This window comes from Myotis myotis, unplaced genomic scaffold, assembly GCF_014108235.1.
Source record: "Myotis myotis isolate mMyoMyo1 unplaced genomic scaffold, mMyoMyo1.p scaffold_m19_p_1, whole genome shotgun sequence".
NCBI classification, from domain to species: Eukaryota; Metazoa; Chordata; class Mammalia; order Chiroptera; family Vespertilionidae; genus Myotis; species Myotis myotis.
Window position 1 is genome coordinate 214,086,627 of NW_023416313.1, and position 144,179 is coordinate 214,230,805.

Here is a 144,179-nt window from a genome sequence, read left to right on the forward strand (position 1 = left end):
AGGAGAGAATTGTTTTGCCTCGCACAATGACATTCTATTCCTTGACCAGTCTCTGTGTGTGTTCATTTATTCAGCTAACTGAATCAACCAGGCTGTCTGTGTACTTCTAACTGACTTTGTGTTGGCCATGTGGATGTGTCCTAAAGGTGACAGATGGTGACAACAGCAGACAGCTGCAGCATGGCCCTGGTCCCCAATGAACATGTCTGGCATGGGCCTGCTCCTCATAATCCTTCAATTTGGAAAGTCACCTCTGAGACCTTCCTGATCGCACAGCTACTCCCAAAAGAAGTTTCCATCATCAACAGAATAAATATCTAAATATTAAAAGGACCCGTAAGCAAGAATTTACTTTGTGCTAAGGTGTGTGCTTTACGTATGTGTCCTGGTCCAGTTCATCAGCCTGGGACCCTCCAGGACAGTCTTGTCCCACGTTGCCAACAGCTCACACACAGCCTGGCACGCAGGACAGACGTAATGATTTAACATATTGCATTAGGACATAACAAGAATAAGGTTGCAGGCCATATTAAATCACGGTAGAAAAAGGAGCAGCCCTAGCCGGTTTGACTCTGTGGATAGAGCGTTGGCCTGTGGACTCAAGGGTTCTGGGTTTGATTCTGGTCAAGGGCATATGCCCAGGTTGCAGGCTCGATCCCTAGGAGGGAAGGTGCAGGAGGCAGCCAATCAATGATTCTCTCTCATCATTGATGTTTCTATCTCCCTCTCCCTTCCTCTCTGAAATCAATAAAAGTATATTTAAAAAGAAAAAAGGAGCAAATGACTACATCATACAACTGAGTGAAAATCACACAGGCAATTAGCAGGATCACAGCTGTGTGGCGAATGCTGTAGACGAGAGCCATTTCATAAATAAACACCCCTGCCCTGTGAAGCATGTAGTTTTATCCAGGCAAAGCGGAAATTAGCCAAGAAAGGCGGTGGTTTCCAGCCAAGGACTTGTAGCCATAACATTAAACCTGCTTAACTCACACGTGGCACAGGATCAGTAATGATGGTAAGAATTAGAGTGAGAATGCTGCTATGGTAGTTTACATAATGATAGTAAGAATTATATGTATATGTTCTATGATTTAGAATGCTTTAACAGCATATTCATATCCATAAAACCTTTTGAGTTCCAACCTCAGTTCAGTATTTTTAAAAATCCGGTTTTGTGCCAAACAAGCCAATATGATACTTTAACCGTGATCATGCTGCCATCTAGTGGATATCAGTGGGAACTGAAGTTCTGTCTCCTGGAAATTGTCAAAGGATTAGACGTCGCGACAGACATGTATTATTCTTTCTTAGGAGACTAATTTTTAGAATTCCTCTATGGCTTCTCTGTGTGTATAATGGAGTATCTTTACCCTCTCTTTCTCCTGCCTTAGTAGAAAAATACTTTCAAACGTGTCAGTCACACGCGGTGAGCCAGAATAAAATCTCTCGCTTTGTTTAAAAGTGTGAAAATTCGCACAAGAGAAAACGTGTCCCCCTGGAGAGGAGCCATCAGATTGGCAACTGCCTGCATTCATTCGGCTCCGTGGTGTGTCTTTGAGAAACTAGACCTGAGACAGAAACAATGACAGGTCCCTGTGTTGCTTTTGCTGTCCTGACAGTCATTAACCCTGCTGTGTGACACAGGGGCTATAGGGAAGGGGACATTTCACTTGAGCCCTCTGACATGCGTTGCCACAGCACTCAGGTCGCAGGAAAGAAGAGAAAGGAAGTGAGTAATGGGGTGGAGTCAGGCCACTTTCTCAGCTCGGGGCCTGAATGAGCCTGTTTCTCCCCCTCTAGTGAGCAGTGGCGTGAGATGATGTTTAAAAACCTCCTCCCTCGCAAGCACATTCAGGTACATCTATGCTGTGAGTCTAACCACCCCATGAGCCAGGCCAGGACCAGGTCGAGATTACAAACATCAAGCAATCACAGGATTCTCCCGTCTCGCCCCTCCTCGGTGCCCTCCTGCCCTCACTGTGATCTGGAAAGGCGTGGAGAGATTTGCTTCTCTCCGCTCAGTGGATAGAACTGATGCGTGGGATTCACCGTTGTATCCGAGCCCTCATTCCCTACAGTGCATGGGTCTCGGTGGGGGTGCATGTAGGAATATCTGGGGAGCCTTCGCTCAGGTTTAATTGGTACGGGGTGCTTCTGGGCCCCGGGGTGCTCTTCAAGCTCTCCGGGGACTGTCCTTTGCAAGCCACTGCTCTAGAGGAAATAAAACACAGAGCCCCTGGCCCCTCCTCCCCTCTCACCTTGAGAACCATGGCCATTCTGGCTTCTGAAGGACTCAAACCCCACTGCTGGGTTCCTTAATGCATACGCATGCCCTGCGGTAGCCCATTCTTTACCAAAGGAGGCTAAATCAAAGCTACCAGACTATTAAATCCTCCCGGCTCCAGGCTTTTTGAGTACTATGGGTGGTTTAAAGAGAAAGGGGAAGGGAGAGATCTTCTATTCCAGTTCCTTGATTTGACAGGCAAACATGTGGACCAGGACCGATCCAGAGTCGGAGGCAGGTTATCAGCCCTCCGGCCAGGACAGGCTCCTTGCTCCCACTTTTAAGTACATGATCCCATAACTCTTCATACAACCCATCATGGTCATCACCTTATACCCACGTTGAGATTTCAGGCGATTAAGCCAACATAGGTAATGCTGGATCTGGACTTGACCCTAAGCTCGGCCAGTTCCTGTACCATGGGAAGTCCCCGAGCTCAGGGGTGGCCAAGTCATGCCTGAAGCCACTCAGTCCTCCTTCCATAACACCTTGGCCGCCCTCTAGATTATTATTGGACCAACCTGGATTACTTTTTTTTATAAAGAGATTCATTTGCCAGTTCTCCTTAGAAACCTACTTTAGAGAATTCTTCATGTTTCTCAGCCCCAAATTCCTAAGCGTCTTATGTCCCAAGCCAAAATAAAATGCATAGTCTGGCAGCAGGACAGATTTGGGAAAGTTGGGATAAGTTGGGGAAATACAGAAGCTTTGGTTTTTCTCAAGTGGCTTCACAGGCATAATGGTTTATATGTGTCTTTGTCATGCTCATTGAAAAAAAAAACAACCGTAAAATTTAAAGTATAAAAAAGAAAATAAAAAACCCTATGCTGACCTCCCAAAAATAATCGCCATTTTTTATATTTTTCACTCCTTTATTTTCAGCTGCTTTTATGATTGCTTTTTTTATTTTCTTTGCAAACCTGGAGCATAATATAAATACTATTTTATATGCTGCCTTTTAAAAACTTAATATGAGCACTTTTCCCTGTCACTAAATATTCAGGCAAGCATGGTTTGGTTTTTTTAAGACTATGATTCCACAGTACAGGTATGCATAGTTTCTTTATATATTCTACTATCACTGATCATTTAAATAATTTCCGATCTTTCACTGTTATAAAGAGCCATGTAATAAACATCCTCACACACACATATTTGCACCTATAGCTATATGTTTAAACATTATATAAAGATTATATAGGTATATATAATCTTTATTATAAATATAACATACATAATATATTGTTTTATATATTACCTATTATACATAAAATAATATAATATATAAATATATACATACAATAATATTATACTGCAATATATGCATATTTGCTAATGTGATAAATCAAAAGTGCTTTTTTTGTTATTTATTTTTTTAAAGTTTATTTCAGAGAGGAAGGGGGGGAGAGAGAGATAGAGACATCAATGATGGGAGAGAATTATCGATCGACTGCCTCCTGCACACCCCCTCCTGGGGATGGAGCCCAAAACCCGGGCATGTGTCCTGACCGGGAATCAAACTGTGACCTCCTGGTTCATAGGTTGACGCTCAAACACTGCGCCACACCCGCTGGGCCTATTATTTTAATTAACCTACACATTTTCACAATATCGCATTTGAACTGGGTGATGCAAGTCCCTGATAGCAATCATGAAAACAGTGTGATGGGCCTGGCTCTGCTTGGGAATGGCAGCTGGGACAGCTTCCCTCACCAGGAAGTGCTGACAAGCCTGTCCTCCATGGATCTGCAGGGCGTCCACAGGTCCTCAAACAGAGAACAGCTCTACCTGAACCAGGCACTGCTGTGTCCGTAGGTGACACACTCAAAGGGGTGCTTCGAGGACACAGTCGCTGGCGGCCACCTCACAATCTGCCCCACGGTGTTCCAACTACTCAGCGGCAAGGCAAGCTGCTGCCTTAACTGTCACGCAGAAGCCGCCGGAAGCTGTTAGCAGGACTCCCAGAGGCCCCAGTGGGTGCTTTTCAGGGTTCCGCAGCTCTCAGGTCAGGGACCTGGGCCACTACGCCATCTCTCTATGCCTCGGTTTCTCCATCTGTTTATCTGGGGCATTACAGACTTTATACAGTAAATAGTACTTTACAGGATTGAATGAGCTCACAGTTAGAAAGCAGCAGACCCACAGGCTGGCTCGGAGATGCTGACTCTCCATCTCTCCCCGCAGAAAGGGATTTCTCTGCCATCCCCAGTCCTTCCCTTCCCTGTTGAATGGAGCGGGTCAATCAGAAGGCAGCCTCAAGGTCCCCCTGCCTTTCTCCAGAAGACAGCCTGAGGCAGCCTTTGTAGCTGGCTGGTGTGTCCCCTCTTTTGAGACACCCCAGCCTCACCCCCATGCTGCTGGTTGCACGTGAAGCCCTGCCCCTCAGTGCCCAAATGCTTCAGCTGCAAAGCCCCCTGCCAGCCCCAGGCAGAACAACCCACCTCTGCTAACTCTTGAACTCTAGAATCCCCTGACTCCTTCTACAAAAGATATTTATCTCTGCAATGCATGTAAAAAAAAAAAACTAGAAGCAATCAACATGACTAAAAACAGGGACTGTTAAATCCACAGCCTCAACTGAATGTTACATGGCCGCTAAGAATGACAATCCTGGAAACCAGGTAAAAATATCTACAGTTCATTTTGGGACAATGTAGACTACAGGGTAATGCTATAAACCCTATTGCCGTGATGTCAGATTGCGCCTGTACCTGGGCAAGGGAATCCAAAGAGATGGAAACCATCCTTTTGTAGGATATAAAGATGATGAATAAATGATTTTTAAATTTTAAAAACTCCCTTTTCATTGTGATAATGTGTACTTACAACAAATAAAATTCAGCCTAACCGGCAGGAGGAGCAGAACTTATTTTAAATTTCCATCTTAAATGGTTGAAATAAATAGAACGTCTGACTCTAAAAGTAATAGTGTTGCGTTAAACGCTACAGGCGTATCGTAATAGTGGCCATCATTCATGGAGTACTTAGCACATGCCAGGCTTGAGCTGAGTACTTCCGCACGCACTAGCTCATTTAACCTGAGTGACGGCACTCATGGGATTAACTAACGTAGGACTATGGGTAAGGAGCCAGCAGCCCAAAGAAGGGAAGGAAAGTGGTGCACCCAAGTTCAGAGAGCAAGGGCAGAGGTCTGTTTGGCCCTCAAAACCCAATGTGTGTGCTTTGCCCTTACGTTGCATAACTCATTCCTAACACAGCAAAAGCACTGGGGAGCATTAGTAACATAGAAGTTTGGTAAAGTCTTCTGCCTCGTTTAGCAGTGCAAGCATGCCCAAATACTTCATTTGGGTAATTTATACGAGTAGAAGTGCTTAAAAGCAGATTACACTTTTCACTTGGCCTATCTCTAAAATGCATTTAACGGGCTGCAGGTAAACTATGTGATATTTATTAAAATGGACTTTTATAGCATCCTAAAAAGCTGTGATGGCTTCACTGTGAATTTTAAATTTGCACTGCCTTTACTTTCACTCTGAAGACACAATTTATGGGATTCCTTGCTAATAATATATTTATCTGATTAGCATTTGATGGCCGGAGCTCAGCGGCTGACGCATCGGAACGGTGCCGTGTGCCATCTCAGAATAGGGAATGGGAGGGTGGACCACTCTGGAGAGGACAGGTGAGTTTACACACAAATTTGCAAAGCCATTCAAGACTTCAGGGAAACACTGCACTCACGTTTTGTCATTTGGATATGCAGTAGCTTGCAGGAAAATCGAATTAATCTTATACAACTGGGGCCCTAAAGTTCCAGGTAAGCCAAGTTGCTTTTATGGAATTATACTTGTAAGACCCTGAGTAAAAGTTGGCAGGATCCTACATCCCAAGCCACTGTAGAAAAATCACACCCGCGCCCCAACAGTGTTGTCTGCTACAATTAGGTTTAAAGTGCCTTTGATGAAAGAGGAAATGGAAAATTGTCGAAAGATGATAACTAGAGAGGGATAGAAAGCTAGGGGAATAATCCAGAATATTGACTTGGTTGGGACTAGACGGTAGTTATTGTCGGAGGTAGTCATTGTAAGTCAGTTAACCTCAGGAGTTATTTTACCGACAGTTAACGGAGCCCCATAGCGCACTGAGAACATGTCACTGGCATCATCACACCCCTATAATCTAGACGAGATCGACTGCAACTCCCATTTCATGTCAACCACCCACTAGATTTCTGGGTAACTGTGCCTTTCCGCCACCTCTCATTCAGAGTCCTGCTTCTGCTGAATATGCTTAATTTCTGGATTCCCCCCTCAACCAATCCCTGCTCTGCACCATGGCAGCCCTTGTGGGGGAATGTCAGTTCCTCCCACCTGCACAAACCACTCTGTCTCTCTGTCTCTCTCACACACACATTTACCTACGTTATCCACACATACACACACATCCATGCACGTGTACACACACAAGCACACCACTTAGAAGAGGCATACACTTGTGTGCACAGAACACTTGAGTAAAGATTTCGGCAAACTGGGAGCATTGGGGTGGTTACTTTACCAACTCACAGCCCCTTATACTGAGCCCTTGCCACCTCAGGGCATAAAATTCCTCTGAGCTCCTTAGCAGCAGGGGCGCTGTGATGCTTGCTTCCGTGTGTCAACCTGACAGGGTCATAGATGCCCAGACATCAAGTTAAACATTATTTTGAGGTGTATCTGTGAGTGAATTTCCCAAAGAGATTCGCATTTGAATTGGTGGACTCAGTAAAGCAGGCAGCATAACCCAGTCAGCATCACCCAGTCTGAGGGCCTGAATTGAAAGAAAAGGGGAGGAAGGTTGAATTCACTCAACCTGGCTGTTGGAGCTGAGACAGTGACCCTTTGTTTGCTGCTCCTGGCCCTCAGGCCTTCAGGTCTGGACTGGAATACCCATCTTGCAGACAGCAGATTGCAAGATTTCTCTGCCTCCATAATTATGGGAGCCAAATACTTATAAATCTCTTTCCGCATGTACAGGTGCATATATGTCCAGATCCTATTGGTTCTGCTTCCCTGGAATCCTAATAAAAGAATCAAAGCACACTTCACCCTGGGCCAGCTTCTGGCACCTTTCCCAGCCCCTTCCACTCTTCTCCTTCCCCCCAAAGTCATGATATCTAAACACGGCATTTTGAAATTCCTTGGGTTGTCTTGACTCCCTAAATGACTCAAGATACTTTCCTCATATAGCTCCCTTTCTGGGAATATTTCTGGTAGCAGGTGTTAAAATAACATGCTTTCTACCACCTACTTGTTCTGTGAATTGCTACCTGGTACCCAGGACATTACATAAACGTGACATTACGGACTTGAGAAAGCCCCGTAACAAAAAGAGTCATTACGTAAGTCTAGAACTGTTCCATCTTTCTGGGTACACCACTAATCTAAAGGATATATCTGGCCCGACCTTCTAAACACAGGGTGTAGTCCTTGGCTTGGGACCCAAACTATCCAGAGGTCCCCTCAATCCCCTGGCTCCCAGCTTTATTCAGGGGCAGCTGGTCATCCATCAATCACAAGATTTGGAGCCTAGAAGACAGTAGTTCAATAATCCAAGAAGACCATTGGGGGGAGTGCCAAGCACGTGACACCGTGTCAAAACAGTGGCCTGACCAAGACTCTGCTCAGTGGGAACTGAAGAGAGCCCTGCCAAGCAGAGGGAGTCCAAGATCATTCACTGGAGTGGGCGTGGAGGAAATAGCTGGAGTGTCACTTCTAAACCTCAGATATCCAAATTGAAGCCGGTTGGGGAAAAAAAATAGAACAAAGGCACGAACAGATGCGAGCTCAGAGTGCCAGGTGTCATCTTTGCTGTGACGGAAAAAGGGAAGAGGAAGGAGGGGACCGATTTCCTGGATCTATGGCCTTAAACATGGGGCCAATTCTGGGTCAAACACACTCAAATGATACTCACAACAAAAGCCTGCCGCCTCCACGAGCACCATTTCTGCACTGCTCTTGCTCCTTCTGCCAGACTTCTCACACCCTCTGCCCATTCTCTCTCACCTCTTGGCCACCCTCCTCCTCACCCCACATTTGCCCTATACACACACCCTCACCCACTCATGAAAGACCATTCCTTTCGCCTCCATGTGAAAGCCAGAAGGCTTCCCATTCCTCTCAGGGGAAGCTGCATTTTCACTCTGTGAGAAGAAAACTATCTTGGCCAGTAAAGTTCATCCTGCCACATGGAACAGGGAGAGGGGGGTGGGGTGGTAGATGATGTGACTGTATTTTTGTCAGAAATCTTTCCTCTTCATTCCAAGAAATGATTCTTTAACTCTGCTGGCTTCCTTTTTTTTCTTTTCAGCACAAAGGAAGCAGTTTAGCCAAGGATTATGAGCAATTTGGGAGGTACAATTTCCCCGCCAAGTCACCAAGTCACAAAGAAAATACAACTTGTCTGTGATAACAGGATCAGGAAAGAGTGATGGCCTGGCAGCTCACTGAAAGTTGCAGTGGGGACCACAGAGGGAATGGAACGCGGGGTCCAAGAGGAAAGGCAAAGCGCTCTCTTGCTGAGCTCCAGCAGCCAATCACAGGACATTCTCAGCCCGCATCCCAGCGGCGCCATCCCACGGGACATCGGCTTGTCCATCCCCCTCTCTACCCCGAGTCCACGCTCCCTTTCCTCTCTCCTAAACGCTGGCCACTCATTCTGTTTCTTCAGCTGAATTCTCTTCTCCCTGGTCTCTACTCCCTAATCTACAAACACCAGAATATCCCAGGGCTCCATCCTTGGGCCTCTCTTCTACATCAATTCTCACTCCCAAGCTGATCTCATCCCCACTGAAAGGACCACGTGCCGGTGACTCTCAAATTTGTAACACCAGATATCTCCCCTCAATCTCAGACTCATACCCAAATGTCTGTTCGATAACTACCTGGATGTCTGACAAGCAGCTCAAATGTAACATGCCCCAACAGAATATTTGGCCTTTTGCCCTAAACCTGTTCCTCTTCTCTTATTCATCTCAGTGGATAGGAAAGACATTCTTCCATCTGCTCAGACTAAAATCTTAGAATCATCCTTGAACTTTTATATAGACCCTCACCAGAGCCTACTGGTTAGACCTTTTAAATCTACCTAGAATGCAACCACTTCTTACCTCAATCACTGCTATCCTAGTACCAGTCACCATTCTTAACGATTGGACCACTGCAATACCCTCCCAACCAGTCTCCAAGTTTCCAACCAGTGCGCTCCCCTGGAGCTGGGAGTCAGAGCAGGCCATTTCCCTATACAAACCGTCCAAGGATTTCCAATCTCACTCATCTTAAGTTCCTACATGACTGGTCCCCTGCTGTGCCTCCTGTCTTATTTTCATTCTTAGCACTTAGTCATACCTGCCATTTCAAATCTCTATTTTATTGTCCAGAACAGGAGTCATCAAACTACAACACCCAAGACAGCCATCTGTTTTGTAAATAAAGTTCTACTGGAGACAGCCATGTCCATTCATTTCTGTCTTGTCTGTGGCTGCTTTAGTGTGGAAATGGCAGGGTTGAGTAGTGTCCAAGAGACCTATGCACCACAAAGCCTAAAATATTTACTATCTGACCACTTATAGAGAAAAAGTTGGCTGATCCCTGCTCTAAGAATATAAATTCCATGGAAACAGGGGCTTTGTAAATCTTCAATCACTATTTGTTAAATAATAAACAAGGTTAAGTGACTGGGTTTCTAACAAAGGTATTATGACATCCAAATGAGTGTTGTCCTGAAAAAGACAATAATTGTAATAATTACATTACTGAGAATAGATCCAATTGTGTGTGTGTGTGTGTGTGTGTGTGCGCACGCTGCAAATGGCTTCTGCCTCCTAAGAGAGGAATCTTAAAGTGACTCTCAGGAAAAACTATATTTTGGGTTAGGAAAACATTTTTTGGCAGATCCCTACCTGTCACTCCTGGGGGAGACCTATGTACAGTGGAGTTGCCCAAAAATGTTAGAGGTGTGTCTGCTCTACCTTTATACCCCCAGTACCGAAGAATTCCTGAAATACCCTATCATCCTATATAATAAAAGGCTAATATGCAAATTGACAGAACCACAGAACGACTGATCACTATGACACACACTGACCACCAGGGGTCAGATGCTCAACGCAGGAGCTGCCCCCTGTGGTCAGTGCACTCCCACAGGGTGGCGGGAGCCTCTCCCGCATCCACAGCAGCGCTCAGGATGTCCAACTGACAGCTTAGGCCCGCTACCCCCAGGGAGTGGGCCTAAGCCATCAGTCAGACATCACACAAGGGCTCCTGGGCTGCAAGAGGGCACAGGCTGGGCTGAGGGACCCCGCCCCGAGTGCGCGATTTTCGTGCACCAGGCCTCTAGTAGATGATAAAGCAATACCACTTCCTAAAACAGTCGATGACAGTGACCTTTATCTACTTGAAGGACTGTGTGTTATGGTGAGAGTTACAACTTTCTCAGAGTTGATTCTGACCTAGAATCAGAATAAACGGGTGGAAGTTCTAGAAAGGCAGATTTGGGGCTCAAAACAACTGACTTCTAATGATTGTAACTCTCCCACAATGAAGACATATCTCTGGATGAGAGGGACAGCTGTCATTCGAGGGTCAGGCAGAAGCTTAGCCATCATACATCGGAACAGCAGATGTGGGGGCTCCCCTCCCCTCCAGCCTCCCAGGCACTTTCCGAAGGACTCAGAAATTGGCTAGCTCTGTTTTGAAGAGGACACCACTCATTTAGATGCCTCATTTCCCGCATGTTTATTAAACAGCATCTCCAGAGTCTGCAGGTCATCAGAACAGGAAACATCTGCCGTTTATGAAAAGAGAGTATGCACCACATCGTTCGTTTGTTGTCTGAACCTGTGGTCAGAGGGCTGGGATTCTTGCTCTGGGAATTTGGGAATGGAGGAAAGAGGGATGCTGTCAAAAACATAAAAATGATAAGCTTCTCATTTTTATGCTCCTAATGATAAAGAGAGGCACTTTCTTCCCTTTTAAAAAACTTTTCATGTGGTTGCCATGGAGATCTGAGCTGGTGCCTGACTCCTGCTGGGAGACCCCAACTCCCTGCTGTGGTCCAGAGTCTTTCCAAGCATGGCCCATACTCTCAGCTTCTCCTCGGGGACCGTGGGGCCCTGTCTGCCAGTAGGCAAGTTGTGTCTTATTTTAGTCAAAATCATAAAAGGGAGTTTACACTCTCCTTTTGTTTTTTTAATAACTTTTTAAAAACGCTACATGGCACATTGTATGCATACACACAGTATAAGACAATGCCAATTACGTAAAATCACCTGAAATCCCAAAGAGCTTAAACATAATAAGGTTGAACAGACTTTCATTTTTAATGACCTCTTCTAATATCTTAAACACACTCTGGAAAATTCCATTGGTGCCTCTGCTATTTATGTGTGTGCGCTCACATGTACACTGCTTTTTATACACAACAGATCATAATGCACTTGATTTTTTAAACCTTCTTTTATCACTTGAAATGTCACGCCACGGTCATGGATCTTGAGCAACCAACATAATAACATCGACTATTCACTGAGAGCTAAAAAGGAGGCATCCTATTAACTCAGGCAATTCTCCTAAGACCCCAGCCAATACGTTATTATCTGTTATGATGCTTACGTTGCTGCTGTTATCTCTATTCTACAAATGGAAAAACAAATTATATTCAAAGATCCCATTGCTAGTAAGTGATAGAATCAGGGTTCAAACTCAGCCACTGTAGTTCCACGGCCTGTGCACGATGCCCTCGCTGAGCAATGCCTCTCATGCTTTTCAAAGGCGGTGGGGTATATTGTGGTGTAAATGTACCATCATTTATTCCTCAGTCCGTTTGATGGGCATTTTGATGGTTTGCGGTACTTTGCCATGAAGAGCTTGGACATGCCTCTGGTTAACTTCATGAGCTCATCTCCTTTCTCAGCAGATATCTCCAGCAGCAGGGTCTCTGAGTCAGGGACTCTGCTCTGTCCTTTACCAAGGCTTTCTGACTTTGTAGTGGCATGAGGTTGCCTCCTCCCCCCATTTCCTTGAAAATATCAAGTTTATCCCTGGTGATTTCAGTTGCAGTTTTTCATTATAAGAAGGTTAAACAAATTTTCATTTTTAATGACCTCTTAATTTTCTTCTTTTGAGTGATCTGTCTTCTCCAATGCCTGTTTTTTAAATTAGGGCACTTATTTTTTTCTGGTTAGCATCTCACAGCTCTTTATGTATGTTCCAGAGCACATCATCGTGAGCAGTAGATTGGCTCCTTCAACATCTGCCCTAATCTCCTCCTGTTGCTAAAAACCACACTTGCTAGACTCCCTTGCAGCTAAAATTTCAAATGTGATGTAATTCTACCAGTGGGACATGCTGGCAGGGATTTGAATGAGAAACTGAGTCAGCCCCCGAGGCACCTATGGCATTCACATTGGCTCCTGGGGGATCACTGGGCTCAGTGGGCCTTGTGAGCCAATGGTTCTGGCTGCAGCTTCCTGCTCTTGGCTCACAGCCGTGACCCTGGGGCCCAATGACCAGCAGAGGAGAAAGCAGCTTCCTCAGAAGCTTCCTAGGTGAACCCCAACAGCAGGTGCCTTGGTAGACCAGCTCGGGGATCTCCTCCTCCAGTCCTCACAAGGGTTTCATTCCTTGTATTAAATCCCTTCCTATTTAAGGAGTCAGAGTGGTCCTGTCATCTGCGACTGAACCCTGAGCACTAAATGCTGAACCATGCAAAAACACTTCTTACACATATTTTTCCAAGTTAGCCATTTGACTTTCAACATTGTTTCCACTGTTCCCCTGCCACTTAAAATGTTTATCTTCATATCTGAAAACTCTTCCTTTTTCCTTGTCTATAGCATCCTGGTAAAACTTCTTCCAGCGCAAATTGATAAAAGCTGCCTTTTCTTTCATTACAATTATCATTTACTACTAGAAGCCCGGTGCACGAATTCATGCACCAGTGGGGTCCCTTGGCCTGGCCTGAGGGATCAGGCCAAAACCAGCCCTCCAACATCCCTTCAAGGGGTCCCAGATTGCGAGAGGGCGCGGGCCAGGCCAAGGAACCCCACTGGTGCACAATTGGGGCCAGGGAGGGATGCGGCAGATTGGCCAGACAGAAAGGAGCCGTGGTAGGGCTCCAGGGCGTGTTGGCCTGTTTCGTTCAGTCCCAATTGGCCGGACCCCAGCAGCAAGCTAACCTACCGGTCGGAGCATCTGCCCCCTGGTGGTCAGCGCACGTCATAGCGAGCAGTTGAGCGACCTTAGCATATCATTAGCATATTATGCTTTGATTGGTTGAATGGACAACCAGATGACTGGACACTTAGAGTATTAGGCTTTTATTATATAGGATTTGCAATTTGTATGTGTGTATGGGAGTGAGGGGAGAAATAAGACAACTGCCATAACCATGTAGTCCCACTGATTTTTAAATGCCATCTACAGGCACTTGATTGTGGACTTTATTCCATGCCAGGGGTTGGCAAAGTTTTTCTGTAAAGAAACAGATAGGAAGTATTTTTGGCTTTCCTGGCCATACGGTCTCTGGCAACTGCTCAGTTCTGCTGGTGTACCACAAAAGTAACCAAAGACAATATGTAAATGGGGGGCAAGGCTTTAATTGGCCTTGGTTAGCTGACCCCATTCTTTGACCTACACTAGTTAAATACTGGGCCATTACCATGCTCCCTGCTTTGCTACAATTTCAAGTCCTTTCTCTTTATATTTCCTTTCAGATTTTTTCCTGGCCTATCCTTGAATATTTAACCCTCTGGAGGAACTTTAGAATAATTTTTTTTAAGGTAAGAATTATAATTGGAGTATAACTTAATTCACTAATACATAGAGAAGGAAAGCCATCTTTACAAAATTATCTCCCAATCCCCATCTACTCAAGGCTCCCATTAGCAAGAATTTTCTTCCTAGAAGGGCAGGAGAGGCACAGATTCTAATTCCAGCTCTGTCACTCCCCAGCAGTGCGATTTTGGGCAAGTCACTTCCCTGTGTTTCTATTTTCTCACAGGTAAAATGGGAATAACAGTGTCTCTTTTGTGGAGTTTTGGGAGGATTAAATGATTTACCTGGAATACAGGAAGCACTGTTCAGTTGGTGCTCTAAACTTCTTGTTCCATCTCTCAAATAATAGTGGTTTTGCTGTGGGGATCCTGACCATTTATAACTTGACCTGGTGCTAGTGTTTCACCATTAAGCAACATGAAAATAACTCATGGAAATTTTCCTAATATAATCTATTACTATTTTATTGTTTTGCTTATCCAGGACATATATTGACTTTTATCAAATGCCTTTGCCATGTGACCCTCTCTCCTTTACCCATCAACATAGAGAACTGCCTTAGCTGACTTCCACTACTGATCCCTCTTTGATTTGGTAAAATGGACCTCACTTGGCCATGGTGCTATCCTTTTCTGCATTGCTAGATGCTATTTGCTTATACTTCATGTAGGACTTGCATGTCAATGTTTTTAGGAAAGATTAGATTGCTTAGCTCATTGTTTTTAAATGATACCCTCACCCATAATTTTATACGAATGTTCTTGCTTCATAAAGATAATTCAGAAGCTTTACCTCTTTTTCCTCTATTCTAGAACACTTTTAAGTGGCCTAAGAACTATCTGATCCTCAGTAATTTAAAATTACTGAACTGGAAACTGTTTGTGCCTGATATTTTATGACAAATGGCTTAATTCATTCAATGATAACTGGTCATTTTCTTTCCCTTTTTTTAGTTCTTCTTGAGTCAGTTTTATTAAAGCCTTTTTTCTTAGAAAAGCATGCATGTAGCCTAATGTTTCCATTTCTGGGAAGATAATCTGCACTCAGGTTTACTGCTTATAAAAAAAACCATAAAACTTTTCTAGTTCATACTTGTTTGCTGTTTATTATTTTGCTCATTAGTTTTATTCAGAATTTTTAAATAAAAATAAAAATAGTCCATTGCTCTATACACCTCACTCTGCTTCTCATAGAGCCTTCCACTCTCTCCCCTCACCTACCCCAGTGGAATGAATGCACAGTCTATGACAGCCCTAGAAATGCCATTCAATACAAGCACAAGCCCCCCATGCTACATGAGCCAGGTTACAGGAAAGGAAGAAAAGCCAAGAAAATCAGTGGTTGCTGGGGCAGGCAGGAGCCTTGTGAGGCTACAAGAATGACTCTCAACCCTGACTACACATCAAATCACCTGAGATGCTTCTAAATTAAATGCCAATGCCTGGACCGCTCTCCAAACCAAATAAATCAGATCCTTTGGGGTAGAACCTGGGCATCAGCATTTAGGTGTCCTCAGATGATTCTAATGAGCATCCACAGCTGAGAACGAGGCTCTGAAATATGGAGGGATATAAATAAAGTTTTAAAGGAATGTGTCCACATGACCTCTAGCCCACATCCAACACTCAAAGACTTGAGCCCTAGCCCAGATCAGTCCCAAAGGTCAACTTAAGGGGTTCTGTCTCCAACACAATGGCTCAGATCTCTCTGTAAGAGTCTGAGAAACAGGATCACATCCTCACCACTAAACACAGGCTTCAGGCATTAGAAATGCCTCTGGCAAAAAATATACACAAAAATATAAAAATTATCTCCCCTGGAAGCGGAAGAGCAGCGCCTGAGGCATAGAAACCAGAGTTAGTCCCTGTAGCTCAGTGCTTTCCTCCACTCCTGCACAAATTCACTACTTCCTCTGAAAAAGACTTAGCATCATGGAAACAAATCCTGGAGTAAGATTCCAATGTCTCTCATTCATGCTCTCGATGCCATAACACCATTTATGGCTCAGAAGAACGTCGCTGGTCATCTCAAACAAGATAGGGTCGCCTGGCTGGCGTGGCTCAGTGGTTGAGCATCAACCTATGGACCAGGAGATCACGGTTTGATTCCCAGTCAGGGCACATGCTGGGGTTGTGGGCTTGATCCCTAGTGGGGAGCATGGGGGAGGCAACCAATCGATGATTCTTTCTCATCATAGATGTTTCTATCTCTTTCCCTCTTCTTTCCTCTCTGAAATCAATAAAAATATATTTTTAAAAAAGATAGGGTAGAAACTTTATGGAATAACTACTCTCCACTCAACTTCACCCCACTCTCCACAATACCCAGTTATCTTTGGCCAACCCAACAGTCAGTTTTTCCTATTTTATTCTTCCATTTTTTGTAAAGCTAAGTAACTTATCTGTTGTGCTGGATAACATGTCAGCTAGTCAGCCCTTTAAAATTCACCATATTGAACCTAAGGGTAGTCTTATACATTCCATATGCTAATCAACAGCAACCCCCAAACCTCCAGCTTCCCTAATAATTCAGGATGGAGTCAGACAGACCCATCCATGAGCCAACACTCACTGTGTCTGCGTCCTTGGGCACATTTTCAAGGTTCAGTTTCAAATATTACCTACCTCATGGGGTTGTTATGAGGATGGAATGAGATAACTCATGAATACTGCTTAACGTAGTGTCTGCCACCTCGTAAACACTACATCCATTCGCCCCACAGCTATTGATATGTTGTGTTACATATTATGCATCAAGGACCACGCGAGGCAGGACAGACACAGTGGGGCGTCATCAGCCTTGATCCTGGCTTCCATGGAGCTGACAAACTAATTCTCCATAGAGGCAGGCTGTGATTTCAAGATGCTAGGAATAGGAATGACTTTTTTGCTACTAAGAAGAAACAGTGTGAGTGGCACAGCAAGAGTTCGGGCTCGCTGATTCCCAAATGGCAGGGATCTGCACAGTTTAGGAAACAACACAGCACTGAAGGGATGGGTAACTCTCTGACTTCTATGAAACCTGAAATGGCAAAGATGGCGGGGCGGGGGGGATGGGAGGGGGAGCGGGGGAGTGTGGACACAGGCTGAGATGCTGGCTCCCTGCTCCCAAGAAGCCTTCCCAGTGCGTTTAACGTCTACTGAAGTCACCTCACTTCTGAGGGTTTCCGTCTCTTCCTCTGCCAGACAAAGTCTAAGGCCCCTCTGGCTCTGACATGTTACAGTCATGTCAGTCTTTTTCCCCTAAAAAGCCATGTGGATCGGGTCTACCAGCTTGAATAGAGCAGTACTGAAAGTAACTAAGCAAAATGCCTTTCCACAGATGGAGATGTTAGTGCAGGTCACTGGCTCCAATATGCACAGACCCCTTCGCCCTTAATAACTTAATCCCAGTTGTATTTGAAGTGTCCGGGAGCCCAGCTAAAAGACTGTAGCTCCCAGCTTCTCCGGTGACTCTGGCCAGAGTTTTACTAAATTCCAGTGAATGACACACACGTTGGTCTTTCTAGCATCTCTTCTTAAATGGGAAGGAAGGGTCAGGCCCTTTTCCCCCTCGTGAACAGCAATTAAAAAAAAATGGACTATGTGGGAAGTAAAATGCTCCTGAACCATGAAAAGAGGGATTTTCAAAAGTCAGTTGTTTAAACAAACTTTTGACTTAAGCATCACCATGACCCAGCAAGCCATGTGCACTCCCTTTAGAGGATTAAATTAATGGTCCCTATATCATTTACACTACTAGGGGGAAAGTCATCCGTTAGACTAATTGTAAGTTTTTCGCTCAACAGTCACTCACAAATGTTTATGGTCACTGAAGATTTCCCATGCACTCTTCTATGCTCTCTGAAAAACAGCTCAAAATCCCCGTGCTATAAGGTACATTTTTATTGGAAAATGTAATGCAATACTCCAAACAGAAGAGTTTATCTACTTTCACTCGGATAAAGGCATCTGTATTAGACAGGGTTCTCCAGAGAAACAGGACCACCAGGATATATACACACAGAGAGAGATTTATTTCAAGGAATTGGCTCGCACAATTGTGGATGCTTAGCAAGTTCAAATCTGTGGCAGGCCGGCAGCTAGAGACCCAGGTAAGAGTGGCCGTTTAAATCCAAAGGCAACCCACTGGCAGACTCCCGCTTCTCCCAGGAAAGTCGGTATTGGGGTTTGGGGTAGGTTTTTTTTAAAGTCATTTAACTGATTGGATGAGACCCACCCACATTATGGAGGGTAATCTGCTTTACTCAAAGTCTACTGATTTAAATGTTAACTCTTAAAGCAAACAAATAAATAACCTTCACGGAAACGTCTAGAATAATGTTTAACCAAATAGCTGGGTACCATGGCCTAGTCACGCTAACACATAAAACTATTCATCACGGTGTCTTAGTTTTATGTGCAAACCTTAATTACTTGCAAAAATAACCAGAGTTTGTGTGAATCGGTCATAGAGGATGTGTGGGAAGAGAGCTCTGGAGGTGTGTGCTTGCCTTCGGTTGAGAAACCGAACTTCAACTCACCCTGCCCTGCAAAATATTCTCCAATTGTTTGGGATTGTTACCCGTTGCGCCTAGGGTTGAGCCAAGTACACATCTAGTCTCCACAGCATTTGGAACAAGGCAAGAGGGTAGAGACACCCCCAAATCCTCCCACATGTAAACAGTCTGACCCTATATTCACACAGCATCATGAGCAACTGAGGAACCCTGTGAGCCTCCAGGGCCAGAAACTGTGCAGGCCCACCTGGGGAGGATACCATTGTGTCCCTCACACTGCAGAGCCATCCATCAACACAGGAAAGTTCTAGTACCATGTACTTACAGGAAATCGTATCCTCTGCCTGTGTCTATCAGAGCCATCCAGTTGAGTGGCTGATAGTCTGTTTGTTACCAAACACAGAAGTAAATCCATTGCAGCGAAAATCACAGATCCAAAGTCCAGGTGCTCCCCAAAGCACACGGTACCCCTTGCACATAAAATATTCCATATGGGCTTAAAAACACTCCCCACATTGTGTCAAATACATACCACACAATTGGAAAACATTAATCAGTGCAATCTGTTGAACAGATGCAGAAAGCAGTAAACTGTCTTTTCAGTGTAATCTTCAAATCACTTAATTCTATAATGTTTCCCTCTCCCCATGAATGTAACAGCTATAAATATCCTGTTGGAACAAAATCACTTCAAATGTCTTGCTCAACAGTCCCCCATCATCCCTCAAAGTATCTGCATTTTTCTTAGTTGAGTAATAATTACCAGTTCCATGGAGCATCAAATTCAATTTCATTGGAGAAGGAAGGAGAGGAGGAGGAAGGAAGAAGAAGTTGGAAAAAAAGGAGGGAAAGAGTAGGAGAGGGGGGAGCAATGAGGAGAAGGAGACGGAGAAAGATGAGATGGAGGGAGAGGAGGGGAAGAGGAGAAGGAGCTAAAAGAAGAGGAAGAGAACACATTTTAGAACAGCTTCAACTTATCCATGAGCTTTAACTAAGCAAAAAAAACTATGTTCAGAATATAATGAAATTATAATACTTCTGACATACAAGGAAAACCAGGCTTTCTTTCAAGTGAAAGTAAAATATTAACAAGACAAAAGGAAAATGTTAGGAAGAATCCACCTCTGAGCAAAAACTATAGAACACTGGTTTCGAAATCCTACCTCCTGATTCTAGTCTAGCTTATCGCAATGTTTTGATACCATGATCTTTAAAATATTACTAGCAGTGCTGTGTGATAGACAGTCCTTATTAAGCAGGCCACGTATAATGGAAGAATGGAATCTAGGTGTGTCTGTGTTACTTAAGATGAAGTAAAATACCACTTGCAAAGCGATTTCACTTGATGAAGCCATATTTCGCTCGAGTTAAAATGTACAAGGCATCGTATGATCATGTTCAGTATGGGAAACAAGGGCGGGTGGCAAACCACATTGACTTAGAAAGCAGTTACCTCTTCACCTAAGCAAGATTTGAAATAAATAAACACGGATTGACAAGTCACGGAATTTCACAAATAAATAAATAACCTTCACGGAAATAACCTTCACAGTGAGAGCTACGAGGTACCTCGGTGACCAGCCTGGCTACCTGGCTTTACAGAGGCAGCAGCTTCAGTGCAGAGGGCTCAAGGGATTCAGCCAAAGGCAGACAGATGAGCAGCAGAGCGGGCATTCAACCCAGACACGAGGACTCAAGGACTCAAGTGCAAACCCTTGCCGGGGAGCCCCTCCAGGTGTTACTTTTCAGTGTGTGCTGCAGCCTGAATGTCTGTGTCCCTCCAGATTCTCATGGGGAAATCCTAATGCTCAATGTGATGTGTTAGGATGTGGGACCCGTGGACCGGGTGGGGCCCTCATGAATGGGATTCGTGCTTTTATAAAAGAGGCTCCAGACAGCTCCTTAGCACCTTCCACCAGGTGAGGACACAGTGAGGCGTCCCTGCTGGTTATAAGCTGCCCAGGATGTGGTTACCGTGTTACAGCATCCTGAACGGACAAAGACAGTGTGTGAAGTAACCCTGGCAATTTACAGAGTGTTTTTCATCTAGAGCAGCGGTTCTCAACCTGTGGTTCATGACCCCTTTGGGGGTCAAACGATTCTTTCACAGGGGTCGCCTAAGACCATCGGAAAACACATATATAATTACATATTGTTTTGTGATTAATCACTATGTTTTAATTATGTTCAATTTGTAACAATGAAAATACATCCTGCATATCAGATATTTACATTACAATTCATAACAGTAGCAAGATTACAGTTATGAAGTAGCAACGAAAATAATTTTATGGTTGGGGGTCACCACAACATGAGCAACTGTATTAAAGGGTCACAGCATTAGGAAGGTTGAGATCCACTGATCTAGAATATATAAAGAGCTCGTATGACTCAACTAGAGGCCCGGTGCACGAAATCGTGCACAGAGAGGGTCCCTAGGCCTGGCCGGCGATCAGGGCCTTCTGGATCTGGGGCCTCCCAGCTCTGGGGCCTCCCTTCCCTGGCTGCCAGCTGTGGGCAGGGGCATTACTTCATTCTGCACCATCCCATGGTGGTCAGTGCACATCATAGCAAGTGATCGGTCTCCCAGTCGAACTCCCACAGGGACAATTTGCATATTAGGCTTTTATATATAGAGATAGATAAGACATACAACGCAATTTTTTTAAATGAGCAAAAGATTTGAATTGAGATTTCACAAAATAAAATATATGAATGTCAAATAAGCCCTTGAAAAGATGCTCAACATCTAATGTACCTACTACACACCCACAAGAGAGGATTAAAATTATAAAGAACAACAATATGAACACTGACAATAATGTAGAACCTCTCAAACACTGCTACTGGGAGTGTGAAATCATACCATCATTTTGGAAAACAACTTGCCAGTTTGTTCTCAAGTTAACACATTGTTTGCGGGTAGTTTTTATCGCGCGCTAACAGGTGGTGCAGGCCATTTTTGCAGTTGAATAGATTGATTACCATTATACCTGGAAGTACATACATAATTCACCATTGTATGTGTTAGAGACCCAAATTTTGTCCTTTGGAATTCATATATCTGCATGTTAACATCCCTTTAGAGCAATAAAAAGGTATAAAAATAAACGTATTTATACATTACCCGCATTCTACCGCTAGTCTATAAAAAACGTATTAATACGTGTCCCGCGCTCTACTACCAGTCAACGTAAAACGTATAAATATGTTTCCCGCATACAATGTGTTAAATGTACACTTCCCAAAAGATCCAGCATTTTCACTCTTTGGTATTTACCCAGAAGAAATGAAAACATAAGTTCACACGAAGACTTGTCCACAAATGTTCATAACAGCTTCATTTGTAATACCAAAAATTGGGAGGACAATCTGTGGTCTAGCCATACAATGGGATTCTCTTTCAAATAAGGAGCAAATCACTGATATACACAGCCACATAATCAAATCTCAAAAGCATTATGCTGAATGAAATAAACAACAATTCACAAAATAGTACATAGCATCTGGTGCCACTTCTAATGTGTTTAGGAAAAAAGTAAATTTATCAGTAGTGGCAGAAGTCAGATGAATGGGTTCCCGAGATGGGGAGTGAGAGGAAATACTGTACAGGTGTACAAGAGAGCTTTCTGGAGTGATGGAAATGTTTGATATTTTGTTTGGGGTCTTGGTTACATGAATGTATCCTTTAATCAAGACTCATTGAACTATATACTTAAAATTAAGAACATTTTATTGTATGTAAGTTATATTTTAGTAAAGTTAATTTTTAAAAAAATATGTAGGAACTGAACTGGAAATCACTTAGACATGGTTTAAATTTAAATTTTGTCTCTGTAATCTGATTTATTCTAATATTTCGTTTCTTGAGTTTAATAGTAATACAAAATTTCATGTCAGTTTAGCCTATATGAAATGATTATAAATTTCAAAATTGAAGAATCAGTTCATTGAAGCTTTAAACTTTCAAAAGAATTCCAGAATTTACTTTATCCACATGAATGACTAAGTTGTTTCTAGGACGTACACTAATTCTTAAATATAAACTATACTGCATGACAAATATGCTCACCCATACTTAAATATAAATGTATTGGTAGTTTAATGATATAAATGCATCTAACCACACAAAATATTAGATCCAATTCTATAAATTAGCAACTAGCTAAGTGTCCCCCTTTTCTGCATAGAAAAAAAAAAATTCATTCATTGACCTTTAATCTCTTCCCAGAGACACATGAGAAGACAGACCAGGAAAAGCACATGATATGAGATAAGGAAATTTGCTTCAATTTCATCTTTAGACCCACTTACAGCATTGGCTATAGGGTATTTTCTTCCTCCTTCCAGCCATCTGGAGAAATGTTATAACCGAGAGTTATAAGGTTATATGACTGAAAGTGGATCTGAAAGAATTTTTTAAAATGCAGATAACCCAATTAATCTACTATTATTTATTATTGCAGAAATGGCTTTAGAGGTAGTTTATTAATGAGACAATTTTCAAATCATTCCATTCATCGTATCTATAATTTAAAACCATCATCATAAAAAATGAAAATAAAAAGTACTTTTTAGAATAACACATTGAAGTGGTCTTCAAAAAGCAGCATTTCTAGAGTTCTTTAGTTTAAGACAAAGACATCAGCTCACTTAGACACACATCGGCATTAATAAATACATTTCTGAGATAATCAAGTTATTATCACCTGCATGATCACTTCCAAATAAGGTGACGAGGGCGGTCTCAACATTAACACCAAGTGTCAAGGTCTGGACCACCCAAAGCGCTCCTAGGGGTGAACCAATGTACCATCTGAAGAGTAGGATACACACCGGGTGATGTTAAAGATTCACCTGTTTTTCCCCTTGGAACTAGTTCTAAAAAAAAAAAAAAAAAAATCTTCCACATGATCAAATAAAAACATATTTCTTCTTCATTTACTCTTCATTATTTTTAGCCTCCAAAGGCTTATATATCAATCCATCAAAAAAAAAAAGAATTGGCTCTGAACCAAACCAAAAAGAAAGAAAAAAAAATCCAAAGTGTGTTCTACGGTGCTCTGTGAATATTAGGGTGTGGCATCCACGTGAAAGTTGTCAAACTGTGCAAAATCAAAGGAGTGAGTTCCAATCGCAGCCCAGCCATTCTTGGGGAAATTCACTGGGACCTCTGACCACAGGAGCTTGCCATTCAACATGCCGGCCGAGAGATGACCCTGGGGGCAAGAAAGGCGACCCTTGAAGACATATGAAAATGATCGCCCGGAGTCCATTTCTTAATAACCTGTGGCCCACCCACTTAGCGGAGCAAACACCCTCCTCACTTAAGACTTCCTGCAGGAAAACAACTCCATGGGTTGGAACAAAAGTTTGAAATACAGGAACAATATTCTCTGAGGAAATTCTTATCTACCTATGTAATAGTTTTCAAGGCACAAGGAATATCACAATACTTCCTTGGACTCCACCAAAATGTAAAACCCATAGAAATGTGAAACTTTTCTTATAAAATTTTAGACAAGAGCCCACTGAAATAAAAGAAAAAACATTTGTTTTTTACAAGTGGTTGTATGTGCATGGGTCGTGGGCATACATGAGTAATGGAACCAAAATGTCCATATATGTAAGTCCTTTCTGTCCCAGTGTACAGAATATAACTTCAAAGTCATATGAAGAGCCCAACCTTAGTTAGAAAACTAGTCAACATCAGTGATGATTGCCAGGGGCAGTAAGACGGGAAGAAGCATAGAAATGACTTAGCAGCCCTAACTGGGTTGGCTCGGTGGATAGAGCGTCGGCCTGCGGACTGAAGGGTCCCAGGTTCGATTCCGGTCAAGGGCATGTACCTTGGTTGCGGGCACATCGCCAATAGGGAGTGTGCAGGAGGCAGCTGATCGGTGTTTCTCCCTCATCGATGTTATTAACTCTCTATCCCTCTCCCTTCCTCTCTGTAAAAAGTCAATAAAATATATTTAAAAAAAAAAAAAGGAAATGACTTAGTGGTCACTGACAGAGGAAGATAAAGTAACATCCTCTTCATGTGGCTGCCATTCCTACTTAGTTAAGGGCCTGGCACACAGTGAGTAAATGCTAGCCGGCGCTTCTTTTCATTATTATAGTACATTTATGAGCATATATTCACAGCGTGCAATTATAGCTAAACATTTCAAACTAGCTAATTTCAAAGGATGAAGAGCTAAAGATCCAAAGCACGAGGCCAAGAACTAAAATTAAATCTGTTTTTAAGTCTATAATGCAATAGGCTTCAATTTAGCTCTTTCATTTTACAGATGGAGACACTCAGACTGAAGATTAAAAACCAAAGTCAAGACTTACCAGCAGAGCTAGGAATTGAATCCTAGCTGTCCACACGTATCCCTGTTACTATACACATGCACAGCCACCCCAGCTCTAGACGTGCTCATTAAACATCTCCTGCCACGTATGGAATGGTGAATATTAACACAGACCCAAGGGACTCACATACACAAATCATATTAAGCACAACACCTGTCTAACAGTACCTCATCTCCTCACCACCCCCTACCCCCCCACTCCCCAGGCATTGGCCAACCTGGCCGAGCTGCTCCTCACACAAGGCCAGTCCCAGCGGCACCCTCAGATCAAACATTGCCCACTCCAAGGGGTCTTACCTGACCTCTCTATCGAGAAAATCCAATCTGGTAAGCTACTTTATCTCGTTATTCCATATTGTTATTCATAATTTTATTTATTGATTTATCTACAAGTTCACTGCCTTAAGAACAAGAGTCAACCAACTATGGCCCACAGGCTAGCCACCTGTTTTTATAAATAAAACAAGAGGCCCGGTGCATGAGATTCGTGCACTCAGGAGTGGGGCAGGTACCTCAGCCTGGCCTGCACCCTCTCACAGTCCGGGAGCCCTTGAGGGATGTCCAACTGCCGCGGAGGTGGGAGAAGCTCCCTCTACCACCGCTGCACTTGCCAGCCGTGAGCCTGGCTTCTGGCTGAGTGACACCCCCCCTGTGAGTGCACACTGACCACCAGGGTGCAGCTCCTGCATTAAGTGCCTGCACCCTGGTGGTCAATGTGTATCACAGCAATCGGTCATTCCACTGTTCGGTTGATTTGCATATTAGCCTTTTATTATCTATATATATAAAAGGCTAATATGCAAAGTGTTTCCTTGAGAGTTCAACCAGGAGACTGGAAGTTCAATCGCTCACTATGACATGAGCTGACCCTTGTGGGGTGGGCGAGCAGCGGCAGTGACGGTAGGGTGCTGAGAGAGCGAGGGAAAGAGGCGGCGGGAGGCTGGGAGGCGGGGGGTGGATGGGAAGAGGGAGACCACATGGTGGTGGTGTGTGGGTGGTGAGGGAAGGAGGAGGGGGAGTGTGCAGGCAACCTGATCAGCCCTGATCACTAGCCAGGCCTAGGGACCCTACCCATACACAAATTTCATGCACTGGGCCTCTAATATAGGATACTAGACAAGCAGAGCAATATAAAGAACAGAGAAATGTTCAGAAACAAGCCATGCACATGTGATGATTTATTACATCAAAAAATGCAGCCTTCAAATCATGGGCAAAAGGACAGTCTATTTAATAAATGATGATAGCTATCAATTTGCTTAAAAAGATTATATCGGGCTCTTCACCTTATAATTCACAAATAAATGCCAAATGGATTAAAGACTTAAACATAAAACGCATCCCAAACTTTATTTAGTTTGGAGGCAGGGAGAAAAGCTCCTAATTTAAAGAAAAGGGATGCCTTCTTAAACAAAATATAAAACAAATGAAGAAAATGTGAAATATTTGACAATACCAAAATTTTAAATTCTATTCATGAAACATACCATAAGCAAAATTAAAATACAAATCATGAGAACAAGAAAACAGGAGAAAATATCTGTAACACATATAACAGACTATCCAGAATGCTAGTATATAAGAAACTCATTTAGGTCCATCAGAAAAAGACAACACAGTAAGAAAATCAGGAAAGAATTCAATGGGTAACTTCAGAGAAAAGTTATATAAATATAAAATGGACAATAAATATAAAATGTACAACCTCCCTAATTATCAAGAAAATATAAATTATATCTATCAGCTTGAAAAAAATCTTTAAAACCGGATAATATCAAATATTATTATAAATGCTATAGAATTGATACAGTTTGACTAGCAACAGGGTAGTATCTGTTAAAATTTAAAATGCAATTCCACCTCTAAATATCTGCCTAAACAAATAATAGAACATGTGTACCCCAAGAGGCACATAAAAGATCTCTCCCCTCTATCTGCAAAAAGGCATCCTTCACATGCCTCAGTTACCTGTACAAGGAAAGAACTGGGAACAAAGTTATGCCCATCAAGTATGTATAGTTAAGTAAACTATGATGGTCCATACATATTGATACTGCCTGGAAATTTAGTATTGTCGTTTTGGTGATTGGGTAAAGGAAGAGAACAAGTTCAAAAGGTTCTCTGAATTCCACTTTTAATCTCTATTGTAACCTGTTATGCCAGGACTATCTTGGCAGAGAGAAGCATGTTTATACAGAAGAATTTCTCCACAGAGCATCCCTTAGAAGCATGTCAATCAACAACTCATGATCAACCAGTGATTCTGAAAAATATTTTTAGAGGCCAATGGTACTGCAATGAACCTGGTATCTTCTCTGACAAATATATTCATGGAAACCAACTTTGAAAACATTGTGCTTACAGTAAAAAAACAAATTATATTCAACCATCAAAAATAAAGTTATGACACTTTGCTTAAACCTATAAGCTCCAATTACAATCTTCATTCAAGCAAAATTGAAAAAAACAGTTGAATTATTAGGTGGGAAAGTCAACAGCTGATGGCTCTCCTGTGGGTTTACCCTGACACATACTACTATTCCAGGGAGTGGTGGTTTGCTGGTATCATGCCATGCTTTCTGCCTATTTCCACTACTTATCACCACCACCACCACCCCATCTATTCACAGAAAATGCTAGAAAGGGACAAGAGAAAAACATCTTACCTCCAGGCATGCTGATAAGCAATACTTACCTTAATAGTTAAAGTGAGTGTATACCATTCTTGTGCTGTAACCTCAGCTTGCCCTACAGCATATATGAGCCATCCAGCTGCAACACAAAAAGGTTATCTAAATCACAGAATCACAAAACTCAGTGGGGGCTCTCAGGTGGCTTTTGTATGTAGTAGAGTTGACCTTAATAAACATCGACCTTTCCAGATCCACAAATGATTTAAAACAAAACATCTTTCATTCGAGCATGCATTCAACAAGCACATATTGAGATCCTACTCTGGACCATATACTACCTGCGAAATCACCAGAGAACCAGAGAAATAAACTCACAAACCAACTATCATATAACACAATAGCTTCTAAACTTCCAGGGCACACTTTTACCTGACTGGACTACATATGAAGGACAGGAGGAGGATTAAAAGACTACCATAAGATTTCTAGCTGGTGTAACTGATTATATGGTAACAGCATTCACTGAGAATCAGGGAGAGAAAATAATGAGTTAACTTGGGCTGTGATCATGTATGAGTGCCTGAGAAAAAACCCAGGATGAGACCGAGGGGGTAGTTTAAAACACGGAGCAGTGGCGACTAAAGACACAGATTTAAATTCTTAATTCCTATTCTACCGCTAATCATTTTGAGACCTGGGGCAAATCAATTAACCTCTCTGGCTCCTGGACTGGAAAACGTGAGGTACCTTCTAGGTCAGTCACGCTATGATTACGCAACTTCTACTCTCATGTCTCTATTACCCACTTCCTGTTTTATTTTCATTTTACTTATGGACCCCTTAGGAAGAGGCAGAGAGCAGCAAACTATAGAATTTTTTATTAATGCAATGCCGGGAGCCGGTCCATCCTTGCTGTTTCAAGGGACCTGGCATATATGGCATACTGTTCTTAATATGTTTGCTCACCTTCTTGGCACTATGTGTTTTAACCAAGGTCTCCTCTCTGAGAAAGGTTGTTTCCCCAGATAGGGATTTTCCCCTGAAGTTAGGGAGGGAATAAAACCCCTCAACTAAGTGCCAGGTGGGTAATTAATCACTTTAACTATGAACAATCATGCTTAAGCTACATAATCTTTACTCCCTGGAATGGAGATAAGAAACGCCCTAACCTTTGTAATAGAGATTGATAGGATTGAATCAACTGGTATAAATACAGATGTAACAAGACAGCAAGACACAGAACTTAGAAGACAGAACTTAGAAGACAGAACCTACACAGAACCTAGAGACAGAAGAACTTCGCTGGAGAGAACATGGCAAAAGATCCTGGACTGAACCTGACTACAGAAATTGGCAAGAGAACCTGACTAGAACCTGGTGACTGAACCTGGCTGGAGAACCTGGACAGAACCTGGATGGAGAACCTAGCGAGGGAACATGGCTACAGAACCTGGCTGGAGAACCTGGAGAACCTAGCGAGGGAACATGGCTACAGAACCTGGCTGGAGAACCTGGAGAACCTGGCTGGAGAACCTAGCAAGAGAACATGGACACAGAACCTGGCTGGAGGTCCTAAGCAGAACCTCTCTGGAGATCCAGACCAGAACTTGGCTGGAGATCCTGGCTGGAGATCCTGGCTAGGCTGCTGATCAACTGAACACTGTCTCCGTGTCCTTCCTTCTTCGCCGACTCCGTCTATGCCTTTGGGAACCCCTGGACCTGCTGGGGTTGGACCCCAGCAATGCAAGAGGAAAAGCAGGAGACTAAGAACCAAGCAGAGCCACCACCACAAGGTCTAGTTTCAACAGAGCAGTGTGTATCCAAAACCAAAGGGAACTGGGTGGGGTTCAACTGGAACCTGGTCTAAGCACCTCTTCTGGATAAAACACTATTCTACACAAAACAAGGGCTGCTGAGATGAATGAGAAAAGTCACACCATTTTCAATGTATTAACTAAATTAGGAAATAGGTTTACTCTATTTTAAGCATATCAGTCCTTCTCCTTGTATTTCCACAAGCACAGTGGCCACCTCTTTGCTTCTATTTACATGTTTCCTGAGCACTCTCTACCCTCACCCCCATTTACACAAATCCCACTCTTACTGCCAGCTCAACTCTGTAATATACGAGAAAGCTTTGCACAAGTTGCCTCTCTCTCATGCTATAGAATAAGACACTTACCCAGATCACCTGTAACTCTGTAGGTGCCATTTGCGAAAATCCAGAAGAAAATCCCTCTGGCACTTCTAATCAAGATGCCACCTTTATTCACTCTTCCGGCAATGAACACACCTCCCTTCCCAGGGGTCTCTATGTAAACATCACACGTGATGGTCATGTTGGACCTGCAGAATGAAACGGCTGGTTAGGCTTTCCTTTATGCCCTGCCGAGCACAGCAGGATGATGTGTCACTGCACAGCCCCGTGTTCCAAACCTCTAATGGAGGTGAGTACGGGATCTGCAACATCCGTGCTTGTAGCAAGAATGAGCTTCGAGAGTCTGCCCTGATGATGGCTTTAAGTTTTACAAGACTAAAGTCAACGCATTTCATTGCCTCTTTTAATGAATTACTGGAAAATAATATTTACTGTTTTTAAGTTTTTTAAGACTATATTTCTTCTCTCTATAACAGCGTCTCATCCATCCTAAGAATAAATAACATTAAAAGAAGCCATTTTCTAGGAATTCGTAAAAGGCAATCTCCCAACAATTCTGAACAAAGGTTTATTACATTTCCATCAGCAAAGATAAGCAGCGAGAGCAATGGCAGGAGCTTCTGGGAAAACATCAGTGACTTGAGGGATAAGTTTTACATTTAACACTAATAAGACCTAGAAACTCCAGACAAAAGATCTAAAATTATTTCTCTGCAAAGACAGAGCCAACTCTATATGGACTATACAGCTGGGGTTTTCAACCTGAGCAGCACTGAGACCAGCAGGAGGGCTTGTTAACCTGAGCAGGTGGAGGGTGAGCCCCTTGAACCTGCTGTCTAACAGATTCCCAGGTGATGCAGATGCTGCTGGTCCAGGGATTCCAGCTTGAGAACCCTTTTCTCCCACAGAGCATCTCTGCTTTTATAGAGGCAGTAAAGCTCTGGCTCTGAGATGACTAATGGACAGTAGATTCAGCCAACCAGGAGCCAGCAAGGCTAGGACTTGACTGTCTTCCAGGCTTCCTGTTATAAATGCTACTAGATACCTTAAGCAGCAACCGAGCCACCTCAAGATAACATGATCTCTGAAAACAATTCACCTCGCACTCAAAATATAACTGCAAACAAGAAAGAAAGCCTGACCATAGCCAAATAATAAAGCAAGCAATCTACCTAAAATAAAAATTAAGAATGCCCCCAAATATTTTGGAAATGGGGTAAACTGGATCTAGAATTATGTGGCTTTTACATTTCTCAGAGTTTTTTATCAGTAAATTTTGCACAGTGGAATTTTACTATGTAAATGAAAATATTAAAAAAAAAGGCACCTACATAAGGGAACTTACATTTAATCCTCTAATCAGAGCTGGGCTACTTTAGGGGAAACTCAAATGCTAAGTAAGTAAAGCCAGTCTCTCAGGTATGTCCTCCATAGTAATCAATATATCCCTACCTCTCTTCTGGTTCCTTAGAGTTCGAATGTGCTACAGATACTGTCCAAATTATTTGATTTAGAGTGAGAAAAGAGTGAACATTTTCCTTTCTTTTACGTCCCATCCCATTCCAGAATAAGAGATTCCTGCATCAGAACTTACAGGCAATTTTACAGATAATGAATGAAGTAGAGTAACAGTGTGGAGTGCTCTTCCATAGCCATAGTCTCTCAGTGGTGCTGGGAGAACAAAACCCAGCCCACATATTAAGCAAATTTGATCAAAGGGATGTAGAGTTTGGATGTGTGCAGCAAAAGGTAACTTTGGGAGGTTCTTTTGTGTGTGTTTCTAAATATTTTTCTAAATTAATTTTTAGAGAGAGGAAAGGAAAGGGAGAGAGTAAAACATGGATTGGCTGTCTCCTGCACACCCCCAATGGGGATCGAGGTCGCAACCAGGCATGTGCCCTGACCAGGAATCCAACATGCAACCTTTCGGTGCTCAGGACGATGCCCAACCAACTGAGCCACTCCAGCCAGGGCAAAGGTAACTGTGATTGTCTTCAGATCCCAAACAAAGCTTACTAACAAATGAAAAATCTTAAGTCACTCAGGGGAAGTCTACCTAAAGTACTGTGCTGGTACTTATCTACGTGTAAACATGACAGAGAGGAAGTTCTACTGCAAACACAGACCTAAAAACCGGCAGCCCTGTGCACACATGGAGAGCTGGTTCACAAAAAGAGAACTACAGAGAAAGCTCACTAATGTTCCCCTTTCTACTCTGAGGAAGAAGACGATGATTAAAATGAGACTGTGAGGTGTGGTCCAAAGAGCATGGGCTACAGAACCAGAGAGATCTGGCCTCTAACCCTGGTTCTGCAATTTGTCAGGGTGGGATCATGGGCAAATCTTGCCCAGAAGCCTCAGTTTCCCAATATATAAGCTGGGAGGATGAGACCTCTGCCATAAGGTGGTTGTGGGGAACTCACACCAGTGTTGAGTATTACCTCTGTAAGGTTCCCAGGAACTCTGGATAGCTGACAGCTTCTCAAGACATAAAAGAGCTTGGGACTAGAATTGTGATTTTAACAGAAAATAAGCAATACAGAAGGGTAAGGTTTTCTGCAGCATTCCACAGATAAACAATTCAACGTTCTTTTCAGAACTATATTCCCCACCCTGTCCAATTTCTAAACTACAGATAGGCTGTTTGGTGGCTTGGTAGGTATTAATAGCTAGTATCATTAAACCTGGAATGGTTTAGTGGAATTATACCAGCTAAAAAGAAAGATAGAAAAAACACACACCAAAAACAGGTATAATAACCAGTACACTGGAATTCCATAACTGACTTAACGGGGAAGAGGAGTTTTGATTTGGTCATTACATTTTAAGTGAAAAACAAATACAACTTGTCTCTTTACCAGATGCCTAAAAAGAAGAGTTGAATTCCCTATCCAACTAAAAGCTAATTTTCACGATTGCCATCTACAGTCACAGGCTAGCACAGTGTAATTCTAGTATAAATCCAGAAGGTGGCACCACCAGATCAAAAAACAAATCCCAAAAAGCCACTCAAATTATAGACTGTAAATAAATGCTAAATTACTATTGGTCCAAAAGTCCTCGATTTTTATATTAAAATCTTCTGTTACTGGAATAATTACTACGAAACTGGGAAAATTTGAGGGAAGGAAACTGACACAGCAAAACAACTTGCTACTTTGTGGTCACCCTAATATTCAATAACTATCACACACCTATTAGGTGCCTGGACAGGAGGACGTGGAAAAGCCTTTGTTTCAGAATGTACCCAACAGCAGGACAAGGTTACTGCAGTCGGATCTACGTCAAGAACGCCAGCATCACGTACCACTTGTAATCCCCGATAATGCTGATGGTGCTGGCCGCATCCGCAGCCCACGTAATGGGTCGCTGATTGAGAACTTGGCGCAGCGTGAAGCGGTGCTCTCCCGGGTCTTCCGTATTCATAAAGTATTCAAACACGCCCGTCTGGTCAGCAAAATTCGGGGCTTCACTAAAAAACGGGTATTCTGTTCAGAATACAATAAATGCTCTGTTTAATATCAAATCCTCACTGAACATTTTTTCTCGGAGATTTTATGGTACATTTTAAAACACTGCTGCAAAGTTCTAAACGAGGAAATGAAACTTACAACCAGTCAGAGTTTAGGGTTTAGGTTACTAATGAGATATTGATTTTACGCTGTCATTATTAATGTCAATATGATCAGTGTGACATACAGACTTTACATATTTAACCTGTGCACCTGCTGAAGGGGAAAGACCATGAATTCTGGAGGAAGGCAGACTTGGGTTCAAGTTCTAGTCTGGCCCTGGGGCAAGGTGCTCCACTTCCCTGTCTCTCAGTTTCCTCATTTCGAAGTGGGAGGAGGACAGAGAATAAATACATGAAAGAATGTATATAAAGTGCAGACATAAGCCAGCCTTGGCCAGGACTCAGCAAAAGACAGTTTTGTTATTTCTAATATCTGTCAGACAAGGTTCTAAGTCACTGCTCACAGTCATCAGCAGAGAGAACATTAGAAAAGGCTCACGATACCAAACACAGGATTTAGAACTCACAAATTTTCTTCTCTTTCTAAAATGGAACAAAAAATCAGTGTTGAGCCTAAGCTATCAATCTCTCCTTAGTTTTATTAAATTATAGTCTCACCATGATGAAGGCGCTAGATGAGCAATTTCAGTCATACTATCTTACAGCAATTTCTCACTTCATGGTTTTCCAAGTGTTTTCACATTCGCCACATCATTTGAGACATTAAAAACCCTATAAAGTAGTTCCTAAGCCTGGCCTCTGGTGTTTAATTTCCGTTTTAGTGTATTTTAGATTGGAAGGGTGAGGACTGCCTTCCATCTGCAGGTCACAGAATAAATGGTCGGGGTGCCGACAGGCCATGTCCCACGCTGACCCCTCCTGACCGAACGCAAGGAGGTTACTGCTGCAGACCGAGGACTGCGCCCAGCGCTAAGATACTGGAGGCCATTTCAGGGACTTGCAAGAAAACAGCACCATGCTCCACTGTGGAGGCAGGGTCACTGTGGCCTGGTTTATCCTAAAGATTGAGAGGACTCAGTCACAGTGCAAAGGGCCTTGTACTCCAGTCAACCAGGGATCGGTTCCTGGGGAAGGAGCTGAGACCCTGGCAGGAACCACTGGGCAGGGGTGTAGGAGTCTGGGAGTCTCACCAGCAGCCCCGCAGCAACAGGAGGCTGGGTCTCTCTCCCAAAGCCAGTCTCCCTCCCTACTTCTCCCCTCCAGCTGTGGATCCCAGGAGCAGAGAACCTGACCCTGCTTGTGAGGTCCATGATGCTATGTACCCACACCTACTATTCACCAAGTTTTGTCGATTGCTGAGGGATCTAGGAATACAACGATTAAATTACCAACGGTTTTCCTACATTTGCAAGATTTCCTAAATTTCCTATCATCAAAAGCTTTTCTAACGGCAGCAGGACAGATCTTCCCAGAAAACCAGGAGGGCACACACATAAAACCCCCAGGCACACTAGAGGTTGGACAATGAGTTGGATTACCCAAGGATAGAGCAACTGCCCACAAGCACTCAGTCCACTAACACTACATGAGGACAGGTGTGAATGTGCCTTAAATTCTACACAAAGGACAATGGCTTTCATGAGACATGGGTAAGGGGCAGTAGCCGTGTAACAAATCTTAGGTTTAACCAAAAACTACTTAGAATTCTTTCATCCTGACAATGACCTCAAGGCTTTTGCTGGCACTGAAAAATATAGGGTCCTCAAGTGGAGATTCATCCTGAAGTAACATAAAAGATAAGAGACTTAGAGCTAAATGAATGCACCTTGCGCAGCCCTCTGTCATACACTGGTTTCCCGGGCAGAATCTCTCCACGATTGATAAAAATGGGAACCAAGTTAAAGTTGTAGTGAAGGAAACTCACCGACGTTGAAGTCATCCGTGTAGATGGGTGGGAAGGGCTGGGACTTGGGAGGCGGCGGGTAGCTGCCTTTGCTGCCGGTGGTGAGAGTGGTGAGTGTGAACAGCTCATCCTCCTGCAGCTCCACTGTGAAGCTGCCGCTGCTGTCAAGGAGCTAAAAAGAAAATGTGGTGTCAAGGACAGGGCTTTGGCTCGTCTCATTTGGGCAAAGTGGCTTTTTAAAACGCAGGCTCAAAGATAAGCCAAACTCATTTCTGTTAGAACTTCCTAACCACTTGTAAAGGACACACCCCAGATCAAGGCCCTCCAAAAAAATGTTAAGTTATTATGAAGAGTTTATAAGATTATTCTTCATAGAAAGCATTTTTTAAAGAATTTCAAGGCCCTCCAAAAAAATGTTAAGTTATTATGAAGAGTTTATAAGATTATTCTTCATAGAAAGCATTTTTTAAAGAATTTCACTACACGGAGGGAAGGAGGACTAGATGATCCCCAAATCTACTTCTATTAGTCTATTATTTTCCATTACACTGTAAGTTCCTTAAAGCTTGTACAGGAGTGGGCAAAAGTAGGCTTATAGTTACTTATATGGAAAATAGTATAAAAATTAATAATAATATAAGAACAAATTTTTGCATACTAACAACTGTAAACCGACTTTTGCCCTCCCTTATACATGTGTGTGTTTTAAATATTACATCATTGTCTATAATAAAAATAGCATATATATATATATATATATACACACACACACACATTATTATAAAACACTTCATATGTGTTTATGTCTACATATATTTATATAAAGGGTGGCACAAGTCAGTTTACAGTTGTGTATATGGAAAATAATATAGTAATTAATAAATAAAATACAAGAATAAATTGTTTCACATATTGCCAACTGTAAGCCTACTTTTGTCCAACCCTGTATATATTCAATACACATAACTAGGAGACCTGTTTATTTACTTTTTAAGACTACTAATTTTTTACTAAGGTAGAAAAATCCATAAACTCTCACTGGTGACTCAGGAAACCTTTTACTATTAAGGAAAAAATAGTTCAACACATTCTATGTTCAAAATATATTTTAATTAGCAAGTTAGGTTTATAAGACATTAATGATCTTAGCAAATTAATCTCTCTAAGTCACAATATCCTCATCTACAAAAGGAGGCAAAACTATACCTACTTCCCAGGGCTTCTGTGAGGACTGAATGAGATAATATTTCTACAGTGCTCCTAGCCCAGTGTGTGGCCTATGAAAACACATCCTCTGTCTTACCTGCTGTGTGCCAAAAGCAGTCTGGTGTACAATTAACGTAGGCATTTGTTGTACGCCTAGTCTATGAAATTTGAGCAGCTTTCTTTCTACTTTGAACTAAAGGAGGTTCTATTCTATCTTTGCTTTAATAATAAATTGTTGGTCAGATCTATGAAATATCTAACACCATATTTTGGCTCAGAAATAACCCCAAATGACATTATTTTTCCTGTGGGGAAAATCAATTTTATTATGCTATTTCTAGCAATTGTTGTACAAATAAAACAGACTGTCCTTTTTTCCGGAATTTAATATTAATGCATGTTCAATCATTGAGAGTGGCTAGTGGGTTCACAGGATACGAATAATTACCAGATTAGTGTCCATTAGGGGAAGTAATGTGCTTGCTTAGGCCAATCCATTCTCTGAACTACTTCCTGAGAAACCACCATGTACTCAGCACTACAGCAGGCCCTGGGATAAAAAGCTAAAGGAGGCAGGGCCTCAGGCCTCAAGGTGGCCAGTGCAGCGGGAAAGTGTTTAACGGGACAAGCACATCTTCCCAGGCGGAGATGAGCTAAGGCTGGTGGGGAAGCCCCCGAGGAGGTGACCTTGAGCTGAGTCTGGAAGGATGACAAAGACATGTGGTGAGAAATTCTAGGAGGAAGAAAAGGCATGTGCAAAGTCACAAAAGTAGTTAGACTGGCGTGCTATGCTCTGGAAAATGCAAGAAGTTTAATTTGTGAGGCCAGTTTCATAGGACATGCATCTTGAGGTCATATGGAGTGTCATGGGCTGCACTAAGAGATATGAACTTACAGAAAAAATCACTGAGGCACTTGGAGTGAGAGAGGAGAAAAATCCGACCTGCATTTTAGACACATCACTCTGGTAGCAGTGTGATGGGGGTCTGGAGAGAATCAGCTTAGCGGCTGGGGAAACAGGAGGTGGTTTCCAAAATCCGGGAGCAAGATAATGAGGAATGGAATCAAGCAGTGGCAGTGGGAAAGGGGAATGAGGCATGGGTAAGAGAGACGTGTAGATGGTAGAATCCCTACCCTCTATCGCTGGTGGTATATAAAGCGTGAGTACATGAAGAGTGGGAAAGACAGTTTCAAATGAGACTCAAATTTCTGACTAGAGCAGGCAAAAAAAATGATGGTGGGATCATTCACTAAGACAAACCAACTGCTTTGAAGAGGATCCCTATTTTATAAAAACAAAAACTGGTTGGGGACAATTTTCTCTCTAGTATGCTTCAGCCATAAAATCAATTATAAAATTAAAAATTCTTAATTCATTAATCAAATTTCTGTTCCCTTAAACCAATGGGTCTCAACCCCTTTGGCAGTCAAACGACCCTTTCACAGGGGTCGCCTAAGACCATCCTGCATATGAGATATTTACATTACGATTCATAACAGTAGCAACATTACAGTTATGAAGTAGCAACGAAAATAATTTTATGGTTGGGTCACAACATGAGGAACTGTATTTAAAGGGCCAGAAGGTTGAGAACCACTGACTATTGCAATGCTAATACATAGGAATTTGTTTTAAAACTACCCATAGAGAATCCAGCTGTTTAAAGAGAAAGCTCTCCGATGACTTCCCAAGCTTGGTGTACCACACTTGCAGCTCCAGTATTTCACTCTGTGGAGAGAACACACAGGAAGCACAGCTGAGTGGCTCGTCATACCCTTCTGAGGATCCCAAAGTCATACCAGCAAGAACGAACCAGTGGCCATATGCACTTTTTCTCTATCCACCAGAAGGCCCACCTCTCAAATTTAAACAGTAACATTTTAAAAATAGAAAAGCATTATTCAAGCAAATATTTTATTTCCTATAAATCTACAGACTTTTGGCAAATGTTTATTTTAGTGCCTTGGCTTCAAAAATACTCATTATTGTACTGGTGTGGAAAGCTTTTTAAGAATATTCTGGTATTGCCAGGCCTGTGTAGCTCAGTGGTTGAACCTTGACCTATATAAATCAGGAGGTCATGGTTTGATTCCCAGTCAGGGCACATGCCCAGGTTGCAGGCTTGGTCTCCAGTAGGGGGCGTGCAGGAGGCAGCTGACCAATGATTCACTCTCTTGAGCTTCTGTCTCCCTTTCCCTCTTCCTCTTCCTTCCTCTCTGAAATCATTTTTTAAAATATTTTTAAAGAATGTTCTAGTATTAAAAAACCATCCTTATGCAATTAGTAGTTAGAAAGAGTGCTGCATTTTCTGCATTCAAATCTAACAATAGGTAGAAAGAGGCAGAGTCTGGTCTCTCTCTCTTTCTTTTATGTACAGAGCACTATATAGATCAATGCTTGAAAGGTCCCCAGACTAAATAACTGATGCTCCTGCTTAAGAATGGCTTTCCTTGCCCTAACCGGTTTGGCTCAGTGGATGGAGCGTCGGCCTGCGGACTCAAGGGTCCCAGGTTCGATTCCATGTCCCAGGGCATGTACCTTGGTTGCGGGCACATCCCCGGTGGGAAGTGTGCAGGAGGCAGCTGATCGGTGTTTCTCTCTCATCAATGTTTCTGACTCTCTATCCCTCTCCCTTCCTCTCTGTAAAAAAATCAATAAAATATATATTTAAAAAAAAAAAAAAAAAAGATGGCTTTCCTGCAGGTCACGTTTGTTAAGTGCTCTTCAAGGCCACAGAGCTCTCCCTCCTAGCAGCTCTGGAGTGATAGACTAAAACCAGTCAGCAGCTTCAAGACACAGCATTTATCCACTCATACGCAAACTTTTTTTTTTTTTTTAACTTTTAGTAAACTTTATGGTAAAGAACAACAACAGTATTTTATAATGATTTTTCTCACTCGTAAGAACATGGGTGGCAACCAGTGACTTTTTTATAAAAATCATTTCTTTAAGACTCTAATAAGACATCTTGTCTTCCAACTGTAATATATGATTTCATTTAAAAACTGCTAGCCTATGATAAAATATATAAATTCTCAAAACCAAAATAAAAGCCCCACATGTTTACTTACAAAAGAACCCTGAAGAACGAAGGTAGCAATTTGGTGTGATACGTTGAAATAAGGAAGCAGTGGCCGTATACACTTAGAATGTTTATGGCTCTGAGGAGAAAACAATCACATAAATTATCCAAATGATGCACAAGCCATTAGGAAAAAATACTAAACATTTAACTCCCCAATATTAAGAGAAACTGTACATATTAGGTGACAACTATGAGTTTATTTTAAAATTTTAAAGACTTTTTTCTAATATAACCTTTATTGAGTGTCCATTGCATGCATATCACTAGTCAAAGTAAAGCTCACTGGCATTTTGACTGAACCATACTTTGAATTCATAGCTAAATTCCAGTCATTTTATAGCACCCACATTAGATTTTTTTATGTTGTAAATATTTTCCAAGTAAAATACAGTAAGAAAACAAACACTTGAGATGTATTGAGATGTTTTTATGTTTTATTCTGAGTGAAATCAGCAAGATAAAAAACAGTATATACTGTATGATTCCACCGAGACAGAAAACTCCAGAAAATGCAAACTATTCTTCAGTGACATAAAGCAATGATGTCACAATGTATGAGGAGTAGCAGGACAGAGGGACTACTTATACAGGGACATGAATCCTCTTAGGTGGGTGATGAATACTCATTCACTACTTTGGTTGTGATTATGGTTTATTGGGCTTATACATGTTAAACCTTATGAAATTATGCACTTTAAGTATATGTTTGAAGGAGATCAGGAATAAACCACCACAAAATATGCCACTTTGGTATAAAGATTACTTTAAGTTGAAGATAGTTGAGACTCAACAGATGAAGGAAAACAGAAGGAAGATTAAAAGTAGCAAGTTCTGGGAAATAAGGCTGCCATAATTCCTCTTCAAGGTGCATCTATCCCAGAATGGAGGAATGGGAATAAAAACCTACCCCAAATCTCTAGGGGAGTTTTATGGCCCTGAAGGAGAGGGAAAGACTGCTCATATCAGTCCAGTCAAACACTATCCCAACTTTCTCATCTCCTGTTTGCTCTCCTGAAAACCCATTATCTTTCCCAAAAGTCATTTATTTCCCTAAATGCTCCCTTTCTCCTTTCTCCATTACTCACTAAGCTAGGTGTATAAATTCAAATCCTAACCACCTGGTTGAGTGATTTCATCACTGAGTTCCTCCCACATGTATGTACACTGCATACACAAATAAATTCTGTTTTCTTTTCTCAGGCTATTCTGTCTTTTGTCGGTTTAATTTGTGGAGCCTCAGCTATTGAACCTGAAAGGGTATAGGGAAAAGTTCCTTCCTCCACTACATACTGCTTATCTATAATAATAAAAGCACAATATGCTAATGAGACCAGACAGCCGAACGACCTTCCAGACGTCATTCTGGACGAAGCTGTGGTGGTGGGGGCCAAGGCAGAGGCAGATAGGGGCGATCAGGCAGGCAGGTGAGCAGTTAGGGGTGATCAGGCAGGCAAGAGGTTAGGGGTGATCAGGCAGGCAGGCGAGTGGTTAGGGGTGATCAGGCAGGCAGGCGAGTGGTTTAGGGCAATGAGGCAGGCATGCAGAGTGGTTAGGGGCGATCAGGAAGGCAGGCAGGCAGGCAAGCAGTTAGGAGCCAGCAGTCCCAGATTGCGAGAGGGATGTCCGACATCCCCCAAGGGGTCCCAGATTGCGAGAGGATACAGGCCAAGCTGAGGGACACAACCACCCCACATGAATTTTGTGAACCAGGCCTCTAGTTGTATATATAATCTTCAAAAGCTGATTTTAAAAAACAAAGTGATTTAATCCCAACCCCCCTGAAAAAAACAACAAAGAATTACCATTGTTTCAATGATGATGGTGAGGTTACCTAAGCCATCAGTCAGAGCTACATAGCTTCCTCCTTTCTCTAAATGGCCAACTGTCTTCAGGTAATACCAACCTGGTCGAGTAAACTGGGTAGTATGAGCTACAGAAAAGCATAGAAAGAGCCAAATAAGATAAAAATGGTAATAACGGGATTGTTTTTTAAAAACCTGTCTACAGGATGGTCTTAGGCGACCCCTGTGAAAGGGTCATTCGACCGCCAAAGGAGTCGCAACCCACAGGTTGAGAACCACTGACTTTAACCCATCCTAGTATAACTACAAAAATAAGGTTTAAAAAGTTAATAATGCATTTCAAAAACAAGCTATTTTTTTATTTTGGAAGAAAATACTTGCCAATTCCATGTTCCAACTTTGGAATAATTAGTCCAGTTAAATAGTACAATTGTGGGAGGATTCTTAGAAAGACTAGTAAAAATAAATGAACCACACTCTGTCAGTTCAAGAATACAATTGTCTTTTTCCAATAGTAAAATAAGATTATCCTCTCCCAACCTTTGTTCATCTCTATTTAACCCAGTGGTTCTCAACCTTCTAGCCCTTTAAATACAGTTCCTCATGTTGTGACCCAACTATAAAATTATTTTCGTTGCTACTTCATAACTGTAATGTTGCTACTGTTATGAATCGTAATGTAAATATCTGATATGCAGGATGGTCTTAGGCGACCCCTGTGAAAGGGTTGTTCGACCGCCAAAGGGGTCGCAACCCACAGGTTGACAACTGCTGACTTTAACCCATCCTAGTATAACTACAAAAATAAGGTTTAAAAAGTTAATAATGCATTTCAAAAACTAAGCTTTATGGTTTCAAACAAGTTTATTTACACAATATATATTTCTTGGGCACCTCCAATGCTGGCCCTGAAAATGTACTGAGCAATACTCTATGACCTGACCCCACATGCAAAAAAATCAAGTTCAACATTTAAGGAGTTAACCAACCAAAACATGTGCCAAACCAGCATAATGATGATTTTTAATTAAAGTTGAGACGGCAGTGCAACACTGACTCTCTCTATCCCCGAGAGCAGAAAATAAATCTTGCAGGTGAAAGGTACCCTCCCTGCACCAGAAGTCAGAGAGACCGGTTCCTTATTGCCAGATTTAGGACACTCAGAACAGAGAAAGCTATGTAAGCAAACTGCTTAGTTTCTTTTCTTTTTTAAAAATATATGTTTTTATTTCAGAGAGGAAGGGAGAGGGAGAGAGATAGAAACGTCAATGGTGAGAGAGAATCATCAATCGGGTGCCTCCTGCACGCCCCCCACCAGACATCAAGCCTGCAACCTGGGCATGTGCCCTTAACAGGAATCAAACCTGGGACCCCTCAGCCCACAGTAACGCTCATCCACTGAGCCAAACTGGCTAGGGCACTGCTTCATTTCTTCAGTAACTAGAACTCAAGCCTATTTTGTTGTCCAGTCAGCTCCTCAAAGGTTGATTGTTCCTTTGTCTAAAAGGTGTATCAAAAACTTACTCTAATCACATCTTAGGTCCCATATCTATGGGACCTCCACATGTACAAACTTAAATTTGCTTGTTTTTTCCTGCTGATAATCTGTCTTCTGTCTATTTAATTGTTAGACAGCCAAAAGAGCCAGGAGAATTAGGGGGGGAGTTTCAGCCTTTCCGTGACAACCTCCTCTAAGACTGTTCTGCTTTGCCCTTAGAGAGGACTTTAGGGAGTTAGAGGTATGGGAACCATACCTGATATCCAGATAGGAGCTTCCACCACGTAGTGCCCACTCCAGGGCTCCTGGGCAGTCATCAGCCCACTGCGCCCATAGGGCAACTGCTCATAGTAACTGGCCACCACATTCCAAGCGATTGTTCTAGAAGATTTGTTTGATAAGAGAGAAACACCAAAACATTTGTGATGAAAATGTAAATGTCTAGAATCCTACATAGTAAAAAGACGTATACATAATTTATATAAATACTAGAGGCCCGGTGCACAAAATGCATGCATGGGTAGGGTCTCTAGGCCTGGCCGGTGACCAGGGCCGATCAGGGCCTTCCAGCTGCTGGCTGGGGCCAATGGGACACTTTGCATATAGCCTTTTATATATATACTAGAGGCCCAATGCACGAAATTCGTGCAAGAGTAGGCCTTCCTTTCCCCAGCTGCCAGCACCGGCTTCCCTGACACCCGGGACCCGGGCTTCCCTTGCAGCACCAGCTTTCGTCCGGAAGGTCGTCTGGAAGGACATCTGGAAGGACATCCAGTCTAATTAGCATATTACACTTTTATTATTATAAATAGATAATAAATACTGAAAAATGGCCACCCGAAGCAAGAAAACATATGTTTACTAACTTCCTTCATATTTGGAAAAATCCAGTGTTGGATGCATCTAAATATTGTTAATGGTGAATCACATAATTAAAAAATTTAGATTAATCCAACGTGTGCAGTTTTACTGAGCCATGGTATAATCAGAACATGGACCATGCCCTACCAGTACCAGAATTAAAGGCTTTATTCATACTTGCTTTCCTCGTGACAGTCAGCCTTCCCAGTGCCCCCGTTTCATGATATAATTTTATGAACTGCAATAAAATTGAGAACTCTGACAGTCTGACTGCCTGGGTTCAAATCATGGCTCCACCGCTTAACTTCTCTGGCCCTCAGTTTCCTGGTCTGTAAAATGAGGATAAGAACTATACCTCGTTCATGCGATTGCTGTGGGAATTGAATATGTGAAGAGGACAGAACAAGGTCAGGCTGTAGCACTACTATGATTCTGCTTCATCTACAAGTACTAATTGGGTCAGCTTGCTGGTCTGCATTGTGGTCCATTCTTTCAGAGAGGGTGCTAACCCCTAAGATTGTGACTCTGTGGTTCTCAGGAAAATCCAAGGACAAAAAGGAAGCTCTGGACCCTGGTACTCCTAGGTTCCTCAGAGCCAAAAAAAAAAAAAAAAAAACACAAACTAGAGAGAGCTTACCAACAGAATTGTATTTTTGTTAGCAAGTCCTCACCCATAGTAAAATGACAGACTGACATTCTTAGAAAGTCAAAGACTTCTAATTCTGGCAACACAAAGTAGAAATAATAGTCCCAATTTTCAAAAAGTGCTTACTACCAGTGAAAATGTTAAGAGCTCTCATGACTTTACCCGTGGATTACAAGATACATGGTATCTCCCCTGGCTAGTGCCAGAAATACAAATTGAACTACCTAGAGAGCACTTTGTAATATACACAAGTGCCTTGACAATCTATACACCTCTGATGCAGATACTGACTCTACTTCCAAGAACACACCCTGAGGAAATAATCACCGATGTCTATATAGACATCTGCATACAAGTGATCATTTCAGTGTGTACTCAACTGTTAACGAAAACAGAAACAACTTCCATTTCTAGGAAGAGGAAAATATTCATGAGGTACGGGATCTTTTCTGCATCAGTGTTTCCCAAAGCTGTGTGCCATCAGAATCACCTGGGTGCTGACTAGACCACCAGAGTCCCAGGAGCCTTCCCTGGAGATTAAGGTTCAGCAGGTCTGGGCAGCTGCCAAGGAATCAGGTGCTTCCTGAGACAAGGCAAGTGTGGGAAATCCCGCTTTATGTAAAAGAACATATATAAACATTTAAAGTGCTAAAGTCAAAGTATACCTAAATATGAGGGAAAGTTCATAATGCCTTGTTAAGTGAAAAGCAGCTTATTTCCTGAACATTATATAGTATATTGTATTAAAATTTTGTATGAAACTTTTACATATATAATGTAAATGGGAAGACACATTCCAAAATTTTTAAGAACAAATACTTCTGGATGGCAAAAATATGAGTGATTTTTGCCTCCTACTTTGTATTTATATGCAGTCAACTCAATTCTCTGCCATGAGCATGCCTGACTCCTAATACCAAGTTAAGTCCTTAGAACCAAACTCTCCATGAGAAGCATCTTTTCTTTTAAAAATAGAAGAAAAAGAACAAAGAGGGCTGTCAGAATTATATGTCAGCTCTCATTAACATCACAAAAGCATGTATTGGCTTGCTTTTGCTCTATTTATTTTTGTTTTAGAAAGTTAATTTGAATCTAATTACAATTGAAGCTTCTCAAAGCATTTAAGAAATGCTTCCCCAAGAAATAAAGAGGAGTGTTCTCTCCTTGGAACCTCTGTTTTGGAAACAGACAGTTACACAAATTAATGAAGCTCTAAGGAATCAATGGGGCACACTGGGAGGTGGATAGTCCACAAGCCTAGTCCTGTCATAAGAAATGAGGAAGAAAGGAAACTATTCTAGATTAAAGGAGATTTTAGGGTCATCTAAGTGCAATGCATGGTGCTTGACTGGCTCTTATGTTTTTTAAAAAAAGCTATACATGACACTTTTTGAGACAATTAGGAAAACCTGGATAGACTGGGTATTAGAAATACTTTTTTAAATGTTCTTATGCTCTTATGTATCAAAATGATATTGTGATCGTATAGGAAAATGTCCTTTTTCTGGAGCCACATGATAAAATGTTTAGGGTAAAGAGCCATGACATTTTTAATTTTACTTTATAATCATTCATTAAAAAAATATATATATCTACACATACATATATATATCTTGTTAAAAATCATAGAAATGCATGAATTTTACTTTACATAAATTATATCTCAATCAGCCTGACTTTATTCAATAAAGACTATATTCAAATACAGAAAAATAAATGGATGTAGCTTAAGTACAGACACAGGTATAGATGAAGCTAATAAGGCAAAATGTTTACAATCATTGAATCTAGGTTGTGAGAACAGAAAGTCCATCGTACATGTTTCTACTTGTGTTTTAGAACATTTTCAAGGTAAAAACCTTTCAAAGTTCTTTATAACTTACGAAGTCATGTAGCCGTTGACATAATTCTGATTCAATATGCGACCCCAGCAGCCGGCACCCATGGCATTGTTCAAAGTGCTAAAATCTTCAGAAGACCAGAGCTTCTTCTTAGTCAACTGTGCATCCTTGACCGTGTGGGTCCCAGGATAATGAGCTCTAGGAAAGGAAGGGTAGGAGGAAATGGGGAAAAATTAAGTGGCACTTATATCCATTTGTTAAGCAAATGAAAATACATCTTCTCCATCATGTTCTATTTTAAAACAACAGCGGCTTCCAGGTAGATGCTGATTGTCGTTGGCATCTGCTTCCCATCCTTGTGTCTCAGGATGTCCTTAAGATGAGATAAACCTATAACCACTCACAAGATGGGAAGGAAGATCAAAAATGAGGTTCCACCAAGATTCTCTTGAGTCTTGATAGATGAATCAGACATTTCTGTTTCTGGAAACCATAACATGTATGGAAGCATGTTGATAGAGGGAGTTAGAAAAGGAGGCCAGAGCTTAGGACACTCCAAGAGATGATTAAGGTAGAGACAGGATTCATACTTCCCACGGGAAGTAGAGTTTGGGACACTGGAAAGGAAGGAGTAAGAAAGAAGCCAAAAACAAAAGACTAATGAGTCTATTATATAAAGTAGTCCTACTTTGTTCCCACCACTAGCAGACAGAGAAAGACAACTTGGCATTTACTCCCAGACACAGACAGAAAAACAATAAAAACCCACACAGAGTTCCTTGAATATTTATAATCCCAGAGCAGTGGTGGTCCTCAACCGGGTGCTTTTGTCTGGCACAGCAGGCAGGGTTTGCTACTGGTATCTGGTGAGTAGAGGCCAGAGATGCTGCTAAACATCCTTCAGGCATAGGATGGGCAGGTCCCCACTGCAAAGAATCATCCAGTGGAAATATCAAACCTGCAGAGGCTGAGCAATCCTGCCCCAGAGTAATGAGCCCTTCCCCTTTGAGAGGAGTCAGTCAGTTGAAGTATAAATGTATATTCATTATTCCAAGAGTAAACTATTGCCATAATGATGATGGTGGAAACTAGTGATTACTGACTAAAAACAACTAAGAAATTTCAAATGTAGAATAGAAATCAGACAGTTAATACAATAATAAGAGAGCACATGAGCTAAATAACTTTAGGGACATGAGTGTATACTTTTTAGGCCAATAATTGATTATAAAAAAATTTAATAACACAAGCAGATAATAAAGATTGGATTATCTCTTTGTAGATTGGTGTAGCAGCATCCATTATATTAAAAGAATGATTGTGAAGTCCTGTTTTAGTTTGCAGTTATTTATTACCATTTAAGTTATGAATCTTTTAAGAGAAAGTCCTATTAGGGAATTCATTAGACCTAGTAAAGATGGATTAGGGCACATTATCAATTTGGCATTCCAGAACTTCATGAGAAATAAGTATTATATACTAGTATATATAATAGAGAACACACACAAAAAAAACAGTTGAACAAAAATGAGGTTCCACCAAGACTTTGTTGAGTCACTGACCTCAGTTGAAAATAGGCATCTATTCAGTATTATAAATATACACTGCAGAGACCACACGAACAAGCTAGCACCTAAGGGGGTTAAGAAATTATCGCCACGTCACCATAATGCCCAACTCAGAAAATCTGGCTACTAATATTTGTAGTGATATTATATCCCAAAACTTTATTCCATGACATGATATTCAACCTCAATGCCTCAGCCAAAAGCCAAATGTATGTTTCTTGTATCTCTGATTAAAATATACTTTATAAAAAAATAAATCCTGGAAAAGAATATGCTATTATCTTTCCAATGATCTTTAGATGTTGGATTCTGAGTAAACTCTAATTCTAGTTTAGAATTCTAGTAAATTCTAATTTATAGTTTTCTCATTTTCTAATTTTTCTATAATGAGCATGCATTATTTTTATAAACTGAAAAAGTATCTCCTTTAAAATTATAGAAATAGGTGGTATATCCCTCATTCAGAAAACAATAGAGCTCTTACATTACACTTAAAACCTGCTCAGATTAAATGATCGGAGCACAGAAGGGCAGAACTAATAGTCTATCTGGGTCTCTTCCAATATCTGGATCCACTGCTAATTCAACAACATGTAAAGGTTCTTTGGGAATATAATTGTTTAAATGTATGTAATCAGACAAAATGTCTCTCATTTCACAGTATGATATGGCCATGGGTTCATCCTTATGGAGGCTGAATAAATGGGAACATGGATATTCACGATACTATTCTGCCTACATTTGTGTACATTAAAAATTCTTCATTAAAAATGCCATTAGATCAAGCAGAGTCTTTACATTAAATAAAGAACAAATTATACACACACACGTGTATTCTATTTTTTAAATATTTATGTACATTGTCATGATATTTAAAATTCACTTTTTTAAAAAAGTAGCTGAAAGTAGAATTGTCGGAAAGTGGTCAAAAGGTACAAAATTCCAGTTATAAGATCAATAAGTACTAGGGATGTAATGTACAATGTAATGACTAGTTAACACTGCTATACAATATATAGGAAAGCTGTGAAGAGAGTAAGATCCTAAAAGTTCTTATAATAAGAATTATTTTTCTTTTCTTTTTATTGTGTCTATATGAGATGATAGAGGTTAACTAAACCTATTGTGGTAAACACCTCATAACAGATGTAAATCAAACCATCATGCTATATAGCTAAAACTTATATAGTGATGTATGACAATTCTCAATCAAACTGAAAAAATAAAATAACAAAAAATAAAACAGGAAGAAAAAATACTGCTGGAACACAGTGAGGCCAGGGCCCAGAAAGAAGACTGAAAGGCAGATTGGACTAAGGAGCAAGGTCAAAGCCATATGGCTAAGGAGACATGACAAAAGTCATGGCCAGTGATCATGCCACACCATGTACCCAGTGTTCATGAGAGAACTCCACCCATAGGAAGTCTGATTTCACGACACTGCCTTTTATAACTTCTAAAATTTAAGTACTATTCTGCCCCAAATCTAAACAAACCCATGTTTTATTACTGCAAACATTAACAATTTTTAAAAATTACCAATTCCTTTTATTGTCATAGAAAAATCCCAAAATTCATACATTTCAAAGAAAAAGGAATGAAATGCCAGTTATACAGGCTTTCATTAAGTAATTAGAAAAAAGCTACTTTCTGAAAAATATAACCAAATGGAAAGGAAAACACAAAAAGAAAGGCACAGTTAATATTCAGAGCAAGCACTGGACCCTTAGTTTTCAAAGTAAGACATCCCTTACCCTATAACATCAATCACTTCCATGAGCTCCGCGTCGAGCAGCATAGAAGCAGAAATGGGCTCCCAGAGGTTGTCACTCGCTATGATTTTCACTCGCTCAAGACCTTGATAATTCAACATTCTTCTTAAAACCTTGTGTGGAGGATAAACAGGACATAGGAAAGGTTACAAAAGAGACTGCAGCTCTTGCATTACTCCAAGGTAGCTAAAGTATCTTCCAAAATCAACATACTGGACCATAGTGTCAGTATTATTTTTCAGTAGAAATGTGGCTCCTATGGAAAATAAAAAAATAAACCTATGAAGTTAAAATGTTTTAGAGGGATTTTCCCTCTACTTCAAAATTATGTTTAGCCATAAAAAATTTGGGTGAGAGGATGGAAATTTTTTTAAAAACCATAATAATACTCCCCAGAAATAACCACTATTGTTTTGGCATGCATTCTTAGGAAATTTCTCAGGCAGACACAAAATCAAATTGGGATCGCATTAAACATACCATTTGGTAAAATGCTTTAAATTGTAATTGTATTTTTAAGCCGAAACCGGTTTGGCTCAGTGGATAGAGCATCGGCCTGCGGACTGAAAGGTCCCAGGTTCGATTCCGGTCAAGGGCATGTACCTGGGTTGCAGGCACATCCCCAGTAGGAGATGTGCAGGAGGCAGCTGATCGATGTTTCTCTCTCATCGATGTTTCTAACTCTCTATCTCTCTCCCTTCCTCTCTGTAAAAAATCAATAAAAATATATTAAAAAAAAAAAAAATTGTAATTGTATTTTTAGTATTTTCCTGTGTCACTAAATATTCTGCCATTACTGAAAATATTACAGCTCTCAAGATTTTGTACCATACTAGAAATAGCCATAAGAAATACTCCCTTGCTGCCCGCAAGTCTTTCACATGTACAGAGAAGACAGGCAATAAAACCTACCTGTAAGACTATCCACCCAGGAAAATCCTATATAATAAAAGCCTAATATGCTAAGTGTCCAGTCGTCCAGTCATCCGTTCAATCAATCAAAGCGTAATATGCTAATGATATGCTAAGGCAGCTCAATCGTTCACTATGACGAGCACTGACCACCAGGGGGCAGATGCTCCTACTGGTAGGTTAGCTGGCTGCTGGGGTCCAGCCGATCCGGACTGAGCAAGACAGGCCGGACACGCCCTTGAACCCTCCCACAGTCCCTCCTCAGCCCTGATCATGCACTGGTGGGGTCCTTCAGCATGGCCTGTGCCCTCTAGCAATCCGGGACCCTTCAGGGGATGTCGGAGAGCCAATTTCAGCACAATCCCGCAGGCCAGGCCAAGGAATCCCACTGGTGCACGAATTCATGCACTGGGCGTCTAGTTAAAAATAACAATCTAAGTGTTAACAGGAAATAAATCAGCAAAGCACTGAGTGCCTACTCTGGTGTTCATAGGGTCCCGAGACTCACATGTCCCCTTCCCCCACCACCCTCAGACCCCAGATGGGATTTTCTAGGCACAACTTAAAAACCACATTACTGAAAACCCAAAGTCAATCTCAAATACAATGTAAATGGCAAAAGTAAAAGAAACATTAGCCCTGCCATTGTTATATAAATGGCTTATTTGTGTTCTATTAATTTCTACTCTTAAAAACAAACCCAGACTATTTCCAGGGGCCATCTTACCACACTATATGGAACATATGCTCACAGCGCATATCAAACCTGAACACTTACATTCATCTGCCATTACTGAGCTCTTTATACAGGCATTTTAATAAACAGGACACCAATTCCAATAACTTCTTGCTACAAAATGGCAATTACAAGCTACAAGTTCTTATATCCTGAGATGTTTTGCTGCAGGTAAACTAAAGATTGAGAGAAATGGAAATGAAGTCTAAATTGTTTACAATAGCAGTTTTTCAAACCAAGGTAAGTTGAATTAGAATGCAATGGAATCAAAACAGACTCATAATAATAAAAAATACATATAAAGTAAAATTTGGGACTTACAGGAAATTATATATGCTTTCATCATGAATACAAATATTAAGATTTTGCTTAAATTTTGTGTCACAACTAGCAAAACAAATAACTGTGCTGTAAAAATAATACAGTTTTTACTACTAATTTCCATAGAACCATAAAGGAATTATTCACTGATAATTTAAAGATTAAAAGATTTTTAATTTGTACAGACCTTGATATAATTGATGTCAAATGACCTCTCATTCCAAATCTGCAAAACAAAAAGTCAAAAAGTCTGAAGTTTTTTAATGTCAGAAAATACACATAATAATTAAATGCCACTTCTCTCATCATCTTTCATATCACCTGAAAAGCCATTTTTTTCTTACTTTATGGAATGGCCTGATATAGAATTTATAGATATTTGTAAGACAATATAATTTTAAAATTAAAATACTATTTTCAAAAATAGTATTGTGGGTAATTTTAAAAAGCAATGTGGGTATTTTTAAAAACAGTGTATACCAGAGATTTCCAAAAAACAGAATATGCACTCAGTCTTTCAACCAATATTGACAAATCGATGTGTGCCAGGACCTATGCTGGCACTGAGACCTAACAGACAGAGGGATTGCTGCAACGATTCCCACGAGTTTCCAACAAGGACAGCAGAAAGCCACGTAGTCACAGGTACACCACACAGGAGTCATTTTCCCAGCACGCACAGAGAATCACAGTCATGTGCTACACACAAAAGCAAACTCCTACTAAGGATGAAAGGAACATACACATAACCCTTAGGTTTCATATCAGGAAGCATGGGAATTTACTGCTGAAAGAGAACCTCATGACTTTCATTTTGCAACTGAGAAAACCATTAGTAGCAGAGATGAGCCCATATCCAGGTGCTTTATCTCTTTTTACTCCAGGGATACAGGGAAGAGTTTCTCATCAAAGAAGCTCCTCACCATAGCATGGGATTATGAGGCGTCTAAAAAAGATGTGAATCACCCATTACTTACCAAAAAGAGCTTCTAAGTGTAACTTTACCATACAGAATACCATTAGACCCAAACCTACATTTAGTCTCAATATAGGGTAAAAATTTAAAATTTAAGAAAGCTTTCATATACAAACTAATTTTCAGTTATAACTTAGAGAAGGATAATAAAAACAAGTGTATTCATGCTTCTGGCTGACAGCCCGTGGCTCATCCTCACGTCCTGTACCATCCCTCCCAGGACACTGCAGTCTGTGTTCCCGTGACTACTCCTCCTACTGAATCCAAGAGCGTATTACTCCTGTTACCCTAGAACAGTGGTCGGCAAACTCATTAGCGAACAGAGCCAAATATCAACAGTACAACGATTGAAATTTCTTTTGAGAGCCAAATTTTTTAAACTTAAACTATATAGGTATGTACATTGTTATTAACTTAATTAGGGTACTCCTAAACTGGCCTTTGCTAAAAACGTCCTCAATCTGAGGGGTCGACCTCAGCGAACGTACCCCCACTTCTTCTAACACCACTTCTTCAAAATAGACTCGCCCAGGCTGAAAACCAACTTCTGCACATGGGCCACGAAGTTTCAATCGCACTGTATGTGCGCGCCCGCACATGGTATTTTGTGGAAGAGCCACACTCAAGGGGCCAAAGAGCCGCATGTGGCTCTCAAGCCGTGGTTTACCGACCACTGCCCTAGAACATAATAGTCAAATGTACCTGCACCATAGTAGGAGCTCAATAATTGTTTGCTGATTACATGAAAACTTTCAAATCAGTTTGACAGGTGGCATATTAATAAACCAAAGTAAGTGTGTGGAGACGCACTGTGTGTGTGTGTGTGTGTGTTGGGGGGGGGGGGGTGATCTGTAGGATACAACGCAGTCTGAGGTATGCCTCCAACCTGACAAGAGAGCAGCTGGAAAGACAAGATATTGTGTTACATTTTTATATCCTTATAATAAAAGTCCAGCAACCAAAACAACCAAAATGACCAGAGACCAGAACGACCACGGCCCCCAGCAAGCGGCTAGGGGTGATCAGGTAAGCAGGTAGAGGCAATTAGGGGTGATCAGGCAGGCAGGCGAGTGGTTAGGGGCGATGAGGCAGGCAGGCGAGTGGTTGGGGCGATCTGGCAAGCAGGCAAGCAGTTAGGAGCCAGCAGTCCCAGATTGCGAGAGGGATGTCCAACTGCTGGTTTAGGCCCGATCCCGCAGATAGGGCCTAAACCAGCAGTCGGACATCCCCCGAGGGGTCCCGGATTGCGAGAGGGTGCAGGCCGGGTTGAGGGACCCCTCCCCATGCACAAATTTTGTGCACCAGGCCTCTAGTTATTAAATAACAGTTCAGAACAAGGGTAGGCATGTTTTGGCCAGCCTGCCAAATCTAGCACACCACTTGTCTTTTCATAGCTTGAGAGCTAAAAATGATTTTTATAGTTTTAAATGGATCAATTTTAAATGGTTATATAATTACATACATAATACCCTTAAGACCTACAAAACCTAAAATATTTATTCTTTGGTCCTTCAAGGAGTTTGCCACCCCCTGGTTTAGAACAACAGAAGACTTATAGAGCAAAATGAGATTAATCATTAAACAGCACAGTAAACATAATATTGTTATAAGAACTAAAGAGCTAGGAAAGGCTTTGAAGAGAGAGAACTTGAGCTGGGGTGGTACCAAAAACAAACATTAAAAAATATATTTCAGCCCCACTGGTGTGGCTGAGTGGTTGAGTGTCAACTTATGAACCAGGAGGACATGGTTTGATTCCTGTTAGGGCACATGCCCGGATTGTGGGCTCAATCCCTAGTAGGTGACATGCAGGAAGCTGACAATCAATGAGACAAAATGGTTAGTTAACAAAGTACCACTTTAAAAAATTACAAATAAATGTAAGCATGTTTTAAATCTATTACTAACCCCAATATAATCAATATCCAAGTCATGATAACGCTTGGCGCCCACAATCCAGGACACGATATAGTAGGCAGTCAGATGACGGTTTACGTAAGGCCAGTCGAAACGTTTCCCCAGCCATCCAGGGAATGACCAAGGCAACCCTGCAGAGAGGGAGAGTGGGTGTAACAATGCCAGCACTATTAAAAACAGAGCAAAGGAAACCAAAAGGAATACTATAATTCCTTACTGATCCCCAGAGTCAGATTCAATAACCCCAAATGTTCTTTTCAAGGGAAAGAAATTAAAAAAAAAACAGCAACAAAAACAAACACCTCTCTCAAAGATACCAACAGAAAGAAATATAATGTACAATTTAACTTAACATCCCTAACACCTGCTATAGGGAATGTTCAATAACCCATTTCTGTTCTCTCAGGTCAAGTCAAACATAAGCCTTTTAGAACTCTTTAACTACTCCTATAAGGTAAGTACAATACAAACTCCTCATTCACTGATAAGGTTACTTAAAATATAAATTACGTAATCAAATTCAGCAAAACTAGTTTGCCCTGATATCAATATAAATGCCAATGACTCAATAGGGAAAACGTAGCTTTGTTAAATGATGTAGATTAAATAATCCACATTGTTCCTATATGCTAATGATTATTTTATGTTAAAAAAATAAGAGTAGAATTTACAATTCTAAATCTTAACTATGTTACTGGTATATTAAAATAAACTCAACAGTTAAGTTCCCTAACTGTTTATATGTTACCAATTTAGTTCACCACTGAAAAGGTCAAAACCAAAATGACAAAATGTTTATTTTTCTAAACTCAGGAGGAATGCCTAAGTGTATTTACATAAGAAATGTGACATTAAAATAGCAGAGCACTTTAAAACAATGAAGTGCCACATACATTCTACAGTGTCTCTGCTAGGACATGTTCAACAGCCAGATTTCCTGCATGTAAATGAGCAGTGACCTTGAAAGCAGCCCAGTGGCAAATAACACTGAAGTCAATGGTGCTTTTGACTGCCCCAAACATTTCTGGAATCTCTTACCAAAGCCCATTTACAAAGCACACACTGACCCCTCCATTTTTTAATTTAGAAAAACTTATATTTGTCCTTTAGATGTTTAAAGTGGTTTTTTAAATCAAGTCTATAAAATAGATCTCATTAATCTCCCTGAACTTAGTCCGAGTGTGAAAGCCTGTTTCAAAAAATCAAGTTCATTTCAGATGATGACAGAATGCCACCTCGGTGTACATTTGAAATATTTCGCAAGTGTGGACACTGCTACGGAGAACAGTGAAATGCATATAGTCCCATGTGGGAATCATCCAATTTGTCCTGCTACTAGAACCTAAGCTTACGGGGCAGGAGTTGGGGGCTGGATTGCTCGGTACCCCCAGTGCCTGGAACAGTGTCCACCACGCCACTGAGATTCAAAACAATGAACCTTTTGTATGCACCACTTCTAGAAATGGGGTCTACGACTACATGTAATACACAATTTTGCAAAGAGCTGGAATATACTACTGCATGTAATACACAATTTTATAACAGCATTGCCCCTTGACAAATTTTGGTGAGAAATTTTGTTGCGGAAAGTAATTTAGCTTAAAAAAATAAATAAAATAAAAAACCAGAATGGAATAGTTCCTGTATCTAGTTTTGCCATTTACTAATTACCTGAGCTTAAATCAGTGGCGTAACCTCTCTAAGCCTCTACTGCTTCTTCTATAAAATGTGGAAAATAATGCCTTACTCCAGAATTATTATAAAGATCAGAGGTAATATATAAGGGCAAAGAAAGGATCGTGCCTGGCACATGCTTTGCTATGGGTAGCACACTGGTAGTATTAATGACATTATTAGTTCTTCAATACTAATAGGGTCTTTACATACATGATTCAGATTTTAAAAGGTAAAGGAAAACAGACTGCAAAAGCATGGCAAACTTCACTCCCTACCCATGAGTGTGATATTAGAGTTCCGCTTCTTAGCCTCCTTCATTAACCACCACTCGTATCCTCGGAAGTAATTCTCATCTAATGCGTAGTGCATGTGGGAGGGCTCAGTGCCATCTGAGTGGGAGAGAGTAAAAGAGAGGCAATTCCGTTAATGGTGCATCGTAGGGCCACTCGCCCCAACACACATACACATTTCACAGAAGTAGTATTCCAGTTCCAATCCTGAGATGGGGCAAGAATAATCTTATATAGCTTGTGGCTGGTTTCATCTTTTTTTCATTATCCTAAGCATCGTAAGCATCTTCAATAATAAAACCACAACTTTCTATTATAAGGAGTTTAAGAGAAGTGTTATTACCTCATATAATTGCAAATTCCTACAACTACATTCTGCTGGGCTTTTGGTGTCTTTGGGGTTTTCAAATTCCAACTTCAAGTTCACATCTCCTGAGCTTCCAGCTTCTCAATCCTGGTTGTGAATCCCAGGTCTCCTAAGGGCCAATTCTCACACTCCATTCCTTTCAACATAAATTAAACACTAATACCACCACATAGATATATCTGGTTAACAAAAATTACTTCCAAATCTCTAACAGGAACTCGAGTGTACAGACAAGTCTAGAGTTCATTCTAATGGAATCTGACCTAAATATATATAATAACTGTATGTATACATATATATACATATACACATATGTATATAATAATTGAGATAATTAAATTCCTTTTTCTTTCCATTTTCTTCTTCCTGAACATTATTGGCCCATAATCTTTAGACTAACTACATGTACTACACAAAGCCATCAAAACAGTCACAATGAAGTTTGCAGATTTGGTGGTTACAAAGAATTTTGTTTTGAAAAGAAAAAAAAAGAGCTATGTATCTGATTACTTATATTTTTACCACCTATTTTATTTAAATCTAATAACACTTTATATTTTATATAATATTAAAAGCTTTTTTTTACTTTTTAATACAATTCCAAACTGACCCTATGCTGTATAATATAGCTCTTAAAAAACTGTGGGTTTACTATAAATTACTTCAACTAAATAAACAAGCTAAAGTCCAAATGCTGTTTTAGATGGGAAAAATGCATATTTTGATACAATTTTTAAAAAATAAGTAGAGGGGGAAATGAGCAATCTATTAAGCAATAATCAACATCAACAAACGTTGCTTTTATTTATATTCTGAAGTCACAGTCCATAAGTTTAAGTATAGATTCAAATGTTGGGCAGGGGATACTCCTACCTGTTGTCTGCCCATCACCACCTATTTCGACTTTTAGAATATGCAAAGAGGCACCGAAGTTTGGCTGGAGAAAGAAGTAATAGTATTAACCTGTGATTCATGGTATGAAGGACAAAACACCACTTCAAGACAATTACTAATTGCTGCCTTTGATTTTACAGATGAGAAAACCAAAACAAAACTTCAAATAAATAGCAACTTATCCCAAAGTAATTTGCCATTTAAAAAAACAACAACACTAGAACTGAGAAGGTGATAAAATCTATGGGTGAATTTCACCATTGTTTCTACAATATCACAGCTACCATTAAATAATTAATTTTCCATTACCTTAAAGAGATAATCCAATATTTGAGAACGATAGGGCTCTGGGTAGTTTATTAGAAGCCGGGAGGTTGCCTAAAAAAAAAGTTTCAAAAGTATGAATAAAACAAATCTAATCATGAACACTTTTTCATGGTGCTTTATGCACTGTTACAGGCAACCTAATTGCATCCAGATTCCATCATTTACAAGCTATGTGACCAAGGGCTAATGATTGTAAAGTGGGTTATCTTATTCATTCAGCTCCTCTTAAACTAAAATAAGATGTAAAGGACTAAGCACAACAGCTGGGATGTAGTAAGCTCTCAATAAATGATAGGCATTATGTACACAAATTGTTTTTAATAATACAGTCACTGTTCTCAGATAGCTTACAGACTGGCAGAGGCTCCAATATTAAGGCGCTCTGTGAGTAAACACTATACATGCTCACTAACCTCGCTCTGACCCAATGTAAACGGTGCTTCCTGTCCTGCATTGTGCCATTTGAATAGTGTGTTTTGCTGTTTGGGGGTTATTTTGTCCCCTCTGCTCTCCTATTTTTAAGACGGAAAGTGCCCACTTGAAACAAACACTACATCATTATATGATTGCAAGGCCATAGCCACACCCAATGCAAAAGGATTAGTCAAAGACAATCAATAGACAGTTCAGGGCCTCTGCCCATTTTTTAATCGGATTGTTTGTTTGTTTGTTTGGTGCACGTTTTAAGAGGGAAGAGGGGAAAGGGATAAAGGGGGCCAAATATATGGTGAAGGACGGTGATTTGACTTTGTGTGGTGGATACAGTATAGGGTACAGATCTTGTATCGTAGAAATGCACGCTTGAACCCTACATGATCCTATTAACCAATGTCACACCAATACATTTAATTTTAAACAAAACACAATAGTCAGTTAAGAGTAGTATAGGCAAATGTGGAAACGCCCCATCAAGCAATATCAAATCACCAAGTTACTAATCACAGTCCCTCAATAAGGCCTGGAGCTGTTTCCAACCAGCACCGGAAGGACCCGTGGCACAGTAGCTGGCACATAGTCAGCTCGCAATAAACAGCAGGCATTGTATACCAAACTGGACCACCTTTCTCACTTACAGTCCTTGGCATGACTTCCTCCTCCCTAATCTATGAAATAGGATATTAACCAAAATTAGTCATGTACCTGACGCCATCCTAGGTACTTTACATATACCCTCACAATGCTCCTATCAATGCAGGTATCACTGTGCCCCCAGAAAAGACACTGAGACGCAGAGAGGTGAAATGACCTTCCCAAGGCTATCCAGTGGGTAGCAGGGCCCAGAGTGGACCCCTGACAATCTGCTCTAAGTCCACACTCTTAACTATCACACTGCCTTCCCTCTCGGAGATGAAGATAAATGAGAACATTCCGAACACTTACTGCCGCAGACTGTGCTAGGCACTCGGGACTCCACAAAGAAGTTTAGAATGGTGTGCAAATATTTGTGTTGCAACCATTTTCATTTAATCAGCTTCTAAGATGAGTAATGTGCTATACACAGAGACACTATCAAAACAAAATAGATACAATCCACCCACTCTGAGTTATGAAACAATTCTCCTTTTAATAATTTTAAAATGAGTTAAACATAGTCAAAGACTTCCATTTTCAGCAAGTTTAAACACTGGATTTAATACCAAAAGTACAAATATCAGGACATATGGGTCCTCATTTTATGAAATACTAGCTATTCTAGGTTTAAACCACAAAATAAGGAAAAGGGTAGTAGTAAAGAACAAATCAATTAGTCCATTAGTCCACAGTTACTTTGAAATATGAGCCAGTACCTATAAGAGACGTTGCAACATAAGGAAATAGCGTAAAAATCAAGAAGAATCGGCTGGGTAGGGAAAAGCAATTTTTTCTGCAGCAGAAGGTCAAACCTGTGATCAGGCTGCAGACAAAGTCATCCACCTTGGTATAGGCCCTGACAATGGGCTGTCATTTTTGTAACACAAGCGCCTGACTTCAGCTTGGCTTGCCAGGCAGCCACTTTTCAATAATTATGTTGTATGGTATGTGTCCTCTTAAAAATACTAACCCAAATCTTTCTGGTAACTTGAAACCTTAGAGTTTTGCTACATGAATGTTAAATGATAGAAATTCATTGAATACATAGATCAACTGCCAAATTTACAGAACCCTGAAGTAAAATGGGATTCATAAAACTGCTAATAAAAGATCAACAAGAAGAGCATGGCCCCAACTGGCTTGGCACAGTGGATAGAGCATCAGCCTGCGGACTGAAGGGTCCCAGGTTCGATTCCAGTCAAGTGCATGTACCTTGGTTGTGGGCACATCCCCAGTAGAGGGTATGCAAGAGACAGCTAATCGATGTTTCTCTCTCATTGATGTTTCTAACTCTCTATCCCTCTCCCTTCCTCTCTGTAAAAAAAAATCAATAAAATATATTAAAAAAAAAAGAAGTGCATGGAACTAAATGAACTAATGAGGATGACTGCAATTTTTCTAACTTTTTATTTGAAACATTGTTGGCCCTTTAATGTTATAGTTTTCCAGATTTAAGGAAACCTTTTTCTCTTAAGCTATCTATGACTTACAGCAATTTGATAGAATATATCTCTGTGAACAAAGATGAAACAATTTTTCTCCCTACTTGATCCCTCCAGAATTCAGAAACTTGGTATTCTTATTTTCTTGGCAATAAAGTTATTTGCATAAATTCAATCAGAATCTGTCCTCCTCATAACAGGACACAATTGGAAACACTGGTTATATTACCAAGGCTTTGACTAGAATGACAAATTTGAGAAAGGTATAACCAGACAGATTTAAGGAATTAAGGTTAAACTTGTAGTGTTGTATCGCAAATCAGAGAGCTGGACAAGACGCCAAATAAGCCATTTAGTTAGGAGTCATCTTTACTGTGCGCAGATTCAGAGCAGATTACCTCTGTCAAATTCTGAACCCCACATACAGGAGGTCTCTTGTATTTATACTCTTTGAGCCTCTTTGTTTGCAGATATTACAAAGGGCTCTATGTGGGTTATTGTTACAGACAGTTGTAACCTTGAATATATGTCCTATCTAATCAAACACTGGAATATCTATACAGACAACTTGTAACTCTGAATACATATTATATCTAATCAAACACCTGTAACCTTGGATGAACAAACACTTGGCAAAATATGTAAATTAATATAATGTATCAGCCCCTTTAGATGGCTAGCTTGCACGGTCAGACAATTAAGTTTATCTTTCCTATTCAAGCAAAAAACAAAGTTATTTTACAGTCTAAAAATAACAGAGTTGACCCACGGAATAAGAGACTGTCTAAGAATAACAGAGTAGCTCAAACAGCAGTTTCAAACAGCAGTTTTTCCAAAGGGGGGTTACTATGCTTCATAATGTTTCAAATTTTTCACTCAGCCTTCTGGCTTGAATCACTGAGAACTAAAACCACCCTTTTCCTGAAGCCATGCAAGCTAAAGTGGGACAACTTGATATAGACGTCAGAGAAATCACCACTACTGCATTTTGTGCCTGTTATATCTTGTGAGCCATTAAGAACCGTCACCAGAGACATTCAAACTGCGAATTAGGAAATCTGTCCGATTGCCACTGCCTGCCCTTCCTCCATGTGAAGACGTTTCGAGCCTGATGTCTAGAAAACATCTCAACCACCCTCAGGACTCAGGCTGGGTTTATAGTAGGTTCCAACCATTAAACATTGTTTTTCTTTTGTTTCCATAGAAATGCCTCTTATTAAATAACCTGATGCAAATACTTACCAGAGGTCCTCAAACTTTTTAAACAGGGGGTCAGTTCACTGTCCCTCAGACATTCCACACATGCGCACTGCGGGCCCGGGACGAGTCGGCTGCTAAGCAGGACAGGCAGCGGCGGCAAAAACACCCGGTGGGCCGGATAAAATGTTTTCGGCCGGCCGTAGTTTGAGGACCCCTGACTTAGACCATGTAGGGCTACCTTTGGGAGCCCACCTGCATCACCACTTCCTGAAATGAGACACAACCCTTAAACTGAACTGACCTATTCTCAGGACTGAGAGACTGGTTTGATGAGATATGGAGCAATCTACCAACTCAGGAAAGGTTCATACCCACTTACACCAGATGGCCCAAGACGTTAAAATATTTCACAATATGACCAAATCCACTGAATAGATTTCTAGGGCCCCTAGATCCTTGACCTGGTTTCATGGCAGGACCCTTTAAGCTTGGAACAATGGCCATGGACTGGATTTTAGACTACTGCCTGTATAATTAGTATAGGAGTGCTACTACATCCTATTTAGACATGCACTTTCTGGGTTACAACATATCCTACCCCTGACTTTCAGCATATCAGCTACCCAGGCAGTTAATGTCCTCATCATTGACGCTGATGCCTCAGCATCAACGATGGATTATCTAGTAAGCCCTGAGACTTGGTTTCTTCTTTTTGGTAATGCAAGCACCTGACTTAAGCTTTGATTACTGAGGCACCCATTTCAAAGATGGCTATCTCCAATAAGCACATTGCCAGCCACACAACTAGATAGAGAGCCCGTTTGGGATGGGACTTTTAAGTTTAAATTCACCAACAGAGTGAGTCTGCAAAACACTAGGACCCCACCTTCCACCCCAATAAAAGCAGCCCCCCATGCCCACATCCCCCCTCTCTCTTCCTCTCCTTCCAACTCTCTGTGTGGTCCCAAGTATTCAATGAGACATGGAGCAATCAACCTGTGCTTTCCAGGACTTGAGTGCATTGCAATCATAAGAACCAGTCCAGCCACAACACTGGTTATCAACAGGCTGAAACCAACATAAAACGCCCACCCAGCAAACAAGCACTCAAGGCAAGTCCTGCATTGCATTTGAGGGTGCAAGTTCCACCTGATTCAACCGGACAAACAACCCATACAAGAATTCAGCCTTAACATTTTCAAATAAAATTGGCTTCAGCTGTGATCGGGGTTACACAAAAGAAAATCCCTCTGACCCAAAGGTCCACCACCATAAACCCTACAGACTCAAAGGTTCCCAAGGATCAAATCAAGACAAGACAAAGGTTACAAAGAACATGGGACAAAATCAAGTAAAAGTGGTCTGTAGGCAAGAACAAAGATGCTACTGAAGCAAATTCCCACACCTGGAGGTCACCTGATAGCGTGACTGGGGGGGGGGGGGTTAAGGAAATTGTCAGCTGTGCCCACACAGTTCTGCACAAAGCTGGAGTGGCCTTCAAGTCTCCCTCACATAAATCTTACGGAATGCCCAGAAAACTCCTGCTCATCCCAACTGTACCAGCCAACAGAGGACGAAGGAGACATCCCATTAAATGTCACTGGCATCCTGAGTAGGATCCCGGAAGAGAAAAAAAGAGGATTAGGTACAACTAAGGAAACATGAAGGGAAATACGGACTTTCATTAATATTGGTTGCAATAAATGTACCATACTAATGTGGGATGCTGCTAACAGGAGCGACTGCTGCACGGTATATGAGAATTCTGTATTGTCTTGGCAACTTTTCTGCCTACCTAAAACTTTTAAAATTAAAAGTTTATTATTTTAAATCCATACCTTACTCCAGAGATCCCTGAATTGAAAGAGAGAAATTGAGAGAGAGAAAGAAAGAAAGATAGATGATAGATAGATATAGATGGATGGATGGATAGATAGATAGATAGATAGATAGATAGATAGATAGATAGATAGATAGATAGATAGATAGATAAATGTCTCTCAATACTTAGCAAGAGAATCAATTGATGTGTTTGTTGAAATGCAGATTCCTAGCCCCACTCCAGAGGACAGTCAGAATGGGGGGTGGGAGTGGCCAGCATCTGCAGTTCAACAAGCACCAGGTGATACTATGCACCCCAAGGATGGCCAGCCACTGTCTCGGCTGCTGACCCAATGTTTCCCCTCTTCACACACAAAAATGAGGTACAGAGGCACTGACCCTTCTAGTGGGCAACTCCCCCCTGCGGGGCTTGACCATCTGTAGGCAACACAGCCCCCCAACAATAAACAATCCTAGACTACTAGTATAGCCTGCCATTCTACTTAACTTTTTAAATTATATTGTATTTTTATTGTTGACATTATTACAGATGCCCCCTATCCCACCCCAGCCCCCGCCTTTGCCCCCATTTAAAAAAATGCCCAGATAGTTTCAGGCCTCTTAACTTACTAAAGAGGCCTGGAGGCACCTGTCCTGCCTCCAACAAAAACCTATTTGGACTTAGAGATAGAGGGATGGTTGCCAGAGGGGAGGGGTGTTGGAGAGCGGGCGGGATGAAAAAGGTGATGGGGTTAACAATACTAACTAGAAATTTAAAAATAGGCATGGAGTGCAAGGTAAGGCACAGGGAATATAGTCAACAACCTATAATAATCTATCTATAATAATAAAAGTGGACTATGCTAATTAGGCCGGATAGCCTGTAATAACTATCCATGGTGCAGGGTGGGCGCTTGGATTACCAGCGGGAACGCTTTGTAACCAATATGAAGGTCTACCCGCTGTGCTCTACGCCTGAAACTAACGCAAAACAGTGCTGAGTGCAAACTGTAATAGAAAAATAAAATAATTCAAAATAAAATAAAAACACCTGCTGGGCACTGGCCCCTCGGAAAGAATCCAGCTGCAGCCGCCCAGGGCTTCGGTCCGACCCACCTCCCAGGACTGGAGGAGGGAAGCCAGAGACTCCCTGGGGCGCCCTCCTCCCCAGACAGAGGCCCGGCTCCCGGACTTTCTGCAGCAGCGACCCCCCCCCCCCCGCCCCCCGCCTCGCCCCCGGCCCGCCCGGCGCCCACGGGAGGGTTCGAGGCCCAGCCCTGGCTCTACCTACACCTGCCACCATTTATTCCGTGGCCCTCGGGACGCCCATCCATCCCACCTAACTGCCTCTACGGGCTCAGCCCAGACGAGCAGGCGCGACCCTGGGGGCGCGGGCACCGCCGAGCCAGGGGCGCCCGCCCGGCAGCGCATCCCAACGCGGGACGGCGCCGCGGGGGCTTGTGGGGCGGGACGGGACGGGGCGGGACCCGGCGCCACCTCGCCGTCCCCCGCCACCTCGCGCACCCTCTCCCACCACGCCAGCCCCTCGCCGGCCGCTTACCCCGCCGCCGCTGATCGCGCCGATGCCATCGAACTCCCGGCCCAGCCCGTCGGAGTCGTCGAGCACGTACGCGCCGCCGAACGCCAGGAGAGCGCACAGCAGCAGGGGCAGGGCGGCCCGGCTCGCCGAACCCGCGGCGGCCGTCATGGCTTTTACTTGGCGTTGCCGGGAAGCCTGGAGTAGGCTCTCAGCCATTGTGTGGGTCACAAGACTCCGGCGCCCGGGGAGGCGGGTCCGGTCGCCGCCATCATGGAAAAGGGCAGGAGGCTCTTGACGCCTCCGCCGCCATCTTGGATGAGGGCAACAGCTGCCGTCCTGTCTCGGGAGAGCTGAGCAGCCTTTTATGCTCCGGCCTGCACGTGTGCTGCCTGCACGTGTGCCCCCCTCGATGCTTCTCCTCCATCCCCTGCTTGAGCACTTTAGCGAAAGGCAGTTTGGCCGAGGCAACTGAGTAGTGAAGGCCCTACCATGCCCTCCCCCAGCATCTCGGGACGCATCTACCGCGTGCCAGCCAATGGCTGCCCCTAAGGTAGCCCCAGCTCCGCAGCCCCAGTTCAGCAGCCACGTAGCTCTCGGAGCCTGTTTCTTCTCAGGAAAGCTGACACAGCAAGAGCAGCCGCACGGGGCATGCATGCAATACAAGTAAGGCAGTGGGCACCCAGGCCGTTTTAGCCGAATGGGTTGCACACTTGGCAAACAGGTGACAAGGTTCTCCAGTCTGGTAACTCTGTGTATTTAGCTTTTAGCTTCATAGAGGACCTTCCACTGCCAGTTGAAATGGTTCCAGACAGATTACCCTCAATTGGAAGGGAAGTTGTGAATTGTCCTGGGATGTCCGCCACATCCAATATTGGTCTGAGATGTCTGATTCCCTTGGCATTGGAGCAAATGGAAGAGTCTCTGAGAGGCTGCAGGAGGAAAGAAAAGCTGTACTTGCTCTGTTTCACTTCGTAAATTACTGTAGGTCTAATCTGGTTTCCCAGGGACAGCCCCAACGTAATTATAATGGTGCCCCTTCACCCTCAAAAATTGTTCTGGTTTGGATGATTAGTTATTTAGTCCCCTTTATACGGATCACTTCTATTTCTTGTTTTCCTAGTGCTAAGGGCCGTTAGAATACGCTTGGCTTAATTTATGTCATCTGGACTCGGGGCCAGCAGAGCCACTCCCTGAGGGCAGGACCAGTCACAAGATTGGAGGCCACCCAGTTTGACCCTCCCGCCCAGTATTAAGGGGATGGATATCATGATGTCAAAGGCCCACCCAGATGTGATGTAACTTCCTGCAACTCAAGTATATAATAAAGCAGCTTTGGGAGCTGGCTGGCTCTCTCTCTCTGCATGCTCTGTCCCTCCAGAGGGCAGACACAACACCCCAGCCCAAGTTTTTAATCTATTTTATGTCTGTCTTTCATTATTTCTTCAATCCCGAAAGCGCCTCCTAGATTGCATGAACCAGTTCAAATCTCTTCTCCGTTCGGGACGCGGGAAGAATATAGCCCCAGGAAACCACTCAGCATACCTAGTACCGCACATATCTGAACTCTACTTTCCCTCCTGCCACCATTCTATGATACACGTCAGTAATTATCCAACTCCCATAGATTTACCTTTCCAGAACTCCCTCTCATCCATCTGTTCTAACAGTGTATTAAGCTTGAGCTGGAGCAGCAGTAAATGAAAAGCCAAGGATGACAGATCAAGTGAATGCTAAGTGTCCTACCAACCCTGTGATGTTATATCTATGATCTGCATTTAACATATAATAATGTCACTAGAAGGGAAGTACCAAGGTGGTAATAGAGGAAAATACCATGTACACGAAATCAGGAAGTTGAAACTATCCAGCATTAGTCATCCTGTAGCGCATCATTGTACCTTGCATTTGGGAGGCACGCCACAAATATTTGTGCAATGTGTGCAATCTGCAGAAGAGGAAACACAAAATATTTAACAGAAAAAGTATCTTTGCCTCCAGGACAAGCCACTGGTTCCTATTAGTTCATATACCAGAGTAATTCTTTACTAGAGAAAGTATCTCTTGTTTCAAATTTATTTTCTATGCTCTATTAGACAAGGAAGTTTCTAATGAAAACGTGAGAATACAAGCTGAGAAAGGGAAATCCTTGGACCACGGGACACAGCACTCAAATTTGCTCAAGACGTGAGAAAACGGAAATGGCAGTTAGACATGTGGGTCTTTTCTCATCATTTGGTAGCTGGCTTCCCTCAGACCAAGCAGTGGGGGGGGGGGGGGGGGGGGGGGGGGGGGGGGGGGGGGGGGGAGGAAGTCACAAATTTTTCTGACTAAACCATTGCTTCTGCTTTATTCTATTAACTAGGGTGACACACTAAGTCTAGCCACATCAAGGTGACAGAAATTAGGCTTCACCTTTTGAAAGGAAGGGTTTCAAAGAATTTGTGAATATATTTTAAAATCACACACGTACACCTGAACAGCCATAGGCAATTTTCCCCAATCTGGCAATGGATTCTGTATACCTAACCCTACCCTTTGAAGTGCATATCTACCTTACCTTAGGACAAATTGTGTTAATAAATAGCAAGGGGTCCTGAGACAAGGAGAACTTATTCCTTTAGCTAAGTTTCCTCTGGCCCCCAAAATGCCTTCCAAAATTATGTTTCGTCTCTGGACTCATGGTTAATCTATACACAGCACCTTCTCCAGATTCCTGAACCCTTCTAGATGCTAGATTAAGACCACCGGCATTATATATATTGATTTTAGGAAGGAAGAGGGAGAGAGAGAAACATCAATGATGAGAAAGAATTATTGATTGGCTGCCTCCTGCACACCCCCTTCTGGGGATTGAGCCTGCAACCTGGGCATTTGCCCTGACTGGGAATCGAACCATGACCCCCTGGCTCATAGGTCAGTGCTCATCCATTGAGCCACTCCAGCTGAGAAATACCTCTCAGTAAGAGGCCCCAGGCCTGGCACTAGAGCAGCCTGCCTTGCTTCACAGCTTGCCCTCTCCTTGGCACCTCCAAGCCCAACACAAGTAGCAGCTATCTGCCCATCATTCTGTAGCTCATGCTGGGTGGCCCCAAGCACAACATGGGCAGTAGTTGACTTTTCACCTTCCAGGAAGTCCCAGTGGTCCCAGAGCCAGTGCACAAATGAAAAACAGAAGAAATCTCCAGAAAAAGAACAAAATGAAATGGAAGCAAGAAAACAACCAGACACAGAGTTCAAAACAATGGTTATACAGATGCTCAGGAACTTAATAAGAACTTCAAGGAAATTAGTGAAAACATCAATGACATAAAAAAAAAGACCAGTCAAAAATGAAGGATACACTAACTAAAATGAAAAATAATTTACAGGGAATCAACAGTAGAGTCGAAGATACTGAGAATAAAAGCAGTTATTTGGCATTTGAGGAAGCAGAAAACACCCAGTCAGAATAGCAAAAAGAAAAAAGAATCCAAAATTATGAAGATAGTGTAAGGAGTCTTTGGGACTACTTTAAGCACACCAATATTTGCGTCATGGGAGTACAAGAAGAAGAGAGGGAGAAAAAAATTGAAAACCATTTGAAAAAAATGACATAAAACTTCCCCTACCTGGTGAAAGAAATAGACATACAAGTCCAGGAAGCACAGAAAGTTCCAAACAAGAGGAACCCAAAGAGGACCACACCAAGACACATCATAATTAAAATGCCAAAGGTTAAAGACAAAGAGTGAATCTTAAAAGCAGCAAGAGAAAAGCAGTTTCCTACAAGGGAGTTCCCATAGGACTGTCAGCTGATTTCTCAACAGAAACTTTGTAGGCCAGAAGGGAGTGGCAAGAAATATTCAAAGTGATGAAAAGTGAGTACCTACAACCAAGATTACTCTACCCAGCAAAGCTACCATTTAGAATTGAAGGTCAGATAAAGAACTGCACAGACAAGAAAAAGCTAAAGGAGTTCATCACCACCCAATCAGCATTACATGAAATGTTAACGGGTCTTCTTGAAGAAGGAGAAGTAGAAGGATGAAGAGGAGGAGGAGGAGGAGGAGGAGGGGGGGGGAGGAGGAGGGGAGGGAGAGGGAAAGGGAGAGGAAAAGAAGAAATCAAGAATATGAACAATAAAATGGTAATAAATACATATCTATCAACAATTGTAACTAAAAATCAAAATAAACAAACAAGAAATCTAATGAGCAAAATAAACTGATGAATAAAATAGAACCAGAGGCATGGAAACATGGAACAGACTGAAGAATCTCCGAGGGAAGGGGGGTGGGAGGTATGGGAAGAGATTTACCACAGGACTTATATGCACATATGAATAACCCATGGACACAGACAATAGGGTGATGAAAGCCTGGGGCAGGGCAGAAACCGGGTGGAGGCAGGCAATGGGGAGAAATAAGGGGGGGAGGGGCATCTGTAATACTTTCAACAATAAAGATTTTTTTAAAACCCTAGGAATATTTTCCCACACTCCACCGCCCACTTTTCACCCAAGAATTCCTCCTAAGAAGCAATAAATGCTGCTTTAACTAGTGACTTTGTACCAAACAGACAATGCAGCCTCACAAAGGACCCTTCATCAGCAGATTAGACTCTTGCACTGTCAGCCCCATGGAGAAGTTGGAACTGGCAGAACCACATTCTCTTCCCCTTTTCCACATGGCGGGCACAAGTGCCCTGCCACTGCCCAGTGTTGGGTGTCCATTTTGTGACCTCAGAAGACAGAGAACTGGCACACCAAAAATGCATATCCCCTAAAAGCAGTATTTGAAATGATTGCTAATTGGCTTTTTCTCACTTTAGTGTTTGAAATGTCACAGAGACTCAAGAGCTCTCAAATGACCAACTCTCCATTAATAGCCCTGTGGTTGAAAATGCAGTATTGTCAAATATTCTGGACTAAATGAAAAGCAAAATTTTTAAAAGTTATTAAACGTCTTACTGTGTAGAATTGGCAATAGTTCAGCATAAGTCGGCCACAGTTTTTCTCCTGTTTAATCAAAGGTGAAAGTTTGTGTTTCTTGTGTTTTTCAGCTACATCCCTTTTTTTGAAGAGCAAAATACATAAATGTTTGGTGTGAAAAATACCTTTTTCCTGAAAGCAGAAGTATAGTCTATTTAGGTAAAATAGGAGATACTGAGAGTCATGAAATACTCACGTGTAATGCAATAGATAAGCCGATGTGCAAAACCAAGCAAAAATGAGAACTTGCATAAATTGAAAAAATTACTTTCATTTTTTTAAAGGCTTAAGTGTTTTATTATTAATTTCCACGTTGTACTTTAATTTTTCATTGTTTTGGTAAAAATACAAAGTATTCTGAATTTTTACATTACTGTATGCTCAATTACTTTGAAAATCCTCATGCATTTTATAAATTAAGTTATTACTTTTATTATTCTCAGTGAAAGACCTACAAAGGAAGTATAGAAAACCTTTACATTCTTGTATTATCCTGAGTAACCTCAACATTAAAGTCAAGGTTATGTCATAAAACATCTTTTCTATCTCTAGGGAGAATTTTAAAAAAGTGCAACAACAACCTCTAATCTTCTTTTATAAAAATAGATTCAAATTGTCTTGATTACAGTCTTTCAAGTTAAATATTTGCATCTCTAATTAATTCTGTTCTTATAAAGTTATATGCTCCCCTTTGTAATACAAATTTTAGATGACAAGGTTCAACAGTGATATCCAATTATTTTATATCTGAAAAGTTCTAGGAGCTCATTTCACTCTTATTAAAGTACTTATAGATTTGGTGGCAACTGTCAACTACATGAGTTTTCATTATAGCAATCCATGTATTTCTCAAAGTGATTTTTCAGTTTCATAAAATTATTGGTTTTTCTAAACCAGTTAGTTCAACTAGTTTTAACATGGTTTTAGAAATCATTGCCTTTTATTCTAATAATCAAAGGAGAAAATGGTTCTATGATACCATACTATGAAGCCAAACCACTCGATCACTTTAAAGAACAGAAGATTTAGTTAGCCCTGCTGTCACTCCCATTGAGCACTGAAATATGTTCAGTATATACCCAGCCCCCACCTCCCCTCTGCAGTTTTTCTCCCATGGATCTTGATCACCCTGAATCCATCTATAACATCCTACCCTATCTCCCATCCAATAACTCATCCTATCTTTTTGTACCTCTCTCAGAGTATTTATCTATTTTTTGTCATTGTATTATGGTTATTATTGCACGTACCTTTCTCCTTCCCTAGGTGATAAGCTCCTACAGGCTATAACCAGGTCCTACATAGCTCCGAGCACTGCGTGCTAAGAGTATTATAGATATATTTGTTGACAGAGCAAATGAATGACTGAATCAATGAATCACTGAATTTTAGTACATATTCTATTAAATAATCCCCATGTAATATTGGTATACATGTATACACTGTAATTAAGATGCAAAGAGAAAAGCAAGTTACAAAAAATTATACTCTAGTAAATAATAAATAAAACATCTTTTAAAGTATTTAGGAGACGTTTTGGTTCAGATTTGGATAAAATACCTCCCTCTTGTTAAGGTGCTGCTTCCTCATTGGTTTATGATGAAATATGAGTGCAACTTCCTGTCCACTCAAAATGTGGGTTTCTCTTCTTGATGCAAGCCGATTTTTCTGGCTCCTCAGTTGATAAAATCGTCACCCCAAGAAACATGGGTAAGTGTAAAATTTTTAAATGAAATAAGATTTCTAAGTTGATCACATACTTTTGTGTGATTGTCAGTGATGTTTGCAATGTTTTGTCTAGTTTAGGTTGTATAAATGTGGCAATGCGGAGCATCATAAGAGAGAAAAGAGGATGACACGTGGTTTCCTCTATTTGAGGAATGATAAAAGGATGTCAGAATTTGCCTTTACAGTTAGGTAAAATTATATGCAAAAGGGGGATGTTTATACTCTGTTCCCTCTTCATTTGGCAAACTGAATTAAGTGGTTAGAAAGATAGGTCTATGCCGAAACCGGTTTGGCTCAGTGGATAGAGCGTCGGCTTGCGGACTGAAGGGTCCCAGGTTTGATTCCGGTCAAGGGCATGTTACCTGGGTTGCGGGCACATCCCCAGTAGGAGATGTGCAGGAGGCAGCTGATCGATGTTTCTCTCTCATCGATGTTTCTAACTATCTCTCTCCCTTCCTCTCTGTAAAAAATCAATAAAATATATTTAAAAAAAAAATAAAAAGAAAGATAGGTCTATATCCAAGAAAGCTCCTGGCTGTAGAGTTAGTTAGCACCATATCTTCATCAGCACAATGGTCTAGTGATACTTTTTATACCATCAGAACTAAAGTGAAATTTGGAAGTAATATATTCATTATTAAGAATATCGATTAATAATTCTTAATAAGTGAGTATCACACTGTCTGGCATGTAGTAGAGTCTTAATAAGTAGCTATTAAAATGATAAATAAAGGCAAATATATCCTATAACACTGTAGGGAAACATTTTTTCTATTGATCACTGTCATCAATGATTTGTACTATTTTAGGAGCTGGTTAAGAATAGTTATATTTTAATATGCTATGGATTATCTTCTTTTGGCAATTGGTAACAATGAAAACAAAAGTCAAAAATGTACATTTTTTTCAGAACTAGTTCTAAAAACAATTTTTCTGAAAGTTTGATTAGTCAAAATAATAACTGAAAAGATGTATGAATAATAAAATTATGTATTCATTAAAATCTCAGATTCACACTAATTTAACAACTATTTTCTGCAGAGCTGGTATTGTATGTGAAATGTTCCTGTACAAATTATACTCTGAGGGCTTCTGGCTTCTCCACTGTGCTCTGAGTAGATGGCCAAAGATGACCTCCTTTTAGGAAATGTAAGGGACAGCACAAAGGACATCTATGAACTACTGGTGTTGTCATTAAAACAATAATATTAGCTAATATTGCCATGTGCTAGGTACTTTGCTTCATGTGTTACGTCATTTAATCCTCACAACAACTCTAAGAAATGGGTACTATCTATCTTACACCTGTGAAAACTGAAAGTTAGAGACGTGAAGAGACACACATGTTCACAAATCCCCCGAAGACTGCATTTCAGTCTCCAGAGCCCCCCCCCCACCCCCCCTGCCTGTATGGCAACAGGGAAAGACACCCAGTATCTTCTTCATCAAACCACTGGGTCTTGTGGTTGTTTCAGACAAGCCAGGAAATGCTTTTACACAGAAAGAAATGTGTCCCCTTGAGAATGTTATAAGTCATCCTAAAACCATTCTTTCCATTTTACTCATCTTTTTTTAGAGAAAAAAGGTACATATTTTTGAGTAACATGAGTAAAGGAGGAGGGGGTCCTCACTGACCCAGCTCTCTTGGTCCTGGTGCTGAGGAAGGATATTTCGTGGTTCAGGTGCTCTCCCAGACACAACAAGCCCAGCAATGGATGTGATGTTGTGCAGCTATCAGAGTTGCATCCTCAGTAGCTTATTCAATCCTTCATACATCTCAGATTTTTTTCTAGTGTCATTTTCCTTCTCACTTATATCTTTTCTTTTAGAAGGATTTTAGGGGTCAATTTTCTCAGTGGTAGTTTATCTGAAAATGTCTTTATTTTTGTTTTTGAAATTGAGTTCTGCTGGGTAGACAATTATGGGATGACATTTTCTTAACCATTTAGAAATACCTATCCACGGTGTTCTGGTGTCTGTTATTATTGCTGTTGAGTACTCCTTTGTCAGTCTAAATTTCATCCTCTGTAGCGAGTCCATCTTTTCTCTCTGGCTCTTTTTTCTTAGTTTTTGTTGATCTGCAGTTTGATGACAATGTGTCTGGTGTAAATTTCCATCTTCATTTGTTTGTTTTTAACCCCAGTGGGATTCACTGGGCTTTATACATTTGAGGATTCCATGTCCTTCATGAGTTCTAGACTGCTGTTGGTCACACTTGTTTTGTGTTATATGTCTATTCTTTTATTCATTTTCTCTCTAAAGCTTTTGGGGATCTGGTATTCTTCTTCCTTGTTTTTCTTAAATTTCACACATAATGGCTAATCTCTCTCTCTCTCTCTCTCTCTCTCTCTCTCTCTCTCTCTCTCTCTCTCTCTCGTTTGTTGGAAGTCTATTTGTGAGAATTCTTTGAAGCCTGTGTTGGGGAGCGTCCTCCAGGGAGGATTTGTATTTACTTCTTCCTCATGCCTAGAATATTTATTTTTGGTGCATTCATTTTCATATTATTTAAATTACTTATTGTTTTGTTTTGTTTATATGAATTGCTTTTTATATGAGGAAAGAAGTTAAACCATGTCCTTTTTAGGAAGGCAAAATGGTCCATCTGTGGGTGAAACAGATATTGATTGTCAAGATTCTTTACATCCCATCTCATATAGCCTTTTGATTCCACTTTTTAGCATTTTAATTGCAATCAACATTCATACGGAAGAATTCACATATCCTCAGTGTACAGCTTGCTAAGTTTTACAAACAGAACTTGTTCATGGTATAAACACTTTTATAAAGAAATAAAACCTTACAAATTCTCAGAAGTCCCTAAGTACCCTCTTCTAGTCATTACCCAACCCCTCCAGTTAACAACTTAACCACTACCTGGCAGCCGCCGCCTTCTTCTCCTTCTCCTCCTCCTCCTCCTCCTCCTCCTCCTCCTCCTCCTCCTCCTCCTCCTCCTCCTCCTCCTCCTCCTCTTCCTCCTCCTCCTCCTCCTCCTCCTCCTCCTCCTCCTCCTCCTCCTCCTCCTCCTTCTTCTTCTCCTTCTCCTTCTCTCTCTCTCTCTCTCTCTCTTGCACACACACACAAATGTTTACTATGACACTTTACATGATTTCCTGCATTAATGCAGATCAGCGTTGTTGAGAAGGAAGAGAAATGCACAATGGTTCTTACTTGTAAGAGATGATTAGATAGATAGATAGATAGATAGATAGATAGATAGATAGATAGATCTCACAGTAGGTCTTTATATGTTCTTCATTATCATATTATAAGTAGTAAAAGATAATTTCAACTTTAAATTCACAGAGGATTCCTAAACTAAAAATAGGTTATAAAATTCAGCCTCATAACTGTGAGAACTGGGAGATTGTGTTTTTCTTGGTGTGGTAGCAAGATATTTGCTCCTTTTAGCCATCTATTTCCAACATCAAGCGCAAGAAAAAAATAAAAGCCTGTTTAAGTAAAATTCTTACGTTATCCATTATAACTTGTAGAAAAGAAACACTTTGCATTTTAACCTTTCAAAGAAAGCATGGTGATAGTTCTAAGGAAACATAACAACACATTGCCACAGAGTTTGAGGACATGATGTGAGATCATTTTTATAAGTTTATTTGAAGGCCATGTTTTATAGAGAACATAAAAGAGATGACTTCTAGAAAATGTGAGGTTTTATATATCTAATTTGCATAAATGATTATTCATAAGTCATGTTCTGTAATTAGAACTGTTCTAACTACAAGACTTGTGCTAATCTATTGGTGCTACTATTTAGATGGAAAATAGAAAATATTATCTTCCTTCTCAACAAAGGCAGTCTGAATTGTTGCAAAAATACCTCAGATTTTTAAGGTATTTTTGTACAAAAGACAAAAAACAAAATAAGAGATTCTAGCATTACAATCTAGGATTGTGGCTGAATTCTACCAAAGATTAGATACGTCATTTGGGGTTAATTGCTTAATAGGTGGCTCAATTCTATATTTGAAATATAGGATTATAATAACTAGCACAGAGTTGTAGTGAAACATAAATTAAAACAAATATGCATGCCATTTAATACAGTGCCCAAAACATCTAGCCCTCACTACATGGACCACTACACTGATTTCTGACAGCATAGATTAATTTTGTCTGCTTCTTAATCAGATAGTGTATACTCTTTGTGCCTGCCTTTTTCTGTCACTCTGCATTATGTTTCTGAACTTCAACCATGTTACTGCATGAATGAGCAATCATTTGTTCATTTTCATTGGTTCATGGATTTCAATTGTGTTGATATACAACAGTTTACTTATCTATTGTACTGCTAATGAGTATTCCAGTTGGGGGATATTACAAATGGTACTACTGTGAACATGCTAATTCTATATCTTTCTGTAATCATATACATCTATTTCTGTTGAGCATGTGCCTAGAAGTGGAGTTTCTGAGCCATATGATATACACAAGTGCCAGTTTTCCAACCAAGGTACACCCATTGATGTAAAGGGCTGTTTTTCACATTCTATTCCTATTTTTAGGTGTGGTAAAACTAGAACACTTCAGTTCTTCATTTTGTTTTAAGAGTGACATATGTATACTACACACTCTGAATATTGGTTAAGCTGTCAGAATCCTTGTGCCTTGTGGAGACAGGTCTCTTTTGTGCCTAGGGCTCAATGACACTTGGAAGGGGGTGTTTTTGATGTTATCTGCACACAGGTAGAAGGCAAATCTTCCTTCTCTTGCCTAGTGACTCTACAAAGCTTTCTGTAAATGCACCCATCAGATAAATCATAAAGCACCAATAGGCCTCACTAGCAAAGGAAGATAGAAGTATTTCTCTACCCCTATATGGTGAAAAGGGTGGATTCTTTATTCCTATATGAACCTGTAACATCAAACATATATATATATAGTGCCCTGCAAAATGTACACACACTTTGCAAAATTATAAAGGCAGTGTTAGTAAAATATATTTCATTTTCAAAATGTAATAGAATCAGTTGTAAAATGTGTACACATTTTTGGGGGACACCATATGTATATATATATATATATATATATATATATATATATATATATATATATATTCACCTAATAAAGAAGGAAACTGATGATCACAAGATTTTAATCAAAACTGAGAACATTCTGACCTCTGTTTCACAGGAGTATCAGAAAGATAACGTGAGTTAACCACAAAGGAAGCAAAGGAAGAACAGAAGAGACAGTGTTATCTAATTCTTGATGAAGGTTCAGCAAGCTCTGCTAATTTAAAATACTTTATCAAATTTCTTGTGACAATATTTTCTTGGCTAATAAGCTGATTTTGAAAGTGCCTTACCTCTAGAATGCCTATGAAATTGACATTTGAAATCATACAACCATATAGTTTATCATACACTCAAATGCCTTTACTGTTACAAACACATCAATGAATTTGCCATCTTTTTTATTAGCTCTTAAGATGACTTTTCAACTTTAGTTTTGCATTCTTAGATCATGTCCAGTGAGAAAGAGAATTCCCTGGAATCTAGTATCTCTTGGATAATTCTTATTTGAAGTAAGTAAAATATCTCAGCTTGATTTCCTTTATTGAAGTCAATTAGATCGTTTTCCCATTACAAACACCTTATTGTAGTTGAATGCATTTTTTAAATCTCTAATAAGTAAAATACAAGAATATTGCTTCAAAATCCTGGTGTATCTTTTAAACATCTAATTTATTCTACTTCATCTTTTATTACAGAAACAAAGGCATTTTAAAAAGAGATGTCAATCTCTGTGAAATTTATTTGTGTTTGCACCAACCTCCTGAGATTCACGCCAAACAAACTGGGGACAACAGGCTCTGAAAGATTGATTCTTGAGGGTTTCCTTACCAGCATTCCGTGATGATAAACACATGGACGTCCACCCACCAGAATCAACTGGCCACACTAGCTAACTGCCAGGGGCCTGGATCCTGACTCCACACCATTGACATCTGTGTGAAAAGGGATCTATGTCCATTCTTTAAAAGCATTCATGAATTAACCAGCACTTTTGGAAGCAAAGAAAATTGAAAAGTGAAAGAGAATTCGATGTTGAGGACAAACTAAACAAGGCAAGACTTACTTTGCTGTTTAGCTCCTAAGAACGAATGTAACTGCCACGTTGAAAAGAAGAAAATGAACAACAGCACATGTACTGATGAGCAGCACGACCTGGATCACTATTTGTTTCCAATTGTTTACATCTTCGTGATAATAGTCAGCATTCCAGCCAATATTGGATCTCTCTGTGTGTCTTTTCTGCAAGCAAAGAAAGAAAACGAATTAGGCATTTATCTCTTCAGTTTGTCACTGTCCGATCTGCTGTATGCTCTCACTCTCCCTCTCTGGATTCATTATACTTGGAATCAAGACAACTGGACTTTCTCTCCTGCCCTGTGCAAGGGGTGTGCTTTCTTCATGTACATGAACTTTTACAGCAGCACAGCCTTCCTCACCTGCATTGCTGTGGACCGGTACCTAGCAGTTGTCTACCCGCTGAAGTTCTTTTTCCTAAGAACAAGAAGATTTGCATTCATGGTCAGCCTGTCCATCTGGGTAGTAGAAACCATCTTCAATGCTGCCATTTTGTGGGAAGATGATATATCTATAGAATATTGTGGCACCAATAAGTCTACTTTTACTCTATGCTATGACAGATACCCTTTGGCGGACTGGCAAATTAGGTTCAATTTCTTTAGGACATGTATGGGCTATGCTATACCTTTGGTCATCATGATGGTTTGCAACCTGAAAGTTTACCAAGCGGTGCAACATAATCAAGCCACGGAAAACAGTGAGAGGAAAAGAATCATAAAACTACTTGTTACTATCACATTGACTTTTGTCTTGTGCTTTACTCCCTTTCATGTGATGTTGCTGCTCCGCAGCATTTTAGAGCCTACAGTTGACCCAAAGTATGGGAAGCAGACCTATAAAATATATAGAATCACAGGTGCATTAACGAGTTTAAATTGTGTCGCTGATCCGATTCTGTATTGTTTTGTAACTGAAACAGGAAGATCCGATATGTGGAATATATTAAAATTCTGTACTGGGAAACTTAATAAATCACAAAGACAAAGAAAAAGCATATTTTCTATGTCTACCAAAGATACTGTGGAGTTAGACACCCTGGAATAGAACCAAGGAATTGTTTTAAGATGCACAATATTATATCATCAAGATTACTTTTTGAAAAGGAAACCTAGCATGGGATGGAACTAAGTTTTCCAACTGAGGGAATATTTTAATATCCTCTCCGATGGGGAAATATGTTGAAAGTGCACTGTGCAGCTCCTTGGCTTTTATTAAATGAATATTAAAGAAAAATCTAATATTTCCTAATTACTCAGAATTGTTATTGTTGATGGCAATTGTTTTTGTATCTATGCTATAATCCCTCAGAGGTTAGTAAGATATGCAGAACTGTGTGTCTTTAATTTGATAAGCTTTATGTCTGGTTTTTATTATTTTTCTCACTCTTTCTATAGATTTTAAGCTGTTAGCTATAACATCTCCCAACCATATGTCCTTGTCTCCAACAACCTCAACTACAAAATACCTCTTCTAATCTTCTCACTCATCCTATCTAATAATAGACAAACATGGTAATTAATCATACCTCCGCTACGCTTCCCATTGGCTAATCAAGGTGATATGCAAATTAACTGCCAACCAAGATGGCGGCCAGCAGCCACGCAGCTGAAGCGAACATGAGGAAGCCAAGGTTCCCTGCCTGCCGCGGCCAGGCTCTGAGCTCCAGTCTAAGCAACAATGTTGCAATTATAGAAGCTAAACAAACCCCAGATACCTGCTTTCAGCCAGCTAGCCTCAGAGCTGGGGCCGCAACAAAGTTTTAATTACAGAAGCTAAATAAATCCCAAAATAAAAAAAAAAGAAATAAAGGAGAGACTGGGAGCTTCAGTTGCAGGCTTGGCCCGCCCTAAAGGGGGTGCAGGCAGCCTGAAAACAGCCTTCAGCCCCTCATCCAGACTGGCCAGGCACCCCAGTGGGGACCTCCACCCTGAAGGGGGTGCGGGCAGCCTGAAAACAGCCTTCAGCCCCTCATCCAGACTGGCCAGGCACCCCAGTGGGGACCCCCACCCTGAAGGGGGTGCGGGCAGCCTGAAAACAGCCATCAGCCCCTCACCCAGGCTGGCCAGGCACCCAAGCGGGACCCCCACCCTGAGCCGGGACACCATTCAGGGCAAACCAGCTGGCCCCGACCCGTGCACCATGCCTCTATCCTATATAGTAAAAGGGTAATATGCAAACTGACCCTAACAGCAGAAAGACTGGGAATGACTGGTCACTATGACACACACTAACCACCAGGGGGCAGATGCTCAATGCAGGAGGTGCCCTCTGGTGGTCAGTGAGCTCCCACATGGAGGAACTCTGCTCAGCCACAAGCCAGGCTCATGGCCGCCAGTACAATGGTGGTGGTGGGAGCCTCTCCTTCCTCCTCAGCAGCGCTAAGGATGTCTGACTGCAGCTTAGGTCTGCTCCCCGCTGGCAAGTGGACATTCCCCGAGGGCTGCCAGGCTGCCAGAGGAATGTCTGATTGCCAGCTTAGGCCCAATCCCCTGGGGAGCAGGCCTAAGCCAGCAGATGGTCATCCCCTGAGGGGTCCCAGACTGCAAGAGGGCACAGGCTGGGGTGAGGGAACCCCCCCCCTGCACAAATTTTGTGCACTGGGCCTCTAGTTACTAAATAATTATTGAGCCCACTCTAAATACTGTTTTGTATTTATTATTGGGGTTACAAAATATATGGTCTCATGAAGCTCATATCAGTTCAGAAACCTAGAAACCTAGTCACTTCTATATAAAGGAAAAGTAAATGGGCTAGAGTGACAATCTGAAGGCTCTTCCATGATATAAAGCACACGAGCTTTGTGGGAGCTCTTTCAGCTGCTCAAAGACCTTCTTTACTTTCTTTCAAATCATGTGTTTTTTTTATTTTGATTTTTAAATATTCACAGTTAAGTACATAGTAGTTGAAATTACCAGAAGCTTAACGTTAAGAAAAAAAGACATTACAGATAAAAAAAAATACATTTATTATATTAAATCTTATATTAGGGGACTTCTTTTAGGACTTACAATATTTAGAGAGTCTTGATATAATATATTCTTTTGAGTTGTCATTATAGAAATTACACTGCTAGTTTTAAGTAGGTATTAGGTGAACAGTTTTCCTAAGCAATGTGTTTTTATTTTTATTTTATTTTATTTTTATTGATTTCAGAGAAGAAAGGAGAGGGAAAGAGAAATAGAAACATCAATTATGAGAGAGAATCACCGTCAGCTGCCTCCTACATGCTCCCCACTGGGAACTGAGCCCACAACCCGGGCATGTGCCCTGACTGGGACTTGAACCGTGACCTCTTGGTTCATAGGTTAATGCTCAACCACTGAACCATGCTGGGTGGACCTAACCGATGTGTTTTTAAAGATTTTTATCCTACTCTTCTCCTTTTCTTTTTCCTTCTTTGTCTTATCTGTTTCTTCTACTCCCCCCGCAAATGATCAGATAATAAATGTTTTGATTCCATTTGCTAGTCTCACAAAAAGCCAGATAACAAGAAAGTCCCATCTCCCTTCAATAATGAATTTCTAGATACACACTAAAAAAAACAATAAGTGCACAAACTAACTCATTTTCCAGGAAAATATCCATGATGGTGTGTAAATTAAAACCTTGCTTGAAGGCCATATGTACATTTTCTGTTCTTTGCATTTTTCTGGTCCTAAAGTTTGTAGAGAATTAATAAATTGTGTCTGGGCACTCAGAGAAACACATATGCTGAAAAATTGGAGGTATACCATTAAAATGAACAGTAACTAAAATAGGCCCTGGCCGGGTCGCTCAGTTGGTTAGAGCATTGTCCTCATACGCCAAGGTTTCGGGTTTGATCCCTGTCATGGCACATGCCTAGGTTGCAGGCTCGATCCCTAGTGTGGGGTATGCAGGAGGCAGCTGATCAATGATTCTATTTCATCATTGATGCTTCTATCTCGTACCCTCACCCTTCCTCTCTGAAATCAATACAAATATATTTTTTAATTAAATAAATAAAAGAAGCAACAAATGAATGCATAAATAAGTGGAACAACAAATCAATGTGTCCCTTTCTCAAATCAATTTTTAAGAAAGGGTAATTAAAATGCTTTAGGCTGTGTGACTAATTATTGACAAATTATTAGCAGCCTGTGAGTTGAATACTTGTTAAAGTCTCATGTCTTGTCCAAGATCACAAGACTTCCTAAGAATCCTGACTTCTCTCCAGAGTTGCTTTGCTCCTTTTGTTTATTTATTTATTTACTTTTTAAACATTTCTACTATTTCTTTTGTTAAGCATGCTGAAGACATCTGCATGAAGAGCTGTTGAGGATAGACACTGAATTTTGGTCAGGAAGAGGGGGAAAGGGGAGTTGTTTCATTAATTAATACCTCTGGGAATATAATAAATCCTATAGATCTTAATTAAACTGTTACAGAGAACTGGCTGGGTGACTCGGTTGGTTGGAGCATCTCCCTGTACATTAAAAAGTTTCGGGGTTCAATCCCTGGCCAGGGCGCATACAGAGAGCAGCCAATTGATGTTTCTCTCTCTCTCTTTCTCTCTCTCTCTAGTCAATGGGAACGTATGTCCTTGAGTGAGGATTTAAAAAAAATATTTTACCTTGGTTATATGAAGAGATGTAGCAAATACATACGTGTGGCACCTTTCATGAGAATGTTCTAGCCCTAGCTGGTTTGGCTCAGTGGATAGAGCATTAGCCTGCAGACTGAAGAGTCCCAGGTTTGATTCCAGTCAAAGGCACATGCCCTGGTTAAGGGCTCCCTCCTTAGTGGGGGTCATGCAGGAGGCAGCCAATCAATGATTCTCATCATTGATGTTTCTATCTCTCCTTTTCCCTTCCTCTTTGAAATCAATAAAAATATATTAAAAAGAAAAAGAATGTTCTACCCAATGATTGACAGCAAAACCATTGATTTAGGATGTTGCGAGATAAGTTTCAATATAAACCAGGCTGCCAAAACCTTCGGGCAGCCTATCCTTCCTATCTGAGCAGGGCCATTCATGGAGAATCCAAGCTGGGAGGATGCTCAGATGATTGAGTGCAAAGCCTCCAGACATGATCCAAAATCATCTATACTCCCAACATAGGGAAATTAAGCCCTTAGTTTTAAAAGTTTTTTGGCTCTTGATTAAAATTCTCCATTAAAAACTAAAAGTACTTCTGGAAGGAATAAGACCTCACCTGGGACTCTTGTCAGAAGACCTACACTGGGACACTACCGATCCACTTACCTATGAGATTTTTTACCTCAGGTATGTTTTGTGCTCTCCCTATAAACTGCAAGGACAATAAGAACACTTGCTTTTAACAAGCAGGTGTAAAAAATACTTTGTAAATTTTGATTAGAGCATTGTCCTGAGATTTCTTAATGTTCATTATTACTATTCTCATCTTTATCAGGATTGGTGGCCAGCTACCTAAGACATAGAAAAGCCCCTGGAGGGACCCTGTGGGTGGGCATGTAGCCATGTGGGCTGGTAGGAGCTGGCTCTCGCACGCACTGTTACGGTTACTTCCTCCAGGTGGTTAAATACATCCACTGAGGCACTTTAAGGGCCTCCTTGTTCCTGGTTCTGTGGGACATCCTCAATATGCCTGCTCATAAGAGTTCATAATTCTGAGGAGACATGCTCAGGACATTATCATAAACACACAGGTAAATATCCATTTTTAATTTTTTACTTTTTATTTTCTTATTAAGAATGTCATTTTTAACTTCATGAACTCAATTAGACCCCTGGATAGGCCAGGGAAGGGACTGAGCAGAGAGATATAAAACCTCCAATTAAGAACTTGAAATACAACCAAAAAAACCACCTCATTTGGTTCACGTTATACAGCATCACCTCCCCAGGAGCATCTTGAGAAAATCTGCTTTCTCAACCTGATTTATTCCTTTTTCTCTTTTCTGTCTAAGCTGAACACGCCCCCCCCCCCAAGACCTTATATTTCTATTCTTTAATCTCATAGTCAAATAAATAATATTCATCTATTACCTCAATTGACCTTGTGAACTTGATTTTTTTTTTAAGCAGATGTACCAATTTTAAAATAGAATATGTGATGCATAGCATATAGGCATTTCTTTTTACATCACTTTTATCTTGCCCTGGGCTTCACTCTGTCATTTATGCATAGGGTCCCTGATCCTTTCTAGTTGAACCCATCCACAGGTTGCTATGGAAACACAACAGCTACTATAACACCCAGTCCCACAAAGGCCTTTGTGATAATAGGCTTCTTTGTCTAGGTCCATCAGGTGACTCTGCCATGAATCAGCAGGCTGCTCCTCCGACAGACACATCCACACACAAATACATATCCATATGTATAGACACATACAGAGACACATACAGAGACAACCTGCCCCATCTCACAAAAACAAACAAATACCTCATCCTTTGTAGCACTTGCTTGTGCTGTAAGATATCTAATACCAACTAGTCGAATACACGTCACTGCCTTAATTTCTGAAAGAATGCACCATATGTGAATTTTCATTTCCTTATTTACTAACTGAGCAGCCGGGGGGACATTGCTAAGATTCTCCCTCCCTATCCTCTCTCCCTCCTTCCTCCCCTAGCCAACCAACAGTGGCTGCCAAGGGAGCGATGGTAAGGAAATGTTTAATCTACATTTTTCTTTTCCTCTACTATCCTGGACAAATCCAGTTCTGACTGAGATGTTTTATTTGCATCTCTTGGGTAGACGACTTTGAGGGAAAATAACAGAAGGTTAATTTAAAAGAAAGCAAGAATGTCAATTCAAGTAAAAGAAAATTTTAAACACTATTTCTTTTTATCCTTTGCCATTTCACAGCTTAAAGATGGAGTGCAAAGTGACCATGTTCATGTTATCAGCTGCACTAGCTGAATGCACCTTTGTTGTAGGAATAAGCTGACGATGGCAAAATCAAGTCACATTTGGGTGAGGGGGGAGTGATGTGGAAGTTAAGATTCCTCTCCTCCAAAGATCCTTTTCTTACTAGATCATTTGTTGCCGGCCAAGAAAAATCACACAGGGACCCTGTCTGTGGCCACTAGGTGACGATCATGTTCTAATTGGAACTTTGAAGTTCATGGCCAACTGGGACTCTTCAAGAGCAAAAAGGAGCTTAAGGAGATATTTTTTTTCTATCCAAGAAACAATTTAGAAATATCTCCTATGAGTTGGAAATGAAAGGGGAGAAATGCTGAAATTCAGTTTGCATCATTTATTTCTCTGCTCTTTGGAAAACTCAGCAATAATCATCAGATAATTTCACTTGGTTTAAACTCCATATGTCATTTCAGTATTTTTTTTTCAGCCTGTTAAAATCAGTCCAGATGTAAGAAAACATAAGCTAAATTGTGTTATTTCTGAAAGATTGTAGATATAACATTGGTGACTTGTTTTTTATTTAGTTATCTGACTCATAAGAAAATACTAGCTACCCGTCACATAAATAGAAGCATAAAACATTTGAACTACTAGCTGCTTGCAATTTTGCCTACTATGACGAGATTACTTCTATAAAAGTCAAGATATAATTCAATATATGTATGATTTTCAATTTCTAATTTATTATTGTTAAATCTCAGCACTTAAAAATTATATCTGTTACTTTGAATTGTTTAAACCTGTTCTTCTCCAAAGAACAGTAATGCAATCACATTCTAATTTAACAGTATTTACATATTATTAAACATATAATGGCCCGTAATCTATTTTTTCTCCCTGTTATTTTATTAAGCCCTTTATTAAGTACCAGTGGGTTTTTAAAAAACAGGTTATAATTCCTCAAATAATGTTGCAATTAGGTGTTTAAAAAGCAAGCCAAATAAAGGAATGCAGTATGGAAGTCTTCACATCATTGATCAGTGCAAGCTTTAGAATAAACATAAATTTTGTAATCTAGAAAACGTGTGCTCAATTAATTTCAAATTAAATATAATCAAGAAATCTTGACCTGCAATGACTTGACTTGCCAATGCTGTGAAAAATATTAACTTCAGTTCGTAGAAGCTATTGATCATTCTTGGATATTTCATTGAACTTGTGAACATTCTTTTGAAAGAATCTTGTTCAAATTCCTGGTCTTGGCTCCAGGACAGCGGTTCTCAACCTGTGGGTCGCGACCCCTTTGAGGGTCAAATGACCCTTTCACAGGGGTCGCCTAAGACCATCGGAAACCACATATATAATTACATATTGTTTTTGTGATTAATCACTATGCTTTAATTATGTTCAGTTTGTAACAATGAAAATATATCCTGCATATCAGATATTTACATTACGATTCATAACAGTAGCAACATTACAGTTATGAAGTAGCAACGAAAATAATTTTATGGTTGGGGGTGACCACAACATGAGGAACTGTGTTAAAGGGTCGCGGCCTTAGGAAGGTTGAGAACCACTGCTTTAGACAGTTAAACGGAGCCCATAACAGGACTGCAATAGTAGACTAGGAAGTGCCTCTAGAAATACCACAGAGAGGTGCACTGTGGGCCTTTAGAAGTGTGCACAGAATGATCATCAACTCCAGTAGGCTTGACTAGTTTTTTCAAATATACATAACCAGAAATCTTATCTCTCACTCACTCATGGAAATGACACTTGCTGTTTTGAATCTTCAGGGAAATGCCTTCAGTGCTTCTCTGGCAGTTCACCCAAGAAAAGAGAGTGTGACACCCTGCATTCAAAAGCACTATGGGACCATCCGGACCAGTGTGGCTCAGTTGGTTGGATGTCATCTTGTGCACTGAACACTGAAAGGTTTCCGGGCAGGGCACATGGCTGAGTGGTGGGCTTGATCCTGGATAGGGAGCATGCAAGAGGCAGCCAATCAATGTTTCCCTATCACATGGCTGTTTCTCTCTCTCTCCCTCTCCCTTCCACTCTCTAAAAAAAAAAATCAATAAAAATATTTTTTGTAAAAAAGACTGTGGGACAGAAGATCTAATGCATCTTCAGCACCTATCCAATTCTCCTGGGATGAAAGGATTGCCAACACAAAGTAGGGTCTGGAATAAGCAGAGATTCTCTTTCTTGCTCTACAAATCTTGTTCTGACCCTTCAAAAGGGCTATTGTTAAGATTGTTCTCACTGGGAATCAGAATTGTTTATTGAGTGAATAAATAATAAGTTAATTACAAGGAATGGTACAATTTTACTCTTTGTTCTAACCCCAGAGTTCAGTTTTTGAAACCCTTGGAGCTATTTGCCTTTTCAGTTGAAAATGTTTTAGGTTATCTAGGAAAATAACCTTGAGAAATATTTTCCTTTTAAGAAAGCTTTATTCATATTTTTTACATTTATCAAAGTAAAACAGAATCAGATATCACCAATGACCTTTTACTCATTGGAAATTGGTAAAAAGAGAAATTGTCATCTTGATTTTCATCCATCATTCTTTACTCATGAGAAATTTTTAAGGATGTTATTTCCTTAAATTTTAAGTAAAATGTTCACAAACTGACTTAATTTAGTTGCAGACTATACAATGCGATGAATCTCTGTTCATTGATTCAGTGCTACAAAAAAATATTGCTGCCTTTTCTCTTTAAGTTACTCAATAATTTCCAGCGCACATACCACCAAGCTATAGGAAATTCCATCTCAGTCATTACTACCAGGTCCTCCTCTGTGGGGTTCACACCAAAATCAGGGAGTTTTTGCATATGCTAAGAAAATGGAGGTGGGGCCTTTGATTGCTAGTCTCTAACAATCACCAGTGACAGTGATATTATCTAAGACTTCAGTGGTCCTTTGAACCTCAGTGGTTCTTGACTGCCTCCCTATTTTGGGGGCACAGAGCTCATTGACAAGACTTAGAAGCCAGTGAATGACCCAGACTCCTGTGCATTCCCTTCAAAATTTACATGGTTCTTGGTTCAGGAATGAAGCATGTACCTAAGTTAAACCAATCAAAGCAGTCCAGTCTCCTGATTGGTTCAGTGGTGGGCATGTGACCTACCCTACTTAGAAGGCTGGGACAAAGGCTATTTCTTCTGCTGTGGCTGATGCATTATGCAAATGAGATGCCTGGAATCTCTGTGCCACTTTTTGATAATGAAAAAAAAACAAATAGAAAGATGGAGAACTCAGGGAATCAAAGGGCACTGCAGCTGGATCCTAAAAAGTGATCGGTCTCCACACATTGCAGTTACATGAACCAAATAACCCCCCTTGTTCTTTAAATCAGAGCTCAGTTTTTTTCTTTCTTGAACCCCAAAAGTGGAATGTGGAATATGGAAGTGAGGGTGATGTGTCAGAGTCTAGATTATTGAATAGACTGAAGAGGTATGATGGAGAGGTGAAGTTAGTAGCCCTTGTTATTAAATGATGGTAGCAAAATAACTGCTTGAACTGTTCCCTGCTACATCCTGGGACTCAGAAAATGCCTACCAGAAAAGGCTCTCACATCAGGGAATTGTTAGGAAAAAATACAACATTGGTGTCTTTGGGCTTCTTTTTATAGCCTTCAATCAGGCCTGCAAGGGAAAGTGTGTGTGTGGGCGGGGGGGGGGGGGGGGGGGGGGGGACTTCCATGATGTATTTTCAAATCTAGAAAATACTGCTGCCCCCCTTCTCCCAGGAGGCCCATCTAAGCAGTGTGTTTTTAAAAGAGTGAGTTTTAGGTAGAAAAACAAAGTCAATATTATCTGTGAGTCACTAGCTAATAGAGTCTCAAAAGCCAGACATTATGGAGAAAGAAAAAAAATCTTAAAATCCCTTAGGCTCCCATTTCATATCCAGAACCAGGCCTGGCTCGGCCAGGTGGTTCAGTTGGTTGGAGCATCATCCCATACACCAAAAGGTTGTGGGTTCGATTCCCAGTCAGGGCGCATGCCTAGGTTGTGGATTCGCTCCCTGGTTGGTGTGCATGCAGCTGACAACCTATTTCTCACATCAATGTTTCTCTCTCTATCTCTATCTATCTCTACCTCTATCTCTATCTCTACCTCTACCTCTACCTCCATCTCTATCTCTATCTCTAACTCTATCTCTATCTCTATCTTTCCTTTTTTCTCTTCCTCTAAAATCAATAAAAACATTTCCTTGGATGAGAATTTTAAAAAATCAACCAGGCCTGGATGACTTAAATTTGGAGTTTTCTGTAATTCAAGGGAAGTGAGAAACAAAGTTCCTGTTCTTCAAGAACCTGCAAAAATCTGACCTCCTGACCCCAGTGGACTGTGGGAAGGAGACAAGGAAGAATTAGAAGACTTCTTCATCAGGGACCTCATGGACCGGGGAGCAGTAGGAGCTTCCAGCATGGTTGGGGGAGAACAGTCAATGCTTGTCATTTGCTCTCCCTGTGGGCAGCTACAAACCCCATATTCATCCAGATGCACATCAACATGGTACAAACATCGAGATTAAAATACAATTGTGCAGATCAAGCACAGCACAAGAAATCCATGTCAACAGGGAACCATTCATTTCACAGGCATAGATTTGTACATTTACTGTGGCAGTTTTAGAGTATATGGCAGCAAAGCGTTCTAATAAAAAAGCATGGCAATTGTCCAACCCTGTCATCTTTTCCAAATTTGCACCAAATGCCATGTGACCTGCCTCTCTCCTATCACCACAAGGCCATGTAAGCCTCTTCTACCCCAGAGTCATCATGAGAGGAGCTGGGAGAGGTGGAATATATCTGAAAGATTTAGCATTTAATACCCCGAAGTAGCTGAGTTAACCAAATGAGTCAGTTTAAGCAGAAAGAGATGGAGCTATGTTTAACTCATGAGTGAAACAATATTTTTGAACCCTACTATCCAGCAGATTGGTGACTCAGGAGAAAGAATAGACCAGTACTGGGAAATAAAACTCCAGTACAATTGAGTCATACTGTGATCATTGTCTCTCAGATGCCTAAGCTTTGACTGGAAGTGGCCTTCCAGAACAGAGAGAGAAAAAACAAAAAACATTCCTTGCTTTAAAATAATTCTGTCCACCTGTGACCTACAGGCTGGGTTGACTATAGGTCCAGTCATTCGTGTAATGGTTCTCAAACTTCAATGTTTGTAAGTATCACCTGGGAATCTTAGTTTTAAATATTCTTATTTTTTGTCCCCAGACACAGAGCTCCTAAAACTCTTGTAACTCCCTAAGTCAGTGGTTCTCAACCTTCTGGCCCTTTAAATACAGTTCCTCATGTTGTGACCCAACCATAAAATTATTTTTGTTGCTACTTCATAACTGTAATGTTGCTACTGTTATGAATCATAATGTAAATATCTGATATGCAGGATGGTCTTAGGCGACCCCTGTGAAAGGGTCGTTCGACCCCCAAAGGGGTCGTGACCCACAGGTTGAGAACTGCTGCCCTAAGTGATAAGAGCCCTGGGAGCATCTCTTATTCTAATATTTGATCTTTTACTCCCTCCCAGAATTCCTGAAACTCTTGTAATTTCCTGGGTGAGAGGAGCATCTTTGCTTGACTGAGGTGACTGAGTGGGTTGCTGAATGGCTTCTGGATGAGGACTAGAATGAATGATCTGTGATTAGATTAGCCTTTTCAGTGCCACTGAGCACCCTCCAAGGAGGAGAGGGGGGTGAATAATTGATCATGCCTGCACGAGGAAGCCTTCATCGAATTCCAGAGGTATGGATTGGAGAGCTTCCAGGTTGGCAAATAGATCCACCCAGAAGGGTGACACACCCAACTCCTCAGGGACACAAGCTCCCACAGCCAGACATCCTTCTCAGAGGACTGCACCAGGACCAGCATGTTGACAGAGAGAATGAAGTTGCCTTTCCACCCAGGAGCCATCTTGAATCGAAATCTAAGAAGATATCTGTCCTAAGAGAAAATATGAGTCTTGAATTTGAAGTTCCAAAAGATACTAAATGAGTCATTAAAAAAAAAGACTGTTTAAGCCAGCAGAGATGACATACTTTCCATGTGCAAATTTAAGGTTATTTTTTTTTTCTCACAACCAGTGTGAGTGAGGTTTTCAGGGCAAGACAGTAATAGTTTGTTTCCCACACCCACATGCAGTAGGCAAAAATGGGACCTCCCGACTCAACACATGTGTGGCAAATGGCTGTTACACTCATTTTACATAAGCCTAGTTTATTTAAGCTGAAGTTTCATCTACTGGAAAACAAAAGCAGAAAACAGAGCTACTGTGAGTGACCCAGAAACACTGGGTGCTGGAAGGATGGGTGGATGGATAATGAGGATTAAGTCCTCTGCAAAATTGTCCTGTCTCTTTACTTCAAAACACATTTGTTTTTCTGGCATTTACTTGCTAAAATGAATTCGGTCCCTTTCGAGGAGGACACCCATAAAGATAGAATGCTAATAATCATAACACCTAGCACCACATCTTACTTATAGTAGGTATTAAATATTTATTTGGTCATTTGATGTGCTGATTACATTGGAGGAGAGATATCATGTAAATTACCTTATGTACTTGGTTGACTCAATGGAAATGAGGAAGATTGGATGAGATCTAGGAATATGAATGGGGTGAATCGGGCTGGGTATGGCTTTTCTTTGCAGGGGCCTATATTGGTTGGAGAGCCGGGCTCCCTGTCTGCTATCCAAACTGCGCTGGGAACAGGCCAAGGGCTCCTTCTGCTGCTTCACTGTCCTCTTAGTTCCAGCTGCGAGGGAAGACTGGCCACTGTTTCTTTTTCTCCATATTCAGCTCTGGAAAGGCATTTGAAGAACACCTAGTAAAAAATCCTTCTATTATAGGTAAGGAGTCTACCAAAGGTCACACAACGTCTAAATGACAGAGACTGGAATAAGTTTCAAGTCTCCCAAATCAGGCGTTTTTCCTTTGCTGCAGACTTTTCTGGTTGCAAGCAATTAATCAAACTGTCAGAGGGAGGAAAAAAGATTATTGGCCCGGAAAAGAAAAGTCCAGGTGCAATTTCAGGTACGGCTGAATTTAAATGCTTAACTCTTGTTGCCAGGAAGGCATCTTCACCATCTTCCTGTTTTACCTTTGCTATTTTTAAATATTCATTTGTTCGTTCATTCATTCATTCATTCATTCTGCTATCACATCAAAGATGGCTACAAGCATCTCCAGGCTTAGCTTCCACTGCTTAGAAAATCCAGTAGGATGAGACAGTCTCTTCACTGATATTTCTGGTTCTCCTGCCCTCGTTCCTGACTTAAACCAGCTGCTGTGGTTAGAAGTGGACAGTCTCACTTCTCCCAGAGACCACACGTGCTCCTGAAGTGGGGTGCAGTCACATCCTAACCATGAGACTGAAAGGAGGATGTGGCTTTTCAAAGGACAATCAGGAGGAAAAGTGTCTGTTGCTATGACCATGACCATAACCTTCTAGGCCTGTGACACCAGACACACCCCTTGTGTTAGTCTTCATTGAAAGGGGTGGCAGTTTATTTAACTTTATAAAAGGGGAGAAATTTTGCATAGAGAATAGCCACCTTCCACAGTGTTCATCCTGGAAGGTAATATCAAGAAGAATCCTGGCAGGCAACAGAAAGGTCACTCAAATTTAGAGAAAATGAGGAAAGTTTAATAGAGAGATATTTACAAAGGCAAGGGCAGGGTGTCAGGGTGTCACAGGGATGGTGCAGTACCTGGGGGCAGTAACTTCTGGGCTCACTGACACTTCTGGCCCCAAAGGGCAAGAGGAGGGCTTGGTTTCCAAACCCGGAGACCCAGGGAATGGCCTGGAGAAGGCAGCTGGACTGAACTGGGACCTTTAGCAATGACAGAGCCTCAAAGTAGGAGCTGGGGGCAAACATGTACTCAAAACTTCCTCTCCTCCCTCCCTCCAGTTTTCTACAGGAGCTTCCCGCTGGATGAAGCACGGGGAAGCCAGACGCGAGGACTCTCCCTGTTGTGGTTCAGAAGGTCAGCCTCTCAGGGCACAGAGCTAGATGGAGAAGGTGGAAGAGTGCGTCGAAGGAGGAACAGACTCATGTTCAATTTCTCAGTTATATTTACACTCTAGTCACGGGGCAAATCAGGGCAATATGCTGTCTGAACACATGCCCTTGTCTAAATTCCTGTCCTGCAACACTGCCTGCTAAACATTTATAATAAAAATCCATGGAAGCACACAGGATTGTGAGCATCCATGACAATAGCGCCAGTGAGGTCCACTGGGGCTTCGGGTCATCAGATTTGTTTTAGTTTTTGTTACTTGCTTACGAGCTGTGTGACCGTGAACAAATCAGATAACCTCTCAGAGCCGAGTTTTCTCATCTTTAATATGAAGGTATTCCCCTTGCCCTTCTGGTGCTCTCTCTCTTATTCAGTATGAATGAACTATTAGATATAAAAGTGCACTGAGAGTGATAAAGCACTACTTTTTAAAAAATGTTTGTATTGATGTTTAGAGACCAGAGAGGAACGAGAGGAACGGCGAGGGAGAGAGAGAAACATCAATGAGCTGCCTCCTGCATGCCCCCTACTGGGGATCGAGCCCACAACCCAGGCATGTGCCCTGACCCGGAATGGAACCAGCAACCTTTTGGTGTACAGGACCACTCTCAACCCACTGAGCCACACCAGCCAGGGCAAAAGCGCTAATTTTACATTGATCACTTCAACCTTCAGAGTGAGCATAAGAAATCTGTTAAGATGGTTTATTTATGGGCATGAATTTTAATAATTTTTCATCAGAAAAAAGTTCTAAAGCCCATTTGACTCATTCCATATGTGGTGGTACATTTTCCTGCATCAAAGTAGAAATGAATTAATGACACATTAACCTCCAGTTTACTGCGGGCTTGCAATAAGGAAATGATTTTCTGTGATTCTGCTTATTGCTGAAAAAATTAATCAAGTTTTCTGCCTGACAAGTGAGTCACTGTGCTTATTATCTGTTTATGAGCAGGCAAAGCCCAAAGCATCCGTGTGTCCCACTGAGTTATGGAGTCCTTTAAAGGCAGAGCGTTGGCCATGGATCTTCCTGCCACCTCTCCCCTGCCGTTCGCCGAGAACGTTTTCCATAATACAGCGAGGCTTTCCATAATACAGCGAGGCTTGTCACAATTTATTTCTGCCCTGCTGGTTCCTAGGTTGACTGCCTAGATTTCTAAAGCCCAGGCTGCAAGCTGTGGCCTGATAAAAACTCCTAGACAGAATTCCCCTCACGCCTCCCCCTTTCTCCTCACCCCCAGCCCTCTCTGCATATTCTGGTTGCTAAGACTCTTTCGATCAGATTCCCTTATTGTCCCAGTTGCCTGGGAACTTATCAGTGATAGCTGCCAGGAGTTCATTGAGAGTGGACTGTGTGCTGAGAACTCTACATCCAATAGTTTACTAATTTGCCTCCAACAATTTTATGAAATAGATGTGATTGTCTCCATTGTACATCAAAGGACTAAAGCTTAGAGAGGCTTAAAGCAGACCAGGAACTTGAACTCAAATGCCTGAGTCCAAAGCCTGTGACCGCAATCACCATACTAAATGATATAGCTTATCATTTCCCTGTTGTTCTAGCAGGCTTTTCTTTCTTTCTGTCTTTCTCCCTTACAGTAAAATCTGATCGATTGCCATTGAGAAATCAGTCTCACTTGGATCCAGATGCAGAGGGAGTTTTGCTCCTCTTATGTCAGGAGATGCATGTGTACACATTGTAGATTTATTGTAGGCTCTTCACTGGGAAAACTCTCACTGTCCGCCGAGGACCGCATGTTAACAGCTAAGAAAGGAACAGCAGTATCAAATTGCTGTTCTCTATCAGTCACTATGAAGTCTAAATTCTAATTCTTAGGATATCACATAAAACCCAAGGCCATCAGTGAGCTAAATGGTCAAGAGTCAGTGTGTTCAGTTTCGCCATATACTATTGTGATACAAATATAACACGGGATTCTTTTAATAGAAAAATCTAGGAGAATGCTAAATGGTTGAGAACCTGTATATGGAATTTAATCAACTTTTGCTAAATGATGACTATAAAAGGTCAATTCCAATGATAACAAACTTTACCCCTGGTAAAGTTCCCAATCAGTTTCATGTCATTCATATTCCATTTCATTTTACTTCTTAAGTACATAGGAGAAGTGTATGAGAGAAAAAAAATGTGCACTTATCTTTTTTTTTAATATATATTTTATTGATTTTTTTACAGAGAGGAAGGGAGGGAGATAGAGAGTTATTAACATCGATGAGAGCGAAACATCAATCAGCTGCCTCCTGCACACTCCCTACTAGGGATGTGCCCGCAACCAAGTTACATGCCCTTGACCGGAATTGAACCTGGGACCCTTGAGTCCACAGGCCAATGCTCTATCCATTGAGCCAAACCGGTTAGGGCCACTTATCTTTTTAAATGATATTATAAGGGATAGTGAGCAATTCAATAAAAAGAAAAGCACTTTATTTATTTATTAATTCTTTCAATGAACTTTTGTCAAGTGCCTAATTTTTGTTAAGCACTAGGAGTAATGGAAGCTTATAGCCTAATAGGGGATCCAGGGACAAGCAACAGTGAGTGCTACAGTATAGTGAGTGTTATAGTAAGAGTTTTGTAAGAAGGGTGGGTGGGCGTGGCACTTCTAGTTCAGTCTTGGGTCCAGGAAAATGTCCAAGAGCACTCACTGTCTCCTCTGAGATTGAAATCCTGAATAGGCATTAGTCATGTGGGGGAGGGTGTTTCAGGCTGAGAGGCAGGACATACAGAGGCCTGGTTCCGTTTTAAGGAAATGAAAGTAGTTCAGTGTTATTGAAGAAGACTCTAAAGGAGGAAGTGGCAAAAATTAAGAGATGGAAAGAAGCAGAAGTTAAATCTTAGAGTCTCTTAACTAGGATAAATCATTTGGACTTCTATATTAAAGTTGATAAGTAGGCATTACAAAGATTTAAGCATGTGAATTATATGATCAAATGTGTGCTTTAGGAAGGTTACTTTTGTCTCAGTGTTCAAGAGGAACTGATCTGGGTTGGTGTCCTCATGGGGTGACTTTGACCTTGACCTCTGAGAAGTCTGAACCCTTATTTGCCTTGTCTTTGTTGGGCCATAGTTATTGCAATATGCAAACTCTACATAAGGCAAACCCATATTCAGTTAAGTATCAAGTCCTATAAGGACAAATTCTATTCCCCCAAAGCGGAAGATGTCAATTGTAATCAACCTGCTACTAAAAGGCTGGTCTCTGCTGATGGCAGGTTGGACATTCCAGAGTAGCATTAATCAGAATACTGGCTGAAGTTTATTTTAATGAGTGGTGTGTGTGTGGTAACACTCAATTTTTATCTGCACTAATAAAAGAGAAACATGCAAATTGGTGCCACTCTGCTACGCCTACAAGCCAATCAGATGAGTATGCAAATTAACCCAACAAAGATGGCGGTTAATTTGCATATGCAGGCGCAGCGGAGCTAAGACTGAAGACAAGCACTGCAGAAGGAAGCCAAGTACTGCAGAAGGGAGTGAAGCTGTGGAGAAACAAGCGGGGCGGCTGAGATGGGAGGGAAGCAAGCAGGGTGGCAGAGGCGGGAGGGAAGCAAGCAGGGTGGCAGAGGCGGGAGCGAAACCACTGAGGGTATCGCTCCCTTCTCTGCTTCGCTCTGGCCACAGGAAGCCCTATTCTTGCAGGAATCTTCCTGCAACGGGACTCTAGTATTTTATATTTTTCCACATGGGAAGCCAATTTTTTGGCACCATTTATTGAATAGCCATCCCTCTTTACTATGCAATACCACTTTTCCCATATTCCTTACTTCTGGTATGGACGCTCTTTTCTCTCTTAGTAAGATTTTGTGCATATTCTGCACATAATCACACTGTGGTAACTGCCATATAGTTTTATAATAAATCTTTGTATCTGGTAAGGAGAGTTCTCCTTCCCAAATTAACTTTTCTTCTCCAAATTTTCTTTTTATTCCCAGTCCTTTACACTTCCATTGGGTTTTTAGAATCAATTCATCACGTTCTGTGAGGAAACTCTATTGAGATGTTAATTGGGATTGCATTGAGTTTTATAGATAAATTTTCAGAAATCTTACATATTTCTGACTTTTCATCTGGGATGTTAGCATATGTTTCTATTTTATCTAAGTCTTATTTTATGCCCTTCTATAAAGTTTTATAATATTCTTCTTAGAGAACTTGGGCATCTGTATTAGAATTATTGCTAAGTCGCTTCTAGATTGTGTCACTTAAAGATTTTTGATACAGTAAATGCTATTTTAAAATTTTTATCCTATAATTGCTTGTTGTTGATGTACAAGCATAGATTCATTTTTCATAAGGCGATCTAGTATCTACTATCTAGCAATTCTAATGACATCCCTTATTCTAGTTGTTTGTCTTTAAATTTCCTTAGTTTTCTGTGTAAAGATTAATTTTGTGCACAAATAATGATAATTTGATTTTTATTTACTTATTTTTTTTAATTTTTATTTATTTTCATATATTATGGTGCTAACTAGAACTTCCAAAATAATGTTGAATAAAACCAGCATAACAGACATCCTTGTCAGGTTGTGTCATTAAGTATAACATTTGCTCTTGGCTTTTTTATGATTTCCCATCTTAAGTTAAAGAAATGTATTAAGTTTCTATTATGAATTAGTATTCACATTAAAAATTCATATTAGGATTATGAATGCTTTCTCTGCATCTATAAAGATTAGCCTATGGCATACAATGAGGTGAAAACTTTTCCCTCTTTTTCTATTTTCTAGACCAGTTTGTAAAAAATGAGAAATTTTTGTTTTTGAAGAATTGTTAGGATTTGGCTACAATGTCATCTGAACCTATTGTTCTGTTTTTCATTCCTTATTTATTTCTTACCCCTGCAGAAAGTCATTCTTTGTGAAGTAAGCAAGCACATTTTTTAAGTTGCTATATGTAATACATAGTATTTTGAATTCCTAAATGTTCTACAAGTTTTTATATTAACTTGATCCATCATCTTTCTAGAACGAGAAGTCTTGGATTATTTATTTTAAAACAATTTTTTTGCTTACAATTGTAGATGAGGCCTCTATCTATACATATAAAAGCCCAGTGACTGGAATGGCGGAATGACCAGAATGACTAGTGGCTATGACGTGCACTGTGGCAGCCAACCAGCCTGATCTGGGCCCTAATCGGCCCCTCCCCCAGGCCAGCCCTGCTCCCGATCTCCTCTGCTCCTGATTGCCCCTCCCAACCCCGATTGGGGGCGGGGCCAGCTGGCCAACCACAGGCACCTCCTCATCCCCTGGCCTGGCCCGATGGGTCCCCCATCAGGGCGGGCCAGCTGGACCCTGCCCATGCATGAATTCGTGCACCGGGCCTCTAGTTTTGTTATATATTCTTGCTAGTCAATTCTGTATATAGTCAATACTGGAAAATGGAGGGCTTCTGAGGTATCTGGCAAAGTTCTATTTCTTGACTTGGTTTTGGTTACAAAACTACTTGCCTTTTAATGATTCATTCAAGTGTAACTTTATATCATAGAGTTTTCTATATCTGTGTTTTATTTTGCAATGAAAAGGTTTTTTAAAAAAACCTTTATTGGGTGCTTAGGGGATAATAGTACTACCATTCAAAACCTAAGTGTTACTAAAACTGGTTACTTTGGGAGAATCACAGCCAAAATCTACACTTTGATTTCCTGTCTAGCTCCTGCTGGGTTCCAGGAGAGAAAACCTAATTCAAGTGTGACACAGCCAAATATCTAAACCTCTTTAACATTTCATGTTCCCACCCTTTCACATTTTTAGAGGAGGAGGTCTGTCCCTTTCCCAGAATAAAGCCTATTCATTCATCCCTGCCCCAGGGTGAACAGCAGTGGGAACATCCACTTCCTCACAGGAAAACTCTCACCTCCACTAAAGGGTGTAATCTGACCTAGGAGAAGCAAAGGAATCACAATGACTGTTAGTATATTTCCCAAAGTCTGAGATGTTCAATATTAAATAACACCATATGCTTCATTCTAAAATATAAATTGAGATGTATGGTACACTGTTTTCCCCTTTAAAATAGCTTCCCCTTATGATTTTTTTAAATCAAATCCTATCTTGAGAATATATATATATATATATATATATATATATATATATATATATATATAAATTTCAGAGAGGAAGGGAGAGGGAGAGAGAGATAGAAACATCAGTGATGAGAGAGAATCATTGATTGCCCCCTACTCCTGCACGCCCCGTACTGGGGATCAAGCCCACAACCCAGGCATGTGCCCTTGACTGGAATTGAACCTGGGACCCTTCAGTCCACAGGCCAATGCTCTATTCACTGAGCCAAACCAGCTAGGGCAGTTTTCTTAAAACAATGGAAATCCCAACTTCTAGAAATGAAAAAACCAACAACCTTCCAAAGATATGTCTCCCCATCTATTTCCATTGCTGCAAATCAGATGAAAGTGAATAAACTTTTATCTTGATTAGACCCTTGATATAACCAACTTTAGTCATTGATCTCTCAAAAAGTCCTCTATTTAGCCCTCAGCTCCTGCTATAGATTTTATAACCTCCTCTCATTCTCCCTATGTAAGGACACCTCAAAGATATCAAGACTTCCTATAGGAAGAATTAGTCCCCTTATTTGTTCTCAGGAACCACAAACTGGCCACCCAAGTCCATTATTTCCTTCTTCCTGGACCCATGGCTGGAGTTTGTGTCTCCATTTCCCTTACAGTTTCATGCAACTATGTTCTCACCACTGGAATGTGAGCAGAAATAGCATGTTCCACTCCAAGCCAAGCTCATTACAACCTCCCGCTCAGGCTTCTCCATGCCCTTTCTTCTTTCTAATTCATTGTGCAGGTGACCAAAAGGAAACCTTGGCAGCCACGTATGAAAAATGGCAGTCTCATTATCACACCTGAAACCCTAAGAAACTATGTCACTGCTGCTGAACTGAAGTTCCTTCGTGAGTGAGCAAAACATTTTTTATTTTAGCCACTGAATTTTAAGGGTCTATTTGTTTGATATCTTCCCCAATCGATATGAAAATTAGTATGTAAAGGTGCGTGTCATTACAAACACCTAAAATGTATGGTATTTAGTTTAGCATTCAGACTGCAGGAAGGAAGAAAACGAATATCAAAGGCTGGGAAGCTAGAACTGATACACTTATCATCTGATACAATTATCATCTATGATAACTTGGAAAGCAGACCAAGAACCTATTATGTCTGTAGCTCTGGGAAAAGGAGCTGGAAAGAGAAAAACTATTAGTATATGTTGGCTGCTATTTACTAATTTTAGCAAACTATTACAAGAAATTTATGAACTCAGGCAATACTTGAATATTTTGCTAGTTGAAGTGGAACCGAATAAAAATACTTTTAAATTTAGGGCTACTCGGGGCTGGAAAAACTGATGGTTTCTGTATCTCAAATGCTAGAAGATATGATTTGTAGGTCAAAAATAAAAATAAAAAACCAGAGACACAGCCCAGTGGCAAAGATATTACCCAGGATGTGGTCTTGCCACTTAAGTCTGTTGTTTGAAATGTCAATGTAGATTCCAGGAAGGCAAGGTGGATGGGCTGAGCAAGAGAAGCAGGCTTACGACAGGTCTAGAAAAGAATTGGGGGCTTATTTGCAACTACATGATACTGGCTGGAAACAAGTAGGTCAGAAGCCTATCAAGTTTTTGAACAAACTATATTGCTCCGAAACCACAAGCTTGTGTCTGTCAAATTACCCTCATGCACCAGAAGAAAGTGGGCTAGGAAAGATGTGAAACTCCTAATAACATACTCAATATCCACCCCATATGTGGCCATGGGGATAATGGACAAGAATATTCTCCAGGTGGGAGAGCCTATCGGGGCCACCAAGAAATGCAAAAGAAAATTCCTTAAAGAGGACAGACCCAGAGTCTATTAAGACATTTTCTTCTAGGGGCTGGGGGTCTTCACAGTACCTCCCCAATAGAATTCCATTATTGCTATGGAGCAGGGACAGCTTTGAAACCTTTTATTGTGGTTATCCTGTCATTGTTTGTATATTGCATGGGCAGATGGAGCACAGGTAACTTGTCTTTTAGTTCAAAGGCTCCTGGACCTTCCAGAACTACATCTGGACCTGAAGGAGGGGTCTGAGCATCTCCTGAAGAGCCTAGACTTTGAGGTAGATGCAACAACTGAATGACATTTTGGTTTTTCTCCATTAAGGAGTATGTTTAATGTAAGGGCTGATGATGCTGGCCAAAGTGGCTAATCATGATAGAGATTGCTACCAAAAGCCATTCTCTCCTTCTTCCTGGGCACATAGCTAGACATCATTTATCAGCTCCCTCTGCAGAGAAATGACTACGTTCTCTTTAGTGAAATAGAATTGAAGTGATAGATGCCACTTGCAAGCATGTCCCAATAGGCCTTTTTTTCACTGCTGGCTGACTAATGTGACAAGGTTTTGCAAGACCTCCAGATGTCATGTTGAAGTTGGCAAAGCCACCATCAACCTGGGTCCTCAAATATCTGTGTGGAAGAGAGTTGTCATCAACTTGAATCCTATTATTATGGCTGTTGTGTTTTAAACCACTGAGACTTGGATTTTATTTTATTTTATTTTCATTGCATCTTAGCATACTCTAACACATCATGTTAAAAAGTAGCAATGTCTATTTTGCACAAGTTGCTAACTTTTCCAAGAAAGGCTATAGTTGATCCATTGAATCTAAGACATAGTCTCTCACCACCATCCCAAACTTTTATGACCAAATCAGATTTCACTGCATGGATTGCATGGTCTCTTATTTCTTATGACACCCTTAAATAAATGCACTCTTAATCTCTTCTATCCCTCCACCCACTTATCTTTCTCACTTTCTCTCTTTATCTATCTATATCTCTATCTCTATCTCTATCTCTATCTCTGTGATTCCATCCCCAACTCTTCTAACATCCAATTAACCTACTTTCACTCACAAACTTTAAATTCATGACTGCTGACATAAAATGGGTCCAAAGTATGGTCCAGAAATCTCATTGCATATCCATAGTTCATTCACTCATCCAATTTCTTACAATTATTTCATATTCTATTTTATCTCCACAAATATCCATTTCCTTCTCCTTCCTCCTCATTCCCAACTGATGAGTATGAATTCCAATTCAATAAGAAAACAGAAGCAATAAAGGGAGAATTTATATTAACTCCCACCACCGCCTCTACTGCCTACCCACATCTGTTCCCATGTAATGTGCCTTCCTTCCTGGGTGAATTGTCGGTGCTCCTTTCTAAAGCCAAAATGTCCATATGCTCACTGGGCACCATTCCCTCTCATCCTGTGAAGGATCTTACTCCAATTCTCTTCTTCCCCTCCTGCATCATCAAAATTTCCTTCGCACTGGATCTTTTCCATCAGCACATAGAACATGCTACAATACATCTCATCTTAAGACACAAAAAACTTGACTCCACCCCCTCCTTTAACTACTACCTCATTTCTTTGTTAGCTTCTATAGGTCTATTCCTGAGGGGAAAAAACTGTCCACATTCACCCTCTTCCTTTCTCTAATTTTATTCCCTCTTGAATCCACTTCAAGCAGGCTTTCTCCCTCACCATTTCATTGAAACATCTCACATCAAGATCACAATGAGTTTCATGTTGCCAAACCCAATGGCCAATTAATCTTCATCTTACTCAACCAGAACCTGATACAATATATCATTCTTTTTTAAAATACTTATTCTCTTGGCTTCTAGGGACCCTGACCCCTCCCTTGATTGACTTTCTTACTGGTCACTCCTCTGTCTTCCCAATTTCTAAATGTTAGAGTGCCTCAGTATCTTATATTTATTCTTTCCTATATACACTCATTCTCTAAGTGATTTTGATGTCTCAGAGCTTTTAACACCATATTCACTGCCATCTACACTTGGGTATCAAAATTAACTTTCCCCAAATTAAACTTATTATTATTCTTAAGCCTTCTCAATCAAAGTAGCTCCATTTTTCAGTTGTTTAAGCCAAATCCATCATCATCCTTGACTATTCTCTTTCCCTAACACCTGACAATCATTGTTTCAGCATTTCCTCTTGCCACTACCTCAAACTGTATCCTGAATCCAACCGCTTCTCACCATTTCCATCACCATCATCTCTCATCCAGGTTACTTCAAAAGCATCTTGTAGTCAAAACTTCTCATTACCACCCAATATCTATATTTCCTCCTTCTATACTAATAGAAATTTAACCAGGTATCTGGTCTTCCAGAATGTAGATTTTCTAACATTTCTTCCAGCTTGGTGTAGCCAAGGGGTTATAAGCAGAAATGTCTATGAAACTTCTGGGCACCTTCCTTAAGAGATAGTTGCAAGATACCCTTTGTAGCTTCCTCTTTCTCTTTTCCTCATCTTGTTTCCATCCACAGATGATTTCTTATCCCACAGAGAGGCACCCTTATGTTTGCTCTTCACTATCTGTATTTATGCCCTAGGTCAGTGGTCGGCAAACTGCGGCCCCTTGAGTGTGGCTCTTCCACAAAATAGCACGTGCGGGCGCACACGTACAGTGTGATTGAAACTTCGTGGCCACTCAAGGGGCCAAAGAGCCGCATGTGGCTCTCGAGCCGCAGTTTGCCGAGCACTGCCCTAGATGAGTCCTCAGAACTATGACTTGGAGTTTTTGAGTCTCTGAGAGCTTGTTCAACAAAGCTGCCATCTACCTCTATATTCAGACTCGTGAACTTATGAGTGAGAGAAACCAACTTCTATTTAAATCCACTCTTACTTGGCTAATACGGTCACTGCTGAACTTCACCCAAACCAATATGCCTTCTAATTTTTCCTCTGCTTCTGCTCTTGCTCCTTTATAAACTATCCTCCCCATGGCATCATAATCCCAGAATAATCCCTTTAAAACCCAGGTTGGCTTATGCTGCTCTTGCGGTCAAAGCCCTCCAGTGGCTCTCCTCCCATTATAGTCTCATCAAAGCCCTTACTAGACCCAGCTGTATTTCTGTACCTTGCCCCTCTTGCTTCCACTCTGCTTTTGTCTCCATTCATTCCTCCAGGGGACTCTCAGACACAATTCTGCTGCGGGGCTATGCACTCCTTTCCTCTTCCTGGAAGACTCCACCTCCTGTTATCTTGTGCTCACTCCCTCACTGTCTTCAAGACTGTACTCAGGTGTCACTTTATCAAACAGGCCTTTTCTGACTACCTGATCTAAACCATCACCCCAACCACCGGGACATTTCCCTTAAAAATTGGGATTTTCAGCTTCTTTAGAAAATGCAACTGCTCTGACGATATCAGGCCCAATTCTCACAGGGCAACAATGGACCTGGGCCAAGTATAGCACAAAGACAGAGTGTAGGGGAACTTTAGTTATTCCTCTTACACAATTTCCCTCAGTACTTTGTCCTCACTCCTTGACCTGAACTATGGAGGTTTTGTTCATTTTATGTAAACTGCTATGCAAGCTTAGCTTCAAGCTCTCCTATCCCACCCTTACCCCCAGCTAGATTGTCATCCTGCTAAATAAAGGTCTAAAGTTGCTATTAGCTAGAAATTGGATGGCGCAGGCATCCATAGTTCATGGTCCCCTGTTGTCATACATCTTCCTATTTCATAATTTTGCCTGGTTCTTCAAGGCATATGGCTAGCAAATAATGGCTTAGAGCAGCGGTTCTCAACCTGTGGGTCGCGACCCCTTTGGGGGTTGAATGACCCTGTCTCAGGGGTCGCCTAAGACCATCGGAAGACATATATATAATTATATATTGTTTTTGTGATTAATCACTATGCTTTAATTATGTTCAATTTGTAACAATGAAAATACATCCTGCATATCAGATATTTACATTACGATTCATAACAGTAGCAAAATTACAGTTATGAAGTAGCAACGAAAATAATTTTATGGTTGGGGGTCGCCACAACATGAGGAACTGTATTAAAGGGTTGCAGCATTAGGAAGGTTGAAAACCACTGGCTTAGAGTATTTTAGTTCTCCTAAATCTATAGGGCAAAACTCAAAAGATTAAGAGGCTGTTGAAACTCAAAGGAATGACTGTGGAATTCCAGGCATCAAGAAGCAATCATCCCATAGTAATTTCCTATACCTGCCGTTCTTGAGGCTGAACTCCATCTATCAGATTATTTTACCAAGCCATATGGCTCATTCCTGGAGCATTGTTTGATTTGGTTCAGAACCCAAGTCTGTTTTCTTTTTAAATGTAAATACAGGTCAACCAGGCTTTGAACATGTGCAGAGATTATTGCAAATAGGTTAATATTTTCTGGGAAGGGATCTAGTCTTGTGCGAAGGAAATACTATTTTAAACAACTAAAAGATGAGCTGCACTATTGAACTGTCGAATGATATATTTAGAAGTTACTAAAGACAGTTGCTAGTTCAAGTGAAGTTCAGATTCCTCAATGTGAATAATTTGTAAGAGGTTTACGTAGAGCATGGCAGTGCCCTGTTGTATATTTATATCAAGTTTTTATTAAAGAAAAGTGTTGGTGATTCCATGTTAATTTTACAATGGTTTTTTAAATGCTTTCAAAAACCAAATTCTTGTGAAATCATAATAAAAACACTTTGAATGGATCTCATGGACTTTTCATTTTAGCAGTTTGTTCAGGATTAAGAATTACTGTAAAATAATCTCATTCATTCAGCAAAATCATGCAACAAATATTTATCTAGCAATGTCATTCTGAGCACCAAGTCCTGGGCAGTAAACAAAAGAGCAAAGTCCCTGCTCTCATGGAGATTACAATCTTATTGGGGCAGGGAGAGGTGGGAGGCAGAAACAGTAAACAAGTAAATGGCAATGAAGAAAGGTGTCAGCAAAGCAGGCAGCGATGGAGTTTCATTCACATTTACATCACAGCATCTGAAGCTTCCAAAGAACTTGAGAGGACTCTATGAATGGACTAATGACTTAATATGATAAACTCTATCTGCAGATTCTGATTAAATAGAACATCTGTTCTAATAGAGCGGGGTGGGGACATGCCTGCTTTCAGTTCTACCTCCTGTTGGTTGCAAGTGGTTTCCAAAAGGAAACCCTGGGGAAACAAAGTCCTTGTTTTCACCTCGGCCTGTAACCCCCATCGCCATCCCCTGTATATCAAGGGCTTCAGAGAAACTTCACCTCCTTTAAAATGCTGAGATTCTTGTGAAGTTGAGAAGTTCTCCAGTTTGATGCTCTGCAATATCTAGAGCAAATTAGACCTCTACTTAGAACAAAGGCTACTTTGTTGGGAAAGGAGTCTGCAAGTCCAAATGTTTTCTGATAAGCTTTCTTTGCTCCTCTTAGTGGCCTGGGGAGGGAAGGAATCCTTACTCAGAGCCCCCTTTTATTTTCCAGGCTACTTCATCCATCCAGTCATTTATGGTAGTTGCTAATTGCTTCACTACACAGCCAGCACTTCTTATTTCCAGATACTGTGCTGTGTTGGCAGTTTGATTGGGTCCAAACAGATATGCTCAAATGCTGAACCAGTATACAGGGTGTCCCCAAAAATATATATGAAATTTAAGTAATTATAAAGGCAGTGTTCATTAAAATACATTTTATTTTCAAAGTGTGATAGAATCTACAGACACTGTGTCTGCATTTTTGGGGATACCTTGTAAATAAGTAAATATTTGTTGAAAAATAATTTTACCTTTGGGGGGGTGACCTAATTCACCATAAATGAATATCAGATCACAATAATTGGGGGATAATTATAATCCTAAGAATTAGAGACAACATATGCTGAGCTTGCATTACAAACTGGGGAGTCTTTTGAGGACTTCACACATATGTAGTCATGTAGTGTCTTCCCATTTTTCAAGGGAAGAAATAGATTCAGAGAAGGCAAGGGACTTGCCCATGACCACACAGTCTGAACAAGGTCAGAAACCAGATCTGGCTGACTCCGGAGAGCTTGCCATTTCCTCTTCCCACCAGACCCCAGACTTCTCATCATCGCTGTAATTTCTCTAGATGAGACTGCATACCTAGAGGATTTATACTTTTCAGGCTAATAATACATGTTTCTTCACAGGAACTGAGAGGAGATGACCACTCAGCCCAAATAAGCAAAGTTTTCAGGAAATCTAACCCTGAGACCCTAATTTTAAGGAACAAGAAGACATGAGTCACAATCCAAAATAACAAGAATAAGGCATGGGATTCTACTTATGCCAAAACAGATGCAGGGGCTTAATTTCAACCATAGAACGTGGGAGGGAGACATTCCACCGTGAGTTGAAATGTCTGGAGAAAAATGCACATCCTAGATCTATAAAATGACTATTTCCTAATGGGTGCTTGTTTATGTTTAATAAATTCTTGTCATATTCTACCCTTAGAAAAGTTATACTTAATCAGAAATTTATGCCAGTATTGGAATTGTCCTTAGAAAATTAAAATTTGACTTTTTCTTATGTGCAATGTTATTATACTACAAAATAATTCACTAAAGTCTTCCAAGTAAAGGTTATATACTATCTCAAAACAGTTTTATTATCTATAATTATACCAAGAATACAGAGTCATTCTACCAGCTTTTGAGTTAAGAAACTGAAATTGATAAATTCTCCCTCCCCCATTATTATTTTTGATCATTATAATAGCTAATATTTTCCAAGTTGTTTGCCAGAAACTGAGATAAGAACCTTACATTATTTTATTTAATTCATATAACAACCCTAAGAAGAAAGTACTGTTAGTGTCCTCACTTTACAGAAAAGGGAATTAGAGATTAGAGAGCTTAAAATCTTGCACAATATCACTCAACTGCTATGTAGGAGTATTGAGATTCAAATCAGTGATTAATCAGTATATTTTAGTTTGATAGAATTATTCAACCAGCCAGTGCCTTTCCATGTGGACCCAAACCTTTAAATTCCAAAGTGGTTGAGATGAGGTTGGACAAAAATGACCCATATATTACTGAGCTCTGAACATGAAGAATTAAGGCCCTTCTAAAAGTAATGTCTTAATAAACCACTCCAAGAATTGGCTTCTCCCGAGGGCACACAGAGACCTGTTTTTATCACTGTGATTTACAGATAAGTGACCTCCATGTCAGACTGTAAAGGCCATCAGGAGTCAAAACAACAGATTTAAAGAGTATGTCTTTTCAAAAGCAGAGCCAGGATTCCCTCTCAGAGCATGAACTTAGAAATCACCTGCACCATTCTATGGCTCCAAGCTAATATGGCAGTCCATGGTGACTCCCCTTAAATCTGGTTTGGTTCTGTGATTACCTAATAAAATATGGAGTAAGTGATGTTGTTCCAGTTTCATGGCCCAGGTGTTAAGAGACTGGTAGCTTCCATTTTCCTATTTCTATAACTACTCATTCTTGAAGCTCTAGGTCTGCATGTAAGAAATCAGACTACCCTGATGGACAGAGACCATGGCAAGAAGCTCAAGATTATGAGGCACATTGTCATGGCTACTGCAACAGAAACATTTTTATCCACCAAAAAAGGAGAGAGGAGCCCTAACCGGTTTTGCTCAGTGGATAGAGCGTCGACCTGTGGACTGAAGGGTCCCAGGTTCGATTCCAGTCAAAGGCATGTACCTTGGTTGCGGGCACATCCCCAGTAGGAGGTGTGCAGGAGGCAGCTGATCGATGTTTCTCTCCCATTGATGTTTCTAACTCTCTATCCCTCTCCCTTCCTCTCTGTAAAAAATAAATAAAATATATTTTAAAAAAGGAGAGAGGAGGTTATAGTGTAAACAGGAGGAGAGAACTGTAGCCCAACCTGCTCCTAACTCACCAGGCAAACCCCAGAAGCCACTCTGGTGAGCCACAAACATCTGGACATTCTCACCAATACTCCCAAATATGGAGAGATACAAACAGAAGTAGAGAATTTTTTAAGTCTATTCAACCAGGTTGTTGATATATTCTTGGCTGGTTTGTACTCTCCTGTTCTCCTTTACGAGGTATTAGAGAAGAGAAATTCTGTGAGTTGGTTTCCATTCACCATCTTAACCCATTTGTTTTTATGATCGCATCCCTGTGTGGGGAGTGGGTGAAAGAAAGGCAAATTAGAAACAAAGAGATCACTTAGATGTCCAGACTAAAGTGTTGGCAATGGAGATGAAGAGAAGAGAACTGGTTGAAAATAATTTTTGGAGTATAATCAGTAGGGTCACTAGTGGATGAAAATCCCTACCTTCAAAGATTGAACACGTGGACACACAGCAGAAGCAGAAACTGTCAAAGGCTGTCAGAAAGACTGCTATTTAGCCTGTACCACAGCCCTACCATGGAGAGAGTATATCAAAGACTTCTTTTAACTCCATCTAATCATGTATGATCCTGTTGTGATTTCCACAGAAAGGCCCATTGCTGTCATTTTTGCCCATTAATACTGCTTTTTTTAAAAAATTTTCTTTTCCAAATGATCTCATCTACTAAAAGCAAATGAGAACTCAAAATCATTTTATAAAACCATCTGGAAAATAATGTTAGAGCTGAGCAATTTTCAATTAGGTGGAGACAATGTCCCAAAATAGGAAATTTGCTAGAAGGTTGGAAGGAGGGTATAAAAAGCATATACCAGATGTCACTGTGAGCCTTTCATGTCTAAAAACAAGATACCCCACTGAACTTTTCAATGAGAACCCAGGATTCCTTTAAGAAATTGTCTATGCTTTCTTTTCTGAGCACAATACCTGCTTAATTTGAACGAAATGAAAGTGTGTTCTACTAGGCTGAGATCAACCTGTAAACCTAACTACAGTCTTTTTTCTTGGAAAAAGGAAGTCTAGGGTGAGTGTGCAGGAATGTCTTCTGCCTTCCATGCATACCAACCTCGATGGCATGCCCTTCACAGGGGGAATCGCTCAAGTGCCTTCAGGAAGGGGTATGCAAGTTGCAGCCAGAGAAAGGAGAGAGGACCATGAGGGAGAGCCATACCACTAGCTCTGCAGACTTGGGGGTGATTTGGAATGGAAAAGCACACCTAGTGGAGATGCTTGGAGAAGCAGTCTGCTTTGTGTGGTGTAAGCCCTATCCTCCATCTCACCTACGAATGTCTGCATGACACGTGTAAGCAGTTTCATGAATAATCAGAACTCAGCAATGAGACAAACAGAAACATTTTTCTTTTACTACTTCCAGCGTGTTCTGATAAATCTACCTTTCTCTACCTCTGATGACATTCCAGGCAGATCCTGTGGCCTTCCAATCGCTTTGGTTTTGTGAACAATCTCCTTACAATTACAAAGACTCATTTTCAGATACTATAAAGTCCCATCCAACAAAACAAAACGTAAACCTCATATTTAATTCCAAGCTCCTTCCCTTTCCCTTTCCCCCAATACTCTCCTCCATTGGCCACACCTTCCCCAGCCAGGCCTAACCTTGGCTTGAGGACTTGCAGTAGGAATTGAATATGACATTTCCTCTACCTTATTTCACCTCTTCTCACTCATTCAGGGACAAAGCATGGAAAAGACAGATTAGAGAAAGGGCCCCTGGTATGTTTCTTCCTTGGCTGATACCAAGTAGCCATTTCTGTGTTGCCTTTATTCAAAAGCTGGCTTTTGTGGGAAACACATGTGTAGGTTCTTCAGAGTCATGGGAACCACACTACTGCTCAGTTCTTGGAGGAAGTTCTCTGAACCATCTCTGAGCTCCTGCCCTCCATGGGACCGCCTCCAATTGAGTCCCCCTCGCCATGTATGCTACCCCCTTGAGAAGATTCCTTTTAATGGCTGTGACGGAATGAATGTTTGTGTTTCAGAAAAATTCATATGTTGAAACCCTAATCTTCAATGTGATGGTATTTGTAGATGGGGCTTATGGGAGGTGATTAGGTCAAGAAGCTATAGCCTGAATGATGGGATTACAAGGAAAAAAAAAAAAAAAAAACCAGGAGAGAGCTTGCTTCCTCTCTCTGGTCTCTGCCATGGGAGGCCACAGCAAGAAGATGGCCATTTGCAAGCCTAAAAGAGAGACCTCACCAGAACCTGGCCATGGTGGCACCCTGGTCTCAGCCTCCAGAACTACGGGAAATATATTCCTGTTGTTTAGATCACCCAGTCTATGGCAAAGCAGCCCAAGCTGACTAAGACAATGGATGAAGCCTGAGAACCTTCTGTGTCAAGGGAAATGTAGGCTAAATATTGTCTCTCTCCTCCTTTTCCTCCTCCCAACCATCGCAGGCTGTGCCATTCACCCTCATATCTCTAGAATTCTGCTGGTTGTAATTAAGCTCCACTCTCCATATTCATTCAGACAGCCTCCTAAACACCAGCATCAAGGAGTCAAGCCCGCCAAGAGCTCTCTCCTGCCCCCTGGTGGCAGAGCTGGAATGCTTGCCATAATTAGCTCAGCCAGCTTCCAGCCACATAGTGAAACTCCAGCTTCGCTTTCCTGACGCACCCACCTCTAACCTCTATGACAGTTTTCTTGGAACCTGGAGATGAGAACGCCACAGCACTCCCCACGAGGCCTGAATTCCCCTCAACTAAACTATTGGGTGAGCTCCCTTCAAAAGTCACATCTTCACTTTATACAAGATTGTTGGAGAGTGTGAGGGGGTAAGTGGTGAGAGTGACAGGATCAACAGATTATCTTAGGACGTCATAAAGGGAATGTCTGCCAGCTCTCTTTCACTGGGGAACTTATCTGCTCTCTTCAGTTTTGGGCTCTCAGGAAATTGAGAAAACAGAGAAAGTTTCACAGATTAAGCAGGTTATACACACTGGTGCATTGGTGTGAATGGGTCATTCATTGTCAACATAAAGAGATATGAAGGCTGCGTGTCAAGGCTGGCACTAGTTGAAAACCAGAGTGCTAGGGTTGGGGCATGCAGAGTGGTTACACCCAATGGGGTAACTTTATTACCAGCCCTTTGTTGAGTGGGCAAAAGCACACCGGAGACACATAACAAGAGCATTTACAATTAATTAGCAATTATCAGTGTGCCAGGCACTGTGACAGGTGCCAGAGGTAGAGATACGAACAAGACCCAAAGATATTGGAAATGGGGCAGGTCTCATTTACAACACATCATTCAGGCACCTGAAGGGTAAATGAAAGAAATCCCCCATCACACTCCTTCCTAAATGGATTTGTAATTGCGTTCATTGGGAGCAGATTGCAATATCAATAACTACAATATAATGAACTGACTTGCTCTCCAATTTGTATGGGGAGCTTTGCAGTTTTCCACTAAACTATGAATCATGATTATTTGAAGACCAATTACACTACCCCCACCCCCACCCCCATCCCTGATATTCACCGGAAGAAGCACACTCATCAGAGAGGCTCAATTACTCCCTCTAGCTTCCCAGCACCAACTGGAGAAAGCTCCGAACATTATACATCATTGCCTCTGAGCTGTCGCTCATTTCTCAGAGTGTTTTAAGAACCTGTGTAAATGGTTTTCTTTAAAGATGCATCATTAGAGGGGAAAATGAATACTATCCTGGAGTTAGGACTCCATCGATTCAATCAGTGAGCATTTCCTTTTGCGGGTTAACTCTTTAATCACTGTGACTCATACTACCCGATTCCTACCCATAAGTACTAGGCTCCATTTACTTGCACAAGAAAATGTTTGTTTTTCTGAGTAGGGCTCCTATGTATTAAAATCCTATAAGGTGCTGGGAACTTAGTAAAGATTATCTCTAGACCGTAGAAAATAGGCAATGTTATCCCCATTTAACAGATGAATAAGTGAGACTCAGAAACATTAAATAATTTGCCTACACCCATGCAATTAGCAAGTGTGGACTGACGATTTCAAGCTAGGTTTCGCTAATGCAGAGCCTAAACTCTTCCCCTACCCATGGTCGGCAAACTTTGGCTCGGGAGCCACATGCGGATCTTTGGCCCCTTGAATGTGGCTCTTCCTAAGCCTTAGGAGTACCCTAATTAAGTTAATAACAATGTACCTACCTATATAGTTTAAGTTTAAAAAATTTGGCTCTCAAAAGAAATTTCAGTCGTTGTACTGTTGATATTTGGCTCTGTTGACTAATGAGTTTGCCGACCACTGCCCTACCCCATCTCTCTGAAGAAGATTAGAGAAAAATATTCTCAGAAACATGGCCCAGAAGTGGGAAGAAAAACTCACACACCTCTACTCAACAGGTCAGCAGCAGCTACACCCCACCTGGGGTATGCTTGGGAGTTCTCTAAAAAGCCCCAAAATGAGTAACACCATTATGAATTTTCTCTGTTGTAGTGGTGCTCCATGCAAATGAAAATATCCACAGATCTCCATCTGGCTACATCTGTAAGTTTCCAAAATCGGTGCATTTCCAAGTGGAGTCTATGTGTCACCTGGCCCCACAGCCCCTGCCTAGACTCCCCACATCTCCTCCCACAGGCCTCCAGCCCCTGCTCTGCAGAGTCGGGGATGAGAATTCACTGACTCCCCAGGCAGCCCCTTCTATCTTTGCAAGTCTCAGAGAAAATGCTTCCTTATTCTGAGCACGAATCCCATGCCCTGTGGTTTTCATCCATGGGTCTGGCTTTGGGGACTCAGAATCATTTTAATCCATCTTTTTTTACATGACAGCCAGTCTCATATTTGAAGGCGTCTCTCATATTCCCAGTTGAAACATCTAAGCCTCCCCTGGCTTTCTAAAGTACAACTATGACATGATTTTAAACCCCTTCATTATTCTAGCCACTCACCTCTAGTCTCTGTCCTTGCCACGGGCTGGGAGCCTGGCGGATTGCAGAAGCTTCTTGACTGGTCTTCTTGCTTCATTCTTAAACGCCTGTAGTCCAAGCTGGAATATAGTTTAATGTAAACATGATCATGTATCTCTCCAACTCAAAACCCTCTAGTCACTTCACATTTAGAACAAAATCCGTGTTAGTCACATTTACTAAAAACTTTTGTGGAACATGTACAGAGCAGGTTCAAGGGTGAGATTGGCTTCCAAGATCTGAAATGCGAACAGGTCCAAAAGTGAAAAACCTTAACCTCTGGCTCTGATGTCGGGAATGTTTTATGAGCTTTTCAACCCCTTATAGGTCCCAGCTTTTCTGACACAAACTCTCACTTTTCCATTATTATGAACATCTAAAATGTAGCAGTTTCTTTTTAATCTAATCAAAGGAAGACATTTCTCAGTCATTCAAAAAATCCAATATATTATACCTGCAAATGTTAGTTCAGTGTGCTTTATGCTACAGCAACCAAACCGGGAGTTCTCAAGCCCCAGTTTACAGGATTCTGATATTATATATGAAAGTGTGTACGTGTGTGTGCGTGCGTGTGTGTGTGTGCGTGTGTGTGTGTGTGTGAGAGAGAGAGAGAGAGAGAGAGAGAGAGAGAGAGAGAGAGAGAGAGAAGAGAGAGAGAGAGATCACATGAAGAGCACTGAGGCACCAGACCAGTGAGTGAATGGACCATCCCACAGTCTGATGACTCCAGACCCAGCAGCTATCTAACTGCAACTGCATGTGAGATCCCAAGCAAAAGCTGCCAAACTGAGCCTTGTCAACACAGAGAAACTATGACAGATCATTGTTTTAAGGCAATAAGTTTTGGAGTAGTTGTTTACACCGGGATAGATAACTAGAATACTTTCCAATCGTTAGGGGCAGAAATAGAATATTGGGGGCCAGCTGTAGGTTTAAGAAATATTAACCATGCTCTGTTAGTCGTGATTGTTTTGTTCGCATTAAAGAAAGCACATCCCAACCTCGCTGGGAGTTGCACACAGGACCTGGGAGCTCACCTGGAAATTCGGCCCATCCTCCACATCTGGGAGCAGCCTATTATCATGGAAAGATTAACAACCTTATTGCAGAAACCAGAGGCACCAGCCCTTTGCATACCCCTATGCCTTTACAAAACTCTAGCTTTTTGCAAACCCCCAGGCCTTTGCAAACCCCCAGCCCTTTGCATACTCCCAGGCTGCATTGCCTTTAAACTGCCCATTTTGCATACTCATTCTTATCCCTTTTGCCTACTTCCCCATGTCATCTTTGTTCTTCTACCCAATATAAGTAGCTGGTTTATGGTGGGATAGAGAGCAGATTTTTGTGGGTGACCTGCTGCTCTCCCATACTGCTGTCATTATTGGAATAAACGCTCATATATGATTCAACCCTGTCTCTCCTTAATTGACTCAAGTAGTGACAGGCAGCCCAGATCCATTGATTGTCTGGTTCCACAATGACCATATTAAAATTTGCTTGGGGCTTACCCTAATAGAACTTGGTTTGTTCCGCTGGCAGGACCTCCTGAGAACAACATTATTCAGGTGTTCTTACTTGAGGACAGGAAAGAATAATTTGTCCCGCCCAATGGAGCCAACCCTTATCTGCCCACATGACAAGTTTTCCCTTCTTCTAGGCTGGAGAGAAGTGACCTAGATTGTCTCTGACAAGCCCTACCCTGACCTTTGACCTAAGTCTCTGTAGGAGACCCTACCAGTCCCTTCCACTTAACTACCCTTCTAAGGTTTCCAAACTCTACTTAAAAGTCCAACTCCAAGGCAGACAAACCTGGCATTTCTCTTTCTCAATGAAATTGATAATTTCATTGTCAATCTCATCTCTTGCTGTTCAGGTTCCAGTATCTGCTGGAGGAGACCCACTTTCTGCTACTGCCATGTCCTTCAGATGCCTTGGGGGTGAGGAGCAAGGGAGCAGAAAGAGGGAGAGGAGGAATCTCGCCTTGAAATTGGCAAGAGTGTTTTTGTTTGCACATCTTGCATTATTAATATTCCTGTTTAGCATAATGAGCTCCCTTCTCCAGCTTACACACAACCAGCAGTGTTTATGCCTCCATTTGATAGCTGAACCATCAGCAAAGCAGTCCATTCCCTGAAGGCTGAATGCAGGTGGTTCCGGATGCTGCAGCATGCCAGTCTCTCAGAAAGGCAGGAGACATGAGCTTTAATTGTTGCTAAAAATATATTCGCTCGAAGAATCAGACTCTGTCTGGAGTGGATAAAAGCATCTATGGATTCAGCAATAAGAAAGGCCCTGCAGAACAAAGGAGAGGTGGGCAAATGGGAACAAATGAACTTTATTAATAGGGGTAGGGGAGAGAGCTAATACAGGACAGTATGGCTTTTCTTTATTCAAATAATTGGCAGCCCATGTTACTTAGACAATGGCTATTGCCTCCCAATGTGATTTCAGACTCAACAAAGCAGGGCAATTTAAGTTCTATCATGCCTTGTAGTCAAGCTTTAGCCAGTCTGGAATAAGTTATTCAACATCCTTACAGAATCACAGGCTATTAAAACTGAAAGAAAGCTTAGAGTCAGACGTATGCATTGTATGCATATTATCTTTTATGGTGTATTGTGCCCATTCTTTGTGTTATATTATTATATGTATAGTTTAGTGGACTGAGCTAATATTTTTCCATCAGCCACTAATTCACTACTCAGGGAAAGTAATACACAAAGGAAAAAATTCATTCATTTTGACTTGTTAGAAATGAGTCAAGGTAAAAGAATATACATGTAAGGGGATGTGTAAAAACAACTCTTCTGAATTTAGTTAGCAGGACACTGCCATCCAGCACCCAGAAGCACCTGGACATCCAGGTCAAATAAAACTCTGAGCAAATATCAATATAGTGCTTAGTATGTGCTAGACACTGTTCTCAGTGTTGTCTATATTTAATTCATTTAATTCGTTAAAATCCCTATGAGGTGCACACTGTAACTATCGCCATTTGATTTAGAAGGAAATGAAGGCATAGAGGGTAAATAAATCACCTATGGCCACAGTCTTATTAAATATCAGGGTCAAGGTTTGGACCTGCCGGGAGCCAGTCTATGCTTGCTGTTTCAAGGGACCTGGCATATATGGCATACTGTTCTTAAAATGTTTGCTCACCTTCTTGGCACTATGTGTTTTAACCAAGGTCTCTGAGAAAGGTTGTTTCCCCAGGTAGGGATTTTCCCCTGAAGTTAGGAAGGGAATAAAACCTCTTAACTAAGTGCCAGGCGGGTAATTAATCACTTTAACTATGAACAATCATGCTTAAGCTACATAATCTTTACTCCCTGGAATGGAGGTAAGAAACACCCCAACCTTTGGAATAGAGATTGATAGGATTGGAATCAACTGGTATAAATACAGATGTAAGAACACAGAACTGAGAACACAGAACTCAGAAGGCAGAACCTACACACAGAACTTAGAAGACAGAACTTAGAAGACAGAACCTACACAGAACCTAGAGACAGAAGAACTTCGCTGGAGAGCAGCAGGTCCAGGGGTTCCCAAAGGCATAGACGGAGTCGGCAAAAAAGGAATGACACAGAGACAGCGTTCAGTTGATCAGCAGCCTAGCCAGGATCTCCAGCCAAGTTCTGTTCAGGATCTCCAGCGAAGTTCTGGTTAGGATCTCCAGCCAGGTTCTGTGTCGATGTTCTCTTGCTAGGTTCTCCAGCCAGGTTCCCCAGGTTCTCCAGCCAGGTTCAGTCACCAGGTTCTAGTCAGGTTCTCTTGCCAATTTCTGTAGTCAGGTTCAGTCCAGGATCTTTTGCCATGTTCTCTCCAGCGAAGTTCTTCTGTCTCTAGGTTCTGTGTAGGTTCTGTCTTCTAAGTTCTGTCTTCTAAGTTCTGTGTGTAGGTTCTGCCTTCTGAGTTCTGTGTTCTCAGTTCTGTGTTCTTACATCTGTATTTATACCAGTTGATTCCAATCCTATCAATCTCTATTACAAAGGTTAGGGCGTTTCTTATCTCCATTCCAGGGAGTAAAGATTATGTAGCTTAAGCATGATTGTTCATAGTTAAAGTGATTAATTACCCGCCTGGCACTTAGTTAAGAGGTTTTATTCCCTCCCTAACTTCAGGGGAAAATCCCTACCTGGGGAAACAACCTTTCTCAGAGACCTTGGTTAAAACACATAGTGCCAAGAAGGTGAGCAAACATTTTAAGAACAGTATGCCATATATGCCAGGTCCCTTGAAACAGCAAGCATGGACCGGCTCCCGGCATGGACCCAAGCAACTTGGAACAAAAATCCATGTGTTTCATCACCACATTATACTGCCTTTCAACTCAAAGCTGAATGTTTATCGTTATCAAGTTTATTTTATCCTAAAACAAACTATTATCTCATTTTAGTGTTCATTTAGTATGTGAATATAAAGAATACCTACACATAAATATTAAAGTAATACAACCCATTTGATGGAAAAATGGACAAAATACCAACAGATATTTCACAGAAGAGAAAATACATGGCTAATAACTGTATAAAGAAATGTTGAGCATTATTAGCAAGCATGGAAATGCAAATTAAATCCAGAATGGGGTACCAATTTACATGCCTTTGATGGGCAAAAATAAAAAGAAATATTGGCGATGAAGAAAACCATAGGATCTTTTATATGTTGCTGATGAAAATATAAATTTGGAAAAGTTTGACATTATCTACTAAAATTGAACATTCATTATGTTCACTCCTAGGTATATTCTCAGAATATAATTTTATCCATCTACAACTGGAGGCAACTATAAAAATGTTGATATCAGCACTCTTAACAATAGTGAAAAAACTAAAAACAACTTAAAGTCTCATCAACATAAGAGTGAAAGAATATACTATATTTAAAAATTCATTTAATGGACTATTGTATAGCAGTTAAAAAGGAACAGATTAGAAAAACACATACCAATATGTGTGAATCCCAACAATATAAAACAGAGACAAAAAAGCAAGTCTCAAAAGGTAAATAACCTATAGAAAAAGGAAAGCAAAGGAATGACCAAATAGATTTGGAAGGGAAAGAGCCAAGTACATAGGTTATCAGAAAGGTTCCATATAGGTTATATGGCAGGCGGAATTCTAAAATGACCCCCAATGACTCATACCCTTTAATAGTCCCTTTTCTTTAAGTGTTGGTGGGACCTGTAACTTGTTTCTAATCAATACAAAACGGCAAAGGTGATGGGATATCACAACTGTGATCAAGTTATGTTACATGGCAAAGGTGAAGGGATTTTGAAGATGTAATTAAAGTCTCTAACAGTTGACTTTAAGTAACCAAAATGGCCTGACCTAATCAGGTGAGCACTTCAAAGAGGATTTAGAAGTCAGAGACTCAAAACAGAAAAGATTCTTTCTCTCCATTGCTGACTTTGAAGAAGCAGCTTTCATGAATTCTACAGCCTCAAGGCAACTGATTCAGACAACAACCTCAGATAGCTTCCTTAGTCAAGTTTTAAGATGAGATCACAGCTTTCCTGACACCTTATAAGACTCACAGCAGAGACCCAGCTACACTATGCTTAGACTCCTGACCCACAAAATCTGTGAGATAAAATATGGTGTTGTTTTAAGTGCTAATTTGTGGTGATTTTTTAATGCAGCAATAGAAAACTAAGGGAGATTAAGATTTTTGTCAAAATCTTAGCCTTTGTTTTAAAATATAGTCCACCAGGATTAAGTTACTAATAAGTAAATAAATAAATGAAAGCAAGCCCTTTGCAAATCTATTCTATATATATAAAAGCCTAAGGGACTGTTACGACCAGTTGCTATGACATGCACTGACCACCAGGGGGTAGACGCTCAATGCGTCCCCCTGGTGGTCAGTGTGCTCCCACAGCCAACCTCCCACGGCCAACCAACCTTTCACAGTCCCTACCCCTGACCCTTAGATAGCCAGCGCCTGGGCAAGATGGCCCCGATTGGCCCCTATCACCGGCCAGGCGGAGGGACCCCACCTGTGCACAAATTCGTGCTCTGGGCCTCTAGTCAATAATAATATCAATAAGTATGTAATGAATGAGAGATTATAATTAAATTTTTTTTAAGCAATGTGACCTGTAGCAAGTTCTCCAACCTCTCTGTGGCTCCATTTCCTCATATGCAAAATGGGGATATTATTAATACTTACTGTGCAGAATTCTCATGAGGATTAAGTAAATTAATAGTTGTAAAGTGCTTAGAGCAATACTTGGAATATAACAAGTGACATATTATTTTTTGTTGAATGAATAAGCTTTTCAAGAGGGGAACTCTTTTTCCCTACACCTTCACATTCCCTTCCATGTGGAGGGACATCCATTAGTGTAACACTCCAAGCTACTTCTTACCTTTTACTCACTCCTTTCCTCATTCACTGTGGGAGGAAATGGAATGGTTAATCTGATTGGAGAGTATATCAGTTAGATTTGCACTCAGCCTTAAGTGACAGGAAACTCTTAGTTATAGTGGCTTAAATGAGATAAAGATCCTCTCTCTTCCATAAATATAATAACCCGGGACTAGTATGATGTCTCCAAGGCCTCAGGCTCATTCTGGTTTGTTTGCCATCCTCAAAATTCAGTTTCCATTTCATGGTCCAAATGGACACTCCAGCTCCTTTTCTTCCCAGAAGGGAGGAAGAAAGCTCAGAGGAGACACACAAATCCTTAATCTTTCTAGAAATTGAGCCCAGTGCTTCTTACCCCCACCCGTTGAACTAAGTCACAGGGCTACACCCAGATGCAAGGGAGGCTGAAAAATGTAGTCTTTATGATGGGGAGCCACTTGCCCCACTGGAAAGTGGGGGTTATATTACTGGAGAAGAAGGAAAGGAGAGACTTAGGGGATAACTAGTAGTCTTCAGAGTGAGTTTGTAGGAAGAAACTGGGCATACTAAATTCATACAGTTCCTGGGAAGAAGATCTAGAAGGACTGGGGAGATGTCTGAATGATTCCAGGGTTTAGAAAGTTTTTAGGAAGTTGCCTTGGCCACAATAGAAGCCTTTAACACCAACATCGCCTTTAACACCACATAGGTGATATATGTTTATCTCCAGCTGCTGAGCAACTTTGTCTTGAATTGTTTCAGAATCCAGACGAGGAAGAGGGGTGATGATAATATAAAAATTCAAGATTTCCAGTATATATTTTCTTTTGTCAAAGAAAAAATGACCTGCACAGAATTTGTCAACACAGAAAGGGGTTGTATAGAATCCCTCACACTATGGACTCATATCATCAAGAGAATCCAGGGGCATTTGTGGCTACATTTCAACTGCAATACTCCCAGACCCAAAATGTGTTTGGTGGCTCTGTATATTTGATGTACGTTTTATAGAGCTCCAGGGAGAGCAGTGCCAGTTCACAGCCTCCATTCTGGGAAGGTTTTCCACTGAGTGGGATCAGTGTTAATCCTTGAGCAGGGTGGGGGATTTTTTGGATCTAAACTGACTATTTTCTACCATGTACTGTTTTAACATTTAGAAAGTGTCCATTTTTAGCAAAATCACAGCTGTGGGAATGTAGCATATTGGTGTGGAGGAGGGTTACATTTCAACATGCTGTATTAGAAAAGTAAGAAAATCACTCACTCTCCGGTCTGGAAGGAAACTTGGAGATCATTGAGTGAACCCCTCCTGTTAAGGATGAAAAAACTAAAGCCCAAACAGGGAAAGGGGGATGTCCCTGGTCACTTAGGCGAATCAATTAGAGAATTAGACAAGAGCCCAGTAACCGCCATTCCAATATACTTTCCAGCATGACATACCATGCAAAACTCAGCTTTCTTCCAACCTCCACTTACCCTACAGTCAATAAAATTAAGAAAAAAATGAGATGAGTTACTTCAATTCTCTATGTCTCACTTTTCCATCTGTAAAATGAGAATAATAATAATGCCTATGTCACAAAGCTATTTATAAGGATTAAATTAGATCATTTTGTTAATACGCTAACACAAACAAAATAAGTGTAATCAAAGAGAGTCAGGGTTCAATAATAGTTTTTATTAAAAGAAAACCTCATATAAAATATTAAGGTGCTAAGAAAGGACTGCTGTGATGTATTCATTCTGCCACTTGTTCATTCATTCAATCAACAGAAAACAAGCAGTTATTGAACTGCCCTGTGGCAAGCACTGTGCTGAGCTTGGAGGTTGTAAAAGTGACCTGACAATGCTCATAGTATGAGGTTTAAGGAGTAACCAACAAATTCTCTTGATTAAGGGCTGGAGAGGGAAGGTTAATAAAGATTTCCTGATGGCAGTGACTTCTGAGCTTAGTTCTCAAATTCAAGTAGACATCTGTCAGCTGGAAACACATCTCTAAAGGAAGAAACAGCATGTGCAAAGGTACTGAGGTATGAAACACCATGTAATTCATGGAAAAATAACAGAGTTCATTGCTGTTAAGGTGCAAAGAGGACAGAAATAGAAGGTGATGTGGTCAGGAAGAACATGAAGACTGTTTAGTCCATGTTAAGAGCTAAGAGTTTATCTGCAGGCAGTGAGGAGCTTATTGAGTGCTTTTTGGGCAGCGAGAGGTATGCCCAGATTGCCTTTGATGTGAGTTGCAGAAAAGGGGAAATTTGTTAAAGCTGGAAGCAGGGGAGTCAAGAGAGGAGGTGGAGCCTGAAGACTGTCCACCAATATCCGTTCTCCCTTCTTGACTAGGGATAGAATGACTAGGGATAGAATTTTTACCTGGACGTCAGGCTGCCCAGCATGAAGATTATATTTCCCAGCCATCTCTATGCAGTGTGGTGAGGCCATGTGACTAAACCTGCTCAATAGGATCTCAGTTTAAATTGTGAAACTTCTGGGTTCTGCCTTAAAGGAAAGGGACCTGCCGTCTCATTTCCCATCTCTCCCTTCTTCCTGGACTGCAGGCCTGATGGTGAGCCATCTTGGACCACACAGATGAGATCAGCACTTGAAGATGCTGAAGCAACAAGATAGAAGGAATCTGAACCCCTGCAGAGGAAGGGGGAGCCCAGACCAACCTGTTTCACTATGTGACAGAGAACAATGCTTCTACTTTGTTTTAAGCCAATGTTACTTGGGGTCTCTGTTACATGCAGTCAAATCTATATCGTCATAAACCCACAAGATGCTGTTGCCTCAGTGAAAGGAGATGGTCTGAGATGGGGGCAGAGGGAATGAACCAGAGACAACAGACATGAGAGAAGCTGTTGGACTTAGCCACAGGATGTAGGAGACAAGAGGAAAGGCGTTATCAATAGCCGGAGGAGACTAGCCCAGAATGGAGCAGACCAAAACCCCAGTGAGCACACCTCCCCCCCCCCACTACACCCCCTGTCCCCACCCTCCCCACCCCCCACCCCCCCACCCCTGCCACCAGCACAAGACCGACAAGCACAGAGCTATCCATCTGAGAGGAGCTGGGCCCAGGGCTGTCTCACAGCTGTGCTGTTTCACAGCCCTGATGTATCACAGTGGAGCTGTTTTGCACCAAATAAAGTTTTCTTCTTCAGTGCACCCCAAACTGGGGATTCCTGTTGGCACTGAATTGGTGCCAACGACCTTCAGTTGACAGTGTGAACACTCCATACATCCTAAAACACAACCCTGTTTAAATAACCTCTGCACAATTTCGCAGCAGTTCTTCTTTTTGCACATTTATCTTCCTACACAAGCAGTTTAAATAATCACTCTTCATGATATACCTGCCTTCCTGAGTAGAAGAGTTTTTCTCATATGGATTTAAAATTCAAAGTCTATCTATAAATCTGGAAAACCTCTTAACATTCATGTTAACATCTATAAATGTTCGACTGCCTCCAACATATCCTAGAATAGGTTCCTTAAACATAAAATACATTGGAAGGAAGATAAATAATCTTATTTATTCTAAGTGTCTTAATGGATCTTTAGGGTCATGTTCATTCCACCCAGTCTGTATTCCCCTCATAGTTCTCTGCTACAGGTCAAACGAAAAACATTGGTTTAATTAACTGGAATTCAGTGCAGCTCATCAGGTTGTTTCTGGAACACCTACTCTGTGCCAGATCCTGCCATAGGTTTTGGGGGGATGCAGAAGTAAATAGCATACAGTGTTGCTCTGACACAGATGCAGCAAAGACACCAGAGGCATTGGAGAGGGAGGTGAATTCTTCATGGCTGGGATCAGAACACACTTCCTAAAGAGTCCTACATTGGAGCTAGACTTTGGAAAGGAGGGAAGGCTGGACCTCCCAAGGAAGCCAATTGGACATTCCCAGCAGAAGGAACTAGCTCTTGTGGGTTTTGTAAGAAGAGCAGAGAAGCAGTGGAGTGGGCCGTGGGCTGTGCAGGATGTATGTCTCCCAAGTTTAGATGTTGACCTCCAGTACCTCAGAATGTGACTGTAGTTGGAGACAGGGTCTTGAAAGAGGTAATTAAGTTATGTGAGGTCATGAGGGTGGGCCCTGACCCAATATAACTTGTGTGCTAGTAAGAAGAAGAGATTAGGACACAGGCACAGAGGGAAGAACACATGAAGACACAGACAGGAGAAGACAGTCATCTACAAACCAAGGAGAAAGGCTTTAGAAGACACGAGCCTATTGACACCTTGAACTTGGACTTCCAGCCTCCGGAACTCTGAGGAAACAAGTTTCTATTGGTTATGCCACACTGCCTATAGGACTTCGTTGTGGCAGTCCCAGCAAAGTAACCTCTGCACAATTTCACAGCAGTTATCAAGGTGTAACTCATCAAAATTTATAAGACTGTCAAATGCATCACTCTTACTGCTCACATTAACCCTGCAAGGTACACATTATTGTGCATATTTAAGGAAGCTGAGACTCAAAGAGGAAAGTGACTTGCCCAAAGTCACACATCTGCAAGTAGCAGAAAAAAAAACCCCAGAAAACTGGGATTATACTGCATCTATTCTTATCTGCTTATTTTTACTTAGTGGTATTGTTTTCTCTGGACATTCCCCATATCACTAAAAATCTGAATTTGTTCATTTAGGTTTTCTATCTCTGCCTAGGAGATCTATAGAAAAACAAAAACATCTTGAAAACTAATATTGGAGAAAATTTAAATCAGCCATAACATGAAAACTGATCAACCAAGAAAGACAAACATCATAGCATGTTCCATGGACCCTGGAAAGACAATCCTAGCCTATGTGACTACTCTGGGGAGAACTGTCTCATCTGCAGAGCCCCAACAATGCACGGAGGGCTGGATTGGTGGGCTGATCCCTCCCCACCCCTGAGTCCCATAGAGCAAAGTGATGATGGTGTTAGTGCTCCCCTCACAGTCTACTTAAAGGAGGGAAAGAACTTAAAATGGTTCACAGCAACTCTCAGAACATAGTGGCAATGATTTCTATAATTTTGAAGATAAAAATTAAAAGCTCTGTTCTTGCTTTTTATGTAGGGACTATCTAATTCGTTCTTTATAATTATGTTCAGAATTATATGGGTGACTGTTTCAAAACAATACATTTACATCTAGTGAAACCCATTGAAGAACCAGTATCATTCAAGGAGAAAAAAAAAGAAAATATTCATTACCTTTTTAGAAACCGATTATTTGGTTGGGGAAAACATGAAAAAAAATCAAAAGAAAAAAATTCAGAGGCAAAAAACAGGAATATGCTTAAAGCAACCTTCAAGTTATTTTTAAAACAATCTAATAAGAATTGATATGAACATACTTTGTAAATTTTGAAGCATTGTGACAGGTTCAGGAGTTTTCATTACTATTCATTGAACAAATATTGAGCTTTTTCTGTGTGTCAGGCACTGTTTTGAGATCATTCATAATCAATGCATGCAAGTTAGCAAGGTGGAGAGCAAACTGAGTCAGTGAGAGACCTAGAATCAAGTCATGACCAAAATGGCTTGCAGGTTATCCCCCCTCACACTGCCACCAGCTTTTTAGACACCATCATGGCTTAGAGATACAATGGACAGTATTAAATTCAGGCTTGTGACTGGAATCCCAACTCTGCCATTCATTAGTTATTTGACCTAGTTAAGTCACTCGAAGGTCATTGATAATAATATACCTTGAAAGTCCCTAAATGTTTCAGGGTAGTATGTGTAAAGTAAGTCAGGGCACTATAAATGGAATCTTTTATCATCCTTAGGAGCTAGATAGGTGTCCTAGGGCTGCTGTAACGAAGTACCACAAATTGGGTGGCTTCAAGGAACAGAAATGCATTTCTCCCAGCTCTGGAGGCTTAAAAGTCCAAGCAGGGTTGGTTCTTTCTGAGGCTGTGAGAGAGAATCTATCCCATGCCTCTCTCCCAGCTCTTGGTGATGTCTGCCAACCCTTGGCGGTCCTGGGCTTGTAGATGCATCACTCCAATCTCTGCCTCGTCTTCATGTGGCCTTCTCCCTGGACCTCTAAGTCTTCACATGGCATCTTCCCTCCGTGTCTCTCTCTTCTTAGAAGGACAACAGTCTTATTGGATTAAGGGGACATCCTACTATAACATGACTACATCTTAACTAATTACATCTGTACAGACCCTCTTTCCAAATAAGGTCACATTCTGAGGTTCTGAGAGTTAGGACTTAAACACATGTTACTTGCGGGGGCGGGGGGGTGCAAGGAGGACTTGAGTCAGCTTCTCATCCCATTCTATCACAAACCAGCCATGTGACTTTGAATGAGGTACTGCCTTGGATCCTTAGCATCTTCGTTTATAAATGGAGATAACAATGCCTACCTTACAGAACTGCCCTAGGAATCGAGAGAGACTATACTGAGAGTATGCTGTGAACTGTAGAGCATTATGTAACTTAAATTAGCCATAAGCATTTCTGGGGTATCTTCTCTGGTGTATTTCTCTGGGTGCCTCCTCTCGTTCCAGCCGTCAGCTCCCACAAGCTCCTGCAAACCTTTGGATGCACCCCAGTTCCTAGCTTGCCTTCAACAACCCCAAATAGGACATTTGATTAACCATTCATTCTCTTAACTCTACGTGAGCTAAATTCTGCCTGCCAATGATTGGGCCGGGCAATTGAGTTAGCTAACAATTTCCATGTGAGTCCCAGTGCTAACCTAATGCAACGTGACAGCTCTTTCCTGTAACACATTCTCAAATGTGATTATTCTGAGTAAGGAGACATTCATCGGAAGGCTCACGTGGATTGCACAAGACCTGTTCAGTGTCCATGTGGAAAGATGAGGCCTCAGGAGTGAGAGCCCAGAGGGTAGCCAGCCTGCCTGCCAATCATCTTCCTCGGGCTGCAGATGGAGCAGAATTGACATACACCTGGTCTTGTCACCTTCTTCAGAATGAGGGACGTCGCTAGCCCTTGAATAATGAAATCTACTATTAGCCACAGATTGGAGGAGGTTGTCTGTATTTTGACTCCAAGAAAACAATTTAAAAGGAACTAAGGCTTCGACACTTTCCCAGACCAGGCACATTAGGGCATTCGAGGCAGCCTTCACTCAAGTTCTTCATTCCATTGCGATTGACTGCCTGTTGCCAGTGTCCTTTCAGTGGATGATTTAAAACGAAACACAGTCATGTGGTTTATTCGTGTTTACTTCTGTACTGAAAAAATGTAACTTTTCCTTTTTTGTTTTCTATGTCTACATGATGCTTCCCGTCATCAGTTATTACCCACCCCCTCCAGAATCCCCAAAGTTACCATTTGACTCAGCACTTCCACTCCTAGGTATATATGCAAGAGAAGTGAAACCCTATGTCCACAGAAAACCTGTGCACAAATATTAATGGCAGCCGATGAGTGAAATAGCTGGGCCAAAGGGTGTGTTTCTTTTCTGGCTCGGGACAGTGTCCTCTCACTCGTGTGCAGCCTGGTACTCAGCCAAAGGCACAGGGAGTCTTCCCTGCAGATCTCTGGAGCTTCCTGTTTGCTTCCCTCCTCTCCAGATTCCAGCCACATCAGCATTTCCAAATTCTTGTCCCTGTCCTTCACTCAGAAAGACTGGCTGGCTGTGTTTGGGCTCCTCCTTCCCGTACTGCAATTTGCAAACTGCATCCAGGCAGTAGACTGGATATTCCCAGGCTCAGTTCATTCATTTCCCTTCTCGCAGAGATCATAGGCCAGTGCTGCCTGGCGCCCAGTGCCACAAACCGTTAAATCATATATTTGATCTGCTTCCTTTCGTTGCTTGAGGTGGCAGGGTCAATTCGACCTGCTATCCCATCATGACTGGAAGCGGGAGGCTAGCTTCGCATGCTTTTGAACTTGATAAAAATGGATCCAGAGGCCATGTGTTCTTTTGTCTCTGGCTTCTTTTGTTCAACATCATGTCTTTGAGGACCAGCCACGTGGTTTGAAGTGGCGTTTGCTCCTTCATTTTCACTGCTGTTCTGTATTCACCATTCCACAAGTGCTCACTGATTTCTTGCCATGTGTGCCAAGTTCTAAGGATAGGGGTTTTATCAAGAGAGGTACCGTTTCCACTCTCAGGAACATATAACCTAGTGCAGGATTCGGCAAACTACAGCTCATGGGCTAAGCCCAGCCTACTGTCTGTTTTTTATCTAAATTGTATTGGACACAGTCAGACCCATTGATTTGTATATTATCTATGGCTGCTTCCATGCCACTAGTGACAGAGTCAAGCAGTTGTGACAGAAACCATATAGCCCACAGAGTCGAAGATATCTACCATCTGGCTTTATATAGAAAAATTTTGCTGATTTCTTATCTAGTGGATAATATTAGTAGCTTCTCACTATCACAGAGCACAAATGTGGGCACGGAGGCTCAAAGAGGCTAAATGATTTACCTAAACTAGTCATTTACACCCAGATGTGTGGGTAAAACCTAAGATCTGGCTGTCCTTCCTATATCCTCCCATCCCCCCGAAAAAAGAGGTATGAATATTATACATTTTACCTTTATTATAAAGGATATGATACCCCATTTTACAAATAACAACAAAATGTATAATATTCTCTTTTTTTCAGCTGTATACAGCTCTGTATAAATTGCCACCATTTTCTGGGTCTAGGGTGGAGGAAGTGGGGAGTGGGGTTGGAGAATAGCTGCTAATAAGAATGGGGTTTCTTCTGAAGGCATTGAAAATGTTCTGAAATTAGATTTAGGTTATAATACTCTGTAAATATACTCAAAACACCACTGAACCAAAGAGCTTTTTACAGGCAATCTACTTTCTGTCTCCATGATCTGCTTATTCTAGACAGTTCACATCAATGGAATCTAACACTATATGGCCTTTTGTGACAGGCAATATTCTTTATTGTGAATTCCATATGACCCATTGATTCTCAATGATTGCTTTGCTTGATTTTTGCTGAACTCTTCTAGCCATAGGTAAGCAATGGTTGCAACTGATGATCAAATGCAGTTCCGACATGGTGTGATGATATTTTCATTTATATTCAGGAGCAAAGAGAGAAACGGTGAAGACGTGTGTCAGAACTTCAGTCACGCTTCAATGATGTGAGCAACTTCTTTGCTGACTCGCATACTAGTTTTTGAAAACTGAAAGAATATTTTCTCAGTATTTTATGCCATTCACAGTGTAACAGCCATCAACATAGAACCCTTTTAAGTTTCATATTAATAATAATTTCTTCATCACTTTTCAAATCCAGACCAGGACTTCACAACCTTTTTCTTAAAGGAACCCACAGTAAAGATTTGGGCTCGGGGGCCATACAGTTTCTGTTGCATCTGCTCAGCTCTCCCATTGCAGCATGAAAGCAGCCATAAACATTATGTAAATAAATGGATGGGGCTGTATTCCTGGGAGACTTAATTTACAAAAACAGATTGCAGGCCCACAGGCTATCGTTTGCCAACCTCTGGTCTAGACAATCAACAAAATAAATAAAAGACCTGACTTATAGTGTTTATCAATTTCTAGGACATAAAAACTCCCACCAGGATTCAAGCTGCCAATAAGACATCAGTGAATGCAACATTAGGAAGGGATGCACAGTAGGAGGGTACGATAGTGCTCTATTACTAAAAGGAGATAGACGAATAAAGCGTTGGAAGCATAGTATTTAACATGAGACCCACAGCGTATGTAAGGCATCTTCTATCTTCCTGCATATCTTCCTGCATAAATACTGATGGGCTTTGCTCAGGCCATGTTCTCCAAAGATAAGGTACAAGTATAAAGGGAAGGGAAATTTTATATATCTTTATCAGGCTAATAAAGGTTCTGGTAATAGAATACAAATTAATATTTTAAGTGGCTGAAGATATTGTATTTTCTTATGAAATGATGAATATTGAATAGAATGGTCTAAATAGATTTCAAGGAAGGAAGGTAAGTTTCTAATAAATGCATGAACAAACCTTCTAGCAACTCATTCCTTTCTGCGATCCAGAGAGAAGTATTGTTCATAACAATAAAGCACACGTATTTCTCCCGTTTACCCAAGTTATATTGAAATTCAGTGACAACTAAAACATCCAGACCAAGTCTCCTCAATAATCCAACAATATAGTTTATCTTAAAATGGCAATTTGTAACACTAAAATATTATGATGGTTTACATCATCTCTTCCTACCTCCCAGTAGCCGGAGCTCAGCCATATGACCCACAGACCTAGCAAGGGGGGTTGGGACATGTAGTCTTCCTGTGTGCCAGGAGAAAGACATGGAGAGGGGAACATCTAGCATTATGTCTGTCAAGTCTGCCCCATCTAACCACCTAACCACTGGAGCCAAAGCAAGAATCTCCATTGGTTCTTATCCTCTTCGTCTGGAAATTTATGAAATAAGAACAAAAAATCATCAGTTGCATAAATACCAAAATACAAGGGTAGCTTAGAGACCAAAAGGACTTCTATCAAAAAAGTTTAACAGCAAACCTGTAGCAATCACTGCCCTGTAGCAATTTTGAAACCTTGGGTACGGGGAGGGCTCCCAACCTTGGGGGCAGGGAAAGTTCCTGGACCGGGCCCTGATTCTGCCTCTGGCTTTTATTCTCTGTGGCCCTTTTCTCTTTAGGAACTTTGACCTTTGTTCCCCTTGGGCCCACCTGACCAGAGTGTTGGCAAGCATGTCCCTTTGGGAGGGAGGTTTCCAGAGCCTCTGGAACCTCTTTTCTGGTTGTGAAGATGTGGATGCAAGGGTTGTTTCAGTTAAACTGGTTGAGGTGTGTGTTTTTAAATCAATTTTTTTGGCAAAGCAATTCCTTCAGAAAGCTAAGGTTTTGATGTATTTGCTTTCAATTGATTGACAAAGGCATTGGTGTGGGTGAGCTGAGCTTCACACACATTGAAGGATCTGGCTTACTTCTTTGAACATGACTGCATGGTAACCTGGGCATCTAGCTGGCAGACGGGAGGGGGGAAGGGACACGGGGGGAGCAGAGGATTACCCACGGATATTTTTATGGGCCAGGCCCAGAAGTGGCCCACATCACTTCTGCTCACATCCTATTAGCTCTGTTCTCAAGGGAGGTGGAGAAGTGGGGTCTAGCTGTGAGCACAGGAAGAGCGGGTTATGGGTCTGGTTGTGTACATGCATATTGATGCTCAAACATGAAATCATTTGTAGGGACAGGCTGGACTCTGCACTCTAGAAGTCCTAGCAACAAGCTACTAAAAATAGAACTCCTCCTCCGTGTTAGTCAGAGAGAACCTCTCACTTCTTGGCTGTGGCTCTGTGTCATCTCCGCTCTGCCCTCTGCATGAACAGTTACTGACGACAAACGCAGTACAAATGGACATCAAAGAGAACAAAGCCACCCTTGTTCCAATAACCCTCAGCTGTCTGGATGCATCTGTAATTCCTCAAGTTCTGATCCCCATGTTTCTTGGAACTGATCTCTTTAAACCAAACCAAGCTGCAACGCATTTAGCATTCATCATCTCCTGCTTTTATGTTGCTCTGTAGTAAGAGCTCTGAGGCTTCCTGTCAGACCCTTTGTTGTTGTTGAATAAAACTCATTTGTTTAGGGGGCGGGGGATAGAAGATGGCAACGTAGAAAAGAGAGCATGAGTCCATTGCAGCAAATATAATGGGGCCACTCTTCTTTGTGGGATGGGCTGTCATTATAGGCCAAATGTCCTCAACCATGGCCATTGTCTCTCCTATAGAGAGGCTAGTCTGACAATGGAGGGATTGTCATATTCAAGATCCTGGAAAGACCACAGGCATTGATCCAAACCAACATTTCTTAGCCAGAGAACATATATGCATAACCCATAGACACAGACAGCAGTGTGGTGATGGCCAGAGGGATAGAGAGAGGGAGTGAAGGCCAGGTGAAGGTGGGCAAAGGGAGGGAAGGGGAGGAAATGGGGACATCTGTAACAATGTAAACAATGAAAATAAAACAAAGGAGCCCTAACTGTTTGGCTCAGTGGATGGAGCATCGGCCTGCGGACTGAAGGGTCCCAGGTTCAATTCCGGTCAAGGGCATGTACCTTGGTTGCGGGCACATCCTCAGTAGGGGGTGTGCAGGAGGCAGCTGATCAATGTTTCTAACTCTCTATCCCTCTCACCTTCCTCTCTGTAAAACAATCAATAACATATATTTTTTAAAAAAAAAACAAAGGAAAGAAAACATTTTCTCAGCTTAACAAAAGCACATGGAACACTTAGTCATTGCATAGTAATGTGGCCGAGCTTCATGCCTTCAGTGAGGTTTACATGAAGTCTACGATGTAAATGTGCATGTCTTCCCAGCTGTTTTTTGAGGATAGTTCATCTGCAGAAACCATTGAATGGCAGCTTGTCATATATTCATACGAACCTGTTTCTATTTTGTAATATGTGAAATACAAAACGCACGGACTATGTGATTGCTTTGCAAGAGTGGTTACACGGAGTCTAGTTCCTTCCCCACTGTGAGTGCACGTCAGCCGTAATGTTGTAGCTGTTGACCACAAGTGATGGTAACTAATCAGGATTCAGTAACTTTGGAGGCCTATGCCATTGCTCACACTGTATGTTGATTAGCAGTAGTTGAGATGTGCCATTTAAAATCATTGAACCACAGAAAATGCAAGTTACCCATAGTTAGGATGGATCATTAACGATAACTATGATAATAATCTTGATATCAAGTCTAAAGACACTCTAAAAGAGTCAAAGGGCTAGAGAAAAAAACCTCAAAGGTATGCAATATAATAATAATTTCATCAGGTAAAAGCAGAAGTTTGAAAGAGTACAAGTGCCTCACTTGGTCCTGGAGCTGAGTGTCTTTCCATCAGTGGAGCTTACTCTATTCCTCTGGGCTTGTGGCTCCAAGCCTGGTCAGGCTGACTCCCAGCTGGGTGGTAAGATCAGTCTGAGGCTGGCTGTGCTCTAGCTACCAGGCAACAATTGGTTGGTACAGTGAGTAGAACCATCATATACAAAATGAGAAAATTTTACCCCATCAGCAAGGTAGTCAAGCAGCTAAGGAGGAGCATGGACAGTATTTATTGAGCATCTGCTAAATGTGAAACACCATATTGAATGCCCAGAAAATGGCGCAAAGTGGCATGTCGGTAGGGGTAGGTGGGGGAAGATATGGACCTGACCTTAGACATCAGCAGACGTGACTTGAATTATTTAATGTGAGTATAGTGCAGTGATGGCGACCCTATGACACGCGTGTCAGAGGGACACGCGAACTCATTTTTTTGGTTGATTTTTCTTTGTTAAATGGCATTTAAATATATAAAATAAATATCAAAAATATAAGTGTTTTACTATGGTTGCAAATATCAAAAAATTTCTATATGTGACACGGCACCAGAGTTAAGTTAGGGTTTTTCAAAATGCTGGCACGCCGAGCTCAAAAGGTTCGCCATCACTGGTATAGTGTCTCCTGCAAACTCCTACACTTGCCTCAATAGACTGTGTATTCCTGAAGGGCAGGAACTCCAAAGAGATGCAGCACAGTATGAGGGAAAACTCAGGATGTGGGGAAAAGAGCTCAGCTTTCTGGTCAGATCAGCCTGCTCTGGTCCTGCTGCATTTCACCTCTTCTGAGCCCCATGTTTTCCCTCTATATAATAAGCATAAAAGCAATGACCTCAAAGGGTTGTTTTCACACACATTAGATGCCCAAGGTTAGCTTCTCTTCCTCTGGGAGCTTGCTGATAATAGATGCTTGGTAGAGAAATGAATTAAGGACATTTTGTAGAATTTTGAAATGTTAAAACTTGGAAAGCCTTTCAAAATCATCAAGTTCAACTATCACACTGAATTTAATTATATTTTTCCTTTTCTTTGAGTTATGAATTGATGGGAGAAGAGATGCTACCATCAAAACATGATGACATCTTGTCTACTAAATGGGAAAAGATAAAAAAGAATGAGATACCAAATATTGGTGAGGGTGTAGAGAGACTTTATTCACATGCCTAACAAGCCTACACAGGGTGTCCCAAAAACATGTATACACACTTTAACAGCTGATCGCTCAATTTTGAAAATGAAATGTATTTTCATAAACACTGCCTTTATAATTATTCAAAGTGTGTGTACACATTTTTGGGGGCACCCTCTATAGATTGACTCCATTTTCCCAGGGTGCAGTCTGGATGATTGACCAATTGCACAAAGATATGTATGCAAGTGAATCTTTATTGTAGTGTTGCTCATAATAGCAAAATGCTAGAAACACTCTTAATGTTCTTAATTAGAGATTTTTAAAATAAATTATTGGTACATCTATGCAGTAGAGTGTATGGTTAATCTATATTAATTGGTATAGAAAGTCTTCACGATGAATTGAATGGGAAAAGTAGATCACAAAACATGGTGCTGCCGAAACCGGTTTGGCTCAGTGGATAGAGCGTCGGCCTGCGGACAGAAAGGTCCCAGGTTCGATTCCGGTCAAGGGCATGTACCTGGGTTGCGGGCACATCCCCAGTAGGAGATGTGCAGGAGGCAGCTGATCGATGTTTCTCTTTCATCGATGTTTCTGACTCTCTATCTCTCTCCCTTCCTCTCTGTAAAAAATCAATGAAATATATTTTTTTAAAAAAAAAAACATGGTGCTGAGCAGCACTTCATTTCTATGCATTTAGTAAGTCACACATGTCTCTCCCTAATCACAGAGATATTTTCAATTTGAAAAAAGTCAGAAAAATAAAAATCCCTTTATGTTTCCCAATTTTATACTCTTCTAAAATGCATAGATTAGCTACTTGACAAAAGAGGCAAGAGCATACAATGGGGTAAAAACAGTCTCTTCAATAAATGATGCAGGGAAATTGGACAGGTACATACAAAAAATGAAACTAGACCACCAACTTACACCATACACAAGAATAACCTCAAAATGGATAAAAGGCTTAAATGTAAGTTGCGAAACCATAAAAATCCTAGAAGAAAACATAGGCAACAAACACTCAGATATCTTTCCTAGCAATATGTTTGCCAATACATGACCTAGGGCAAGGGAAACAAAGGGGAAAATAAATAAATTGGATTACTTCAAAATAAAAAGCTTCTTCACAGCAAAAGAAACCATCAACAAAATGAAAAGGAAGCCCATTATATGGGAGAACATTATATTATATATTATATAATATATATTATATAATTAATATATATAATATATATTATAATAATATAATAATAATATATTATAATATAATAATATATTATATTAATATAATTATATTATATTATTATAATATATATTATAATATATATTATATATTATATTATTGCCAATGATACATCCAATAAGGGGTTAATATAAAAAAATATAAGGAACTCATACAACTAAAAAGGAAGACAACAATCCAATAAAAAAAAAATGGGCAAAGTACCTAAATAGATACTTCTCCAAAGTCGACATACAGATGACCAAGAGACATATGGAAAAATGCTCAAAGTCACTAATCATCAGAGAGACACAAATTAAAAGTATAATGAGGTGCTGGCAAGGATGTGGAGAAAAGGGAACCCTACTACACTGCTGGTGGGAATGCAAACTGGTGCAGCCATTATGGAAAACAGTATGGAATTTCCTCAAAAAATTAAATATGGAACTGCCATTTGACCCAGTTCTAGGAATATACCTTAAGAAACTCGAAACACAAATCAGAAAGAATATATGCACCCCTATGTTCATAGCAACACAATTTACAATAGCTAAGATCTGGAAACAACCCAAGTGCCTACCAGTAAATGAATGGATTAAAAAAGTTGTAGTACATTTATGCCATGGGATACTATGCAGCAGTAAAAAGGAAGGATCTCTTACCCTTTGAGACAACATGGAGGGACCTGGAGAGTATTATGCTAGTCAGAGGAAGACAAGTGTCACATGATCTCACTCATATGTGGAATCTAAAGGCCAAAATAAACTGATAAACAAAATAGCTTCAGAGACATAGAAACATGGAACAGACTGTAGAATCTCAGAGGGAAGGAGGAGATGGGTGGATGAGAACAGATCAACCAAAGAACTTGCATGCATTTATGCAAAACCCATAGACACAGACAATAGTGTGGTGAAGGCCTAGGGTGTGGGGTGGGGGGGTGCCAGCTAGAGAGGATCAATGGGGGAAAAAGAGGAACATATGTAATACTTTTAACAATAAAGGTAAATTTTAAATGTATGTATTAGCTACTTGAGTGTGTATTCACTTTATAATCAGAAAAAAATCATAAAGATATTTTCAATTTGAAAAAAAGTCAGAAAACTAAAAATCCCTTTATGTTTCCCAATTTAATACTGATACTTGGGCAGTGTTGCTGGACAGAATCCAATTTTATCTTTATTATTTAACCTGACTGCCAAACCAGTTGTTTACATGGTCATAACTGTACAAAGCCCACACTCCAATCATTCCCACTTTCTCCACCTCCTCTTTTTGGAGCTTCTGGGACTTACCACAGAACTCTTTTTGAAATAAGGCAATGAGTTAATAAACACATACATACATAAATAAAATTATTCCTGTCTCTCCCTAATTGTACAGCTTATACTATCATAAGTCCATTTCTTCCCTAAATAAAAGCAGATGGTTGACCATCCTAGAGAGTAAATCTCTCCTTAAATGACAACCAAACCAAACAGATTTCCTGTCTTGTGATTAAAGAATGTTAAGGACTACCGGGCAAGATGCAGGATGTGCACTGTGTAGTGGTTGCCATGGTTTTGCCTGAGGATGTGCTATTTAAGCTCATCCTTAATTTGGACAGGCATGAGTCTCGGCTTTGCAGGCTTAAAAATGGTGCAAAGGGCATGGCTGTTTTTAGATTAAATGGGAGTTGAGCTATAGTAACAGTTAAAAATAGAGGTCTCTAGCTTTAATTAACCATTTGGCTACCAAGTTGGATAAATAAATTAATTGCAGTAGATTCTTCTTAGAAAACAAAGCTAGTATGACAGAGAGAATGCTGGTGTCTAATTATATATCATTTAAAAACCAACATCCTGATGTATTTTTTAAAACCTGAAATATATGTATATATTTTAGAGGCTTGTTAAGCTTTGAAATCAGCTAGTCAGTTCCCATGGCAGCTTTACTCTACTGAAAAATTCCAGATTGCAATCAATTTCATGTTCTTTGCAGCTAATTTCTGTTTCCACGTGCAAATAGCACTTTGGAGCAAACAGGCAGTGGACTCCTTTATAGTTTATCCTTCGTTCTGTTAACCATATTATTTTATGTAGTGTGCCATGCATTATTTCTAAAAAATGCAGGCGGTCTCTCTCTCTAGGGCTTTAGCATGGAAGATAAGGGAACCTATAAAGGCTGTACTAGTATAAATAAGGTTATAGCCCTAGCTGGTTTTGCTCAGTGGATAGAGTGCCGGCCTGTGGATTGAAGGCTCCCTGGTTTGATTCCAGTCAAGAACATGCCCGGGTTGTGGGCTCTATCCCCAGTAGGGGGAGTGCAGGAGGCAGCCAATCAATGATTCTCTCTCATCATTGATGTTTTTATCTCTCTCTCTCTCCCTTCCTCTCTGAAATCAATAAAAATATTTTTTTAAAAATAAATCAATAAGGTTATAATAGTTTCTGCTCAAGACTTCCACCCTCTCTTTTTGGAAACTTCATAGGCTCCATGATGGGCATCTGGTGGTTTGGAAAGGCCCTCCAAATCAGAATCCAGAAACAAAAGCTCCAGTTGGAGTCTTGCCCCAGGCTAGCTCTGGGGTTTGGGGCAAGTCCCTTAACCTGCTCGGGACCCAGTTTCCTTGATCGTCAACTCTTATGTTTTGAGGATTCTTGGACCAGATGAGTTAGTCTACTTTAAAAATGTTATTAAAGAACATATATACATACCCCATGGACACGGACAAGGGAGGGGGGCTGGGGGGATGGATGGCGGCAAAGGGGAGGGGGGAAGGGGGACACTGGCAATCATGCCAACATCAAAAATTTTTAATAAAAAATTCTTATTTTTTTAATGCTTTCTTCAAACAAAAACATGTGAAAGCCCCTTATGGAGAAAGAAGAAGTGGGGTTCCACTTGTTAATGCTAGGCTGGGGTTGGGGAGGGTTTTGGGTTTTGCTCTCTTGGTCCTTCTCTAACCAATCCCTGCACCCCCACCCCCAGGACACACCAAGTAGGAGTCCGCAGGGCTCCCTGGAGCACAATCTAAGGACCATTGGTTTAAATCAACTTTAATGTCTCATTTAATTTTAAAAGCCAGTCTATGGTTCTGAGAAATCTCAAAATATAATGCCATAAGAAAATTTTAGAAGCTTGAAGCCTCCATATTATACCAACAAAAATAAACTATAACAGCTTCCAAAAGATAGAAGTTATCCTTTTCAATATTAGGGGTTAGGAAAACGGTGGCTTTGGTTTTCCTGGTATTTGACATTAGGGGACATTATGTGAGTCGTCTGAGAATAAAATGATTTACTGCCTGATGCATCCCCTTTGCTATTTTGTCTGTTTACAAATGCCTACGCAGTAACTCATCGTTTCATAATCTAAAGATTTTTATGTTCTTTTGGATTTTTTATGGCGGTGCATGGTCCATAAACTCTATTATTATGAATAACAGGATGCTGCTCATAAGGATAACTTGTTTATTCTCAATGTTAGTCCAGCTTCTATCTGTATTTACCTATTAATTACCTCTTTCACTTTTATTTACAGAGGAAGTTGCAACACTTAGAAGAGCTCTGGTTGGATCAAAGGCTGGTGGGCTCACATGGAGAAAGCTGAATGAGCTCCAAAACAGATTTTTTTTTTATTAAAACCTGGTTATGCTATATCGGCTACATATAGGCTACTAATGGGAAATAGCAGTAATATGAAAAAGGATAGCAAATCTCAGATTTTCTTCATTATTTCAAACAAGCTCTCAGGATCAACAATGAAGGCTTTAGCTGATGCTTGCTTTAATTTAATGTCCCTTGTAGCTGTGGTCTTCACGGGAATCAATTGTTCTATAATCCACAGCTGGAAATCAGGAGGGCTTCTGGGTGTAGCGCTCACAGATCAAGTATAAAACTGAGTGAAAGTACTATGACTTCATAATGCGGTCCCTGTGAGAAAAATCCTGTGCACACCCCCTCAGGCTTAAAACTAGCATTTATAGTATGCTTCCCAAACCGCTCGACAAGCTATTTATAGAGCAATCACATCAACCGCCCACCCCTTGTTAAAACAGAGCAAGTATTTTAACACTGAAAGGCAACCTTATAAAACAGCAAGGGAATTGGTAATGGGAGGAAATGACAGGCTGGAAATGACTGGTTGATTCCTTCCTTTTTATTTTTAACCTTTAAAGTATAATATGTATTCAGAGAAATGCATATAAGTGTCAGCTCACTGACTAAGCGCGCTTGTTGCATTGGCGCTCGTATGAAGAGACAGAATCTTACCCAAACTCCCCAAATCTTCCAGTCACTGACCTTCCAAGGCCGCCTGGTGTCTTGTCTTCTAATTGCGTAGAATGGTTAGTCTGTCTTTCATTTCACATCAATGGAATGATGCAATAGGTCAGTGGTTCTCAACCTTGGCTGCACATTAGAATCACCTGGGAATCATTTTAAAATCCTGATTTCTGGGCCTCATCCTCCGGAAATTCTGTTTCTTTGTTATGAGGTGGGGCCACAACATTAGTAACGAAGAAACAGAATTTCCGGAGGATGAGGCCCAGAAATCAGGATTTTAAAAAGATTCCCAGGTGATTCTAACGTGCAGCCAAGGTTGAGAACCACTGCAATAGGTGCTCTTTTTTGGTTGGTTTCTTTCATTTAACTTTATTTTTGTGAGGCTCATCCTCATCCCTGTTGTTTTTTGTAATTGTTGTTTGTTCATTTAGCTGCAGAGTACTAGACTGTGCAACATGGATCCATTCCACTACTGATGGGCATTTTGGTAGTTTTTTGGTTTTGACTGCTACAAATTGTGCTTCTAATGAACGTTCTTGGTCATGTCTTTTGGATATATATTTAAGAGTGAAATTACTATGTCATAAAATAAGCACATGTCCACATTGATAGGTAATGTCAAATGGTTGTACCAATTTACACTCTCAACAGTAGTGGATAAGATCACTGTATATACCTGCCAACACTTGTTATTTGCTTGTGGGCGGGAGGGTGGGGCAGTGGTATCACATTATGCTTTTAAGTTGCATTTCCTAGATGACTAAGGAAGTTGAGCACCTTTTCACATGTGTATTGGTCATTTGCATAGCTTCTTTTGTGAAGTGTCTTTTCAGCGATTTTGCCCACTTTTCTCTTGAATGTCTATCTTTTTCTTATTGGGTTCTAGGAGTTCTTTATATATGATGGATATTGTCTTCATTTTCTTTTGCACAATGTGATTTTCAGTGTTCAGATTTATGCAAGGTATGTTTTATGTTTTTAGTTACTCTATTTACTATGGGCCTTAGGCTACTGTACATTCAGGTCTGAAAAGTTTCTAACAACATTTAGAAAGAAAAAGTAACTGTATTCCAGAATCAGAGTGCTGCCTGCAATAAGCTACCATAAAATACATCATCACTATTCAATGACTTTACACGCATAATCTTTCGGAATTTTCACATTGTTTGATCCAGTGCCTAAAATTGAATATATATTGAAGAAAGGGACAAAGAAATCAATGGGAGGGAATAATGATCTTTAAACTTGTTAAAATAGATCATGAAGTCTCTCATTTTGGGAAGTATCTATCGTGAAATTCATAAAAAGTTAAAAATACTGGTTTGGATTTCAGTTTTGCAGCTTATCAGTACTTCTTGGTCAAAATACACTTGAGATCATGCCACTTTTGTCTGTCCAGTCTGTTCCTTTTGGTAATACAGTGGGGCCTTGACTTACGAGTTTAATTCGTTCTGAGACCGAGCTCGTTAACTCAAATTACTCTATCAACTCAATGCAAAAAATCCGCGGAGAGACAGCTGGTATCTCAAAAAACTCGTTAGTCGGGACACTCGTAAGTCAAGGCCCCACTGTAGTATCCTGTATCTTTTTGAGAGCCACCCTGATCACAGCTGGTCCCTATGTGTGGAATCTACCATCAGCTCCAGCAGAGAGCAGCTGCCACTGATTCAGACCTGGACAATTAAGCATCATCCCTTGGGTCACAGTCATTGGTTCAAGGATGGCCATGTGACCAGTGAGAACCAATGACATGTAACAACACTTGTGCTGGAAATCCAGAGGGAGAGGAAGCCTCCCTGATTGGACTTGATTTGAGGAGGATGTAATGTGGAACTCCTGAGACTGCTTTGCACACTCGAGAGGAAATTCTGTTGTCAACAGAGCCAGCCCAGAAGAAGTGAAGCTGAGACGCAGACAGAAAGAAATGGAATTGGAATAACATTTTGAGGCCTGTGGATCAAGCCATGATTGAAGCCAGTACTATCTGGACTTTTCAGGAATGTGAGCCAGCAAATTCCTTGTCTGCTTGGATTGATTTTCCTGACACTTGAGACCTAAAGTGCCTTCGTCGATGCAAATACCTGGCCCAGGTGGGGTTCTCCACATTACGTGTGATAAACAAAGTAAGGAATGATATGATTGTAAGCAAAGCCTTCTCTCTGTAAGGCTAGCACTGCTTGAAATAATGGCTTTAAGATTTGAAGTTTCTTAAGGACTTGTGTATGGAATGAAATGTTCCCTATCGTGATAGCATTTGGTTAGAGTTCATTTGATGGGGGTAGATGGGAAGAGAGAAATGTGTGCCCATCTCTATGGTCATGAAAAATCACTGTGCTTCATGAGAGTGGTTCCCAGACACCTGTCCTAGACCTGTTCTATCAGAATTCCTGGGGAAGCTTGTTACAAATACACATCTTGGGGACCCACACCTTAAGATCAGAATCACTAACTGTGGGATGGTGTCTAGAATCTGCAGTAGCAAACAAACGCCAAGACTGGGGAACCAGTACTTGATTCCAGGATTTACCCACACCCACCCCAGCCCTGGGACACTGATACTAGTACCTCCTGTGTACCTTCCTCTGGGAATTCTGAGCCAGGCAAGGGAAGAAACTGGGTAGGAGAGAAAGCTTAGAGAAGGGAGAATGAGATGCAGACAGGCCATTCAAGCAATGTAACTGCTAAAAGACTGAAGACTGCTGAGGTGGGGGCAGGGAAAAGAGACTTTATATTAATATTATCTTTAAGGAATCAGAGCTTTCTATACATAAAAATAAACTTATTTGTGAAGGCTCAGGTGTATTCCTGTTCCCTCCCTGGATGCTTTAATTATGAGGAAGAAAATGAAAAGAAGGTGGTCCCAGAGTTCTCTGGAGTTGTTATTGTAGTTCACACACACTGGTTTTCGTAGGGAGCCAGAAAGAGGATATGAGCTCCATTGTATAGCTAGCTGTTGGTACAATAGATGGGGAAAAAACTAGCAATTATTCATCTTCTTCAAGTTAAAATTTTCTAGTTCCTTCAACTCTATTACCATTCACACCATATACACTAAAACATAAAGATTTCATTTAAGGACATATGTTGACTTTGATACAGTTTCATATGTGAAAAGCCTCCAGGCTCAGTTATTAAATGAGAGAACAGATACCAATAAGTAAGTATTAAAATCACTTACTTGATGAATCTGGTACCAGGAAGAAGAGCTAGTCCTTCCCTTGCAGCTCCAGGAGTATTACGTTGCACTGACCAACACCAGTTATATTTGAGGAGGGAGCCCTTTCCACTCTATAACATAATTGGAGCCCTGTTCTATTGGAATCCATGGACTAAAGAGCTGTGAATCTTAAACTTAAGACTCGCATATCATATTGTATTTAATACTGAAATATTATTTTTAAAAACTAAAATAGCATTAAATTAAAACAAAGCCGGGGAGAACAAAGTGTGGGAACTGTCTAACTTTGCTGTTTCGTGTTCTGCTTTAAAATGCAAGCAAAGCAGATTCTTCTCAGTATCAACAGAGAAAAAAGCTTTTCTCCTAACCAAACTCAAGCACTTTGATTTCACAATTGACTCAAATCCCACCCCACCCCCGCCTTTTTTTGTGCACAAATTGCCATTTACTGACCTTCTTGACAAACCACAAAATGCTCAAATTTTACTTCCTGTTTGCCAAACGTATGTGTCGACTATGTAATTATTGTGGTTCCTCTGCATCTGGCAGAGCAATATTCACCAACCTAAATAGCTAAGCTCTCTTATTTACCTTCCAGTGGGAAAGCATGGTCCTGGATCTCACCTGCGTCCTGCTACTAACCAGGTGAGTTCTTTGGCGTATTGCCAGGACACCTGGCCCTCCGTTTAACCAAGGATGCATATGGAGAAATGGGTGAGTGGGTCTAGGATTCGCTTATAAGCAGTGGCTGCCTGGAGGCATAGCCAAGGAGATAGTGCATTTGTGGCTTCCGACCAGAACCCCCCAAATAAGAAATAAAATAACAAGAAAAGTAAAATTCATGAATTCCTAATAACAGAAACAGACAAACAAAAAAACCACCACCCTCATTTATTTGTCAACTTTGGAGGAGGCTAAGGAACCAACTCCTTATTCTGAAAACTGGTATCTATAGAGAAAAAATTGGGCATCTATCCTGTCTTTCCTGTATGGACTGTACATCAAGGTAATCAAAGTATCTATGAAGGGCCATGGCCAGGTGGCTCAATTGGTTGGAGCATCATCCTGTACACCAAAAATGTTTGCAGGTTTAATTCCTGTTTGGAGCATGTATGGGAGGCAACTGATTGACGTCGATGTTTCTCTCTCTCTCTCTTTCCCTTCCTCTCTCTAAACATATCCTTGGGTGAGAATTTTTTTTAAAAAATGACTTATTAGGGAAAGTTTTTCTTTAATAACAGACCCAGCTACTAAATGCAAAAGGGGTAGTGGAATATTATCATTTTTCAGCCCCAAATAATGGCTCTAGGTAATGAGCACAAATGCATGTAAAACAATTAGGGTTTTGATAATGCATGGGTTAGGCAGACAACACCTGAAACCACTCATCAGTCTTAGCATCGCACAAAAAGAGACCCAGGCCTGAATGTGATGCGATGCAAGCACAACACCCGCGCCCGCCTCCCCCCCCCCCCCCCCCCCGTGAAGTATTCTCTCCAAAACTATTGAAGCTGGATTTGCTCAAGATCAATTTCTAGTGTACAGGAAACACAGGAGATAGGAAATGCTGAAGACACTCAGATGGATTAAAATCCAGGGACTTGTACTGTGCCAATGGCCTGACCTGATTTCTTCAAGGAATGAATTAGAAGGAAAAAGAAAAGACGGAGAGGAGAGGAACTCCTAGATTAAGAGACTTACAGTAAGAGGCATATGAGCCAAACACAGAATGTCACTCTCCTTTGGGTCCTGTTTCAAACAAACCAACTGAGAAAGAAACCACATTGGCCATATTTGGGAAATTTTGAATACTGAATAGAAATATCTGATATTATTAAGAACATTTTGATAATTTTAGGTAATCTATCACATTTTTATTGTGTTAAAAAGGAGTCATTATCTTTTAGAGATATCTCCTAAGGTATTTTTAGATTGAATAATAATAATATGTGACAGGGGGTGTATAGAAGCATAGAGGAGACTAGATTGGCAATGTATGGATGATTGCTGAAGCTTGGTTTGG

At 40.9% G+C, this 144,179-nt stretch overlaps 2 protein-coding genes across 5 annotated transcripts; one reads left to right on the forward strand and one right to left on the reverse strand.

Moving 5' to 3' along the window:
- Positions 1–22,274: 22,274 nt before the first annotated feature.
- On the reverse strand, positions 22,275–65,376 carry GALC (galactosylceramidase). 3 transcript variants are annotated; one of them, XM_036314718.1, is made up of 17 exons: positions 64,880–65,376; positions 57,767–57,835; positions 57,437–57,500; positions 56,182–56,295; positions 54,221–54,360; positions 51,524–51,562; positions 49,350–49,480; positions 46,070–46,225; positions 42,936–43,060; positions 41,182–41,309; positions 39,366–39,455; positions 37,936–38,022; positions 35,109–35,259; positions 33,017–33,197; positions 29,734–29,897; positions 27,614–27,690; positions 22,275–23,778 (listed from the first exon to the last, which is right to left on the reverse strand). In XM_036314718.1, the coding sequence occupies exons 1-17, from the start codon at positions 65,072–65,074 to the stop codon at positions 23,632–23,634; spliced, it is 2,058 nt and encodes a 685-aa protein (XP_036170611.1). In that variant the 5' UTR covers positions 65,075–65,376; the 3' UTR covers positions 22,275–23,631. The 3 variants fall into 3 exon arrangements, with proteins under 3 accessions (XP_036170611.1, XP_036170619.1, XP_036170627.1); XM_036314726.1 differs by lacking the exon at positions 64,880–65,376 and adding an exon at positions 56,540–56,699; XM_036314734.1 differs by lacking the exons at positions 57,437–57,500; positions 64,880–65,376 and having other exon boundaries at positions 57,767–57,834.
- Positions 65,377–71,463: 6,087 nt separating this feature from the next.
- Positions 71,464–79,147, forward strand: GPR65 (G protein-coupled receptor 65). 2 transcript variants are annotated; one of them, XM_036314753.1, is made up of 3 exons: positions 71,466–71,537; positions 77,034–77,097; positions 77,284–79,147. In XM_036314753.1, the coding sequence occupies exon 3, from the start codon at positions 77,705–77,707 to the stop codon at positions 78,707–78,709; it is 1,005 nt and encodes a 334-aa protein (XP_036170646.1). In that variant the 5' UTR covers positions 71,466–71,537; positions 77,034–77,097; positions 77,284–77,704; the 3' UTR covers positions 78,710–79,147. The 2 variants fall into 2 exon arrangements, with proteins under 2 accessions (XP_036170637.1, XP_036170646.1); XM_036314744.1 differs by lacking the exon at positions 77,034–77,097 and having other exon boundaries at positions 71,464–71,537.
- Positions 79,148–144,179: the final 65,032 nt, after the last annotated feature.

Excerpts from the sequence above, each read along its gene's own strand:
- GALC (XM_036314718.1), bottom strand. The coding sequence starts at position 65,074 with ATGGCTGAGAGCCTACTCCAGGCTTCCCGGCAACGCCAAGTAAAAGCC. Across the intron at positions 56,296-57,436 it reads TGGTGATGGGCAGACAACAG|ATGGCACTGAGCCCTCCCAC; the intron begins GTAGGAGTATCC and ends TCTCCCACTCAG. Across the intron at positions 51,563-54,220 it reads TGGATATTGATTATATTGGG|ATTTGGAATGAGAGGTCATT; the intron begins GTTAGTAATAGA and ends TTTGTTTTGCAG.
- GPR65 (XM_036314744.1), top strand. The coding sequence starts at position 77,705 with ATGAACAACAGCACATGTACTGATGAGCAGCACGACCTGGATCACTAT.